This window comes from Callospermophilus lateralis, chromosome 1, assembly GCF_048772815.1.
Source record: "Callospermophilus lateralis isolate mCalLat2 chromosome 1, mCalLat2.hap1, whole genome shotgun sequence".
NCBI lineage: Eukaryota > Metazoa > Chordata > Mammalia > Rodentia > Sciuridae > Callospermophilus > Callospermophilus lateralis.
This window is the reverse complement of record NC_135305.1, coordinates 48,784,630-48,926,160: the sequence shown is the minus strand read 5'-3', so window position 1 is coordinate 48,926,160 and position 141,531 is coordinate 48,784,630. Positions and strand designations below refer to the sequence as shown.

The 141,531-nt window shown below is 34.8% G+C and overlaps 1 protein-coding gene and 1 non-coding gene across 3 annotated transcripts; both read left to right on the top strand.

Moving 5' to 3' along the window:
* Positions 1-54,751: 54,751 nt before the first annotated feature.
* Positions 54,752-128,510, top strand: Wasl (WASP like actin nucleation promoting factor). 2 transcript variants are annotated; one of them, XM_076834239.2, is made up of 12 exons: positions 54,752-55,194; positions 91,468-91,602; positions 93,839-93,925; positions 94,467-94,563; positions 97,969-97,992; positions 103,722-103,890; positions 104,535-104,577; positions 105,497-105,650; positions 106,988-107,005; positions 118,266-118,786; positions 121,277-121,385; positions 125,765-128,510. In XM_076834239.2, the coding sequence occupies exons 1-12, from the start codon at positions 55,081-55,083 to the stop codon at positions 125,824-125,826; spliced, it is 1,533 nt and encodes a 510-aa protein (XP_076690354.1). In that variant the 5' UTR covers positions 54,752-55,080; the 3' UTR covers positions 125,827-128,510. The 2 variants fall into 2 exon arrangements, with proteins under 2 accessions (XP_076690354.1, XP_076690364.1); XM_076834249.2 differs by lacking the exon at positions 106,988-107,005.
* LOC143384132 (small nucleolar RNA SNORA57) lies at positions 60,935-61,073 on the top strand. Its single transcript, XR_013089261.1, has one exon. It is a non-coding gene; the product is annotated as a small nucleolar RNA SNORA57 (small nucleolar RNA).
* Positions 128,511-141,531: the final 13,021 nt, after the last annotated feature.

Below are 141,531 nucleotides of genomic sequence, written 5' to 3'. Positions count from 1 at the left end.
AAACAGGTCTTAACCAAGATCAGAATCACCTCTTCATCCCTTTTGACAAAAGATCAGGAAGAGAGAAAGGACAACGGGATGAGTTATTTGTCCTTCAGTTCCTGGGCCACAGAAATGAAGGAATCCAGACATTGGAACTGGTACCAGCAACTTTGAGAAATGACTCTCTCTCTCAAGGTCACAAATGAATTATGACTACTGATAAGGCACAGCTGGAGTGTAGCCTTCGTATTTCCTCTTTCAAACCACACTGTTCCCATTCCCACAAGCAGGCAGAATCACTGCCTCAAAAGTCTGGTGTCCACTGTGTATTTTCATCTGCTATCAAAGAAATAACACCACTTTCTCCTTTTTCTCAAAAAGAAAAGAAAAAGGAAGGAAAGAAGGAAGGAAGGAAGGAAGGGAGGGAGGGAGGGAGGGAGGGAGGGAGGGAGGAAGGAATCTGAAAGTCAAAGCATTATATGTCAAGGACTCCTCGTATTGAACTCTCCATTGGAGGTCTTCTTCCAATCCCAGATTTTGATTCTCCCTTACCCTGCTCTACTCTTTCTCTTTCCCATGACATTTCTTATGTCCCAACACACTGTATAATTGTATTTATGATATGGAAGGCAAGTTTAGGGGTAAATTTTCTGTTTTCCTCACTGATATATCCCAAGCACACGGAAGAGTATCTAATACACAGCAAATTGTGGGACAAATGGATGCGGAAGAGTTGATTAAAAAAAAAAAAAAAGAGTTGATAAAAATTTCCAAGACATGTTGAAGCAATGACTTTATAAAATGAAACAAACAATACATACATTCAGCACTATTTAATAAATAATTGGGGAAAATTCTTAAGTGTTTATATATGTATTAGTATATATATGTGTATTAGTATACATATTTATATTTACATGTCAATATGTATATATAATGGTAAAAAAGCAACATGATGATAACTTTATCTGAAGAAAGACACTTTGGAAGGTTTTGTACCAGCAAACATAGATTCCAGCTTGAAAGAAACATACACCAATTTCATCAGAATATGTTAGCTAGAACTTATCCATATGGCCCCACATAATGAAAAAAGATAAAACCCCAAACATAATCTTATCCTATCTGAAGGCAGAAAGCTAGAAAAACTTGATTAATAGCACTACTATATGCTGCAGTTGTGTCTCAAATTTAGTAAAACAATGTTTGACAAAGTTTTATAAATTCCTTGTGCCAATTGGTTCAGAAACATAATGATTATAAAAAGTAAATTAATGCTAATCTCATTATGAATAATAAGTAGTTTATTCTTGACTTATATAGAAAAAAATGGTTAAGATACGTCTCATTCCTCATAATGAACCTTATTAATGGTTTAGACTTGACTACTTTCATTCTGTCCTTACCTCTTCCCTTCCTTTCTTCTGTTTTGTTTTTTCTCTTCCTCTTTTCTTTCAGCAAATATTTACTGACCCTTTCTATGTAACTGTAAAGATTTTAGGTAGTGGGAATACAAGAATGAATAGACAAGATTCCTGCTCCCAGGGAGCTTACAGTCCACCAGGGAAACCTTATAAACAATAGGTAACAATTTAAAAAAAATCAAAAGTTGTAGATTGTGATAAATGTTATCATGGAGGTAAGCATATGATAAAGAATAAGGAAAATAGTCAGGAAAGCCTTTCTGATGTCTGAATTGATCTCTGAAGGCTGTAAAGGAGCCGAGATCTGGAGAAAGAGAATTCCAGACACACAGAACACATGCAAAAGTCCTGGCATAACTGAGAAATATGAAGAGGGCCTGTTGCCTGCAGCTGTCGGGAGAGGAAGAAAGTGGTGGGAGATGGAGTTAAACAATCAGAGATCAAACCACACAGGGCGTGGTTCAAGAAAGTAACGGATTTAGGTTTTTAAGAACAATAGAAAGTCATCAAAAGCATTTTAAGCAGGAGATTGAAAAGATTTATTTTATGTTTTTAAAAGACCACATTAGCCTCTTGGTGAAAAAATAGAATGCCCAGGAGACAGGATGCTAAATGCAGAAATGCATTTGGTTTTTTATTAAGTTTAAATAATGGAGAGACAGAGAACAGAACACTCAACATGTATTTGGTAAGAGATATAACAGATTTCCTGCTGGATTCGATATAGAGATGAAAGAAAAGACTTAAATGCTGAGTAAAATAGCAAAATGGTGAGGTCATTTTTTAAAAAATGTAAGAAACAGTGAAGAAATAAATACAAAGTGTGAGTAATCAAGAATTCTTTACTGAACATACTGAATTTGATGTTTCCTAAATATTCAAAAGGAAATGTCAGGTATTCTGCAAGTTTTAAGTTAACATGAACATTTATTAAGAACTTATGTGAAAGTCATTTATGAAACATCTGTGTTCTTTTGTATGTGTAGCAAGGCCATAAGTTTAACTCATACTAGAATGCATAAAAATGTAATTTATTTATGTTGTTTCTAACTACTTCATCCTTCAATTTAAATCCTCCATATCTGAGTAGGAAAAAGTTAACTAAATGTTGAAATATGTTTAAATTTAATCCAACCTAACATTTGAAAAATGTTCTTTTTTTCTGAAATAAAAATTCTCACTCTCAAAGAAGAATGGTCTCCTCCGTTCTTCTACCTCTTCTTCCCAAGGATGTGTCCAATGTGGGGCAAACGAGCAGAGCTAATAAACCTCCTGGCAACAGAAAAAAGTAAGTGGTCTTGAGTATCATGTCCTCGGCCTCAGGTTTTAATGCAATGCCCTTGATCCACCTGGATGCTGTTACTTACCCTGGTGATATTTAAGACTGAAGTCTGAGTCTGGTATGACTGTAATTTTGTTTTTCTGACCTCAGTGATGGCCTGGTGTTCTGCACTACTTTCTACTGGTCCAGCTAACTGCCCTGAATCTGGTTGTGCTTCCAATGTAAGGTGAATCTCTTCTAAAATACCTATCTCTTTAAAATGCTGTGGAGACTCCCTCCAGCAAGCTCTCCAGCTGCTGCTCAGTATCCTGAAGTCAGTCTATACCACCGGCTCAAAGGCTGCCGAGAAAAACAGATATCCATGCCTTCTTCTGCCTGATCATAGTTCATTTTTATGTGACTGTGCTCCATATTGGCACACTACAGCCAGCATATTTGCTTCCTTTCAAAGTCTCAAAGATTGAGTAGGAGGGTGAAAGTATACCTCATCACTCCCTGTGTTCTCTCACTTAATTGAATAACAGAGCCAAAAAAAAAAAAATCCATAGATAGAAAACTGCAGAGAGAAAGATCTGCTTCTCTCTCTCTCTCTCTCTCTCTCTCTCTCTCTCTCTCTCTCATTCTCTTCTTATTTCCATAACTCACCTTAGTTAAAAAAGAAGCAGATGTTACCCTATACAGGGTCTGACAGCCACAGGTAGAAGGGGTGACATCCTTCCATCAGTGGAGAGCTGGGTTTATCTGAGTTCTACAAGCTTACACTGTTATTGTCTTGATATAGAAACCCACATTTATATGTGCAGAAATTTTATTTATTATTTTTATTTGCATTCTGCATATCACAAATTTTAAATTCTTCCTACACAAATGGAAGCCTTCATAAAACCAACATAAATATCATGAGCTTAGGAAGGCAGCAAAACTTATATTATTAATTTTCCAAATATTACTCAAAATATATTTATTATTTGACGAAATCAATCTTCATGTGAAATTTAGTATCACTCCCATTTTAGAGATGAAGAAAGTGATGTTTATGAAATTTATATAATATTATAAAATGGCATTTCTGGGACTCCTGCCAGTTCTATCTAGGAAACGCCTGCTAAAATGCCTTTTCTTAAATTGTTTCCAATTAATCCTGATAAAAAGGAAAATAAAAGTCAAGGATTTAAAACCAATACATGGCATGAGAGAACAGCATAATATTGCAGAGAGAAAGCTGGCTTTATTCATAGAACTAAAATATAGTAGCTTAATACAACAGAAGTTTATTTTTGTTCACATTATGTCTCCCACAAGAGTCAACAGAACTTTCTGTTCCATGCCGTCACTCAGAGACCCAGGCCATTGGAGCTACCATCTTGTTACTGCACTACCATGAGCATTGAGCTTCCTCAGTATTCTACACAGAGACACAAACTTGAGAAATTTGCCTGAGTTTCTCACTCCTCAGCCTGGAAATGGAACCCTTACATGAAATAGTATTTCATTGGTCAAAATTTGTCTTTTACCTATCTAATTTCAAAGGAACCAAGAATGTAGAAGAGTAAATGGAAGATTTGACCTTCCTCTGTTACAGCCTCATGAACATGATTCACATACCCATGCACCTGCCCCATCCTAATTTAAGCTTTCTTTTCCAAGGTTGCTTTTAGGTTCAATAAATATTACTATCCTTTCTACCTCATGGTTAGAAAAAAATATGGCTAAATCTTTATAAATTTTTATTAAAGACTAAATTATGGCTCTAAGATCATTGTGGGTTATTTTTTTAAATGAAGCAGTATTTATGTGATGAGGAAATACACTTACTTCTACACCTTTGAAGAATAGAGCACCAAGCAATAGAAGGTTGGAGGCTCTGTTGATTGTAGTTTCTATAACCAGCCTACCTATAATTGCCTGGACTTACTTCTGGTTTAAATACACAAAAGGAACTGAAACATCAGGCTGTGTTGCAACTAGCTCTCCAACTACCAGTACTGGGTTTCCAATTTCAAAATTCCTATTGCATCACAGAGTCTTGAAGAGTAGAATATTGAGACTTGAATATTAACCCAGGTTACTTAAAACTCACTGTAAAAAATTCCCTTCCAGATGAACTGGCTGTCTTTAGGAAATGAAAGGAAGTAGCACCATCTGGTGGTAAAAAAGAAAGAATTTAAGGAATTGCTGACTGAGAAACCTGCAATTTTAGGCATTCGCTACCATGAGTGTTATTACCACAGATGAAGTTAAATTTCCAAGTAAAAGATTTTTGAAAGCTTTGGAATTAAAATCTGGGAGATTAAACCCTTTCCTCGGAAAGCAAGTAAAAATGAAGGTGTATGATTTTTCAACGTCCCACTTGTGATTGATAGCTATACAGATGAAACCCAGGTAAACTGGAGAAGGTTCTGGTAATGGTGAGATGATGACTTACAGCCTGAGACTATTCTCATGAAAGAACTAAGTGCCTTGATCATCTTATAAAGTTATATATGCTACACCCAAGTCCTTAGCACTTTGGGCCCTTCACATCTATTTGTTGGCCAGGATCTTAAAGTTGCAAGACATGAGAATATGTATTTTTTTATTTGCATTTTCCTGATTGCTAAGAATATGACATTTTTTCATATATTTTTTGGTCATTTTTATTTTAAAACTACACTGAGATTTAAATCTCACTCCAGTTAGGATGGCCATCAAGAATATAAATAATAATTCATGCTGGTGAGGATGTGGGGATAAAGGAACACATACGCTATTGGCAATTATGTAAGTTAGTACAACCACTATGATCAGTATGTAGGTTCTCAAAAGACTAGAAATGGAACCACCATATAATCCAGCTATATCACTCCTGAGTATTTATCCAAAAGAACTAAAGTTAGCATACTACAGCAATATATGCCTATCCACGTTTATAGAAGTGCAATTTACAATAGCCAAGTTGTGGAACCTGCCTAGGTGCACATCAGTGGGTGAATAGACAAAGAAAATATCATATATATATATATATATATATATATGCATATATATATGCATATATATATATATATATACACACACACAATGGAGTTTTATATGACCATAATAAAAGGAATTGTCATTTGCAAGTAAATGGGCGGAACTGGAAAATAGCATATTAAGTGAGATCAGGCAGACTCAGAATGCCAAAGGTCCTATGTTTTCTCTTGGAAGCTAGAGAGATGATCAAAAGGGAGAGGAATTTTCATGAAAATAAAAGAAAGACCAGCAGAACAGAATATGAGGATGAAGTAGGGAGGAAAGGAAAGAAAGGGGAGGTACTAGGTAATGAAGTTGACCAAATTAATTATTTACATATACAAATATATCACAACGAATCTCACGATTTTGTATAATTATAGTGCACCAAAAAAAAACTTTTAAAAAAACTTTAAAAAATACATTGAACTATTAGAAAAAAAACTTTAAAAATTACATTGAACTCCCATCTTACCCCATTCAGAATGATAGTCATTAAGAATACAAATTACAATAAATGCTGGGGAGGATGAGGGAAAAAGGAATTTTTATACACTCAGTGAGAATAAATTAGTACAGCCATTACAGAAATCAGTATTGATGTTCCTCAAAAAACTACAAATAGAACTACTATATGATCCAGCTATAACACCTCTTGGTATTTACGCAAAAGAATTAAAGTCAGCATACTACACAGATACCTGTGTATTCATATTTATCCCGTAACGATTCCAATTTATGGAATAATCCTTGAAGCCTGTCAACAGATGAATGGATAAAGAAAATGCAGCATTTATACACAATAAAGTATTATTCCATCATTAAAAAGAATGAAATCCTGTCATGTGTAGGAAAATAAATGAAAATAGATCATCACTGAAATAAGTCAGGCTCAAAAAGACAAGTATTGAATGTTTTATCTCATATGGAGGAGATGACATGAATGCATAAGTGAGACTATTAGTGAAGTGGGGAGGGGAGGGGTAAAGTGAGTGACGGAAAGGTGGAGATGATCAAAATGTTACATGCATGTATAAATATGCCAAGGTGAAACCCACTAAAAGAAATCAGTGGCAAGAATTTTTGACAAAGGCAAGAAAAATAAGCTTTTGACTTTTTGGTTTTTAAAGTATCTGTGTTCCATTCTTAACTGACGCTTTTCTCAGAATTTTAGCATGACTTCCTTTATTTAGCTATTTCTGAAAGGTTAACAGAGCAGCAATGTAATGGACCCCTCCTGGAATCTCTCCCTGACGTTTTTCTCTGATTTTTTTTTTCCTGTGCTGTTCAATAGTAATAAGAGAAAAGAGGCTTTTTTCCATACGCAGGGAAGGGTATAGGATGAAACACAGTAAGCAGATGTAACGTACTTACTCACTCTTTTATTATTGAACTTCATTCATCAAGGCTTCTTTTTTCCTGGGAACTTTTGACTTTGTTCCATATGAATTCCAAAACCATGAGTGTCTAATAATATCCAAACAATTAATTCTAGTCAGTAAGTTTGAGAGCTCAAGAAAGATGACATGACCCAAGGTTGAGAGCCCAGAGTCTTGAATCAGACTCCCCGATATTATTTCCATATTCATTATCTCCTTACTCATGTGCCATCCATCCCACTCCGAACAACCACTAACCTACTTCTGGTCTCTTTGGATTTGCTAATTTGGGATATTTTGTATGAATAAAATCATACACTATGTGGTCCTTTTTTGACAGGTGGCTTTCATTTAACATAATGTTTTCAAGATTCATCTACTTTGACATATTTATAATCACTTCATTCCTGTTCATAGCTGAATATACTCCATTGTGTATGACTATGTCATATTTGTTTATCCATTCATATCTGGATGAACATTTGGGTTATGACTTCTTTGGGGGCTATTATTGAAGCCAAGCCCTTGTCCCAGAGCAGCAGTTCAGGCAGTCGGGAGCATGAAAGGCAAGTACAGGCCATGGCTGCATGGGGCCCACCATGCCAGCACAGGCCTGAGATGCAGCTAAGCAGACAAGGGGAGCCAAGGAAAACTGCCCTGTTACCCCCTTAATGGTCTTACCTGGGCCAGATGAGCACTGAGAAAATGGAATTGGGGGCAGATCTGAATGGAGATTACAAGAAAGTTACTCGATGGTTAACCAATAGCAGTGATACTTTCCAATAGCATCAGTACCTTTTTTCAAATGTGGATTAGCATAAGTTTGGAACAATAGTATTGACCCAAGAACTAGATAAAACCTTACACTAGCAGCTCAAGCTACAGCCCCATCCCCTCCCCTCTCACTCTGTGGGAACTCTGTCTCTTTTCTTCCCACTTAAATAAATCCTACTTTTTTACACTCACTCTTCATCATCTGTGGATTTTATTCTTTGAATTCACTAGACTAGAACCTGGAGAGAAGAAATGGACAGTGATCTGTTGGTATCTGCTGTGACACTGGAGGGACAGCCCACCATTAAGAGCTGCAATATCCCTCTCCTGTGGAGAAGAATCCAACTTTGCCAGCTGCAACCCTCAGAGCTGATGCCGGCAGGTACTCCCCACCTTGATTAGCTGCTAACACTAAACGAGCTTTCTCAGCTGCAGAGACCTATAGCTTATGCAAATCCTGCTTCCAGCAGAAGCTGAAAAACTCCAGTTTCATTATGAATAGTGCCACTATGAACATTAATACACAAGTTTTTGTGTGCACATGTTTTCATTTTTGTTGGGTTATACCTATGAGTAGGATTATTCAGACAGTAACTAGATGTTATGTGTTAGATAACTTTCCACTGTTCTGAAAAATACCTGAGATAAATTAATTTAAAAGAATAAATGTTTATTTTGGTTCACATTTGAGAGTTTTCGGTCCATGGTTACTTGGTCCTGTTGCGGCATAATACATCACGGTAGGAGTGTGTATTATTTATCCCAGGGCAGCCAGGAAGCAGAGACAGGAAGGGGCTATGGGCCCAATATTCCCTTCAAAGACATGCCCCCCAGTGACCTTGCGTCCTTCTACTAGGTCTCACCTCCTAAAGATTCCGCCACCTCCCAATCATGTCCCAAGCTTTAAACATTGGAACTTTGGGGTACATTCAAGATCCAAACTCCAACACCAGACCACCCAATTTTCAATCCTAGTTCTATTGCTCCTTGCTCTATGTTCTTGGCCAAGTTATACCTCGAGTTTCTTTATCTATAAATGATGCCAACAGCATCCCATATGACTGTAAAAAAGATTAAATAAGTTATTATTTAGAAAACTCATTAAATAACTCTAAATACAATAGAAATATTTATTAACAAATACACACAATAGCAACAACTGGATTCTCTTCCTGAAAGATTTTATGAGAATCCTGAAATCTAAGACATAAAAGGAATCCTCTCAGATTTGGTCAGGTCTGGACAACTCTCCTATGTTCGTCCAGCTCCTAATCATTTTCTGTTCTACCCTGATGTTGAACCCACTCTGTCCTGATAGTTCAACTGCTTCTTGCCTTTAGGACCTTATAGGCATTTGTAAATAGTTCTTATTTTGCATTGTCAGAAGTTCAGAGTTCACCTAAATAAAAGTGTTGTAAAGGATTTGTTTCCCTGTAATATAATGTGTAAATTATATTATAATGTGTAAATTATATTATAATGTTGTCTTCCTGCTTTCTCATAAACCCTGAGGAAGGTTCTTATTTGTCTTGTTGGCTCTATATTTTTAACCTAAGTGTTCTACATTATGTGTCTCTCTCACACAGCATTTGAGGAACTGGTTTCATTCTGCTCCATTTTTTGGAAGAATCGCTTGTTCTTTGTATTCAAGCTTTGTATTCAAGCTCTCACCATGATGTGGTACCATGACTCTTCCCGGATAAATTAAACACCCTTCTAGAAATTATTCTAATTAACTGATCATGCCTACAGCTGTGAAGGATACATTGCTAATGAGTCCCCAAGTTCTGAGTTGCTATATGTAACATCATGACCCAGATAACTTGAGTATCAAATTTTATTACTATAGTAATACTTGGGTTGATATAAAACCAAAATATTTTTAGAGTCAATTGGCTAACAAATACATTGAATTGTTCTTAAGCAAAACAAAACAAAACAAAAAAGACAAAAAGGAACTACATTTACTAAGAGTTCACTGTGTGGCAGCCTGCAGTTGCTTTTAGGAATATTTTGGACCAGGTCAAGTTTGGATGCAGTCCTGTGTGTGTCCTAAATAGCACAACTTCCTCTAGTAGTCTGTTCTACCAGCTTCTTGATCATCTTAGTATCTTCTGAAGCACCAAAACATATACCCAGACACACACCTTGCTTTGCATGATCCTGGCATATATGTAGGAGAGAATTCAACCCTGTTCTACCTGTTGTTATTAGAGATCCACAAACCATTCTTGGGGACTGGGATCCCCTAAAGGAGGCTGCTCTGGAGAAAGGGATCTCAGAGCCTGTGAAAGAAGATCTGGAAGAGCAGGCCTGAACTAAAAGCTTGATTGGATGGTAGATGGAGCAGTGGATTGTAATAGTAGGAGACTGAACTTGACCTTCCCTGATACCTTCCCTTTCCCCTAAGTGTTGTTGTGCAATGGAAGGAGAAGGCTGAGATATAAGAGACAGACTGTTTCTAGGAGCCTAACTGTTCTTCTGTGAGAACTATCTCTGATCATGAGACTATCAAGAAGTTTTCTAACTGGCCAGAGAGAGTTAAACAAGAAACCAGCAGTCCAGGGATCAAACAGGACATGAAAATACAAGTGCTATGGCTAACCATCACCCTTGAGACCTCCAAGACAGAAAAAATTAATGAGAGGGACTTCTACCAAAGGACATAATTTTTTACTAGCCAAGGAGATTTGGGCTCAAAGTTTTAAGATGTATGCTATTATTATATTTGTGAAATATCTATATGTCCTGGCAAGTATAGCCTAAAACTATATAGATTATGTGCAATTAACCTTCACATTTAATTTTAAAGAGTAAAACCTTTGGTAATTTACCTAAGTTCACAGAGATAATGAGAGGCAGGCACTGCCAAGAATCAAAACCTGATTCTTTAGAGCTATATGACTCTAAAAGCCAGGATCTTTCTTCTATACCTTAAAGCTTCTCAAGATAAGAAAGATTTAATGGAGCATAACCAATAGATCTTTATAATGTTCCAAATAATAGTGATAAAAATCACATAAATAGAACAATTGATATATGCTTTGTGATTTGTTTGTGCAATAGTATGATTTATTCAGAAATTTATTAGTTTTTTTTTTTCCTATTGTGCTTTCATCAGTGAAAGAACAATGCCAGGGCCCTGGCTTAGATCCCTGGGGGTATGGATTTCCCTCATCCAGAGTGAGAGGTAATAGGACTCATTTCAAAGTCAAGAGCCAATGAAGAAATAAACTGGATTACCCCCAAAAGGATAAAAATTAAAGCTCAGGGAGTGTGAACCAACCCTAGAGTTGGTTCTACTGGTGGCAATATAGGGAAATTCTGAATTTCTTCAAGTACTTGGATTCAGTATTCTGGAGGTAGCAAGTCCTCATATGAGAATGGATACTTACATACAGGTGAGAACTGTGTCTTGGGCATTTTGTGTAAGACATTTATGACTAAGCAGTCAGCAGGGAGGGACATTCTGATGGACTATCATGTCAGCCCTCCCAAGGAAGCTGGCTCCAGTAGGTGGCAAAGAAGCGATGTTCAACTACCAAAAAGCATTTAGAAGACTGGGCCATCATCCACATTTGAGAAGGCTATGTGCAAAGTGACCCTGTGTATAACAACCAAGTGGAGCCAAGAGGAAAATGACCTTTCCTATGGAGCAAGAGCCAGGCTCCCTCCCATTTTCTTAGGAATTTTGTAAAGTCCAAAGAGAATAACCTCAGCTGATAATGCACATTGGACTCATCTTGGACCCTAGTCAAGTTTGGATGCAGTCCTCTGTGTGTCCTAAATAGCACAACTTCCTCTAGTAGTCTGTTCCACCAGCTTCTTGATCATCTTAGAATGTTCTGAAGCACCAAAACTTACACCCAGACACACACCTTGCTTTGCATGATCCTGACATATATATAGAAGAGAATTCAACCCTGTTCTACCTGTTGTTATCAGGGATCTACAAACCATTCTTGGGGACTGGAATTCCCTGAAGGAATTTGCTCTGGAGAAAAGGATCTTAGAGCCTGTGAGAGAAGATCTGGAAGAGCAGGCTTGAACTAAATGGTTGACTGGATGGTAGATGGAGCAGTGGATTGTGATAGTGATTTATAGATAGTTTCACATAGAAAAAGCAAAATGACATCTCATGCATCTTGAATGTCAAGGAGCTAGTCATACTCTTCTATAGGCAATAACCTAATTGTTATTCACATAACCCATTACTCAAGTTCTGTTGTCATTCTCTTTTTAACCAATAAAGAAATTAGACCCTAAAATCGAGCAACTTGCCTATGTTCATACAACTTATAGACTTTATAAATATGAATAATTTAGGCTTCCAAACTTTCAAGCTTCATGAAAAGTTCTGCTACACTGTTCATCCATGTGCCTTGAGAACTATTCAAAATGTTTGTCACTGCAAGCTATGTAAGCAAATATTTTTCCTAGCATAAACAAGATGTCTAGCAGAATTCACTCTTTTAAAAATAACTCATGGATATTCAATAAATGTATGATATAATAGAGTTATTCATAAATTGGTATGTATTCAAATTAGTTGGATAGATAGAACATATATAAATAAAGGTACCTTGCACTAAGTTTCCAGAATTGCATATAATCAATGCTATTGGAATTTGGGATGGTGCAATGAAAAGATCATTAGATAACATGTCAGAACACATCAATTGTAATTCTGATACCAGCTGTGCCCCCTTATAACTCCAAAACTTCAAGATTGTTAATTTCTCTGTGCCTCTGATTTATCATTTAAAACTTGCTGATAAAATTTTAAAATAAAATAAAGCCTGTGATAGTAGCATACTCCTTTCTTTAATGTTACATATGCACAAATGCTTACAAAATACGAGCTATAAATCAATGAAAGATTTTAGTGTTCCTCCTTTTTTACTAATATCATGTCTTTACAATTCATTATAACTGTGATGATTAATTTCATGTGTCAATTTGACTGGAATATTTTTCCCAGCTCTTTGTCAAATATCGGTCTACATGTTGCTTGGAGAGTATTTTTTTTAGATGAGATCTATGTTTAAATAAGTAGAGTTTGAGTAAAGTAGATGCTCCTTTATCCAATCAGTCAAAGAACTTAAGAAAAAAGACTGAGGTCCCTTCCAAAGAAGGAATTGTGCCTACAGACTGCTTCAGACTCAAGACTGTGACGTAAACCCCTGCCAAAATCTCTAACCTACTCACAAGCCCTCGGAATTTAAGACTTTCCAGCCCCAACAATCATGTGATCCAGATCCTTAAAATATTTCTCTCCTTCTTTCTCTCTTACTCTGGCTCTCACTCATTCTCTCTCTGACCAATAAAACACACACAGACACACACATACACACAGTATATACATATGTGAATATGTATATATATTAGATTCATTTGTTCTGAGAACACTAGTACAGCAGTTCTCTTGAAATCAGAACTTTGATTAATAAGAAAAATGTGGAAAGGAGTCAAAGGAACTTCAAAATGTACTGCTTTACTCTCAATATATTTTCTGTTGGTCAATTTCAAATATTTATGAAGTAACAAATAATAGAACATGTGTTTCATAATAATGCCTTCTATTATTCCAATGAAGCTTGCACATTTAATACACCTAAGTAGGAAACCTGACACAAGGCTGTTCACTGCTATTTGAGGTGGCCGGCTTGCCTGTTGTGGTCTGAGTGTGGGTCTTCTCTCAAGCTCTTCCTTGCATCACAAAACTTGCTCTTCCAATCACCCTCTGTCCAAGCAAGCTAGAGCCCATTCTCTAAGGTACAACTCAAGGACCCCTCTAAGCTAAGATGCCCAATTCCTCTGGCCGAACATGGTCACTACCTCTTATGAACTCTTACCTCTCATACTGTTTCTTACCTTCTGTCCTGAATTATAGTTATTTGTGTTTTGTGCTATTTCTACCTCTAGAAATAACAATCCCCTGGAGGGTAGCATTTACTGATAAATCATAGTTTTTACCAGAGCTTACTATAGCTGCTTGCTGAAGGACTTGATTAATATGTGCTGAATGAATAAACCTTCATGGGTCATTTCAGTCTCTGAAGTTTATGCTCTTTTCTTTAATTGGTGCTATAACAAGTTCTATAAGTAATTTCTATCAGAGTGACTGTAATCTTTTATGTATAGTAGTAGTCCGGTGAATATTGATTGGATACCAAAGGGATAAAAACAGCAGTTTGGGGCTTTAGCTAGCTGAAAACTGAGTTGAATATCAGCTTAAAATGATATTTTAACTGAGGAATTTTATGAACAGAGGTAATAAAACAGCAAGAGCTTTGAAGTGTACACTGGTGACTTCACAGTAACCCAGGAACTTCCAGGTTCTCACATGAAATGTTCTTGATATTTATCAGTGATACAAACCAACTGTTAAACATGTAACAAAAGCAAAGTACAAGGATCTGTGTACCCATCAAATATTTCACTTTCAAAGTTATTTCTGTGCACTCAAAAAACAGTGTGTACTTTTCATCTAAATTCAGAACAGTTTACTAATTTCACAATATGTGAATAGATAGTCTCTCTCTCTCTCTCTCTCTCTCTCTCTCTCTCTCTCTCTTCTCTCTCTCTCTCTCTCTCTCTCTCTCTCTCTCTACACACACACACACACACACACACAGAGAGAGATAGAACAATTTCTCAAGAGTACAAAGATCAATTTTAGATCCCAGAATTTCAAAATTCCAATTTGGCATATTTGATAACCTATATTTCTTATCCATCTCAGGAAAAATGGATCAACATGTTAGGGTTGGAGAACAGGTGTGTTCCTGAGTTCAGTTCAACTAGTTTCATAGTTTCATTCATCTAATGTTTCCATGACCATGATTGCTATATAAGACAAGAAAAAGAACTCATAGTACATTCACCCCATTCAGCTAATATTTTTTAGTAAATGACATATACAAAGAACTATAGCTTTTTCCTCAAGAAGAGTGGTGTCTGCTGGGAAGAAGTAAATGAAATGAACACACTAAACCAACTGGTAAGTCTTGATTGTTAGTCAATGCTATTTTGGTTTGCCCTGTTGTTGACTCACTGTGGTAAAATGTATGATCTCTTTTGTCATCTTACACCTGAAAAGGTAAAGTTTATTCTCTCTTTGTAAGCAATTACCCGCCCCTCCCCCAACTCAATACACTCAATAAACACAAAACTCTTCAGGGGAGAAAAAAAAAGGTTCAATTGTTTGAGGTTTGGATCCATTGAGGAAAATTGTATTTCTTCATCTCAGAAGAGAAGTGGCTAGAGAGTATTGTTTGGAATTGAAGAGAGAAGTGACTGGGTCATATGGAAACTAGAGGTGCTTTGGAGGTTTTGTGGTTGTTGTTTGTTTTATTTTTGTTTTTCGTTTTTGTTTTTTGGGCTTTTGTTGTTGTTGTTGTGTTGTAGCAAAAGATTGAACCTAGAGGCACTTAACCACTGAGCCACATCCCTGGCTCTTTTTTATTTTTTATTTTTCAGCTAGGTTTTTACTAAATCATTTAAGGCTGGCCTTGAACTTGTCATAATTCTGCCTTAGCCTCCCAAATTGCTGGGATTATAGGCATGTGCTGCCAAGCCAGTCTTCCTAGAGGTGATTTCTTGAGGTGGTTAGGGACTTAGATAGATGGCAGAACCTCCAGAAATGCTGGTGACTTGATCCCTATTATTTTGTCCTCATGAACCCTGGAGAATGTCCCCAGTCTGCATTGAGCATGCAGAAGAGTACTACAGGATCAAGGAGCAGCCTACCTTCACATAGATCACCAGGACTTGAGCAACTGGTATGACAATTAGGCAACTAGAACAAACTCAAATCAATGATACAGTATCAACTATATTTTGCCACTGGGAAATTTGAACAATTCAAACAAGTAATTATCAGCTCTCTAGTAATTAATATCAGACATATTGACAAGAGAGTTCAAAGCAAGACATATTTGATTTTTCAAAATCAAGTAATACAGCTTTTGCTTCACACAATACACCAAATTTATACCCCATGTGGTTCAAATAGGTATTGATCCATAAATAAATAGATAGTGTAAAATGTACTAAAATAGAGAAAGTACTTTGTGCTGGAGTATTACATAGGAGAAAACAACAATGCATTTTCTTGATTTTACAATTTATTGGTTACTTTAGCTTCTCTCAGTGGGAACCTGTCTTAAAACTAATATATACTTTAAATACTCTATTTGTTTTGCTTTGCTTTAAAAAAGAGTTGATATCTTAGAACAGTATTATAATTCCCTGTTTTGAAATATGGAGAAAGAATGATATTGTAAAGAAATGATTTTTTAAATTGATTTAAAAGATGAAGAATAAACAAAGTATAGTAAGGATAGCAGGAAGAGAATATGTGAAAAATCAGTGAGTACGAGAAAACTTGGTCATCACTGGAAAGCAAACAATCCCACATCTCTTTGAACCAAAATTATATGTTGAGCATTTACTTAGAGGATATGAAAAATTTTATTAATAAAAATTTTTGCATAGGAACAAATTACTGATTGACTTCTACTGGTCAAAGCATAGTCAGTTCTCTGAAAAGAAAAAAAATGTGACCACTTCCCTGGAAGCATATTCAGAGACTAAAATTTTAAATAAAAACATGAATCATGTCCCCATTCAGAAGTGTCTAGGTCTGCATTTTGTGGGACATTAAGGTTTTGACTGCTTGTAATTGCATATGAACAAGAAAAGACAGGTGATTTTAGCAAGGAGTATATTGTTTTGTATTTTCACTTTTGCTCAAGGGCTTGCCTCTTTGGGCAGGAATGGAACTGGAAATTTATGCTTTGCCAAGGATAGTAGATCAAAGCCTGCATTAGTTGGCAACATATTTTCAATGCAATCCAGGGCTGTGTAGCACTTTCATAGATTAGCATCCAGCTGAGTCTGCCCATATGTCCCATATCTTCATCTAGCTCTGAGTTCAAGGAACTTCAGAAGCAAAGGATAAATCGAGTTATGTTTGTGGAAGAGATGAGAAATGAAGCAGTACAGTACATCACTGTTTCAATGAAATTCTTTGGCAAGTACAATCTCTTGATCCTCACCTGATTGTGGCACAGATATCATCATCCCCAATTTAAAGATGATGTGGTTGGGGTGGAGGCATGGGAGGATTAGTTGAACTCTAGATAGAGCAAAGGCGAGGAAGGGAAAGGGAAAGGGCATAGGGGTAGGAAAGATGGTGGAATGAGATGGACATCATTACCCTAAGTACATGTATAAAGACATAAATGGTGTGACTCTACTTTGTGTACAACCAGAGATATGAAAAATTGGGTTCTATATGTCTAATATGAATTGTAATGCATTCTGCTATCATATATAACAAATTAAACTTAATTTTTTTTAAATTAAAAAGAATAATCATTTAAAAATTCAAGCCTCTTCATGTTTGAATAAATTTAGACTGTTCTTTAACAAACAAACAAAAAAAAGATGGTGAAACTGAGACTGCAGAAATTAACCTACCTTAGACAAGAATAATCAGAGAATAAATAAGTAAAAATTTGAGGCTATATCCTCTGAATCTAAACTCATATACTGCCCACTTCACATAGCGGGTACTGTTATTAACTAATCCTAGTGAGGGTTTTCTGGTTTGTTGAAAGAAATAACATATTTAATTTTTCAATAAATGTTTATGGCACAACTATTAAGGCAAATGAAATAATAAAAATAAATTACCCAATTGGTTTAAAATAGCAAAACACCACTTCTCCCTTTGCTGTACTCAGTATTTGGAGCTCAACACAATTAACAGTCTTCTATTTGCCAATTGGTGAGGTCACAGCTCAGTATATGATTTATTCTAAGATATGTACAGTCACAAGAGCAAAAACTACATATTCTGTCCCTGGGACTGCTAAGACTCCCCACATCCTGGAAAGCTTCTTGTTTTCAATGGAATTAGTAGCTATAATTAAAAATGTTAAATGCAAATCCAAGCACATGTGGTTTGTAAGGTTCATTATAGACTTAAGGTAAGAAAATTTATTTGTAGCAAAATACAGGCAACAAAAGTCTTTTTGGATAAACATTTTAAATAAAGTTGCTGAAACTCTGTGGATTTTTAACCACAAAGTAGTTCCCTAGTAATCAGTTTTGAATGCTGACAGGCTTGTTTTTTTCTGGGTTTCCTATTTCTGACCTCTCTAAATCCCTCCTTTAGCAACAGTAAGAATATTCCAAAATAATTCTTTCCAAGGACTCTCTGTCAGCAGCTGTGAAGCCTCTAAGCTTCTGTTTTCCTGTGGCTAGTCACACTAAGTGAGGTCAGTTTGTGGTTTATGTCACATTTTCTAGTTGAACTGAGCAGTTCTCACTGATGAAAAATGTAAAAATGTAGATTATCCACATTCCAAGAATTATAAAAACTGTTTATGATATTGCACAGTCTATGCTAAATTTAACTAGTCTGCAAATTAGATAGAGTTTAAACAATTCATATATCTTATTTTTGTAAATAACCTGAAATCTAAAAGTTTTAAAAAGAACTGGACATATTTTAAAATACCAGGAAATAATTAATATACTAAAGTAAAGGATATTTATAGCACAGAATTAAATTCCCTTTTCCAAAAATATTCTGTTGCTATTTCTCTCTCTCTCTCTCTCTCTCTCTCTCTCTCTCTCTCTCACACACACACACACACACACACACACACACACACACACAGAGGCTGAGTATTTCTGGCGGAAGTTCTTGCTAAAATAGTTTATGACAAACATTTTATTGAAAGGGAGTGTCCAAATGCTATTGCGCATAGTGGTGATTCAGCGTGCTTTATTTCTTTGGTACAGGTGTGTTTCTCTTCAGGCTCTTAGAGAATTAGCTCTTTGATACTGAGTGACCCTGGTCACAAAGTCATGGTAGTTAAAATCATAGCTTCTTTAAAAAAAAAAAAAAAAAAACTCCTTAAATAATATTTAAAGAGCCTTTATATTTGATTCCCAATTGTCCTTAAACTTTTATTTGCCCTCTGTCGCTTCACTCTCCCCAGCAGCTTGGAACAGGGGGATAACTTGGACTTTTTTTTTTATCGCTTCCTTGGGCAAGCATTTCAGTTTTCTTCAAGGATCATCTAGCACCTCCTCAGGGAAATCTTTTTCAATGACCCTGGGGAGAATTGAGCAATCTGCTCTCCGTGTTCTGTTGTTGTTTTGGCTTCGTTTGGTTTGGCAGACAGAGGCCTGTTTCGTTTCATTGATAGACCCACGTAATCATTGAGCCCACTATGCACAGGCCGGACAGGAGCTCTTTCTTTCTGGATCTCTCCCTCCTTGGACAGTCTTTGGAGTCGCAGAGGGGTTCCTATTCCTGGCTGGCTTCCGGGTCTTACACCCGCGGGCCTCACCTGGTCAGCCAGGCTTCTTGCTTCTGCCTTCATCTTGTATATATTTTCCATCAGAATCCACTTTTTAACACGCTTCTCTTCACCTAGGTTCGGGCGGTGATACCCAAGCCACAAATCTTGGATGCATCATGTGTAGAATGGCCAGCGCAGAGTCCGCACCCCACTCCCGCCTGCGTAGCTTCTGAAGCCTGGGTCATTAGCCCTGTGCTTGCGCGGCCCTAAGCCAGGTGCGCGCCGGCCAGGCGAACCTTTCCGGTGCCTCCAGGAGACCCCAAGGCCAGCCTCTTCTGAAGCCTGAACACTCTCACCGCCGCAGGTGGGAAAGGTTTCTTGAGTCTTAACCGCCTTTGGTTTATACCTATTCTAGTCACGTGCGCCCTGCCACTAGATTAACTCACTGCCATTTATAGATTGTCAGTAATGTGGCAAGAACTGGGAACGCAGTTGTGAACAATTAATCAACCAAAAATAAGAACAAAGCCCCTGCACAGAGGAGGCAAACCAATTTATGTGCAACTTGAAGATAGGATCATATCTAATTGACTTTTGCATCATCAGTACTAGCTCCAGGCTTGATGTATAGGAGACACAGAATGAATATTTATTGACGTTAATTTAATTAAATTTTAATTTCAGAGCAAAAACTCAGATTTCCTGATCATGAATTAAAGAAAAACATTTCCTTAATCAGCTATCTGTTCACATCACTGCTGCACTCTAGCAAGTCAGAGGTTTAGTATGCAACGATTATATATTAACTTACATAATGATAGAAAAAAATGATTGTAATTCCTCTTCTTAAGGTAGAAACCTATCAGCCAAAAATTTTATCTTATAAATGCTGGTGTATAGTTAAATAAATATGATATTTGGGGTGTTAATACATATTACAGGGGAAAAATTGTTTCACTGTGAAATAAATTTAGGAAACATTGACTTAAACTAAATAAATCTATGAGTTGTTTGATGCTGATATGTGTTGTAAATTTCTATGGGGGTAATGAAATATGATTAATTTCTCAAACTTATTTAACCAAGGCATCCTGTCATCTGGCAATGCCTTAAGAAGGGTGGTCATATAATTTATGGCCCAGACTGGGTTACTTTGGGGAGTGAAAGGGAGAGCTGTTAATAATTATGCCAGGGTAAAAGGGATAAACTGGGATTGTGCCAGACACGCCAAGGTGTAAAGTAACCCTACTCTTATAGGACTAGTTTTCTTTGAAATAGACTGGAAAAAAAAATGCATCAATATGGTCAAGGGATAAAACTATTTTGTTACTCCCACATATAATATTAATATTTATGTTGATAACAGCAACAGAACGATCACAAGACTTTTAAACATAATGACATATTTTTATTTTTCTAACTCAAGGGTCCTCACCATTTCTGCAGGTCTTTTCCTGAAACTGTATAATTTGTATGATGTTTATACCATTGAGAAGAATAATACACGATGGAATTCCTCACTTAACAGTTAGGATGAAAGTTATCTTTCATAAAGAATGTTATCTTTTTGCCTGAAAGCCATTCTATCCAAAATACTAAGACTGCATAGATTAAAATCTCTTCTTTGTTTTATATTGTGACTGCTCACCACATTGTGAATGATTTGAACTATGGAAAGGCAGCAGTTATCTCAAGCTTGGATGCAAGGGAAGGATGGGGGTTGGGGGGGACTTCATAAAGGAATAACCATTTATAAAATAACCCAAGTTTTAGAACTAGTTCTGTCCATAGAAACACAGTGGAGAGCCATATTTAATTTTTCTTTTTCCAATAGCAACCTTAATTTTTTTTTGAAATAGCAAGTGGAACCAATTTTAATAATATCCTAACTCTGGTGTGTGTTTTACATGTACAGCCTATCACACTTCTGACTAGCGATATTTCAAATGTACGTGTAACGAAGTGGCTACCACACATTAGAGAATATTCTAGGACTTCTTACATACTTTGGTCATTGAGATGATTTCATATATTCTTAGGCGATGATTCTAAACAAACTATTATAAAAGAAAATAGGCAATACAATATTAGTAACTGACATTTCTTATATATGTCAGCCACTGTGTGTTTTCTATATGTTATTTGACGTATTTCTATATATTATTTGATATATTTTTCTATATGTTTTCTATATGTTATTTGACATATTTCTCATGTCTTTGAGGTAGTTACTATTTTTTTTCCATTCTAGCAAATATTAAACTAAGGCTGAAAAGGATTAAGTAACTCGCCCAGGGCAGTTGTCTAGTGAGATAAGACAGTATGCCGTGGCTAAGAGCAAAGATGGTGATCTGGTACCTTAGCTGACAATTCCTGCTCCAGTCCTTAGCAGATATACTTTTGGCAGATTAGTTACTGAGCAAAAATAACTTATAGTATTGTAAGAAGTCAATGAATAAGTCAATGTAAAGATTTAGCATAAAACTTGTCATATATTGAGCCCAATAATTATTGACTTTCTTATTTCTGTTGGGATCAATGTTGTTATAAGCATTATAAAGTAACAAAACCAGGAATCAAATCAAGTCTCTAATTTTAGGGCCTACACTCTTATTGAGAATTACACAATTTGCATCCAAGCAATATATCCTGTATTATAGCTAATTCTAATGTGATATTTGTAGTCAATGTGTTTGTTTTAACTTTGCAGACTTTTCTAAGATGTTTCAAAAGGCTAAAGAAATCAAATGAGTTCTTTTGCTTTAAAAATCAGCCAAGGTGAATGAGTTGACTTCTATAGAAGAAAGGTATTACATAAAATCTAAGAGACTATAAGTTAAAAAGTATTAAATAGGGCTGGGGATGTGGCTCAAACAGTAGCGTGCCCATCTGGCATGCGTGCGGCCCGGGTTCGATCCTCAGCACCACAAAGAAAGATGTTGTGTCCGCCGAAAACTAAAAAAATAAATAAATATTAAAATTTTCCTCTCTCTCTCTCTTTTAAAAAAAAAAAAAAGTTTTACATAAGTGTAGCATTTCAGGCAATTAAGTTTGGTTCTCTTCTACGTCTGTCTATACCATTAAAAAGTTTATCTAGAAATGAAATTTTTAAAGAATCTTTTTATTTTGAAAATATTCAAACATACTCAAAGCAAATTTTATAATAAATTCTCATGCATCAATTAATTCAGCTTTAATAATTAACAGCATGATTTTATCTCATCTATTCCTTCATTACCACCACTATCTCTGTTGTATTATCCTAAAGCAAATTTCCAATTATTTCAGCTCTAAAATTCACACTATATGTGTCTAAAAGATAAATATATTCTATAGAATATCTAAGGTCTTTAGTAAGAATGCTTTTGTTCAAAGGATAGACTTCATTTGGAAATCTCAATTTCAATCCTCTCTCATTGCCACTGCCCAAAGGAATTTCCAGGTTGAAGTAATGGTATCAGCTTTGTCTTTTGTCTTGGCAATGGTTCTCAAACTTTTTCTTCTCAAGACTCCTTTATACTCTCAATCTTATTGAGGAGCTCAAAGAGCTTTGGTTTATATAGATTATATATCTATCTGGTACTGCATTAGAAATTAATGCTTAGAAAATTTTGAAAATATTTTAACTCATTTTTAAATAACAATAAAGTTCAGTTAAAATGTGGAGCCTATGTAAACCTGTTACTTATTAACATGAATAACATATTTGTATGTAAATAGCTTAATTTTTCTAAAATAAATACAAAGTATTAAGAAAAATAGAATTTATGGCATTTTTGCAAATCTCATTTGGATATGCTCAACATAATTCATTTGGATTCTCATATCTACTGCATTTGATCTGTTGTAATATGTTACTTTTGTTAAAGAATATGAAGAAGTATAATAATTCTAGAAATATTTTCAATATTAGCTAAAAATATAGGCTAAAAGTTTGAAAAGGAATAGAATATTTAGATAGTCAAAGGACCTCCCTACTAATTTACGAGTTGCCAAGGAAAAAATGTCATTTGATATTGCAGACACATAATGTGCCACATCACCACAATGGCAAATTTACGTCATGTTTTCCTGACATAATGCTTGAGAGCATATTATTGCTTATGTTGTACTCCTGTCAAAAGATTCATACCTGCATCTCATCACATGCACTATCAAAAGATAGTGTGCAAAATGATTTACCTGATGTCTTAAAAATATCACTATAGATGTGATGAGTTACATTTATTGATTTCCATATGTTGATCCAACCTTGCATCCCTGGGATGAATCCCACTTGATCATCGTGCACTATCTTTTTGATATGTTTTTGTTTTCGATTTGCCAGAATTTTATTGAGAATTTTTGCATCTATGTTCATTAGAGATATTGGTCTGAAGTTTTCTTTTTTTGATGTGTCTTTGCCTGGTTTTGGAATCAGAGTGATGTTGGCCTCATAGAAAGAGTTTGGAAGTGCTGCCTCTTTTTCTATTTCCTGAAATAAATTGGAGAGTATTGGTATTAGTTCTTCTTTAAAGGCTTTGTAGAACTTGGCTGTGTATCCGTCCAGTCCTGGACTTTTCTTGGTTGGTAGACTTTTGATGGCGTCTGCTATTTCATCACTTGAAATTGATCTGTTTAAATTGTGTATATCATCCTGATTCAATTTGGGCAAAATATATGACTCTAGAAATATGTCAATGCCTTAAATATTTTCTATTTTATTGGAGTACAGGTTTTCAAAATAATTTATAATTATCTTCTGTATTTCTGTAGTGTCTGTTGTGATATTTTCTTTTTTATCACGTGTTAGTGGTTTGAGTTTTCTCTCTCCTCTTCCTTAGCATGGCTAAGTGTCTGTAAGTTTTATTTATTTTTTCAAAGAACCAACTTTTTGTTCTGTCAATTTTTTCAATGTTGCAGGTAAATGGATGGAGTTAGAGAAGATAATGCTAAGTGAAGTTAGCCAATCTAAAAAAAATGCCAAATGTTTTCTTTGATATAAGGAGGCTGATTCATAGTAGGATAGGGAGTGGGAGCATGGGAGGAATAGATGAACTCTAGATAGGCCAGAGGGATTGGAGGGGAAGGGAGGGGGAATAGGGTAATTAATGATGGTGGACTGTGATGATCATTATTATCCAAAGTACAGGTATGAAGACATGAATTGGTGTGAATATACTGTGAATACAACCGGAGATATGAAAAATTGTGCTCTATTTATGTAATAAGAATTATAATGCATTCTGCAGTCATATATAAATTAAAAAATCACTATAATGAAAGACAAAAAAGGCTGGAAACTGTTCTAGATTAAAGGAAACTAAAAATGATAGGGCAATTAAATGCCATGCATGTTCTGAAATTGGGCTCTGATAAATATGTATTATATAATAGATAATTATATTGTATTTGTGTTAAATTTCATACAATTTGATCATTGTGTTACAATTTTGTAAGAGATATCTTCATTCTTAAGAAATACTAATATATTTTGGAATATAGAGGTCTAATGTCTGCAACTACCTTTCAAGTAGTTCATGAAAAAAAATAGCAAATGAATATATATACGTAGATAGGAAGATAGACACATAAATAAACAGGTGGATATGGATTAATAAAGTAAAGAGTAGGTGATAAATTTCCTTGAAAAGTATACAGAAATTTTGTATGCTGTTCTTATCAGTCTTCTCTAGAAAAATAATTTCAAAATAAGTAGTTTAAAATAAAAACTAATAATTTGGAATTTTGGAAGTTCAGCTAATATTTCTCCTACTTACAAAAGTTAACAAATGCTTATAGAAATAACATTAACATTAATGAAGAAATTTCTCTGATACCTTCAAATTTCCCATTTTGAACATATAAAATCAAGAGAAAAATGAGCTCATGGTGGAATTAAAATAATTCTGTTACTCATTAGCACATTTTCTGAACTGAATACTTTTTATAACAATATAAACTTCTGTTTATAATCAAAACGCTTATCTAGGACACAATCTAAAACTGGTTCACAGTTTTATGGAAATAAAACTTTAATAAATTCAAGTCAACAAGTTTACAGTGAAATCTATCAAGTGCTAACAATGCTTAAAGCACCTGACAAAATAAAAAATAGAAACACAGAACCTATTCATAAGTTGGCTATAATTTTATCAAACTAAAAATTTTGCATACACAAATTAAAGAGGAAAACAAGTGGCATATGACTTGTTGGCCAAATGCTAAGTATCAGTCAGTCTTGTGCAATGGAAGTATAGTACAAGTCACATGTGTAAATTTTAATTTTCTAGTAGCCACGTGAAACATAGCTAAATGTATGAGGTTAATTTTAGTAATATGTTTTATTTAACCCAATATATCCAAAATATTATTTCAAAGTTTAATCAACTTAGAAATTATTAATACCTTAGATTTTTTATTCTAAGTCTCAGAAATCTGACATACATTTTACACTTATAGCACATCTCAATTCAAGTATTCAACAGACACGTGGTCAGTGGCTACTGTTTTGCACAGAGCAAGTATAAACAACAATGGGAGAACTTCTCTCATACAAATAGCACAATGACAGTGTTTGACTTAGAAACTGCATCCATACAGTCCTTTTATAAGTTTAATCCAAGTTTCCATTTGTCTCCTCATTTTGGGAATACAAATGAACTTTTGCTAATATTAACTACTCTAATTTGACAAGCTTGTTGTCCTCCTTTGTACTTCATGGGGCAATAGTGTGTTGTAAAATATCTATTCACTACAAGTATTTTTTCAGAGTCTCCAGGTGTCTCTTGCTTATGTGGTCACAACCAATCCTTCCACCAACTTTGGCTGAGAAACCACTTGAAGGAATGAATCATCACTGACATCATCCTGTGTCTCCCAGGATATCCCCAATCTACAGCCTAAGGATTAAAACTTATTCCTAGCTCATAGGCCCTCATACACAACACTTATTTAGACTTTCTGTAGCCCAAAACAAAGCCCCGCCTGCCAACCAACCCATGGAAATCAGAATCTTCTTAGGCTTGTCCCACCAGTTTCTAAAAGATGTACAATAATGCCCATGTCCTGACAGTGGACCCTGTCCAGTTTGGAAGAGAGAGCTTTGAAATATAAGAATTACATGCAAGTTAACTCAGAGGTATATGGAGATATAATTTACTTTATATAATATAAATATTTTCTTGAAACTTTTCATGAACTGAAAAATTGCAAATTAAATCCTATTTAAAATAGATTACAGACTGCTAAATTTTGGGTATGTCTGGGAGAACCCTTCAGGCTCAATTCCAGATGAGCAAAATGACCTCAGCAGTACAAGCCTGTAAACTTAAGATATATGTGGTCTGTATTTTTTCATATAACTGCAGGACTTCCAACTTCTGGTTTAGTGGACTTGCCATTTCACTAGTTTCCTAGAAAGTTTGCTATTTTAGATTCATCAGGACAATGATGAACCAAAAGTAGAGGGCTCTTTTGGCAAGCTACCTAATGAGGAGGGGGGAAAAAAGACAAAGCAAAATCCAGAGATTAAAATCAAAGAGGCTAAATCGAAGTCCCTGCCACAAACTGACTGCACTCAGTACTTTTTTATTCAGGACACAAACGCTGAATTTGCACTATTTTTGTCTTATTCTAGATGTGGTTATTTTTTATATATAGTTTTTGGTATGTAATACAGAATTTGGACTCTTGTGGCATTTTAAATGACTTGTAAGTATCTTCTTAAAATAATTGATGAACTGTTGTTATGGTTTAGATATGAGGTATCCCCCAAAAGCTCATATGTGAGACAATGCAAAAATTTTTGGAGGTGATATGATTAGATTATGAGAGATATAACCTAATCAGTGGATTAATCCACGACATGGATTAATTGGGTGATAACTACAGATAAGTAGGGTATTACTGGGAGAAGTAAGTCAGTGAGGGCACGACTTTGGGGTTTATATTTGTTCCTGGTGGGTACAGCTCTCTCTGTGTGTGTCTCTGCTTCCTGGTTGTCATGTCCTGAGCTGTTTTCCTCCACCACGCCCTTCCAAGGTAATGTTCTGCCTCACCAAATGCCCAGAGCTGTGGACTGAACCTTTGACTATGGACTGAACCTCTGAAATTATGGGTCAAAATGAACTTTTCCTCTGCCAAATTGTTCTTATTATGAATTTTGGTCTCAGAAAGGAAAATCCAACTAAAACAACTGTCAGGGGCCACACTGTGCACGAGCAAAGCAACCCCCCTCAGCCTTGAGTAATGAAGGTATTCAACTGGCATCGCAAGCTGCACACTGTGCAAAGCAAGTGGACCTTACCTTCACTTGACAAGGAAGTGCTTCAGCTCCGGGTTTGAGCATTACCCAATGGGATTGGGCAACCCCCCTTCTGATATTCTATCCCCTGCCTTATTTGAGTAGGATATTCTATCTAAGGTCTTTACCCTAATAAATAGAGGGGTTTCAGGTGCTCTCGATCTCTTGCCTTCCGGCGTGGAAGAGGATCTTTAAGGTCATAGAGCAGTCCCACCCTGGACCTGAGAAACTCACATCCATGTGTTGCATGATTTCTTTGCCTTTTTCTTAGTTTAATGTTACAGCCAGCTCTCTTGAATCCAGCTTGACTCGTAGCACAGGCAGCCAACGAGAAACAACTGTTCTCTTCTTTAATCATTCATGCATTCAAGTTACTTAGCACCTTCAGTGTAACAAGTACTAAACAAGGGCACAGGGATACAGAGCAGAAAAGATTTTCCCTGCCCTCTTCTTACAAGAAGAGAGGTAATTTCAAAACTGTCTACAGTAAAGACACACCCAGAAGGGAAATGTAACTCAGAGAACTTCTGAAGAGATGAGACCTAAAGTAGATATGAAGAATGAGTTGGAATTAGCAAGGGAAAAAATGGCAAAGGAGGTCAGAGATAAAGATGGTTGAGGTGAAGGGTCAGAGGGAAAGGGCTTTGGAAGACCCAGCAGTGAGACAGCACACATTTTTAAGGAACTGAAGAATTGTAGGGAGGAAGTAGCCGGAGACGAGGCAAGTTACCTCTATGTGAAACAGATCAAGAAGGTCCTTGAGGAAGGTCAGTGGCCTGGAGCACATCAAGAGGGGAATGGAAGACGTGACTTGTAGCTTGTGTAAAATCCAATTCACATTTCAGAAGATCCTGTGACTGCAGTTTCAAATATGAATCAGAGGAAGAAGACAGATTCATTAATTAGCATTTGTAGTTATCCCAGTTAGGCATCTGATTTAGAATGATGGTAATGAAGGCTGATAACAGGAGCAAGGGGAAGATTTAGCAGAAAGAAGAGGCAAAATTAACAGGACTTGGTGACTGAGATGGAGGCAAGGGAGCACCTGAGCGAAACACAGGGCAAAGATTGGATGTGTGAGACAAAACCCCATTTGCCCTTGATTCCCCACTGCCTCCGAGACCACCACGGACAGCAGAGTGCTGGTGAATGAAGAGATGAATATGGGTTTACTGACTGACCAACCAACTGCTTGACTAAACGAATTCATTAATTAGAAAGCAGGCAGCATCTTGATGCACAACTGTAGTCTCCACCACTCGGGAGGTAGAGGTGGAAGAATCATTCGAGCCCATGAATTTGAGACCAGCATCAGCAACATAGTAAGACCCTATCTCAAAAAAACTAGAGAGCTTAAAGGGAGAGAATAAAACAGCATAAACATTGACAACACTTCCCATCTACATTGAGATTTCTTTGAGTTCTGAATGATGAATTTGAGAGATTTAAGTAAAGCAAACAAGAAAAGTTATGACTTAAAGGAAGAGTTGATTGCTATAAAGAAAATGCACACCACTGACCCACAACACACACACACACACACACACACACACACACACACACATATCTCACATCATACATACATACCACAAATGCAGTTAATACACACATCACACACACACCACACATACTATACATACATCCCACATACCATACACACACCCCACATGCACAACCCCCACACACAAACACCATACACACTCCACACATAACAGACACCACATACATATTCCACATTCACACCACAGATACATCACACACACGTGCATGTGTGAGCACACACACACACACAACTCTCAAGGTAAAACTGAATTGTTGAAAGCTAATACTGTGTAAGAAATGCACTTCACATAAAAATATTCCATGGGGTAACATTTATCCCCAAAATATCTAAGTACATTGTAGTTGTTCTCTTTACAACTAGTATTAAATTTAATTAGTAAAAATTAATATAAAATTTTAAAACTATGTAATTTTAAGTAGTGATCAATATATACTTGTCTTACTCTTCCATAGAAAAGAGGCAAAGAATTAAAGAGAATAATGGAGCAAACTTATTATTTGTAAATAGGTATTAACTGAAATAGTAAATGTCTAATTTTTTAAAAATAGGCTCAGATCCAATAAATCAGTTTTTTCTAATTCTTTCCTGTAAAAGTGCACAAATAGATACTAATGCAAGAAGAGGGCACATGGACAGTTTGCTGCATTGATAGCAAGAGTCTCAACTGACAGTAAAATCACAAGAAATGAATAGTAAGTCTGATCAAGAATCAGGGAAAAAAATCTAAAAACTTCCAGTAGCTTCCTAAGCAAGAATAGACTTGAACCATCATAAAACTGTTCTACTTAGGGAATACGTTTTCCAATGATATATAAAATAAAGAAAGCCAAAACAAGACAACTGGTGAATCTTAGGAGACTTTGTGATGTGTCACCAATAGTTGGTACCAACAGTTCTTTTGTCATAGATATGCTTTGCTCTGCCATCAGATCCAATTCTTCAACTGCACCATCAGCTATCAGCTTGGTGCAAGTAGCCCTCTGCACCCTTTGATCTGCTCACCCTACTGGACTTCCTTCTCACTGGTGGCAGAAAGCACCAACCAGCTTTCATCAGGCAGAGCTTGACTTTAAGCCATGCTTCTATATATCTGTTCCAAAGATACCTTACCTACCACTTATTTTATGTACCATTCCACAAATCACAATTTCTACATAACATAATAGAATAATCAAACCACTGCTTTGTCCCTTGTTAATTTGTGTCTCAGGTTTTTTTGCCTGGATACTCATTCCCACCACTAACATGAGATGAGGGTGTGTGTGTGTGTGTGTGTGTGTGTGTGTGTGTGTGTTTTAAGGGTGTACATATAAAGACTTTATATATGTTACAAATATTCAGTCTTCGGGTTTGACATCTCTAGATGTCAGAGTATCTAGTTCCAATTCTCAATTAGTCATTAGTCTCCTGTGCATGACTGAGTCCCTCCTGAGCAGTAGTACTCTGCTTCAGTTTCGTGATCACAACCCACTTGTCCCAATCTCCATGCCTTTGCCCAAGGTCTCTATTCAACCAGAAATCTCCTCCCTGACTCTTGCTGCTACCTGTCTTCTCAGAACTGTCTAGCTTCAGTGTCACTCTTTGTACAATTTCTTCCCTGCAACATCCACTGTGGCTTTTTATCTTTATTTTTTTAACATTCCACTTACAGCAATGATTTCCAAATACCAGTCCCCAGACAAACTATTGGTGATCACTTTTCTCCTGTTCATAATGAAATGAGATAAATAATAACAATGCAGTGAATATATTTAGTTATATTTATTCAGTTTTAACAGTTATTCTTTGTTCTGATATTATGTTTGGCCTAACTTTTAGTATTATAAAACCCTGTCTCTTTAATTACCATTTTTTTTTCTCTAAACACCCTCATCTTCATATCATGATTTGCCTTATACTGGTAAGTGGCCAGGTTTTTTTGTTTATTTGTCTTTTAATTTCTTTCCCTTATGGGTTTGAGACAGTTATTATTTCTCTATGAGATCATTTGCAAATGGACTATATAAATTATAAAGGCAAATGGTTGCATCTCCTAATCTCTTGCACTAGATGGTTAATTGTAGTGGGTGTTGTGATGCACTACCTTGCTCCTCCTTGCAGAACTCGTTATCCCAGCTGATTGAAATTCTGATAGACAGCCTTAGCTTCCAGTGCCCTTGGTATTGCTCTCTCTGCAGAAAGCCATCTCAATCAAGGTCATCCACCTTCTTGGTAACTCACATCAATGGTTAATTGACATCACCTTGTGAAAGGTCATCCTAGCACAAGGTTTTCCAGGAAGACCCAAAACCATTGCTGGGTTTGCTCCACAATTCTGCTTTTCCTTTTGTTTGCTCCTTCCTACTTCCTTTCCCTCTTTCACAAGTATACATTCCATGAACACTCCTGTTCCTGTACGAAGCCTGACTACTTAACCCCATCTCAGAGCTGATTTCCTATGGAACCCAGCCTGCTTTATTGACTCTCTAAAAAGTCACAAACTATGTTCTTAATCTTTATATCATTCCAAGAGCCTTACACTGTATCTTGAACATAATAGATAATTGATGGTATAAAAGAAGTTAAGTAAGGAAGACCCTCTCGCTTGAATTCATTGTTCTCTTTAGCAAAGAAAAAAAAAAAAGACTAAACAGACATAGACAACAAAGTCATTATTTGTGTTTCACTATAACTTTATCATAGAAATTCTACTACAGTATTGGTAGATTCTTAAGTTGACATGAGAAATACAATTTAAAATGTCAAAATAATATGACATCTATTTAGAAAAGTTTGTGGGTTTCTAAGAACAAAAACAGACTGCAGCCTATAAAAAGGAAATTAGAAGAAGGATAGGGAGGTTTATACAAATCTTGGAATAAATATGAGGATGGTTTCATTTGCCCAGGATCACACCAAGATGAATTCATGGACAGTTTGTTCACATAGCCAACATCAGAATGAATCAATTCCTTTTTGTTTCCAAAGTAACTCCTCTTCAAACTCAAATTTCAGGGAGGAATTGTTTGCTTGGCTTGACCTAGGTCAAATGCCTACACGTTCAAAGATGGCAGATTCCTGGACTGACAATCCTCGAATGTCAACTGAAGTGCTATTAATAAAATGAGGGTGGTGTAGATGCACAGTACATGGTGATGAATCTGCCAGCCTTACACAAGTCTATCAGATGACGTCAGTTTAAAACAACCTGAGACAAGGAAATACTGTGGCAGCCTTTGCCCAATAAATGTAACTGAAATGTCCTATCTAGTTTCATATATACAGGAATGCTAAACCAGTGGAAATATCTTAATAAGACAGGTCTTTATCATATAAACAAACCAAAAAGTAGAAGACATAGATAATTATAAGTTGCTTGAATTGAGATTAAATTGTTGTTTATAATGGAAATTTTATTATAAGCATGTTACTTATTTTCACTGTAGTGATGTAATATTTATATCACTTATGATTCTGAATAGATTAAGTGGCTGTCTAATGTGAGATTACTTATTTTCCTGTTCCATTAATGTTAATTTTACAAGTTTTATTCTTTTTTATGGACTTTATGTGTATATCATTGTGGTAGGGTTATTGGATACAATATAGAATATCCAGTTAAATTTGAATTTCAGATAAGTAACAAATAATTTTTAATATAAACTGTACCAAATAGTGCATGATACACACTTCTGGTAAAAATCATTAATTGTTCATTTGAAATTCAATCATACTTGGATGTCCTGCTTTTTAATTTATTTTTCCTAAATCTGGCAGTCTGACTTTGTGATATACACCTGGTATTTTTATTATCTGGTATTCATTTTCCCTACTTCTGGTAACCACAGGCTCTTTTTGCTTTAGAAAATTATCTGCCCTGTTATTAGTATATGTGATGTGGGTGGAACTAACCCATTTTCCCAAGGTGCATGACCCAGGCTCTACCAATGAGAACATTGTACATACTGTGCCACGGGATTGCATCAGTAATGGTCATGTGACTCTGGTCAGGATGAGAGCCAGACTTAAGCCCTTTGCTCTACTTAGGGAAAAGAGCACGGTTTTTTTTGTTTTGTTTTGTTTTGTTTTGTTTTTTCTTTGTTTATAATGAAAGTATTGCTAAGCAGTTGGTGATAAACTCTGGAGCTACAGGAAGTGAGCACATGAAGAGAGGCTGCCCAAGAATCTCTGTTACATAGGATAAAGCCAAAAGGGGAGAATGAATAATTGAGACCTTCTGAAGTCATTGTTCTTAGAGCTGGTTTTCTTGTACTTTTCAGATATGTGAACCAATACTTTCAATTTACTTTTTTAAAATATAAACTAGTTGTACTTAGATTCCTGTCAACTACAGTTACAAGTCCCTTCAACAAAGGGACTTGAGGCCACAAAAATCATACACAACGAATTTTTAAATAGAAAATTGAAGCAAAAGCCAGGTTCAGTGGCACACGCCTGTAATCCCAGTGGCTGTGGAGGCTTAGGAAGGAGGATTGTGGGTTCAGAGCCAGCCTCAGCAACTTAGCAAGGCCCTGAGCAACTCAGCAAGACCTTGTCTCTAAATGAAATATAAAAAAAAGTGCTGGGTATGTGGCTCAGTGGTTGACCACTCCTGGGTACAATTCCTGGTACCAAAAAGAAAACTGAAGCCAAATATAGAGGAACAAAATAAACTCATCCTGAAGGTTAACATAATGTTTTCTAACATATATGATATGTATTCCACTGATAGTATGTGAAACATTTTAAATAATACACAAATAATAATTTTTATTTTAATAGTTTATTGTTTTAATGTAAATTAAAATGTCACTGCCATATCAAAACCAAGTACTCTTTTAAAAGATGTTAGAGGAAAAAAGTAATTTGATTTAAATTAGAATATAAATTTTTCTTCTGGAAGTATGAAGATGCAGCAAGCATTCTGAAGTTAATATAAAAATGTCCAACATTTTGAAAGCATTGACATAATTGATGTGACTGTGCATCAGATTTTGCTTTGAGTATCCTAGCAGCCAAGGGTGGGGCAGGCAATGAGGGAAAAATACAGCACTTTACACTCATCATGGAAGAAAGATCATGCCAGTGCTTCTGGAAAGCCTATTCATTTTCTGCAACTAAATTCCAAAAGCAATATCTCACTTTATAGAGATATTAGTAACTTATATTGCTTAAGAAAAATTCCTTTAGTAATTGTTTTATAATCAGATTAAACAATCACTATAAAAGTGAATTCCTAATTTTTTATCTTGTAGCAATCTTATATTAAAGTCAAGAGTTTTAAAAATATACTTTAGTGTATTTGGTCCTTTCAGGGACTTAAATTAATACCGTACAACCATGCAGCTTTCCAGGGACCTAATTTAATCAAAAATAACTTAGGTTACCTAGGAGTTTCAATATAGAGTGTTTCATTGAAAACTTTTGAAAATCCTTCATCTCTTACTGGGTTTTGAAAGTAGCTGAATGGAAAGCAATTAGGGTTTATGCTATCTGCCGAGGACTTAGAATACTGGTGTTCTATATTGGTAATTGAGGGCAGATTTATATGCTTTGAAAATCAAGAGAACAAACCATTATTGAGGACAAAAAGGAAAGGCACTTTTTTTATAATTCAAAGAGTTTTGCAGCAACAACAACTAGGAACTTTTCATATTAGGTACAATATCAACACAATGTCCCTCAGAATATAAATTGTTAGAAATCCAAGTGTACTTGGTCTTTTCAATTTGGAATTATGGGAACAAAAATCAAAGATAGGGAAAATAACAATCTAGTTGCTACCAAAAGAATAGGTAATATAAAGGAACAAGATGAGGCAAAGGAGAGAAAGATCAGGAGTCTGCCTTATAAGGCAAATCCTGGGGAGGAAATTAAAATCACTTAAGGAAGAGTAAAACAATAACAAATGAAGCTTATGTGAAAGGAGAGAGTGATAGAACATACTCAAAGGGTAAACACATGCAGAGAATAAATGTCCTTGGGACAATGTTTTGCCTTACTAAGGAAGCAGGAAGAGTATATTGTTTGCTATTTTTAGTTATAAAGTAGTTTCAGGCATAGCCTTGGTTTAAATAAATGTGAAGACTAAGATAAAGACCTGCTCTGGAGTGAACTGGTTGAAGAAATCCTGACCACCAAGGGTAGATCGCAAAAGCAGTTCTTTCGACTCATTGTCTCTGATAAGTAAAATATGTAAAGGTTATTTTTTCTCCTATTGAATAAATATTTGCCCTCTGTGGGGTTGATTTTGAAAAGACAACCCATTTCATTAACAGAGATTATTTCTGAGAAATTTATGAAAACTAAGAAGGGAAGTAAGGGCAAATTCTTAGAATAACAGATCATAAGTCCCTTTCTACCACATTTCCCATAAACTCAATAGATGTCTAGTACTGCCCAAAACATTGAATTCTCCACCTTATGAGAAAGTATGCTTTAAATACCTGACTTGTGTAAGTCCCTAAGACACAATCAATTGTATACTCTCAATTTTTCTCCTTATCTATACTGCTGTGACCCCTCTTTCCTACCCTGCCTCAACTTGCTATGAAAACTGTTCTATATAGTCAAATCATCTCTCAGTTTCTGTCTTTCTTCATTTTCAGAGTAACATTTGTTTTCTTTGTCACTTATAGCTTTGCTAATTCAAAAGAATTAAAATACAAAAACCTCCAGAAATGCATTCTTTTTTCTTGAAATATTGGCGAGGTTTTTGGATGTATACGTGTTTTGAATGTTGAATACAATGTTCAAAATAAGAATCTTCCAAGTATTTAATGTTGCATTTTTGCAATGGAAATATATTTAGACAGACTATTTAAATATATCTATTGTTCCTGGATAGTATGGCATCACTATAGAATACATTTCAATCATTAAGAGTTATTGATAGTTTCAAAAGAAAATTTTGTTTTCTTTGCTTATGACATCATTATGTTTCAGGAGAGTCAGTGTAAAGGTAATAAGATTGGAGAAAAAGATGGTAGCTTGCAAAAGATCTTCTAAGAAGAGAATTTTGAAGGCACTTAATCTGACTACACAGATTAAGTGCAGAAAGACTGACATTTATACTCAAATAGATGAGAACAGAAGCCTCAGTCATGAGTCAAAGATCTAATATTTGGAGACCCAAGATTATTTAGCAAAGAAGATAGAGAACTACAAGAAATCAGAGTAGATTTATTGATTGATTGATTGATTGATTTTGGATTCTGAGCATCTTTTCTTTGTCCCCTCTCTTCTTCCCTAGTATATTTCTTTAATCATTAGTCAAAATTCTTATTGAGAATCTGTGCTAGGCAGTGCCAAATCTTATTCATGAAGAGTACATGCACAGGGACATATACTTGTTAAAATACAGTATCCATCTCCTTAGAGTCAGATAGGAAGCAATTCAACACAAATAAGTTTAATGGGCTTGAAGCTGTTATAGAATTACACACAAGTTGCAATGTAGGCACAGAGGAAAATAGAGTGACTCCTCTGGGAAATTCAAAGAAAGTGTCAAAAAGTGGTAAATACTTGACCTAATTATTGAAGGAAAGCTTGCCTAACAGACATACTAGGGGAAACAAAAGAGGGGACATTTCAAGCAGATGAAATAAGGTGTTAAAAAAAAAAAAAAACATGGCATGTTCAGGCAACTGCAAGTACTGATAGAAGGTAGAGGGTGAAGCCTTGGAGGGTTGGGGGTTGGGGAAGCAGTTATCAAAGAAAGAGTTTGGAGAGGTTGGAAGAGATAGATATCAAAGGGTCTTATGTGTTATGGTAAGAATTGAATTTTATCTTGCATGCAATGGGGAGCTGCTAAAGAATTATTGGTAGGAATGGTAACAGGATCAGATTCTGACTTGCATGCTTCCAACGAAGTGTAGGATGATTGGGGGGGGGGGGGGCAGGGGGCAGGGTAAGGAGACTGAAAACGAGGAGACTAGTTAGGTGATCAGCAAAGTTTGATTCAGTGCACCAGAAAAAGAAATTGAGAAGAGGTAAAGGTAGAGAGCTAAATGGAGATAGAGGCCAAGAATGGTGTGAGGTGTAGGAGAAAAGAATGGTTTTAAGTTTTCTAATTGTACAACAGTATGTGGAAGTATTCATTATTCACTAAGATAGGGAACACTGGACAAGGAAAGATTTGGAACAAATATCAAAAGATTCAGATTCATGATGACTTTGAAAAGCTTATCACTTGCAGCTATAGTTCTAAGCTTCAGGAGATAAGTCTGGAAAGAGACTTGGAAATCACAAAGATATCAATAAAAATCACTAACATTAATAGTGTCACTGATAAAGGCACAGATTCTTTTTTCAAAAGATCCAGGTTTGAGTTGACCTGCCAGTTGTTAACATTTGAAAAGTGTGGTTAGTGATACCTCTTATAAACCAGAAAGAATTACATTAAATAAGAATTAAATCCAAATCTTTGAACAAGGTGTCTGACATGCAATAATAATGAAATGCAATAAGTACTCAGTAATGCTAGCTTATAGTATTCTAATGAATAGTATTTAAAAAATTAACCTAATTCCTAAACCTTTTTGGGATCCCCCCCTTACTATATTCAAAGCTAAAGAAAAGACAAAAAATGATAACACTCTGGGTGAAATCAGTATTCAAGATGCAGAGCCACAGAGAAAACAAAATGAGTGATCACATAAGTGGCAGACTTAGACACCAAATTGATGGATGGTGGAGCCTGCAAAGAAGGAGAAGATGTCAAATTCTGCCAATATGTCACCTCACTAAAAGTTTTCAGGGACTTATTAAGTCACTGGTGCCCTTAGTCATTCAAATGTTAAGGGTGAAAAATAAGCTCATATTGCCCACTTAATGAGAGACAAAGGAGAAAAAATGGAAATAATGACAGCATGCCACTCTTTAGAAGCTTGGCTGTGGAGAGGCAAGATTCAAGTTAGTAACTAAACAATCAAAGTAGATTATTTATTCATTTACTTATTTTAATGGCTTACTTGTTTCAATAAAAGTAGCTTTCATTTTAATTTAAAAGATATTTGAGCATATTTATACACTGATTACAAAGAGCCAGTGGAGAAGAAAAAAATATATACATATAAAACGAAAGGAAAAATGATCAATCACTGATCCAGCCTGGCTATTGAGGAGTTTAGAGCATAATAATGGAGAAAACTTTAGGGAGGGCAAAGTGCTATGCGTTGGTGGGCAGAGATGCCAGCCCAACTGGGTGCTGGAGTTACTTTTATTGTCATTTGAAGAATTCCAGGGACTTTCAAAGGATTTCTAAATTCCATGTCAGACTGTATCTGCAGTAGGATAGGGAAGACAGGAGTGCCTGGGGTCTAACTGGAAATAATCACCACTGGGAATAAACAGGAACCAGTGGTGAATGTAGCTTCAGGGACCATGGGAAAGTTGTTTCATAAGGCAGATCCAATCGTGGGAGAGATGTTCACTTGGAACAGTGGTTATAAGGAAGCTCAACATGAAATAATGGGATATCAAGGCATGCTGGAACTGGAATTCCTTGGAAATCTGGGAAGTCAATATCAGAAAAACGCTTCAATCAGTAGAACTGGTAGAAGATCTCTATCCCTTAGACCAATGTGCCATCAACACAAAAATCCGTAACACAATATTAAAAACAGAAATAAGCAATATGTAAAAAGAGAACACTACATTATTATCAAGCAGAGTTTCTTCTAGAATAAAAGATTGTTTTCAACTTTTAAAAATCAAGCAGTACAATTTACCCAGCAATAGATTTAAAAAGTCTTAAAAGTCTATCTAAAAGATACAGAAAGAGCATTTGTCAAAATTTACCATTCATCTAAAAGGAAAATCTCTCAGTAAATTGGAGATAGACCAGAAATTCTTCAACTTGATAAAGAGCATCTAGCTTTATACTTAATGATAAAAAATCAAACAGATACAAAGTAGATAAACTATTTAAAAAATAGCAATGATAGAGTTTTTTTTTTGAAAAGTCAATGTGTTAACAGTAAAAAAAAAATTAACTTTTAGTTTTCCCTAAAATATTGATAATACTTTTTAATACATGTAATGCAATTGAATGCATTTCATAATTTTTTAAACTTAACTTAATTCTTTTTACATATAATCTAAAGTTTTAGTTATGAGTTTGTGGATTTACCCTATTTTAGTAGGTATGGTTAAAAAAAAAACACTTTACAAAAATATGGAGATACAATGGAAGAAATCCATCATTAATTTTACCTACTCAGGCATGATACTAGGTTTTCCAATTGCATCCACCTGTGATGAATTTGTTGAAATTTTGATAATAAATTTCTTGTAAGCTGAAAAATATTTCCATAGTTTTGGCCAATATAAAGCATATAAAAGCTTTTATTTTAAATAGGTTAGATAATTTCAAAATATTTAAGTTTAAAAGCACAAGATTTTATAGATGACAGATTTTATTATTTTAAATTTTAAAATCATATAATGATGAACAAAATTCCAAATGACTATTTTCAAAATATGCTTTATACATTCTAAGTTTCTTTGAAAATTAGTTATTTTCTTGCTTGCGTTTGAAAATCCTGAAGGGACATATTAAATATGTGTATCCCCTTTTCCTTCTTCAAAAATATCCAAGAACTATTTGCTGTCACCAGAAAAATCAGCACAGTTGAACAGCTGTCAGTTTTGCAAATAAATAAATACATAAATCTCAGTTTCAACAATTCCTTTAAGAAATGTACAATAAGATAACCAGTGAATTTCTTTTATAAATTAATTTCATAGCCATTACCTACATCATTATAAAGTATTTTAAATACTAGAATTCATATTTAGCAACTCTGGATCAAATTGAATATGTTTTACTTTTGACTATCTCAATTCTACCAGATGAATCCTTTTAGAATCACCATAGAATATCACTGAGTATCGGGCTATACTCTGAGTCAAGAATCTACAGACTAGAATTTGTCATTCTTCCTGGTTAGTCTATCTAATGCTATCTCCCAATTCTTAGATTCCTCATACTTTTATTATTTGTTGGCAGAAACTTATGCAATTACCTAAAGCAAGAGATGACAAACTCTGTAAAGAGCCAGAGAATAAATATTTGAGGTTTTGTGGATCATGAAGTTTCTGTTGCAACTTGACTCTGCTCTTTGCTGATCCCTGTCCTAAAGCTTTCTAGAATCTCTGTAGATTCTAGATTCTCATAAACAGAGGAAATAAAGGAATTCCATGTTGCCTGATATTAGTTACCCATCTCAAAATCTTCTTGCTTCATCACAACTAGAAAACCCATTCCAAATAACTCAATTTTCCTAAAGATTTATTGCCTGAAATTTTCATGGTACAAATTTCAGAATCATCTAGATGTTCCAGTTGCAAACAACAGAAACTATCCTGAGCTAACTAAAGTAGAAGGGTACTTATTGAAAGGATATTGTGAGACACCCAGGTCAGCTCATTTTTCAAGCAGAGTGTGGCTCCCCTGGATCATCTTCCTATTCTACTTGATTCACATTAGTTCACTGCATAAAATAACACTGCATTTGAAATGATCTATAGAATAGGAAGTTGCAAGTATACTTAGTCAGACAAATGAGTGCCAGGGAGATATAGAATATAACTAGCATTAAATATAGGAGATTGGTATCTTGGGAATATTTCTGGGGGCTCAGTGTTCTGAGACATGTCAATATAACTCCTTCCAAAGAAGGGGCATATTGGTATTCCTTCTATATCTTTCCAATAAGAATGAGGTTTGGTGGCCCTGTTTGGATAGTTATGGCATAGACTCCACTGAATGCCTTTTTACAACCTTTTCCAATTGTCATAAAACTTGGTCCAATTTAGTATGGAGCCAAGAGCCAAAGAAAACTGACCAGTAAATTCAGGCTGTACCTTATGACACAGTAAATCCAGTGGTGCTGGGAGAGCCCTAGGTAGACTGAGATGTTGCCTGGACTTGCATTAAAACAGGAAATTGTGACAGAGTGACATTCTTCTCATGTGTGTCAGAACCTTAATGTGCACACATGTAGATGCCATCATTACGTACGAACTAAATTAACACGAACAAGTCAGTTCTGATGCTTCTTAAAGCTTTCCTTTCTCATCAATTCAAAATCCCACCCTAACAGAACACAACACGAAAGTTTAAGTATGAAGAGTTTCAAGGAAAAAAAAAAAAAGGACCAGTATTCATTGTCTATGTCTTCCTGTCTATCTTGAAGGAGGAAAAAAATGGAAATGTGAGAAAATTAGAATGTTATTTAATTTTTAAACTACTTGTTCAAATTAGTTAAAATATTATCTCATTAGGGACCTTTTACTTAGATAATTGAAAAATCCCTGGAAAAAAATCCACAAAAGAGGAATTTATATAAGATGTAGTATTTCTCGGAATCCAAGAGAAGGAAGAGAGACTAGGCTTCCTGAGGGTCTGAAACTCGTGACTGGAAAGCTGTCAGGGTTGCTCTTACTTGAATCTCCTTCCCTGGTGGGGCTGGGGGCAAGATCTCCCAACTTTGCTTCTTTCCCTAAGATGACTTCACTGTGCTTTTTTTTTTCTGTAAATTTCTTTCTCTTCTTTTGTGTGTACAGAACATGGCCAACCCACATTCTTCCAAATCTACGTACTGTGATGTAATGCATTTAGCTTACACTGACATCTGGGAAATATAAGAGTCCCAGCTCAGGAGACCAATTCAATTGGCCCAGCTGAGATAAGGTGTTCATTCTTGGTCCACTCTTCCAGAGCCAGAGGGCAAGGTCACAAAATACAAATGTGGGCACTGCTTCTTGAAATCATGGACATCAGCTTCGAAGAAGAGTAGGTGTCTATTACAGGAAAATATAGAACAATAAAGATCATATACTGAATTGTTATCAGCTAATAATTTGAAAGCTAGTCATAAACAGAAACTAAATGGGAAAAGTACAGTCATGAGGAAATAAATTTGGAATTGGGACACATGTGCTGATAGCTCTTAATGATATATAGACACTGGAAATTTAGAAGACCTAAATAGCCTGTTAAGATTTTATTAGTAAGTATTATTCTACCTATACTTGGTTATATGCTTTCAAACCACTTTATCAACTTTCTTCTGCTGTGTTTTGTGTTGAAGCGAGCCCATATCCTACAGTGCACACTTCCTAGCTCCCAATTCTGCTGGCTTCCAGCAGGTTTGAGCCAGCAAGAGGCACTAGCAGGACACTGGAGGAGTGGGAAAAAATCAGAAGTTAGGAAATTTCTCCCCTTCTTTCTTCCCTGGGGATATCTCTTTGTCCAGGTCCCACTGAATAGATCAGCTGTGCTTTTAGCTTCTGCTAGATTACTCTGGTTTTACCTTCTCTCTTTGGTCCTCCAGCCTCAAGCTGATTTTCTTCTACTGCTGATCTCTGTGTTTGACTTTCCAACATGCTATTAATTCCTGCATTAAATTCATTCTGTTTTAAAAACTTAAAATATCTTCTACTTCCCAGGCTTTACTCTGATCAATACAACCCCTCTGGGGTTTTGATGCCCAAGCTTCCTAAAGTCTCAGGTATAACAGTGTTAGAATTGAAGGTAAGAATCTAAACCTAAACTGAATAGAAACCTCCAGTGTTTCAGGAACTGAAGAAAGATTGGTTTTTATTCCAGTAGCAAGTGAAATCAAGATTCAGAGATGATTAAGCAGAGACAAATAATAATTGGACTTTGATGAAAGGACAGTTTGTATTCAAGTATTATTTTTCCCTAAACATTTTCTGGCATTGCTTTTCATGTACGGCTGAGCACAAGTTGTTGGAGTCCTTCACTTGCAGCCTAGGATTGTAGTTATTAGCAAAAGGTGTCCCCTCAGAGTGCCACAGTCCAGAACTTGACTAACAGAGTGTAAACTATATTTCTGTTATATTATAAGTCCAGATACTCTTTGGCATACAGTGAATACAAAGGCAAGAATGCATTTGAGAAACCTTCAAATCAAAGAAGCTGCTGCTGGTGTCCTACCTCCTTTCTTAAAAATTTTGCTTTTAGGAGACTTGTGAAGCCTTAGTTCTATTTAGTAGTAATAGCTATTATTTACTGAGTAACCATTCTGTGCCAGGCTTTATAGCAGGTGTTATTACATACATTATTGCAAAATTACTTCCCACAATCATTGCATGACACAGGTTTTATTTCCATTGCACTGGATGGGGAAATTGAGGTAGAGGGCAGGTAGGTAATGAGACCACTTTAGAGCTTGGTCTTCAACCCAGGTCTGCTTGACTTTCTGTCTGCATGATTGTCTATATATTACACTGCCTCTCAATGAAAATTTTAGACACATTTAATCAACAGCAATTGCTATGTTAGAAACCAAATATACCTACATATTCTTTTATCCATTTTTGCCTTTTCCATTTTTAGATATAGGTGAATGAGTAGTTTGAACTACATAATTGCTAAGGCCTCTGCCAGATCTAACACATTGTTTCTAAATAAAGATATTGAGCTGAATGACTCCTGAAAAAGGAATAAGGAACTTGTTCTAACGTGACCACTGACTGGCTAACTTATTTTAGTGGTCAATGTTTTTCTTACTTATTACAAATAAAACAAACAACTAATAATGATAACTTCTAGTCATGAGAAATTGAGGGTCATGACTAATAATTATCAAGGATCGGGCAATCTAGTTTTGAATATAAATGATAACATGCTAGATCATAATTCCACGACATCACAGTCACCGATTACCCATTTCTTCTGTTCTGACGTAATTAAAACAAGGATTTTTATGTTCAGTGGATTGCAATTGTTACCACTCCTCTTGCAATAATTAGACATGGAAGGTTTATATATTCATTTTCACACTGCCAAAAGATTTTTGTAATAGTAAAAAATATAACATTGTTCATATTCTCTTTTGCACTGCTTTTTACCCATTGCTTTTTAAATTGCCTTGTGTTTATTAAATTTAAAAAAAAATGAAATTGGTTCTATAATTTTGAACTGAAAATAACCTCAGCAAACATTAATTCATTCCTTTCATTTCACAAATGAATGAACAGAAACATACAGAGGTCAAATCACTTTACTAAGATTACATGACTAGTTACTATTAGGACTCGGATTAGAACAGCTAATCCCTGCTCATGTTTAATAATTGTTCTGGGGGCTAGGGATATGGCTCAGTGGTAGAGCTCTCACCTAGCACATGTGAGGCCCTGAGTTCGATCCTCAGCACCCCATAGAAATAAATGAATTAAACAAAGTATAATAATAGTTGTTCTGTCAGATGTGAACAGCAAAGACATTTCACCTGCAGATTCTACCCTGTCTAGGTATTAGACTGAGGAGTGGTTCATTGTGGGTTCCCTTCCCCCACATTAAAGTGATTCAGATAGAGTCGATGTAATTCAATATGCTTTATATACTTGGGGAGGGAGGAAGGTGGTGGTTAGTGTTGGTGAACTAAATTTAATCCCTTGGATGTCCTCTCAGAGTTTCAGTGTTCAGTCCATCAGAATCAAGTGGGGATTAACAGCAGATTGATGAATTTAATCCCAAGAGTTTCTGATTCAGGTCAAGAGTGGCACCCAAGAATTTGCATTTCTAAAAAGTAAGTGATGCTAATGCTGCTAAGAGAATCAGACTTTCAGTGCTACTTGTCCATTTTCCAAATTCCTGGGATGCCAGTCTACTGGCCTTTTGTTCTGGTTCTTAATTTTATTTCCATTCCTAGTACTTCTGGGTATTGAACTTGCTTCTGGATGCTTCCGGAATTTCCAATCCTAAAACTTGATTTATTGTTCTAACAATCACATCATGCTAAAACCTATGATTCCCAGAAAGCCCTCATTTTTCTTTTCAGACTGGACCCATCAACCCCTAAATTTGATCAAGAAATAAAAAATCCCTTCATCTTCTGGATTTGAATTAATTTGCTGGGCCATTTTAGGTGGCTATCAGTCATTCCTTTCTATTGATTTGGTCACACCCCTTGTTCCTATTCCTTCTGTGGGTGTATAACAATATAGATTATCCACCCTGATAGTCTATTCTACTGATCCTAATGCAGACTCCGTGCATATAGTTTCTCTCCAGGGGCTCTAGGAGTACCACATACTTAGTACTGAACATGTGTGCCTAATTTTGTACCTGATAAAAATATTCATATAATTTTCAGTGAATCAGAAGTGATCATTTGGTCTACAAATATACATTGAATATTGTATAGGTTCTATTTCATAACAAGATATAAAGATGAATAAAAGATGCTATCAGCTCTCTGAGAGTCTTTAGGCTAATGAAGGAAATGAATATTTATAAAGTAATTATAATTTGCAAATGGAAAAAAACTGTACATCATTGGGTTTGATAACATCATATGTTAAAATGACTTTAATTTTCTTTAATAAATCAACTAAACAACTATTAATAGATAAATAATATCCAAATTTATGAACTTATAGTACCAATTTATTTGACCATTAATAACTTTCCAATAACAACATAATTAATGTGAGTGTGGGGAACCATTGCTAGTTCATATGAAAGACTTTGTATAGGAACATAAAATGAAATAAGTAAGACCCCTTACTTCCTAGTTTTACAATTGTTTTATGTATATAGTACCCAGTAACACAGCACAAAAAATGTTATCATCTTGATAAAATTGTAAAGCAAGTATTATTCAGGTTGAATAGTCCTATAATATTGTTTTGTCTTCAAAAATCCTCCTCCCCAGTTATACACTGACCTAGAGTTTCAACTGTCCTCAATAGAATTAACTAGCTGCTGAGTACCTTTGAATATACTTCCTATATTCGGGGAATTTTTGACTAAGATACAGATCTCTAAAAATGAACATGAAATCTCAAGCTCTCTGGAAGCTAGGACACAGATCTGTGGCCTTCTCTAATTAGAAACATTCATGGGTAACTTTAATGTCAAAGCACATAAAGTGATGAAGTAAGTGGCCCAGGGAATGATTCTGCAAGGGCAGCAACAGAAACATCTGGTTTTTAGAAGCTCAGAAGAGATTCTAGTTTCCAGTTCCCAACTTTAGCAGTGGTCTGTGCCCAAAGATGACAACAGTTGTAAGTTCACTGAACCGGCTCCACAGTGAAAAGTTTGTGTAGTTTATAGCTGGATAGGATGAATGGGAAGTCTGACATTTGACCAAAAGTCATTCCAGAAAAAGAATGACTTTTAAAAAGTTAAAGAGCATTAGCCAGAATACCAGTAAAAATGGAGGGAATAAAATGATAAAAAAAATAACACAAGAAAAACTTTCAGTATTAAAGTATGAGTTTTCAGATTTAAAGGGACTATGGAAAACACAGTACAATGAATGCAAAAAGATTCCATAATTGTAATCATCAAATTTCAGAATTCCACAAATAGAACATCCTAAAATTTTTCAGAGATAATAAAGTCACATATAAAGTATGTTAGTCAGTTTTCTGTTTCTATAACAAAATGCCTAAAATAATCAAGTTAATGAGGGAAAAAGCTTATTTTGGTTTACAATTTCAAGAGTTCCAGTCCATTGTCATTTGACCCTGTTGTTTTTGGTCTATATTGGCATAGTATGTATGGCAGGAATATACAATAGGAGGCCTGTTCACCTGAGGGTCTTCTTTCTTCCTGGAAAGAAGAGGAGGGGTTGGAATCCCATTATACCTTCCAAGGCCATGCCCCCAACGACATAACTTCCTTCTGGTAGACCTCACTTTTTAAAGGATTCATTACTTCCCAAAAGCACCACAGGCTTAGGACCAAGCCTTCAACACATGGGCCTTTGACAGACTCTCAGGATCTGATCTGATCAGAATGTCAGATGCCAACAGTAATGCTTAAAATTAGAAATCAATGGAATAACACCTTAAAAATTTAAAGAACACTGACATTTAACCTGAAACTCTATACACTATGAAATCATCATTCAAGGATGAAATTGGAATAACATATTTTGCAATACACAAGGTCTCAAAGAGTTGACTTTCTATGCACTTTTTCTTAGGAAGCCCATAAACAATGTATACTACCTAAACAAGGGAGTAAACAAAGACAGATAAAGTAAGTCCCAAGAAACAGAACGTTCAACCAACAAAGGAGGTAAAGAGAAATCCAAGAATAGTAACTAAAGAAAATTCTAAACATCAGCCATCTAGATATGGTCCAGATTAATATGAAATCATAGAGAATAGATCTTATTCTCCACATCAACTATGGAGAGTGATTTTATAGTTGTTTAAAAAAAATAGAAGAAAATTTGTGGAGATTATTGAGAAGAAAAAAGTTTCAAAGAATGTAAAATACTCTTGACTCAATGAATAACACACATTATTTGTGTGATAATAATGTAACACAATTCATGCTATTACTATATTTGGGGAAGAGAAATGGTGAAGTGGTAGTTTAAGGGAGATAATAGGTAATACTTTAAATTGATCAGTCTATAAACAGCAACTTGGCATATTATTTAGAAATATATCTATAAACATCAGAAAAAATAATTTAGAGTTCAAAGTAAATGTCTGTGAGGAGAGTAAGTCAGGGTAGAGAAGAGAGTTTGAAATTTCTATTTTGTCTCATATTAAGTTTTCAGTACTGTGGCAATTTAAAATTATGTGAATTCACCAATTTTATAAAAATACAAATTGATTTTAAAAGAGTAATGTGGTAGAGGAGACTATATACTGTCGTGAGCCACCCATGGACTGTGTGCATGAGCTATGTGCATTTTGAGCGTATGGGAGAACTGGCTTGTCATTGCCTGCTCTTTGGGCTGCGGGACACACCTGTGCCCTTTCCTCTCATTCTGCCTGTGTTCCTGCTAGGCACCTGAGGTGGGTGTAACTTGCCAAGATGTCAATCAATCTACTGACCACAAGACATCATGAAGCTAGACTCGACCCCCTGAAACCTGACCCCGGGCCTTATTTGGGGTGGAATATGCGATGAATGGCTTCTCCCCAATAAGTAGGGGGTTTCAGGTGTGCTCGCTTTCTTGCCTGCCTCTTGCCTCCCTTGCTCTCTGTGCCCTCCAGCATGGAAGCTTGATTCTTGAGGCTGCAGAGCTGACCTGAACCCAAAAGGTTGTGTTGATTTTTCCTTGTCAGCCCAAGTCACCCAAAATGACCCTGATCCCCTTGCGTATTGCGACAATATACTTAAGACAATACTATCAGTGAAATAGTGGGGATATGCGGCATCCTAATTCCAAGTGTCCAAGTTGCCTACTCACCTAGAGCTTAACCTTGAGCACATTATAATAGAGAAGATAATGTTTCTCTCATTTGGAATAATTAAGCTAAGATCCATTGAATATTCATTAAAGTTAAAGAGCATTAGCCAGAATATCAGTAAGAAGCATCCCGGGAAAAATATCATCCTTAGCTTTTCCACTTGGTATCTGCAAAGGTGTGTATTATGTATCTGGAGACTAGGCCATGTAATTGTAATTAACTATAACTGGTACTTCATTAGCATGAATAAGAATTCAATTTTCAACTAAAATCTAACATCTTTAGAATCTGAATGGGTTGTAACTAAGCTTTTCTGTTCTTAAAGAGTAAGCCCCTCATCCCCCTGCCTCCGCCAAAGATGCTTGTAGTTAAGTTGAATTTAAAAAGGAGAGGAAGAAAAATATAGTTTGCTTACTTTTCAAGATTTTTGTTGATGAAAAATAAAACATTCAACATTTAACTTGGAAGAACATGTACTAGGACAAATTCTCTTAAGCACTGCTAATATGCAACATTTACATAAAATGTGCAGAGATATTTTACAAGGTGAACATTTTAAAACCAGGACACTTGGAGGTTGCCTGAGAGAAATGACATTCACCGCCCCTGCAGTATCCAGATTTGCTGCTATTTTGTCTCTATAATTCAATTCTGCCATAGCCGAGCAGTATGTCTGTACCAGTAATTATGCCTACAATGGCTCTGAATGCCGTAGATCCTGGTGTGCCACTATTTCCATGTTCCCCCACAGGGACGGGTGTCACTGCGTTTTAAAATTATGAACATTAGCAAAGGGAATAGAGGATTTATAGTGATATATAATCAATGACATTTGTAAAGAAAATGAATAACAGAGGACTAGGACAAGAGAAATTTGAGAAGTATAATGCTAATAGCAGAGAATGCATCTGATAATATGCCCACTCTTCCATAAATAAGCTACCCTTAATGCTTTCTGTCAAAATGAGGGGTTTGCCTTAGAGGATTGTAGCAGAGAAAGAAGAGAATAAAAGAACAAGAATAGATTCTATTTGTGGCAAGAAAAGTCAAATAAAATAAATTAAATGCAAGAATTTTCTTCTTATTTGTTGTATTTTAATAATTTTGATACAGAATATGGATTTTTATGTGTATATGTGAAGATAAAAAAAAAAAACTCTAGTCTTTTAAACCTTGCTTAAAAACCTTCGAGTTTCTCAGTTGAAGGGAAATAGAATGCTTATTTCCTGGATCAAATCCAGTCTCTCAAACTGGGTAAAAAGAATTTGAGAAAAGAAAATACCAAAGAAAACAGAGTGAAAGATGTCTAGTGTTCAGCTAAAGAGAGGATATACTATCAAGAAAGAAAGAAAGGACTTGCTAAATTGTTGAAACAAATACAGCCAGTATTTACAGATCTCAGGATGAATGTGGAAAAATACTATCCTTTATGTATGGGAAGGAGGAAAATCTCAAACAAGCAAGGAAATCACATTTGCAACAAAATTGCTTACATTTTCCATATTTTATAATATCAAGGAGTTGGAAAAGGTCTAGAGAAAAGCAAAAAGGGTGGAAAATAAGAACTTAAATTGTGATTTTTGTGGGCAAAAATTTTGAGGAAAAATTAAATATTGAGGCATGAAAAAGAAAGTCTGTTATGGCCATAATTTTCAGTGTTCAAGCCTAAAGAAAAGATAATAAGGGCAAATAGAAAAGTGCACTTGGACAAAACTTAAAACTTTTTGAAAGAAAGTGTACAATTCCAACAATAAATAGTCTAGGCTAATAAAAGGTTGTAAAGTGACTGGAATTCAATTGTTCTGAGGATGGGATAGAGTCTTCCAATGTACACCTATTTCCTTCACCTCCCATCTCATAGCACCACGCCCCCCCCCCCAGCTCTCTTCCACATCTCTCTAACTTTCAAAATAATTTGCTGATCTAGAAGTTCAAAAAGGTGGCATTTCTAACAGAAAAATTACTCTCCAGAGGGGTTGCACCAATTTGCAATCCGCCAACAATGTATGAGCATTCACTTTTCTCCACATCCTTGCCAACATTTGTTGCTACTTGTATTCTTGATAATTACCATTCTGACTGGAGTGGGATGAAATTTCAGTGTAGTTTAATTTGAATTTCTCTAATAATTACTAGAGATTTTGAACATTTTTTCATATATTTGGTGACCATTTGTATTTCTTCTATGAAGTGTCTGTTCAGTTCATTTGCCCATTTATTAATTGGGTTATTTGGATTTTTGGTGTTAGACTTTTTGAGTTTTTTGTATGTCCTAGAAATTAACGCTCTATCTGGGGTGCAGGTGGCAAAGATTTTCTCCCATTCTATAGGCTCTCTCCACGTTCTTGATTGTTTCTTTTTCCATGAAGCTTTTTAGTTTGATGCCATTCCATTTATTAATTTTTTATTTATTTCTTGTGCTTTAGGAGTCTTGTTCAGAAAGTCAATTCCTGTGCCAATATGTTAAACCTACATTTTCTTCCAGTATGTGCAGGGTTTTGGTCTACTCCTGAGGTCTTTGATCTATTTATAGATGATTTTTGTACAGGGTGAGAAAGAGGGGTCAATTTTCATTCTATTATGTATGTATAGATTTCCAGTTTTCCCAGCACCATTTGTTGAAGAGGCTATCTTTTCTCCAATGTATGTCTATGGTACCTTTGTCCATCATGAGATAACTGCTATTAATGTCGGTTTGTCTCTGTGTCTTCTTTTCTGTTCCATTGGTCTTCATGCCTGTTTTTGTACCAATACCATGCTGTTTTTGTTACTACAGCCCTGTAGTATAATTAGAGTCTGACATTAGGATGCCTCCTGCTTCACTTTTCTAAGGATTGCTTTGGCTATTTGGGGTCTCTTATTTTACCAAATTTCATGACTGCTTTTTCTACTTTTATGAAGAATAACATTGTAATTTTAGTAGGAATTGCATTACATCTGTATAGTGCTTTTGGTAGTGTGACCATTTTGACAATATTGATTCTTCCTATCCAAGAACATGAGAGATTTTTCCATCTTCTAAGGTCTTCTTCAAATTCTTTCTTTAGGGTTGTGTAATTTTCATTGTAGAGGTCTTTCACCTCTTTTGTTAGATTGATTCCTAGAATGGAACCACCATTTGACCCAGTGTTCCACTCCTTGGCATATAGCCAAAGGATTTAAAAATCTGCATACTACAGTGACACAGCCACATTAATGTTTATAACAGCACAATTCACAGTAGTTAAGTCATAGAACCAAACTTGATGCTCATCAAAAGACAAATGGATAATGAAATGGAGGTATATACATTCAATGGAATATTACTCAGTCATAAAGAAGAATGACACTTGCCAGTAAATGGATGGATCTGGAGACTATCATGCTGAGTGAAATAAGCCAATCCCCAAAAAACAAAGTTGAATATTTTTGCTGATATGTGGAATCTAAACCACAATAAAGGGGGTGGGGAAGGAAGAAGTGAAAGTTCAGTAGGTTAGTCAAAAGAGAATGAAAGGAAGGAGCAGAAATAGAAATAGGTAAGATGGTAGAATAAATCTAACATAATTCTCCTATGTACAAATATGAAAATATCTAAGTGAATCCCACCATTGTGTACACCCACAAGAATGGGTCCTAATAAGATATATTCCTAATAAGACATATCCCGTGCTTGTATAATTTTATAAAAGTAGATTTTGCTGTCATGTTAAATTAAAAAGAACCAATTAAAAAAAAAGATTGAGTACCCTTGCTAAGTGAAATAAGTCAATCCCAAAGGTCGAATGTTCTCTGATATGTGGATGCTAACACACAAGGGGTGGGGAGGGGAAGGACATAAGTTCAGTTGATAATGGAGAATGAAGAGAAGAGAGAGGGAATGAGTTGGACACAACTTTTCCAAGTTTGTATATGAATACACCACAGTAAAACCCCACATCATGTACAACCACAAGAATGAGATTTAATAAGTTACTCTGCAAGTATGAATTTTACATCAAAATATACTCTTCTAGTATCTAGAAGAGTATAAAAATACATAAAGAGTATCAAAATATACTCTTTATGTATCTAGAAAGAACAAATTTTAAAAAAGAACAGAAAAAAAAAATTGCTAGGTTTTTCTTTTTTCTTGTGCTGGGATTGAACCCAGGACTTCACACATTCTTAGCACAAGCTCTTGCACTTAACTGCATTTCCAGCCCCTGAATTTTTATTGATTACAGAATAATAGGATTCCATTTCTAGATTTACAATATTAAAAAAAGCTTTGCTATTTTGACATATGGGGACATACGTATAGCTGAGTTTTCACAACATATAGCCTAATTAGAAATTTTACTGAGAGATTATGCTCCAAATTCACCAACATATATTTCAAGAAATATGTAGTTTTAAATTTGAGGACAGTTTTTGAATAATAAGGCTTAGATAGAGCAGAGTTGAAAATATGTAATTCACTCAACTTTGATCTTTACCTAAGAGAATGCTGAACAGACCATAGGCAAGGATGTTAAATAACGGACAACAATAACTTCAGTAGTCACTATGTATCCAGGTATATTATGGCCATCTTATTTTACAACTCTGAAGTATGAATAACTATCCCTATTTATACTATACCTTTATAAAACAGAAATTTTCATTTTACAGATAAAGAAACTGAGCCAGAAAAGAAACGTTTCTCAAGTCCAAAAGGTTCTAAGAGGAATAAGGAACTTCAATCTGGGCCTATTAGAAGCCTATGCTCTTGGTGTATAGCTGTTGACAGGTTTGAAAAGAGGGTTCAGGAGGCTGAGGCAGGAGGATTTAAGCTCAAAGTCAGCCGCAGTAACAGTGAGGCACTGGGCAACTCAGTGAGACCCTATCTCTAAATAAAATACAAAAAAATAGGGGTGGGGATATGGCTCAGTGGTATAGTGCTCCTTCGTTCAATCCCCAGTACACATCCTGCCTCCCCCCACCTAAAAAAAGAAAAAGAGGACCCTAATTTCTATCATTTATCAAGAATGTGTAATGCTTTCTGTTGTCACTGTGCTTTCAACTTGGAAGGGGTGCATTTTTAATAAATGACAAACGTATTTATTTTTTGGGTTTCTATTACTAGTGTGTTATTCAGAGGCAACCCCAGGTTTACAGTTTTACTACTACCTTCCTAAACCCAATTTTATATTTTATAAATAACTTTTTTTTGCTCACTTTTCACCTCACATTAAACAAATTTAATTTTGAAATATCCATATATAATGTGAGAACTTCCAAGGTTATATGCTTTCATTTTCCTTTGAAGATTTTTTTTCCAGCTCAATTTAATTAAGGGAAGCTTTAAAATTTTTCTATTTTCAAAGTGAATTGAGAATGATTTATTAAACTGTTTAGTACATTAGAGAATTCTAATGGGAGCTGTTAAGAGATATTAACATCAGATAGTTGAAAAAGTTGAAGAGAGTTGAAAAGTTGAAAGCTTAATCATCACAGGATAGACGTCTTAAGTTCAATACAACTTTATTAAAACTTTGTAATTAGCAAATGATGTGTAAAATTCATATAACAAACTCCAATATGCTTAATACAGAGATAAGTCATACGTGTTTTATAATTCACTACAGCCCATTTTATTATTTCCATATCCCAAAATTTCATTTTACAAGGGCCTAGTATTTGACTTTCCCAAAAAAGGGGGTTAACTTTTAATACTCTGAAACATACAAATTTTTAAAAAGTTTTTGAGATTTACTTCTAGGGAGTAAAGCAGAGAAGATATTTTTTCTGGATGACATCCCCAAATAGGCACATTAATTTAGTTCATAAGAAAACAAAGCGTTCGGGTTTCAGATAGAGGAAAAGGTGGGGGAAGGGAATATTTTCCAATTGATGGAAGCAGGGAAAAACAAACGTGTTCAGCGCGCACACAAGAATCTGCCTTTAAATGTTGCAAATACACTTATCCCACGTGCCACGGCATACCGGCAGGGCGACAACGTCTCTTCTCAAGTGCGTTTTTTGAGACATCCATAAAAATCTCTTCCACAGTCCTGGGAGAGGCCTGTTTGTTCCTTCACTGTCCACGTCGAAGTTTGGACAAAGTTTGAGAGACGCCAGGCACCTGCGGCTCTGACCGACACCAGGAGCCAGCAGCACCGGGAGCTCTTTCCAATCTTCGTCTCCAGGTTCCAGCCCTTCAGGACCCGCGGCCTGAGCGCCCCACTTCCGCCCCCCTGGGAAACTGCTATTCCTGGGAGGGGGACCTGCTGCTCCCCGCTATTACGCCAAGGTGTGCGCCCGCAGAAGGGAGGCAGACTGCTACGCCGTAGTAGCCAGCCCACGTCGTCTCTCCAAGTAGCAGCGGCTGGGCTCGGGTTCCCGAACACTGAGCAGAGAAGCCGGAGGTCGAGGACCCCAACCGGGACCGCAGACCCTGAGCGACCCGCGCGGCCCGCGCCGGGCCGGAAGAGGGCGGGGTTTCAGGCCGGCCAGCAAGACCCGCAGCAAGCCGAGAGGTTACTCTCAGCTCCAGGCCGCGGCCGCAGCCGCGCGTTTCCGGCGCGCTCCCCCGCGTCTTGCGTCCCGTGGTCTCGTCCGCCCCCGCTGCCATGTTGGATTGTGCGGCCGCCGCCGCTGCCGCCGCCGCGGGAGCGTTGGAGGAGGAGTTGGGAGTTTAGCGCAGTCGCCGGAGTGCGAGGACAACGGCCATCCGGCCCTAGCCTAGCCGGGCGGGAGCTGGGAGCTTCCCTTTCTGAGTGCGGCCCGAAGGCGGCCTGCCGGCAGCTTCCCCTCCTCTTGTCCTCCTCCCTGCTCCGCGGGAGCTTCGGGATGCTGCTCATCTGAATCCCTCTGCCCGCCCCTGTCACCGAGAGGGGAAACGAGCTCGCCCACTCGCCCAAGAGACGGCCCTGGACTCCCAGCCCTGCCGGCGAAATCATGAGCTCCGGCCAGCAGCCGCCGCCCCCGCGGAAGGTCACCAACGTGGGGTCTTTGCTGCTCACCCCGCAGGAGAATGAGTCCCTCTTCACTTTCCTCGGCAAGAAATGTGTGGTCAGTGGCCGAGACCCCCGTCGCTACCCGGACGTTACCTTTCGGGCCTGGGCTGGGGGACCGGGAAGTGGGAATGAGGAAGGAGGCGGGAGCAGTGTAGGGAAGGTCCCGCGGCCACCAGGCCTCCGCCGGCCCGAGCCCCGCGGCGGCGCCCTTGTCCTGCTCCGTGGGTTCGGATCGGAGCGGCCGGACGCCGCCTCCGGAGCTGCTGAGGAACAAGGGAGTGTCAACCTCCGCAGGCCTGCCCTGGAGCCCAGCTTGGCCCGGCTCGGGTCCGCGCCCTTGCTGTTGGTTCAAACTTTACTCTCAGACCACAAGGGATTTTCTTCTTTCATGAGCAGCTTAATTTTTGAACAGAACCCATGTTCTAGCCCTAGCTTCACCTCCTACTGAGGGTACCTTTAACAATGCCAGAGCTTTAAGGAATGCATAGATTGGGGAATGAAGCAGATTGGGTTTTTAGTCTCCCTTTCGGATTCTAGGAGGGGATGAATTAGTGTGCAGGTTCCTGGACATTCTTGGATCAGTGCAAGGGCGAATAATGCTACTGTTCCCCGTTGCAGAGAGAGAAACAGGATTTCTTTCTCCAGCAATAACGCCTAGGCCTGGTTTCTACTCTCTTCACTGATTCTTTTTTTTTTTTTTTTTTTAAATCATTGTTGGGAGGGGGTGTTGCTTTCCCCGCAGCCATGCGCAGGGAAACCGCAATCTAGTAGTTTTAGGCCTTTGGGACCCAGAATGATTCTTAGGTTGGTGTAGTGCGGCTGATTCCAACCCCAGATGGCCGGTTGGGAGTGAGCAGTTCTGTGGGAAGGGGAATGTGTGTTGTTGACGGAAGCATTCATTACATTGGCTGCTGGCACTTCTGGGGGTGGGGAGGTTCAGCTTCGTGGTGTAGGCCTTGTCGGGATCTTACTGAGGTGACTGTGAGTTGTTGAAATGCTGCGAGGCTCTCTCCCTTTTTTGCTTGCTCTTACCTGCAAAGCATGTGCCACTCGAACGTGGGGAACACTTAGTGAAGTTTCAGCAGACCACTACCGTTTTATAACTTATTAATATTATTAAAAATGTCAGAGGACACCTGCTTGTTCAAGAATTTAAGATTGGGACAATTTCTGGAAAGTTATCAGATTGTTAACTTCATAGAAATTTACTCTGTGTGTCTTGTACCAAACAGTTGGAGACTGAATACTTACATTCAATTTCAGATGTGTTTGTTATTTAAGAATTTAGACTTTGAAAAACACAGTTAACTGATTAGAAAAAATTCAACAAGAGGAGTGTCTCAAAATCAGAATTTTGGGAAACAACTTCAAAGATAATCAGATCCCTCCTCACCTAACGACTTTTTGAAACAAATGAGAAAATGGAGCCAGTGACTCCCAAGTCACACAAGAGTTTAGTAAGATAATAGAAGTTAGAGAACCAGCAGAACTCCTGATGCCTAGTCCCTTTGTACTTCCCATTATATGATTTTGTTTCCTAATAGTTTTTCTTTTTTATTTCCAAATGAAAAAGATGTGTTAAGGGAATAACCATTTCTTTATAGTAAAATGAATGTATTTTAATATGTAAGGTCCTTAAAGCTGAACTAATTTTTGCATATTGTCAGTGTAGGAAAATCTCCAGCACTTATAAGTATTAGTTATCTGCCAATGGAAAAAAGAAAAAAATATTGGTTTTGCTGACTTACTACATTTGTTATGTAGTCTGTATCAAAAAGGAAGTAGTTGTGCTATGTTTTACATACCAGACATATTAACAAGGCAGGAAGGACATTACATTTATATGCAAGTATACTAATTACTTTGTGTTTACCTATAGTATTTATTCCTAGTTTCAAAAAAATGACAGATGTGGGAGAATATTAATAGAGAAAAAGCATTGCTTACTGGTTAGCATAAGTAGGTTGTCCAAAAGAGTGTCACTATTTGGTGCTTAATTTCTTTAAGTCATCTATTCTTAATCAATTTTACTTTTTAAATTTCAGTCATTTAAAACCACACTGTTATAGCTGTCTGCTCTTGTGGGATGAAATTGTTGTGAAGATTAAAATTTGAAGTCCTCATTTTGATAGAGGGTAATGTAAGAATGATATTTTAATTTTTTGGAATGATCTTTTTTCCCTCTCCATGTAGTTTTTCATACTTTGAAACAATGCCAAAATACACTGTCTTATTATAAATCCAGCAGCAGATTTGCAGATCAGGCCAAATGTGTTTGACAAGAAGTACATTCAGAGCTTGCTCTAAGAATCCAATAAATGAAACCTAAATAGTATAGTACTGGCTTTTGAGGAGCTTCTTTTTCTTGTTCATTCAACAGAACATACCAAGTAACTAAATGTTGAGGTCAAACTCAGGATTTATACCTGTCTTCATGGAAGCATAGTTATGTCTAAAAAGGGAAACAAAGGTGTAAACTGAAGAATGAGTCAGTACTTCTGAGTGATCTATAAGAGGTTGCATGTCACTATGGAAAACACCATCCCTTTGTAGTCAATAAATGTGGGTTCAAATGCTGGATCAGTTTAAACATTTCTTAAACTTCCTGTAGTAGATTGAGTTTTCTTACCAGTGAAATAGGGATTCTATGTCATGGCGTGATTGTATGGGTTAGAAGGACTGTGTATGAATATATGCAAACTTTTTGTAAAGGTTTAGAGGATCAAAGGAGAGATGGTGTGAGAGGAGATGAGTAAGTTTTTTAGAATGGGCATTATCTGAATATTTAAGAAGAATAGGTACTCCTTAGGTTGATCAGAGGTATAAAACATTGTGGAAGTAACTATGTCTACTAATAGTTTGTTGTGAAGTAAGGATTTTCTGTTTGGGTTCTCAAATATAGATACGCATCAGAATTATTGGAGATCATTAAAAAATGCTAGTTTCAATTCCTAGGTGATATTCAAAGTCACTGAGTCTGAAATGGAGCTTGGGAATTTGTTTTTAGCAAGCTTGACACAAGATTTTAATGTAGAATCAGTTTCAGAACTAAAGTGTACTGTTCTGATAGGGTAATCCTGAAAATGTCACATTGGAAACTTTGGATATTGTGTTGAAAAAATTAACATTGGAAATTGTGGGGTTTCTTTCAATCTTTATATTTTGTGAGCTAAGTTAAATTAAGTAACAAAAGATTATTTTTGTACAGAATTTCTCTTGACTTCTTAAGATATTAAGGTATACTTCATAGCTATAAGGAGGAGATAAAATTGAGAAAGCATTTCACTAGTAAGGGAATTGCAGATCAGATTCAAGTTTTAGAATGCTTTGTGGGGGAAAGAGGAGGCAATTTAAATGGTGGATTGAGGATTGTGAGAATGGAGAAAAAAGTCAGATGAGTGTATGTAAAAGTCCTCATTAAATATGTCTGGGGCCTGAATCAAAGCATTTTAGATGGAAATTCAAAGGCAATTGAAAAGATTTCCAGTAGAACTTAGTCCTACCTAAGTATAAAGGGTAAGGGATGGGGATTGCAATAAAGGCAGGCACTGTAAGTACCAGAAGAAGAAATATGCAACAGCATTTATATCTCATTAGCTGGAAAGGGGCCTTAATTTTGTGAGACTCTGGATTGGTGATTGGTTTCATAGATGAGGTGATTTATTTATTTAATTTTTTGGTGGGAGGTACCCTGGATTAAACTCAGGGGCACTTGACCCTGAGCCACATCCCCAGCCCTATTTTGTATTTTATTTAGAGAGTGAGTTGCTTGACCCTGGCTTTTGCTGAGGCTGGGTTTGAACTCCTGATCCTACTGCCTCAGCCTCCTGAGCTGCTGGGATTACAGGCATGCACTACCATGCCCCCAAGAAGAGGTGATTTCTAAGTAAATCTATTGTTTTGCTATAGTTTTTAAAAATAAGTTTTGTAGAAATTGAGGTTTTATTTATATAATTTGTTATGAACTTTTACATAAAGTCAATAATTCTGATGTCATTCATTATCTAGTAGTGTTTTCTTAGGAGAACAATGTAAAAAAATGATAAACAAGATTCATAGGTCTTGGAATTAGTTCTGTTGACTTTTGTGTAGTATGGTATTCTATAATAAGTATGTGCCTTTTTGTCAGGTGGACTTTAGTGTATGCAGTGCTGAATAAGTAAGAAATTGAGGAGTGGGAAAAATAAAACCTTCAACTCTCCCTCTGTGGCCTACTAACTACTTGTTTCTGTTCTAAATCACATATCTTTTAGATAGTAGTTTCAAAATAGGTATAGAGGGAAATTTGTGCTCGAGAGCAATCTTTATTTTAATGTTTGTTGGTCTGAATTAAGAAACTACTGATGGGAAGTTAGGACTGGGAATGTATTTTACCTTGAGTAATTTGGAAGGAGAAAAAAGGTTAAAATTCATGGAGTTTGTAATATACAGAAATGAAAAGGTTCTCTTGTCTAGTACAGGAAAAAACTGAGCATGATAGTGTGTATAATTCAGGGTGGACTGTGAGCACAGGAAGAGATTTAGATGAGTCTTAACAGGGTTAGATTATAAATCCTTTTCTGGTAAATTCTAAGCTCTGTAACAATATAGGCGAATTTATTAACCACTATGAACCTTGGTATCTCAGATTGTAAAATGGGCTTAGTCAAGGATTTCAAAGAATAATGCAATAACTACGTAAAATATTTTAAGAGTGCCTGAAGTACTCTGGGAGTTTGGAGAAGCATATAAAAGAAAGTTGTTATTAATGCTGGTTAGTGCTCAGTTTAAATTCCCTGTTACTGGCAGAGATTTTAGGGTGTATGAATTCTGTATTACATTTGCTCTGACTTAGGAAGATCATGTCAAACAATTTTATTTAAAGTTAGTTAATATAGAGTATAAATTAAGAGTCAAATAGCTTAAGTATCTTTGGGAAGTTTCTAAATCTTTGAAATACATACACACACCCCAGTTTTGTCTTTTTTTGGTCATCTATTTCTCTTTCTGTTTTGGACATTATTAGAGATTTTTCTTATAAGTATACCTTTTTTAAAAGTTATATTTAATGTAAAAATAGTATCTTATGAATAATGTCAAATTGTCAATCTAGAAATAAAAGGAAGTCTCTTAGAAATAGAAAGCACATTTGTCTAGGACTTTACACATTCCCCACAGTGCTCAGAATCTGAACTTCTTAAATATTGACTGAAATACCAAAGAGCTGGTTTTGCTTACAGGGTTGCTGAGCAACTTCTACTTTGTGTTTTTTAGTCTTTTTTTTTTTTTTTTTTTTTTTTGAGAGAGAGAAAGAGAGAGAGAATATGAATCTTTTTTTGTAGATGGACACAACTCAATGCCTTTCTTCCTTCCTTCCTTCCTTCCTCCCTTCCTCCCTCCCTCCCTTCCTCCCTCCCTCCCTTCCTCCCTTCCTTCCTTCCTTCCTTCCTTCCTTCCACTCAGAATCGAACCCGGGTCCTGCCTGTCCTAGGTGAGTGCTCTACTGCTGAACCACAATTCCAGCCCAGTTTTTTAGTCTTCTAAAGCATAATTTTTAAAAGTCTAAAAACTGCTAAGATTTTCAAATGAAGCACATGCTTGGTTCACTTATGTCCATATTTCATAATTTTTTAAAAAATGATTTTAATGGAAGAGTGATAGTAGCTTGTTCTCATTTTCACTAGAAAAATATAAATTTTGAAAGAGTAGATAGAGCGGTGCTTTGTTATAAATTCTGTCTAGGAATTATAGCTTTGATCCCATGGGTAAGAACTCATCATTATCAATACAGTTCATTTTATTATAAAGAATCTGACCCTCCTTTTCTTAGTGGGAACCAGCGTGCAGTGCTGCTCCCTATCCTGGAGGAAAACAGAAGAAAAGGGCTCTGGCCCCTTCACATATCTTCAGTGCCAGCAGTTTCCTGTCTTCAGGTTTAAACGGCAGGACACAAGATTCTGGAGGCAAAAAAGTTCATACATTCTTGTTCACAGTAATAAATACACATGGTTAAGCTATAAAGTGTAATTCTTTTTTGATTATGAAATATCTAGTTATGTTTAGTATTATATAGTAATTAGAAGATGTTTGACATTTAATTATTCATAAATACAGTGTATGAGAAATATATCCCATTTTTATTTATTTCATCTGTCATTGTCAGAAGTAGTAGAGGTTTACACCATTATGGTAGCAATATGAAAGACTGAAATTAATTAGAAAACACCAATTTCACTCTGTAGTTGTCTGTTGAATTGAGTTGTAGTTAAGTTGAGATCTGTTTTAAAAGATGAAACATTGAATTGTAGAGAAATGTTGAAGAGGTAAATCTCGAAGAGCCCCCTTTGGAAAATAGGATCCAATGAAAGATTATTTGGTAAATTTATATTTTAATTATTTCAAGTATTGGTTTAATTTTTATCCTTGCCTCTTGGGTTCCTTTGCCATGGGGATTTTTTTTTTAACTTGATCTGAAGATTTACTATGGACATCTGTCATTGTAAAACTATAAAGCAGTACTCATTAAATAAGACCTACCTGATTGAAGCAAAAGGGAAATAGAATTTAATAGCATCTTAAATTCCTGATATGAAGAAATTAGAAGTATCACAAACCAAATATACATTAACTTTAGAACAATTAATGTTTCCCAGGTTTCTTATAAAGTTAAACTTTTATCCTAGATTCGCAGAAGCTAAGACTAATGGGTATGAAGTTACTTATTTAAATAACTTTGGTTTCAAATAAAAACTTTAAATACTCCTGAGTACAGTGAATTGCTTTTGATACCATAAAAAGTATGATGATACCTAAATATCTTTGAAATTTCCATATGAGTAAAGGAGCAGTTTGATTTGAATGTAATTCATAAAGCTAGTCAGCAACTCAAATGATTTATTTTTATCAGTGAAATACCAGAAAGTATTGAGTACTTAACTGATAAGCAACACCTTCCCAATATCATAGAGTACCAATAATTAAAAAGAATAATTCAGGCTTTATCTCTCCCTTGATTACTGTATAGCTAGAAAAGACAAAGATTATCATCACAAAAAGATGCTTACTACAAACTAGTGATTATTAGAGATTAGAATATTGAGAGGAGAGGTAGATAGAGCATTGTCATATTTGACAGATCACTGTGGGATTTGAATATGAGGACCTTAAATAGTGTCGTAGAATTTATATCAGGAGCAGGAAACAACTCAGTTCAGGTATAGGGAAATGTGTAAGCAAATATTTGAAATAGAAAATGTACATGAAGTGTTTGGAGATACCAAATAAACTGAGTTAGTTCTAAGATTGAAGAAAGTATTTCCTTGGGGAGATAGTGGACTATAAATCTGCAGGGTAAGTTGAGGCCAGATTTTAGAAGACTTTGAACTTCAGTCTTAAGGATTGAGCTTTATTCCCTAGGTTGTAAGAAACTGCTAAATTTCTTGGTTGAGGTTTGTTTGTTTGTTTGTTTTAGGAGGTGGGTACTTGGGATTTAACCCATGGGCACTTTACAACTGAGCTGTATCCCCAGTCCTTTTTATTTTTTATTTTGAGACAGGGTCTCACTAAGTTGCTAAGATCCTTGCTGATTTGCTGAGACTGGCCTCGAAATTACAATCCTCCTCCCTCATCCTCCCAAGTCATTGGGATTACAGGCATGTACCCCTGCATGAGTTCCACCACTAAGTTTTTTGATTCAAGAAAAACAAGTTTTTAGAGATGGGAAAAATCGAAATTGTTATTCATAATATAAACAGTCGAATGTTTTAAAATGTACTAGCTACTTTTCTTATTTGTTATATTAACATAACTGATGTGGGTAAGGAACCTGAATTATAGCAGCATCTGGGGCAAATAAAGGATTATATTGCTGGTCTGTGTGTCCCTGGCAGAAACCACCAGTTGCTCACAGTGTTTCTTACCACTTAGTCCAGATATGGTATCTGAATAACCAGTGTATTCACATTACCAATTTTCCAAGTTCACAGTAGATGGAATCTAGTTGGTATTGGATGTTTTGTAAAGAAAAATTGGCAATATTCAGTGGGCTGTGTGAATTCCAGATGACAACAGAACCTCTTAATGAAAATGGCTACATCCTAAGAATTATAGGTGAAGGGATTTTGAATTCTTTACAGAGTGTTGATTATTTAGGCCATGGGAATGGAATTATATTTTTGAAGGTGTCAAGGTCAGGATTGCAGAAGGGAGTAAGTCTAGCCCATATTTGATTTGGTCAATGCTGGAAAATGATAATTTCAATTATAGTTCAAGAGATAGAGGGATGTTCTCTTTAATTCACCAGAAAAAAATGGGATTATACATTTTGTTCTACAACTTAACCTTTTCACTTTGTATATTTCCATGCCCATATATATCTATTGCATCCTATTTATTATTACATTGTGTGCTATATTACACTATGTGAATGTACATAGTTTATTAATCTCTACTGTTGGGTAATAATTTCCTGGGGCTTCTGTAACAAAGTACTACAAAGTCCTGTAAAAAGTACTACAAAATAGCTGGTTGAAACAACAGAAACTTAAATGTCTCCTGATTCTGGAGACTAGAAATCCAAAATCAAGGTTTTGGCAGGTTTGTTCAGGAGGAACTGAGAATCTTTCTGATACTTATCTTAACTTCTGGTAGTTGCTGGCAATCCTTGAGGTTTCTTGGCTTGTAGGTTTATCACTCTGGCCTCTGCCTATTCTATTACATATTTTTCTCTTTTTGTCTCTGTGTCTTCTTACTTATGAGATCACCAGTCATATTGGATTAGTGTCAACCCTAATGACCTCATTTTAATTTGATTGCATCTGTCAAGACATTTCTTTGTAAGTAATGTCACATCTGCATGCTTTCCAAGTATCTTTGTAGAATAAGTTCTAGGAATAAAATTAAAGGATGCAAGGATTAAAAATATTAATGGACATTTCTTACTGTTTGTCTCCAAACCATTTGCTACAAATTTTACATTTTTATCAATACTAGTTATTAAAAATCTTTTCTTGGTCTGGGGCTGTAGCTCAGTGATAGAACGCTTGCCTGTCTGGGGCTGTAGCTCAGTGGTAGAGCGCTTGCCTGGCATGTGTGGGTCACTGGGTTCGATCCTCAGCACCACATAAAAATAAACAAATAAAGGTGTTAAAAAAAAATTTTGTTTTTGATAATCCCCCTGGTGAAACAAATTTCATTGTTTTATAGTTTTTCAGTGAGGTTAAACATCCATGCCTGTTGGTTATTTGTATTTTTTTCTTACATGAATTGTTGGTTTTTGCCCTTACACCATTTTTTTGTTGATCATGTGCCCCCCTTTTTTGATGATTTGAAGGAACTTATGTGTTAGAAATAAAATTTTACATATATTTTATAGCAGTTTGTCATTTGTATTTTGATGAAAATATTTTATTTATTTAACAGGTTTAAAAGTTTTGTGTAGTAATTAAATATAATAATCCTTCGATGGTTGATTTTTATTTAATACTTTTTATTATTATTTTATTTTCTCATAAGTAATTGTTTAGTGTCATCTCCCATATGGTGTATGTTATATCAAGTTGATCAGTAGTGTTGTTCAGGTCTTCTTTATCCATACCTGTTTTCTGTCTGTTTGCTCTATCAGTCATTAAGAGAGGGGTACTGAATTCTTTGTCTGTAATTTTATTATTTATTTATTTTTAGTTTTTATCTGTTCTTTTTTAGATACATAGCAGTGGAGTATATTTTAACATATATACATAGAAGATAACTTACTCTAATTTAGGACACTATTTTTGTGGTAGTATATGATTGTAATTTTGAGTGGATCCGCTTCTCCTTATAGTTTTATCAGGGTGTTTGTTTTTTGTTTTTGTTTTTCCCTTCTTTTTGTACTTTAAAAAGGATATTGGTCCATTAGCTCCTAGTTTGCCTTACTTCTTACAGGAAATCAGTTGGTTGTGCTTTCCTGTGATCTTCTGTACTTAATTTATATTTTTTTGTCTTTGAGTTCTTTTGAAAATTTTCTCTTTGTTATTTGAGGGATCAGATTATGGTGTATCTTTGAATTGTTTTCTTACTGTTTCTTATGCTAGAGTTTTTTTGAGTTTTTTAGATCTGTAGGTTTATGGTAAGTTTACATTGAGTTTGTAAAGTTTTCAGACATTATTTTTTCTTTGAAATAACTACCTCCCATCTCACCTTCCCATACTTAAGTTATGCATATGTGAGACTGCTTGAAGATGTCATATCACTGCTACACAGCTGGGTTTTTCTTTTCTTCCATCTGTATCTGTTTCTTTTGGATATTAGCTGTTGCTATGTATTTAAATTGACAGATACTTTGCCTACAGTTTCTAATCTCACTGATAGCATCCACTGTATTTTTCATTTCAGATATTGTATTTTTTTATCTGTAGAAGTTTGATTTGGTTCTTACATTCCATGTTTCTACAACACGTTCAGTCTTTGCTGTGACTTCTTTAATATATGGAATACAAGTATAGCTATTTTACTGCACATATCTGCTAATTCTTTCATGGTGTCAGTTTTTTCTTGATTTATTCTTGTATTCATTGTAGATCATATTTTATTGCTTTTTTCTTGCTTGGTAATTTTTCAATGATAAATACTGTACAATTTACCTTGACTCTTTAAGGAAGTTAGGGCTTAATCCCATATGATGGAGATTAGGGCCTACTTAATTCCTAAGTCCTTGATCCATTTTGAGTTTACTTTTGTGCTTGGTGAGAGATAGGGGTTTAATATCATTTTGTTGCATATGGCTTTCCAGTTTTCCCAGCACCATTTGTTGAAGAGCCTATCTTTTCTCTAATGCATGTTCTTGGCACCTTTGTCTAATATAAGATAATTGTAGTTTTGTGAGTTAGTCTTTGTGTCCTCTATTCTGCACTATTGGTCTACCAGCCCGTTTTAGTGCCAATACCATGCTGTTTTTGTTACTGTTGCTCTGTAGTATAGTTTAAGGTCTGGTATAGTGATGCTACCTGCTTCATTCTTCCTGCTAAGGATTGCTTTAGCTATTCTGGGTCTCTTATTTTTCCAGATGAATTTCATGATTGCTTTTTCTATTTCTATGAGGAATGTCACTTCCTTAATAAAACTCCTGTGGCGTAAGAATTAAAATCAAGAATCAATAAATGGGGTGGACTCAAACTAAAAACTTTCTTCTCAGCAAAAGAAACAATCTGTGAGGTGACTAGAGAGCCTACATCCTGGGAGCAAATCTTTACCCTTCACATATTAGATAGAGCACTAGTCTCTAGGGTGTATAAAGAACTAAAAGAGCTAAACACCAAAAAACAAAACAAAACAAACAAACAAAAAAAAAAACAAATAACCCAATCAATAAATAGGCCAAGGACCTGAAGAGAGACTTCAGAAGATGATGTACAATCAATCAACAAATATATGAAACAATGTTCATCATCACTAGCAATTAGAGAAATGCAAATCAAAACCACTCCAGTCAGAATGGCAGCTATTATGCATACAAACAACAATAAGTGTTGGTGAGGATGTGAGGAAAAAGGTACACTTATACACTGCTGGTGGGACTGCAAATTGGTGCAGCCAATATGGAAAGCAGTAAGGAGATTCCTTGGAAAATTGGGAATGGAACCACCATTTGACCAAGCTATCCCTCTCCTCTGTCTATACCCAAAGGACTTAAAAACGGCATACTACAGGGACATAGTCGCATCAGTGTTCATAGCACCACAATTCACAATAGCTAAACTGTGGAACCAACCTAGATGCCCTTCAATAGATGAATGGATTAAAAAATGTGCTTGGGGCTGGGGTTGTGGCTCAAGGGGTAGAGCACTCACCTAGCACACATGTGGCACTGGGTTTGATCCTCAACACTACATAAAAATAAAATAAAGGTATTTTAAAAGGTGTGGCATATATACAACAGAATATTACTCAGCAATAAAAGAGAATAAAATCAGGGCATTTGCAGGTAAATAGATGGAGTTAGAGAAGACAATGCTAAGTGAAGTTAGCTAATCCCGAAAAACCAAATGCCGAATGTTTTCTTTCATATAAGGAGGCTGATTCATAGTGGGATAGGGAGCAGGAACATGGGAGGAATAAATGAACTCCAGATAGGGCAGAGGAATTGCAGGGGAAGGGACAGGGCATGGGGTAATTAATGATGGTGGAATGTGATGATCATTATTATCCAAAGTACAGGTATGAAGACACGAATTGGTGTAAATATACTGTGTATACAACCAGAGATATGAAAAATTGTGCTCTATATGTGTAGTAAGAATTGTAATGCATTCTGCTGTCATATAAATAAAAAAAATTACCTTGACTCTTTTTTAATCAGTCTTGAATTTTTGCTGGTAAAGGTTTTTTTTTTTTTTCCCCCATAAAGTCTTTTTTATAATTGCAGTGCTGGGTTTTAATAGCACCCTACTCTCTTCTGTTTTCGGTTTTTTTTTTTTAATAATAACACCTAATTATTTCTGAAGATACTAATTGATTTTGGTTTGGTTTTGTTTTTTAACTCTCATTGAAGACCTTTTGTTTTCTGGCATAATACTTGCGCTTGATTTTTATGTAGTCCCTCTGCTCTTTGCTGCTGGTGTTGCACAGTAGTTTTATTATTTATTCTTGGTGTTGGTCAGTATTTTTGTTTGAAGGATTGTTTGCTCAGCATAGGTAGATGGCTTGGATTTTTAAAAAATTAGCAGATTTTATTTTTCAAACAGTTTATGCCGAGAGAAAATTTGTGCAGAAAGAACAGTTCCTTTATAGACCATTTCCCTCTCTCCTCCTCTAGTTTCCTCTACTATTAACATTTTGTATTAGTGTGATAAATTTGTTGATGAACCAGTATCAAAACATTATTAAGCAAAGTTGATAATTTGCATTAGATTTAACTCTTTACAGATTTATGGATTTTGCTTTTCATAAGTGTATAATGTTATGTTTCTACCGTTGCAGTGTCATATAGAGAATAGATTAAATACTTAAAAATACACATTGCTCTACTTATTCATCCCTCTTCTCTCCTGCTATCCACTGATTTTTTTTTTTTTACATTCCCTATGGTTTTGCCTTACTTGGAATAAAATATAGTTGGAATTATAAGGTATGCAACCTTTACAGGCTAGCTCTCTGTTCCTGTTGGTCCACATTGTCACCAGCTTTTAGTGTTGCCAGTATTTTGGATTTTAGCTATTCCAATAAGTTTATCTTCTGGGGTTTTCATTTGCAATCCTCTAATACCATATGATGTTGAGATCCTTTCATATGACTATTTGCCATCTATTTATCTTCTTTGGTGAGTTATCCATATCCTTAACCCATTTTCAAATTCTGTTCATTTCTTATTGTTGGATTTTAGGGTAATTTTTCTATTTCAAAATTATGCCCTTTATCAGAACTGTTTTGCATACATTTTCTCTCAGCCTGTGGCTTGTCTTTTCATTCATTCATCAGTCATTCACAGAATGAAAGTTTCTTTTGTGTGTGTGCAATTTATAAATATTTTCTTTCTTGGATTTGTGTTTTTGATGTTATTTTAAAAGTCATCACCAACTCCAAGGTCACTTACTTTTATGTTACCTTCTAAAGGTTTTAGAGTCTTGTATGTCATATTTAAATCTGTTTTCTATATTGAATTAATTTGTGTGTAAAATTAGTATCTATATTTGATTTTTTTTTTTGCATGAGGTTGTGAAGTTTTTGACTGTTGAAAAGATTATCATTTCTCGATTGCTTTATTGTTGCTCCTTTTTGAAAGATGAGTTGACTGTTTATGAGTCTACTTCTGGGCTTTCTCTTGTGTTCCACTGATCTTTTTGTCTGTTCTCTGGACAATACCACACTGTCTTAATAACTCTTGCTTTAAGTAACTCTTGAAGTCATGTAGTATCAGTCCTCCAACACTGTTCTTATTTATCAGTATATTGTTTACAATTCTAGCTCTTTTTTCTTTACATATAAACTTTAGAATCAGTTTGGTGATACATAGTAACTTACTAGGATTTGATTGGGGTTCTGTTGAATCTGTAGGTCCATTAGGGAAACAGCTGACATTTTAAAGAGTACTGAGTTTTCTCATTCATAAACATGAAATACCTCATGTTAATTTTATCATTAATTTCTTTGATTGGAATTTTGTAACCATATAGACCTATTGTGCACATTTGTTAGGTATATACTTAGGTATTTCTTTTTCTTTCTTATTTATTTATTTGATATTCAGGTAAATGGTGTTGTTTAATTTCAAATTCCAGCTCTATGCTACTGATACATAGGAAAGCAGTGGACTTTGTGCAATATCCTTATTTCCTATATATAGCATTGCTATAATGGGGCTAATGGGGCTTTATTAGTTCCTTGGGGTTTTCTACATGTACCATTATGGCTTCTAAAAAAAAAAAAAAAAAAAAGAAAAAGACATTTTAGGAACAAGACTATCTGCTTTCACCACTTGTATTGTACATAGTTCTTGAAACCTTTGCCAGAGCAGTTAGGTGAAAGAAAGAAATTAAAGAAATACAATTAAGAAAAGAAGAACTCAAAACTATCCCTTTTGCTGAAACTTTGATTTTATGTTTAGAAGACCCCAAAAAAAAAACTCCACCATAAAATTTCTAGAACTCATAAATGAATTCAGCAAAGTAGCAGGATATAAAATTAACACTTGTAAAATCAACTGCATTTCTATACAACAGTGATGAATCAACTGAAAGAGAAATTAGGAAAACCATCCCATTCACAATAGCCTTGAGAAAAAATTAGGGAATCAATCTAACAAAAGAGATGAATGACCTGTGCAATGAAAACTAACCAACACTGAATGAATAAATTGAAGAAGACCACAGAAGATGGAAAGATCTCTCATGTTCTTGGATAGGCAGAATCGGTATTGTCAAAATGGTCACACTACCAAAAGCGCTATACAGATTTAATGCAGTTCCTATTAAAATTACAATGCCATGCTTCATAGAATAGAAAAAGCAGTCTTGAAATTTATATGGAAAAATAAGAGGCCCTGAATAGCCAGAGAAAAGTGAAGCAGGAGGCATCATAATGTCAGCTTTTTATTATACCTCAGGGCTGTAGAAACAAAAATGGCAGGGTAATGGCACAAAAACAGGCATGAAGACCAATGGAATAGAAGAGAAGACACAAGGATAAACCCACATTAATAGCAGTTATCTTGCAGTAGACAAAGGTGCCATAAATATACTGGAGAAAAGAGCCTCTTCAACAAATGGTGCTGGGAAAACTGGTATCCATATGTAGTAGAATGAATTTAACCCCGCTTTCTCACCTTGCACAAAACTCAAAGTGGATGAAGGAGCTGGGCATTAGACCAGAGACCCTGCACCTACTAGAAGAGAATGTCGGCCGAACTTTGCATCATTTGGCTCAGGAACAGAGTTCCACAACAAGACTCTTAAAGCTCCAGAAGTAAAATCAAGAATCAATAAATGGGATGGCATCAAACTAAAATGCTGCTTCACAGCAAAATCAAGAATGTGAAGAGAGAGCCTACAGAACGGAGGAAATCTTTAATCTCTAGGATATACGAAGAACTTACAAAACTTAACACCAAAAAAAAAAAAAAAAATCAGAAAATGGATAAAGGAACTGAATAGGCACTTCACAGAAGAAGAAATGCAAATGGTCAACAGATACATGAAAAAATGTTCAACATCACTGGCAATAGGAGAAATGCAAATTAAAACTACACTGAGATTTCATCTCACTCTAGTCAGAATGCCACTTATCAAGAATGCAAGTGACAATAAATGTTGGCAAGGATGTAGGGAAAAGTGTCATACATTGCTTGTGGGAAGCTAATTGATACAACCACTATGGAAGGTAGTATGGAAATTCTTCCAAAAACTTGAAATAGAACTACCATTTTACCCTGTTATCCTACTCCTTGGTGTATTCTTAAAGGACTTAAAGTCATCATATTTTAGTGATGCAGCCACATCAATAGTTATAGCAGCTCAATTTATAGTAGCTAAGCTACGAAACCAACCAAGGTGCCCATCAGCATATGAGTAGATTAAGAAATGCAGTATATAGACACATTTGAATAATTACTCAGCCATAAATAAGAATGAAATTATTTCATTTGCCAGTAAATGAATGGAACTGGAGACTATCATGCTAAGTGAAATAAGCCAGTCCCCAAAACCAAAGGCTGAATTTTCTTTCTGATCTGAGGATGCTGACACAAAATAAAGAGGATGGGTGGGAAGAATAGAAGTTTATTGAATTAGACAAAGGGAATGAAGGGAAAGGAGGGGGGAATGGGAATAGGAAAGACGGTAGAATGAAATTGACATAACTTTTCTAAGTACACATGTGAATACACGACCAGTATAACTCCACATCCTGTACAACAAGAATGGGATCCTAATTACAGTAAATTATACTCCATGTATGTATAATATGTCAGAATACACTCTACTGTCATGTATATCTAAAAAGAACAAATTTAAGAATTTTTTTAAAGGGAATTTTTTTTCTTCCTTCCCAATTTATATACCTTCTATTCTGTTTTCTTGTGTTACATAGGATCTCCAGAATACTATTATATTATTAATAGTGGTAAGAAGGGATAGTCTTGAATTGTTCCAGTATTAGGGGAAAAAATATCTAACTTTGCACCATGGAGTGTGTTATTAGTTAGAGATTATTTATAGATTTTCTTTATCAATTTTAGGGAGTTCCCCTCTTCTGAGAGTTTTTGCCATGAATGGATATTGGATCAGTAACTATTCATTGAATCTAACTGTCGGAAATTCACTGTTAGAATATGTGGAGAACAGAATTTGAATTCATGCGTATACCGATACATACCAGAAGTCTCTCTTGAGTGCTACATTTTAAATTGATTTTTGTATTGTTGTATCTTTTCCATCAACCTGTTCATTTCTAAAAACAAGAATTTTTCATAGAATGCTAGGAAATGGTTTGAAGTAATCCAAAAAATTATGTAATACACAGCTGCAAGTCTTTGGAAAAGGTTCTGGTAGCAGTGAAGTGACTTATTTAAAAGACAACTTTTCTTTCTCATTAAAAACATAATGCTCATTATTAAAATTTTGTCTTACACTGTTCAATATAGTATGTACCTGGTAGCCACTAGCCACATGTGACAACCACAGTTGAAATGTGGTTGACTCAAATGGAGATGTTTGGTAAGTATGGACTCTCTACGTCAGATTTCTAAGACTTAATACAAAAAATATGATGTTTTATTATTTTTATATTGATTATATTTTCAAATAGTAGGGTTTTTTGTATATTCAGTTAAGTTTGTTAACATTAATTTCTTACTTTATTTACATACTGGCTACTAGAATATTTGAAATTTCTTGCTTGATTCATATTTCTATTGGAAAGTGCAAACTTAGGTACTTGACAGAGTAATAATAATAAAAGTCAAAATCATCTATGAACTCATGACTTAGAAATAATATTTTTGATATTTTTTGTCCAAACCTTTCTGGGTTTTGTTTTGCATGAATTATTGAATGATGATGACATACAAGGACACTTAATCTCAGAATACGTACCCCACAGGCACAGACATTAATTTTTTATGGGCATTTTTTTCATGTCAGTATGTCATTGCAAATGGACATAATATGTGGACTTATTATTCTCTAGGGCTGAACAGTTTTGTTTTTGTTTTTCTTTTTTTCCCTCCACCTCTAACCCCCCACCACCACACACACACAGCATAAGTGATTGCACATGCATGCATAAATACACTTCAGTCTTCATCTTTATAGACTTGATCTGTTTTGTGTATTTTTTTGTTTTTGTTTCTTTTTGGTTTTTGTTTCCTCCCCCTCCCCAGTGCTAGGGACTAAATCCAGGGTCCCATCTCATGCATGATAGGCAAATATTCTACCACTTAGCAATCTTCCCAGGCCTTGATCTATTGTACTATTTTACAATGATAATTTCGATGAAATAGGCTTCATTTTGTCTTGTCAAATTGTACTTTTCAAGAGTTTGTGCCTCCTATAATGATAATTTAGCATATTCTGTGTAGTTCTTGAATATACCCAAATCCCATATAACATTAAACAAATTGACAATATTTTTTGTACTTATATTGCATTAAAATGTTCTGAATTTTAAAAAGTCATTTTTCTGAATATTGAGCATGATTGTATTCTTAGAGACATCTCAATTTTAAAATGAAAATGAATAAATGATAAAATGAATATGGTAATGTATTTTACAGTCTTTCTTTTAAAGTGAGGTATTGTGTTTCTTTCCAAATAAAGAAAAGTAGGAAGGTTACAGTAGTATTTATTAATGAGAACTTTCTCCCTAATTCATCTAGTTACCATTAAACAAGATTGTATCAAACAGAAGAAGTCATTAGTGTTTGATGATTTTGCTTTAACACTTCTTCATGTTAAGATGCTTTTTTTTTTCACTTAAAAAATTAAGATGTAATTTATATAAAATAAAACACATAGATTTTAAATGTTAAGTTTAATGAATTTTGATGTTGTGTAACCAATACCTTCTAAAAAAAAGGTTAGGAATATCTCTTGACACCATAAATACATCTCTGTCCCTATCCAGACAGTTCTATTCTGTTTTTTTTTTTTTTTTTTCCTTTTCTAAAGAGACAGTCTCTTGCTATGTTGCTGAAGTAGGCCAGAATTGTCCCACCTCAGCCTCTGAAGTACTGTAGGCATGTACTATCCAGCAGGCTTCAGCCAGTTACCTTCTGATGCTTGCCTCTCCTCATCTTTCATTCCATCCCTGGCAGTCATTTCTGATTTCTATCACTGTGGCTTAGTTGCTCCTGATTCGGTCTATTTCACTCAGCATGTTTGGAGATTCATGTGTTATTGCATAGACATTCTTCCCTTTTTTTTTTTATTGGTCATCCGTAGTATTCCATTGATGAATATACCACATATTTTATCTATTCTGGTAATTTGATGTTTCTAGTTTTGAGTTGATTGCTTAAAGTTTTTTGTCTGTTATGAATTAAGGCTCCTGGAAATGTTTATAGGTTTTTTTGTTTGTGGACACATTTTGTACTTCTTTTGGGTAAATATGTAGAAGAATGACATTGTCATAGTGTTTTTATCTTAATAAGAAACTTTTAGCCAAGTGACTGTACCATTTTTATACTTCTACCAACAGTGTATGAAAGTTTCAGTTGCTCCATATCTTCTCCAGCTTTTGATGTGATTGGTTTTTTGGGAGTTGGTAGTTCTAGTAGATGTGGAATGGCTTTTCAGGGTTGTTTTTTTGTTTTACTTTGTTTTTTGCACTTCCTTGATTAATGATTTTGAGCACTTTTTTGTGTGCTTATTAGCCATATGTGTGCTTTTTAGGTCCTTTGCTTACCTATTCAGTGAGTTGCTTGCTATTTATTAATGATTTGGGGGAGTGCTTTATATATTCTAGAAACAAGGGTATTAAGAGAGATATGCTTCTAACATTTTCTCACCTGTTTTTGTAATGCTGTCTTTTGATGGAGTGAATATATGGAGTGAATATTAATTAAATTTAAATTTGAATTTTGGATGTTTTCCTTTTCTAGAAAATGTTTTTTGAATTCTAGGAAATCTTGGCTATTGCTGAAGTCACAATGACAGCTTTCTAGAGACTTTGTGGTTCCTACTTTTTATATGTAGGCTTATGAGTTGTGTCTAATTAAATTTTATATATGTGGAGTACAGAAGTGGGGGTCATAATGAGTTGATCATATAACTTTTGTTTTTTATAGATTCATTTTTTTCCATGAATTGCCCATTCGATATAGCACCATTTAAAATCTTTTATCTTTGAATTGACTGGGAGCCTTTTGTATAAGCTATTTGGCCATTATGTATTTGGATTTCTTTCTGGATTCTGACTTATCCCATTACTTCTTCTGTTCTTATGTCAATATAATATTGATTTGCTTATCGTAGATTTATTTAAATCTTAAAATTAGGTATGGAAAACCACATTTTTCTTTTCAAGATTGTTTTGGCTACTCTAGGTCCTTTGAATGTTCATCTAAATTTTAAACTGAGGTTTTCAAACTGCTTTCAGAAAATCTGCTAGGATTTGGATTAGATATTGTGTTAATCTATATTGATGAGTTTGGGGAAGATGGATAGTTAATAATACTGAGCTTTCCAAACCATAAATATAACATCTAATATTTGCTTATTTCTACATATATCTTTTTCTGTGCTGTTTAAGTGGTATTTAAAATTTTTAATTCTAAAATATAGAACTAGACTGTGTATTGACCTTGTATTCCCCAACCTTGCTAAATATACTGATTAGTTTTAGTAGCTTTGGGGGGTTATAATCTGTGTTTTTTGTGCATATAACCATGTCTTCTGTGAAAAATGCAGTTTTGTTTTTTCTCTCATTTTTATATCTTTTTTGTTGTTCTTGCCTTATTTCCTTGATTTGTACTTTCGTTGGAATATTGAAGTAGTAAAATGGACATCCTAGACTTGTTATTGGTAGGGAAAAACAGAATTTTTCATATGTGCTCTTTATCAGATTAAGGAAGTACTCTTCTGTGTCTAGTTTGCTGAGAACTTTTATTGTGAATAAGTGTTAAATTTTGTTACTTGATTTTTCTGCATTTATTAAAAAGACATTGTTTTTGTTAATGTAATGAGGTACATTGATTTTTAAAATGTTAGACAACCTTGCATTCTTGAGTTAAGCCCTATTTGGTCATGATTATAATTTTTATGAATTGCTGTTTTTCAGTTGTTAATGTTTTGGATTTTTATATCCATATTCATGAGTGCTATTGATCTGAGATTTTGTTTTCTTGTAAATGTTTGTTTTGTTAACAAGGTTTTGCTGACAAGTTAATGCTAACTTTATAGGATCTTTAAAAAGCATTCTTCATATCTGTAGGTATTATGTTACTGTGAAATTATATATTTGGTTTAAAATATTCATCTATTTATCCTCCATTCCCGTGACCAAAATTAGCTATTAGGAATCCTTACAGACTTAACTTTTTAGCTAAAAGTTTTAGTTTAGGGAAGTAATTTAAAACTATGTCTCCGATTTAGAAGCCAGTGGAATATTTAATTTAAGTTTTTTGTTTTATTACACAGAACAGTGCTTAGCAGCTTGGGACTTTCCAATAAGGCAGATTTGAGCCTAGAACCCTGTTTCTTTAGTTGCTCCATCTGTGACAGCAAGCAAGTTACTAAATATGTCAGTTTTAATTTTCTCCTGTGTGAAGTTAGTTCCTTCTAATTAGGTTGATATTTAAGTAAGGAACTACAGGTAAAATTTTGTGCCTAATAACAAATAGTTCCCAAAGTTGGTATTAGGATTTTTATTTTTCATTTTGTGATACATCATAAGACATTTCAAGAAAATGGTTTAGGTTTTTTGTTTTGTTTTTTAGAAATACTCTTATGCAAATAAAAATAGAAATATTTCAGAGGTGTAAAAGTTCTATGTAAAATTAATAGTTTAACTGCCATCTTTTCAGCTTTCAAATTATTCCTTTCATTTCTTTAAAGTTTAACATCTTGAGTTTAAAAGTCCTTGCCTCATATTTTCTTAGCATAGTAGTGTTGGGCAAACTGAGTATTTATTGAGTAATTAACAAGATTACACTTATATACACAGCATGCACCACAACAGTGTGTAAAAGATGGACCGCTGTTTTTAAGATTAACTTCATAACCACAAAGTTGTTTGTACAGTTAACCAAATGTGCTAGAAATTATTTCCTGCCTCTGTGTTCATCTGACTTTCTGGCCTTGACGTGCTTTACAAACTAGTGGGAAAGTACATTTCTCTTTTTAAAAACATATATTGACTTTGGTCTGCTTTTTTGTCCTTAAACTCTTAACACCTGCCCTCCCTTTATATGGGGGAAGCTGTGGTAGAAGCAAATTGCTATGGTTTGTGGTATTTAAAATATTAGAAATGGGATGTATGACTTCATCATGTATTTAAACCCAAGATTAATTGAGGTGCCAAAAAATATTGTCATTCTACTAAAGATAATTTTATCCCTTGTGCCCCATCATCCTCTACATAAGACATCTATACAAACATAAAATTTTATAGGATACCTATAAAATTGCTCAATTTACATTTTTGTAGATGTCTTATACATTAGGAGGATTGCTACAGATTAGCAGTTTCTATCCCTTTGAAAAATCATGTAAGATTTGGTAGTATAGCAGTGATCAGTGATTTTAAGGCACCTCTTTCAGTTCAATTCAGAAGATGAATGCATGTAAAATGCATATAAAATGTCATGCTAGGGGCTCTGAATACATGGTTTAAGAGAAGCCCTTGTCTTTCAAAGGTGAACAGTGTGTTGGTGAAACCTGCCCACAGGGGAACATATAAATCATTCAATGATGAGTACCTCACTCAATGTATATATGACATTTTATGGGAGTAGAGAGAAAGAGAAGTACTTGCTTGAGGAAGTCAGGAAAAATTAAAAGTGTGATATTTCAACTCTCATGTAATTGGAAAGGTTTGCAACATGATATTCCAGCAGAGCAAACAACACAAGCCAAATTGAGGAGTACAATTGGGGGTCTGTAGGTTATTAATAGCAAGAGACAAGTGTAAAAGTGTTGATTACCTCAGATTAAAAATCTGTATTCTTAAAAAAGAATGTAATCTTTCTAAATGTAATCAAGTAGGAAACTTGATTTTTTTTAACATGAGTCTGTATATTAAAAGATAATAAGCAAGAATTATTCATAAAAGAGAATAAAATAGAAACAAAGTGGCCTTTTAGCTTAGAAACTGTTGCAATACTTCAGGCCAAAAGCAAGACATAAATTTCAGATTTCATTTGTACAATGGTTACAGTAGCATGTACATATCATAAGGTGTCATTTCTCATTGATGTCCATTAAGATTTCAAGGGTATAGGAATATTCTCAGTGTATACTTTAATACGTGTATTGTTAAGGTCTTTTATGCAAATAACAGAAAATAGTTCTGTCTGGCTTAAGCAAAAGAATTTATTGGCTACCAGAGAATCTCATGGAATCCAAAACAGAACTGAACAATAAAGCTTCAGGAACAGCAGGAGACTGAAGCTTCTGAGAAAAACAGAAGTCAGTGGAACTTTTCTTGCTGCACATATCTCTTTCCCCAGCTCTTCAGTTCAGTATTTCTAAACTCTTGGGAGAGAATATGAATTTAATTGTGATAGCGTTCAGCGCAGATATTTGTCTCACATTCAGTCTCTAACATTTAAGTATTGGGGACAGAGGACAGGCAGTGCCTCAGGGTTGCTTTGTCATGAATATACAGGCTAGTGGAAATTCTATTACAATACAAAACTTAAACCTGCTATAGATCTTGTTGTTCAAAATATTCTCTACTGTATTAAAATGTTTGTTTGGTTCTAGCTCAGATCCCAGATACACAGAGTTGAGGGTTTCTTTTCTTCTTGTTTTTGGAAGCTTGAGGGGTTTGATGGGTAGGGCAGAGGGGTTAGTTTCTTTATTTTAATTCATCAACATGTGAAAACAAAAGAAAATACTAGTCCTCTAATTGCTAGTTTTTGTAAACTAGCAAATAGAACTTTAAAATGATATAAATCACTGATCTAATAATATAATAATGGACATTTAATAAGTGCAAACAATACCAAGCAATGTTCTAAACACATTGTGTCTTTACACTGTTCTTCCTTGATAACATCCCTGATTCTCTGCCCTCAATTTATCTTTAATCAATTCAGCTTTCCCTTTCAGTCGCCTGTGAAAACCTTTATTCCTTTGATTTTGTTACTTATACTTTGTTGTGGTTCTTTTCTTTTTTTTTTTTTTTTATAACCTATCTCCTTTACAAGGTTAAATACATGGAACTACTGTTTAATTATCTTTCTGTTATCAATAAAAATAAATATCTGTTAAATTGAATTAATACTCTGAATAATTCTTTCCCTTAGGCACATTGCTTGTATAGTGATCCTAACTGACTTTTCCTTGGTCTTACAAATTCCATGTCTTCCTCTAAGAGATCTTGCATAAAATCCTTTTAGTGGGACTTTCCAGAACATTACCATACAATAGGACTTTTTATGATGCTGTCTAATATGGTGGTCACCTGGAGTTACTGAACATTTATGGTATAGCTAGTATGACTTAGGAACTGAAATTTAACTTTTTCTGAATTTAATTATTGTGGCTAGTGTGTTCTTTACTAGACAGTGCCCCTGCTAGGTGCAGAAAGGAATTTCAGAACTTCATAGGACCCAGTACCCTCTTGCCTGCCTGCCTTTTTTTTTTTTTTTTTTTTGGGGGTAGCCACACTGATCTGGTACTTACTTGGAGAGAAGAGTAACATTATAAAATATCTAAGGCAAAGTGAAATTGCTCCTAAATAATTTATACAATTAAAAAATATAGCACATTTAAATTATTTATTGTGTATGTGAAATCTAAAGTTCCCCTATTTACATGGAAAATCACACATTTGTTGTTTTTGCTTTTACATAATATAATTTACAGAGTGGTATTATATAAAATCTCCATGTACTTCCCTCCATTCTTTTTATTTTAATGTTTTATTAACTTGTAGGTGGGCACAATACCTTTTATTTTATTTCTTTATATGTGGTGCAAGTTCTCTACTGCTGAGCCACAACCCCAATCCCTTCCCCTCTATTCTTGAGGGGTTTTTTTTGTTTTGTTTTGTTTTGTTTTGGTACCAGGAATTGAATCTAGTGGCGATTAACCACTGAGCTACATTCCAGTCCTTTTAATTTTTTTATTTTAGAACAGGCTTGGTTTCTTAGGGCTTCACTAGGTTGCTGAGACTAGCTTTGAACTCGTGATCTTTCTTCGCCAGCCTCCTACTTGCTGGTATCACAGGCATGAGCCCCCACACCTGGCCTCCTCTCCATTCTTGATTTTTTTTTTTTTTTTTAATGAAAAGATGTTTTAAAATAAAAAAATACTAAGATTTACTTTTTATTTATTTGTGATGCTGGGGATAGAACCCAGGGCCTTGTGCATGCTAGGCAAGCATCTTTCACTGAGCTCTATCCCCAGTTTCTACCTTTTATTTTAATACAGTTAGCTTCCTTCTCCTCTGTGGGGAATGCAGTTGCATTTGTAATTATACATAATTTAGTAATAATTATCAGAATTTAAAATATTGATTAATGCATTTTGAACAAGTTGCCTTTTGAAGCTAGCAAGCAGCATTATTAAGCTGTAGAAGTATAAAATCTAGTTTATTGGATAATTTTTATGCAAATTATTGCAAGCTCATTATTAATGTTTTACACTTCAGTTTTAAGTCTCTTAAATTGTAAATAAAATGTAGATCTTAAAACAAAAGGTTCTTGACTTTTCCTGTAATCCTTATGCAGAGTTTCACATGTGGTAAAGTCCTTAGAGAGGTTTAATATTGATTTTAAACTGTTACTTGAAAGAGAGAGGGAGTGGAAGAGGGAGAAAGAAACAAAAAAAAGAGAGAGGGAAAGCCCTTATATTTACCCTGTACTTTCAGGTTGTCATTTTTTCGTTTGCTGTAAGATTAGCAATTTCCTACCTCCATTATACATATAAAAATCAAGCATATTAGATGTGATTACATATATATATATATATATATATGTATATTTATATTTATATACACACTATATACATACATTTTTATAAATTTTGCAAAATAAAGAAGACAAAACCAGTTGAATTTTAAATGTGTTCATCTTAATTAATCAATCATGTTACAGTTCAAAAAACTCAGAAAGTTTATGAAAATAATCATATACTTTGTACTTATTTGCAGACATAGGCCAACTCCCTATAGTATCCAGTTTTTTGTTTGTTTTTTTTTTTTTTTTAATTTAAGCTTCTTTAGGCACCAGAGCATGTTATTCAATAATTTCACTTTTAATTTTTAAGGGGAAGGCTTAAAAACTACTCAAAATTCTTTGTAGGTTACATTTTCTAGGTCAGAAAGATATCTTTTTTTTTCTGGACTGACACCATAATGTGAGTTGAATAGGTCTTTTTCTTTCTTTGTATGTGTATTTTTCAAATCAATATTTTATTTTTTAAAAGCCAGAATATTCCTATGGTTTAGCAAAAAAATGAAAATGAAGTTTACTGTTCTTACTGCATTTGCCCAGCCATTCTTTCCTTCAAAACACTTGTACACCAAACCTCTAAACAGTTTGCAACTGTTACTAGTTTTTTCTCTTTTTAGATAGTTTTCTGCATATTTAGGCAAATTTAAGTTATTTATTCTTGTTCCTGCTAGTATGTACAAATGTTAACATATGCTACAGTTCTTTTTACATCTTTTTCCACATAATAATATTTCGTGTCCATCTTTATCATTACTTAAAGGGCCTCTTTATGTATTTATTTTTTTAAATGCAGCTGTATAGTATCTTATTGAATAGTTGAACTGTGGCTGCTTAATGAGTTTGGATGTTTTCTTCATTTAGAAAATCCCAGTTGAGTAATTTCAGGGTTTGAATTAATAAGTAAGGTTTAAAATACTTAATGATTTCAATAGAAATCATTTTAAAATGTGTTATCCCTTTACTCTTATTCTTTTTTTCTTTTTTTGGTGCAGCTAGGGATTGAACCCAGGGCCTTATGCATACTAGGCAAGCACTCAATCAACTGAGCTATCCCCAACCCCACCACTTTACTCGTTTGTTAAATAGACCAAATACTTTATTGAACTTTTTTCAGCTCTCATATGATAAACAAGTTTGTCAGTAAACAGTTTGGTATGGTATATTTTACTGTGCTTTATTTCCTTGCTGTAGAGTCCTGTTTTGTTGTTGTTTGTTTGTTTTGGTTTGTTTTTTTGTTTGTTTGTTTTTAACTATGGGATGCAAATCATCTTATCCTGTTGTGTCTTCTGAACTTACTCTTTTTTGATTATGGTGCTATGGGGAGACTTTACTTTCCATTGGGCTTCTATCCAGGGAAGTTGTTATTAGTATCTATACTTCCTAATGTGAAAATGCTTCTACATGCAATATTAGAGATTACAATTTCTCCTGTTAAAGCCCCTCCCACATAATAGTTTCTTGGTATGTTTGTTCTTTATTGGCTTTCTGTTTCTTTTATTTTATTCTTAGCATTTTCAGTTCACTAAAAAGTGTCAAACCTAATCATTTATATAGTTTGAAAGGACCTATTTACCTAACAAGCCAACTGACTGTTTTGAAGAGCATCTTGCGTGGCAAGATTCAGTGAAAAGAAAAATAGCTTCCTCCTCCTGATTTCTGATGATCAAAGTTGACCAAAGTGTTTCAACTATTATGTAATTGCATATCATGTGCCTGACATTATGCTGGGTGAATATAGAAATAAGATAGGACACTGTCTTTTTCAAGGACGTGACAGACTGGTGAGGATACCTAAGTGAACTCTGCGGATAGGCCTCCAACCTTACCTATACTGGAATTGGGCAGGGCTCTTCACTTTTGTAAACACAGATTTTGAAATGGAAGCTAGATATGAGAGAGGGTAATGACTTCTGAGACAGTCTCATGTGTCTTTAGCATATAATGTGATAGATAAGAATAAGACCACACATAAATTTCTTTTCATGTTTGGAAATAAATTATTTCATTGATAATTTTGATGATAATCTCACTGATCAGATCACATGTAAATAACTGACTTCTTTTTAACAAAGGGATCTACAAACCAGGTCAAATGAAGAATCATCAAAACTAATTTTTAACTGAAAGAGAAATGACCTGAGAAATAGGGTTGTTGAGGGCATATCTCTGTGGAAGTAAAAATGCCCTCACCTCCACCCAAAATAAGAAGTACACTTTAATTAGAGAAGACAGTATATCTCCATGATTTTGCATCGTACGTACAGTAGTTGGCACTGTGCCATAGCAAATTCTCAATACGTAATTAAGTGAAGGAATAAAATGCCTCTAGTGGAATGGCCAAGAAAGCAGGCTTAGGTTCCATATTTTTAAAAGTTCTAACTGAGCTGTTAAACAGTTTGATAATATTAAAACAGCAACATTGTTTTTCCCTCAAGTTGTCAGCTCTCCATTACAGCAAGCTTTTAAGCAAATGTTATACATCTATTAAGAATGTTATGTGGAAGACTCTTATATTAAATACAGAAGAATCCCCTTCCTTCACACACTCATCGACCTTTCTCATCTATCCTATTTAGTTTTTAAAAAGTTGCATGGCCTTAGTTTTCTTAAGTTGATAAATATCACTATTAAATGGTTATTTCATTAAGTTTGGCTTAGCAAATTGAATATATTGGGTTAAATGGTTGTTTGTTTATTCTCTATAAAAAAATCTGTCAAGCTATTACATTATTTTCTTATCCCTAGCAAGGTGAATCCAGGTTTTGTGACCTGAGCTTACACAAATTAGAGATGCTGTCCTTAAGAATTCAAAACTAAGTATAAAAGTGAATGTTTATTTAACATGAGAAAAGATTACAACACCATAAACATCACAAAGTTCAGAAAAATAGTTTATTATTATAATGTATTACTATTATTAGTTATCTGCCTGATAGACTTCTTTTTTCCTACCTTTTTGGAAACATTCATGGATCACTTCTTTACATTACAATGTTTGGTTTTTTTTTTTTGTTTGTTTTTCCATAGGAAAAAAAAGGTTTCCTCTTATACTTGGCAAGTTACTGCCTCTGGACCAGATCTAGCCTGCTTATTCTATAAGTTTTATTGCAGCACAAGCATTTCTGTGTTATCTGTGACTGCTTTTGATAAGTACAGAGGATGAGTTAAAGAGATTATATGATGCACAAAACCTAAAATATTAACTATCTGGTTTCGTATAGAATAAGTATTGGCTCAGAATTTCTGTCTTTGTTATGCATAGTCGTGAAGGCTAAAGAAATTTTTTGAAACCAATTAATGACACATCTGTAATTAACTTGGCTTAAAAGATAGTTTTTGCCTGGGACGAACTCCAGATCACAGTTGGCTGGTCCACTGCTCCCTATCCCAGAAGTATTCAGGAAGTTTGATCTTGGCATGCCATATCCAGCAGAAGCTGGTCAGCATTCACTTCTTTTTCTTTGGGGTTAAAGCATGGGCTGAATGCATCATGTGGTTGCTCCAGGAGGGACAGGATAGCTTATTGCTGGGAATTGAATAGAAGGTGCATCTTTGATGAAAGTTCCGTGATTACCTTTAGATATACTTAAAAGGAGCCCCAATATATGAGGCTGGGGTTGGCACTACCTCTATGTATTCCCAATGGAGAACAAGTCAAGCCTTGTAAAGCGGACTTAAAAGTAAAGGATCCTGAAACAAATGTAATTGGCTTTGTGGTAAATCCACTTCTGACCTCAGGATATACAGCTTCTCTATTTGGACTTTTTCTTTTATGAAGATTCTTTTCATACACCAGCTCTCCTCTGCTTTCTACCACCACCACTAATCCTCCCCATTTTTTTCTCCCCCAAAACAAAGTAAGAAGCAAAACAAAGGGAGGGGGCAGTATAGGAGTAAAATTATATTAAGAATATATAGTTCTTAAAGAACCATTTATATGGGACAGGCCAAAAATATAACAAATTAAGTACTTGGATGAATCACTGAATAGTGTATTTTGAATATAAAATTAGCAGCTGATTAGGAAGTTCATCCAAAGTTGCATAGTATGTGACCTTTAGCAAATGAATTGACCTTGTGTGTAAAATGAGGGGACTGGATTATATGTTTGATAAAATTTATAATGAAGTGGTTGTTGTTAGCTGGTATTTGGCTCTTGAATTCTGAAATAACTAAATCCTACTGGCAACCTACCTTCCTACCCTCTACCCCAAGACTCCTGGAGACTGTTCTGGGAAGGAGAGCAGGAGAGAGAGGGGGAAAAAAAAAAAAAAAAAAAAAAATTCTTGTTATCAGGGCTTGGGTCTTGGCTGGTAATGCTAAACTTTGGTGAGCTGAAATGAGGATTCGAGGGATCCTGCTTCCCTACCTTCATTCCCTGAAGATTGAAACTCAGATATGGTTTACCATAATCTGACTGACTGAGAGAAAAAGAAGGATGAGGAAAGGGAAGAAAGACTCTTAGGTAGGCCCGTTTGAGTTACAGAAGAATCAGAAGAGAAAACCATACCTTTGCCTCAAGTATTCTCACACGTTTTGCAACTATGACCCAGTCTATAATGAGTTATCTCCCTCTCACCTTTATCTGTATATGACTTTATTTGTATATGTAGAAATCTAGGAGAATACAGTAAACCCTATCATTTGTAGTTTAAAGCTTTTACTTTGTTCAGTATACTGAAAGAGTCAATATGCTAAAATAGTCTCCTTCATCTGTGGCTGCAGACAAACCACTTTATGACTTTGTGATATAAAGCAATATCAGTTTATTTTCAGGATTTGCTGAATTGACAGGGTGGTTACTTGGCTGGTGCCACTGACTCACCCTTGCAGTTCCATTAAGCTGGCAGGTCTATAAAGGGCTGGGCTCAGAAAGGACAGGTGAAATAGGCTGGGTCCTTGCTCTCCATGTCGTCTTTGCTCCCAGCTTTTAGGGCATTCATCAAGAGGATGGACCACAGTGTACAATTACTTTTCAAACTTGTACCAACATTTACTGATGTCCTTTGGTCAAAGCAAGTCACATGGACAAATCTAAAGTCGGGTAGAAGGAGAATATATAAGAACTTGGGTATTGAGAGGTATCGGGCCATTCAAGAATGGTGTACCACTCTACCACATTGCCTGCCAAGCTTTCTAGACTATATGTCTCTCCATTATCAGAAAATTAAGCAGCATTTGATATTATTTAATAATGTTAAGTCTCTAAATTGATTCCATGCTGCTCTTTCTTATCCTCTATGCCCACATAGTTCCCCAAACTCTCCTAATGTTTCCTGGGTAGAATAGTTTTTGGTGCATCTACTTAGAATTCTCTTTCCTCCCCATTTTCCCTCAACCTTGATCCTTTTAATCCCTCAGATAAAATACTGTTTTAGGAAAGCCTTCCCATACTACTTAGGTTTTACATTTTCATTGCATACTAGAGTTTTCCTTCATAGTGTTTGTATTAGTTACTAATGCCTGTCTTCTCATTAGACTGCCCTGTTTTGCAAGGACCATGTCTAATTCTTCTTTCAGTCCTGCTGTCCTTCCTATTTATCACAATTCCTGATAAATAGTAGGTACTCAGTAAATGCATGGTGAACAGATAATATAGTACTTCTCTTAAATAGTTTCTAAGACCTAAAAGACTCATTGTGTTTGTTCCCTAATACAGCAGCTTTTTTTTTATCTGTCTCCATTATTTTTCTCCATGTTGGCATTCTGTTTTGTTACTTTTTGCTTTTGTCCTGCTCTTTCTCCTCCTCCTCCATTCCTCCAGCTTTGGTTTTTTAAAATTAATTATTTCTTGTAGAGTTGTCTGTCTTTACTAATCTCTACCATTTTCTTTCTGTTTTTTCTTTCATTTTCTAGTTATTTCTCATTTTAAAAATTACCAGGTGGTAAGATTTCTCCAAAGTGGAGTTTTGTGTTTTCTTTCCCTGGATTGTTTTTACTCATACTGACCACTTAGGAGATGCTTACTAACTGCCAGATATGTTGTTTTAATTTTTTTAAAACTTGTTGGTTTCTGTATTGGTTTTTTAGGTTAACATAGAACTATGGTGGTGTTATACTTTTTTTTTAATATACTTTTATTATTTAGAAAATTGTTCTTTGAGATCACTGCATAGTTAATTAATTACAAGAATTCAACCAGTCTTCCTCCCTTAGTACAATGTAGACTAAATTTTCATACTCTGTAACAGTGGGTTATTGCATAGGAATACATCATCAGAACATTTAGGATATATTTAAAGCCTAGCTTTTATACAGTGAGAAAACTTAAATGGATTTTTCTCAGATTAGTTTCCATGCATTTGGGGTCCGGTACACACATAGACATATACATACATGTAAAAGTGGGAGTATTTGACTATTAATTAGACCAATGTGATTATAGAAAAGGCTGATTTTAGTTATATATATAATCATAAGATTTTTGCCCCCACACTTGACATATTTTGGATATTTATTGAATATTTATCTTAAAATATTTCCTTTAAAAACATTATATATTTATTATTAAATATCAATTGTTATAAATACTTGTTCAGTATTACATTATCTTAGTATTTGTTATAGGCAGTTTTTTATTAAAAATAGGGATCTGTGGGGCTGGGGATGTGGCTCAAGCGGTAACACTCTTGTCTGGCATGCGCGGGGCGCTGGGTTCGATCCTCAGCACCACATAAGAATAAAATAAAAGATGTTGTGTCCACTGAAAACTGAAAATTAATATTAAAAAATTCTCTGTCTCTTAAAAAAAAAATAGGGATCTATGAGTCTTGCTATTTTCCGATCCTTTGCTATTTTGTAATAACAGAAACACCTATTTCCTGATCTAAAATCTTCCTTTGACCTGTTACATAATGTGGTTGTTATAAATGTTCTAGATGTCTGTGGATTGAGTCTTACCTAGGATGGCCCTCCTTTTAACAAAGTTGGTATACATATAGAAGGGATTGGAAGAAGGGGCAGATACTTGTTTATTTTATCAGTTTGGGGTCATTTAGCAGTGGCAAAGGTAGTAATGACTCTTGAGAACCGCTTTGTCAAAACTGCCATGGCTGTGTATGGGGGCTGAGAGTCCTACATTTTCATGAATTGTTTGTGCTTTTAAATTTTTTTAAATTTTGAAATATTTTTGTTCTTACAGAAAAATAAACTACAAACACAGTACAAACAATTTCGGTATAGCCTTGATATTTATAATACTTTACCTTGGTTGTCTTTTTTCTCTCTCTCTCATATATGTCTGCTTACCTGTTTTTTTATTTCTGAGTAAGTTGAGAGTAATTTGAAGGCATAGGGTGTATATCCTAAAATCAAGGTCATTATCATAGTATCATTATCAAAATCAGAGCATGCAATTTTCAAATAACAAATATTTGTTTACTTGGGGACAAAGTATAGGAGGAGTGATAATATAGGCTTGCAGAACTATTGTAAATGCTTGTGAGAATTACATTCTTTTTTATGGGTAAGAAATCAAACAGAAGATTATTCTATTTTAGAATGAGATTGTAGCATAGCAGAGTAACATTAAAACATACTCTAGAAACACAAAGAAAAAGCAGTTAGCATTTCATCCTGGAGAATCAGGGAAATATTTCTTGGTTGTTGCAACATCAGCGTAAAAGAGATGAAGGTGCTCTGTTGAATGACAGCGAGAGGGAATTTACTTCTCAGGATACATTCCCCTATCTAGTTTTTGTTCTTGACAGTGAAAGTCTAAGGATAAATATGTTATTGTGGTTACTCAGTTCTGAAATACCCGAAATAATAAGGTTTTTGTTCTACAAAAATTGATACTGTGGGGGCTGGCTTGTGGCTCAGTGGTAGAGCACTTGCCTAGCATGTGTGAGGCACTGGGTTCAATCCTCAGCACCACATAAAAATAAATAAATAAAATGAAGGTATTAAAATATGTATATAAAAATTGATACTATGATTTTTTCCCCCTTTTAATTAACAGATTTTAACCTTACATTATTGGGCTAATAGATTTCCCTTCCTAAGCACTTCTCAGATTGTTTTTCATTAATACCGTCTCAATTATGAAAGACAAGAAGTGATGGAGTTGATTAGATGTAATTGCTTTAAAGGAATGGAAGGAATGTTTTTAAAAGTTTAATTAAGCCACTGTTCATCTAGAGTTTAAGGAATAGTTATTGTTTTTATATTGTCTGGCATTTATATATTAAATGTTGAATGTGCAAGCAATTTTTGCATTTGCAGTAATTATTTTGAATTAATTAGAAATGGCTTCATAGGGTGCTCTGACTTCTTGTTTTCAGACTTTGCCCAGGTCAGGGTAAAAAGGGTAAAATATATACCAACCAATTTACAATAAAATTGTAGCAAAGTTTTGAATGTACAGTTATTGAGAATTGTTACAAATATTTGAGTTTTCTTTAGTATTAGAATAATTTTATAATACGAAACCATGTTTGCATGGAAAATTATAGAATACATGTCTTTATTTCTTATACAGATGTTTTGGAAATTTGCTTTAAATTTATATAAATATTTAAATATAAATTTTTTTCTAGTTTTTTAATTTTGCACATATACATCAAAACAGTATTTCACAATGTTAATAATATGTGATCTTTGACAAAGGTATTTTAAGAAATGGAATAAAGTAAGGTTATTTTATCTTTCAAGCTGTTGCTTCTTGATTTCTACTTAAAAAGTAAAGTAGAGAGGTTTTTTGTTTTTTGTTTTTAATAGGTAGTCTTGGTATCTACTTGCTTAATTGCTTTTCTTTTTAGAAATGAATGTATTTTGACAACACCATACTAAAAGGACTGTAATATGAATTTTCACTAGGCTACAAATCTTCTCATATGATTTTTAAATTTTTTTTTTCCTTTGGCTGTAGATGAACATAATGCCTTTATTTTATTCATTTTATTTTTGTGTGGTGGTGAGGATAGAACCCAGTGCCTCACATGTGCTAGGCAAGCACCCTACCACTGAGCTACAACCCCAGCCCCATGATTTTTGAATTCTTAGGCCTGGTATTTAATACCTTAAGGGTTTAGTACTAAGGGTTCAGGGCAGGAAGCCTGTGGAGTTGTCTTCCTGTGATTGCATGTTTCCAAAATACTGGTGGGTCTTGAGCAAGCCAGAGGTACATCTGCATTCTTTAGTCTCCTATTTTAAATCCAGTGTCTTGGTGTAAAGCACTTATCTGTTTCAAAGGTATCTTCATAATTTTTGAGTTTTTGTGGAAGATTTCTGCTGCTTTATGTTCTGCTCATTTGAAGTTCAAAGATGAATTTGGTAAAAATACAACATTAAGCACTGTTACCTGGAAAAGTCTGTAGGAACTTTTGATCCCTAACACTATTTAATCTTACATTTCTGATTTTGGGCATTTTAAAAGATTTGTGTGTATTATAGTTTAAGAGAATCCTTTCCAAAGGAAAGCAGTGCCCAGGCAAAGTAAACTCAAAACAAAATAATCTCCAAATCTTAATATAGTCTCTTCTTGATCAGTGCCCAAATTTTATTGAACTGAAGTATCATAATTACTAAATAAGAGACTCTTTTTATTTAAATTATTTTTTAAACAAAACATGGTTACTATGTATTCACATGAAATTTTTTGTTTACACTAAAAATTTATATTTTATATTCTAAATTATTTCTTTAGTTTTTAGTTTAGGAATGACATTACTACTCAAAAAAATGATTATTGTTTTCATTGAACTTAAAAAGAGTTTTATCAGTATGTATGTGTATAACTTTCAGAGAAAGACTGAATATTTACATTCTGGATTATAATATAAAAAAAATTTAGAATAAAATGGGAATTTCCATTGTTTCATGATATCCAGAAGGATAGTTGCAACAGGTGTTCTGGAAAGTACTTTTGTCCAAATGTCTGTTGCACATAATGAATTGTCTTCTCTCCTATGCCTCCAAAAGATTCTAATTAGGTACTGTTTGGGGGAAAATCAAGATAATAGTCATTCAAATAGTTTTTTTATTCTGAATAATCATGGGGTTTTTTTTGGACTAAATGTCATTCCTTTAATATGTGCCCAATTGTGCAATTAAAATTTTTTTCCTTCAGTTTTAACATCTTTTATAAAGGAGATACATCTACTACAGTGACAATATGATTAGGTATCTAGCATCAATAATTAGTAACCCCTAATCTTACTTGCAAATTTGACTTAGCTCCTGTACCATAAGTGCTTAACTATTTTATTAGAAGTCAACCTTTACTAATACTAGTACTTCATTGCTTAAATGTTTAATTTATTGGGATATAGTTTAATACAGGATCTGAAGTTTAATTTATTGGGATATAGTTTAATACAGGATCATTGTCTGAATTGGAATTTCAGCTGTACTATGTAGTTGTGTGATATTGGGTAAATTACTTAACCCTCTTTAGTGTTGGGCTTCTCAAATATAAAATGAGGTTAAAATAGCACTAACAATTCAATAAAGTTACATTTAGAAGTGCTTAGCAGGTTTCCTGATGTATTTTAAGTATAATAAATGTTGAGTTTTTCATAATTATTATTATATGGTTTTATATTAGGTATTTGTTACTTTGAAAAATAGTGGCTTAAAATAACAATAAGTGTATCTTATCTCCTTTTGAGGGGAGCCAGCAATTCAGGAGCATCTTAGCTGGGTGGTCCTGGTTTGGTGTCTTTCATGAGGTTGTATATAAGATACATTATTAACAGGGTCTATCTGATCATCTGATTGTTATTTGAAACTAATGGCTTTAAAATTTATGTTTTGCAGACTATGTCTTCAGCAGTGGTACAGTTATATGCAGCAGATCGGAACTGTATGTGGTCAAAGAAGTGCAGTGGTGTTGCTTGTCTTGTTAAGGACAATCCACAAAGATCTTATTTTTTAAGAATATTTGACATTAAGGTTGGTTTTATTTTATTTTCACTTTAAACTGTATGTGATTAGATTTCTGCCTAATTATGATTTAATATAGATGATTTATTTTTTATCTTGGTGTAATATTAAATTGCACTTAAAATAATATTCAAAGAGTGGAGTTTTGTTTTAGATATGAAGTATGGACATTGGGACCAAATGGGAACAGATCCTAAGGCAAAAATGAATACTGTAGCTCCCTCCTATCCAAGTTTTTTGTTTCTGTGGTTACACATACCTGCAATCAACTATGTTTTTAAAATATTAACTGGGAAATTACTGAAATAAACAATTTATAAGTTTTAGGTAATCTTTATCATAGTGTTTTATATTTATTCAATTTTATTATTAGTTATATTGTTTATCTTTTACGTTCCTAATTTATAAGTTAAATTTTATCATTATAAGTACTTTGGATGAAACAAAGGGGAATGAAGGGAAGGAAGGAGGTGGGGGGACGGGAATATGAAAGACAGTAGAATGAATCAGACATAACTTTCCTGTGTTCATATATGAATACACAACCAGTGTAACTCCACATCATGTACAGCCATGGAAGTTATATTCCACATATATATAATATGTCAAAATACATTCTACTTTCATGTATAACTAAATAGAACAAATAAAAACTTTAAAAAAATTATCATAAGTATGTATATATAAGAACAAACATAGGATTTAGTACTATACAGGGTTTCAGGCATCCATGGAATATCTTCTCATGTATCCCTCTGGTTAAGGGGAAAATATTGTCGTTTCCTATTTTACCTCTTCATTGTCACCATACATTAATGATACTGTTTTTTTCTAATTATGCCTTTTGATCTTGGTGCAGTCTCTCTTTCTAGTGGTACTCTTTCATTCTACTTTGTGCATCATAGACTAGTATACATAGTCCTTTCAGGGAACAATTGATTATTATTTCAGTTTTGTATGTACTGCTATTTCTGCACTGCTTTAAGCATTATTTATACAATCTAAAAAATATTTTCTATCCATTTTTCCTTATGTTTCTATATTCAGATTTTTATGGTTTTATGTTTTTCACTCTCAGGTTACAAGTCTGTATTGTCATAGATTTGACACCATAGATTTGTCAGGTATTCATCTCTTATGGTTGCCAGAAAAGTAATTATCATTTTGCTAAAGTTAAGTCTACATTACATCTTTTAACATCTTTCTGAGGGTAAATTTCCATGGTTAACAGTTATATGTGACAATAGATTTAATAGGATTTTACTTACAAAAATCTGAAACTTTCACTAAACTGGACACTGATATCAGATAGATGACAAGCAAACCTTTTAACATCTCTGTAGTGATTCTGAAAGATGGGAATGTATCCATAGTTTGAAAAAAAAAACACCTCAGTACTTTGATAATTTTTCATCACCAATGTGAAACACTATTTAGAAATGGAGTAATATGAAGAAGAAAGGAATTCCATGATAGTGTGTGTACAGTGTATTTTAAATATTTTAAATTTATGGTGTAGGTGGAACCTTACATTTTAGTATGGGGCAATGATTATTGTTTTTCTAACCACATATTTACTATTTTAGATAACTATGGCTGAACACACAATTAGCCACCTTAAGAAGGTTAAACATTTTTTTTATCTATAGGTTAACCTTAATGTGATTTAGTCACCAGTCTCTTTCTGCAGTATGATTGATACTACTTATATTGGTACTTCATCAATAGGTCACTCTGCAAAAGTTAAGAATTCAAATATTGTTAATAAACAGTACAGAGAAGGTATATTTGACCCTCCCACATCTGTAAAACTGAAGAAAAGAATATGAACATTTCTGTAATATTTGATAGCACACAGCGTGAATATTGTTAATGGAACTGTGCCTTGCATATCCTATTTCTTCTCTCTAACATTGAGCTGAGAATTATTCTGTTTATCTTTTTGTCCAAATAACTGTATTAGGAAGTGCCTGATCAGTGAAATTATATATTAGTATATTGAACTAAACTTTTTTTACATGTAGGTTTCATGAAAGAAATGTTATCCAATGTTTACTATTTTGTTATTAAGAAATTATGAAAGAACAAAAAATTATAAAATAGCATATTAGTAATATATTACAATTATATGTAATGTGTGTCTAAAAGTTGTTATAAACAGTTCCCTTATCATGAATCATCTGCTTTGTTTCATTCCTAGAGATTTTTTTTGATAGCTCTTATTTGAATTTTTACTTTTTTCTAGGATGGGAAATTATTGTGGGAACAAGAACTATACAATAACTTTGTATATAATAGTCCTAGAGGATATTTTCATACCTTTGCTGGAGATGTAAGTCATATTTTCCTTTATTGTCATGTTTAATTTTTCCATTACTTGCCTTTTTTAATCCAAAATATTTATAGAGCCCTATTGAAAATCAAATTCAGTTTTTTATTTTTTTGCTGAAGATGAACTATTCAGTTTATTATTTGAATGTCTGTTTGGTAACTTCTCATAATAGTCTTTTCATTTACCTTCTCTCTCTCTCTCTCTCTCTCTCTCTCTCTGTTTTTTTTTTTAACTTTGAGATAGGATCTTGCTTAGTTACTTAGGACCTTTCTATATTGCCCATGCTGGCCTCCAACCTCGAACTTGTGATCCTCCTACCTCAGTTTCCCAAGTCACTGGGATTGCAGACATGCACCTCTATACCTGGCTTTTTCATGCTTTTTGCCTCATTTATTTATGTAAACCATAAAAAACTTTCTTGTCTACCAGTGTAGTCAACTTTTTCTCCTTTAGAAATATATTTATGTTAGTCATCATTTTTTGTTATATAAAGCTAAATTTCTACATTTTGTTGTTTACCTTTTTGCTAAAAATACTTTAGACTTGTCAAGTTGCTCTTAATTTTGCCAATGAAGAAGAAGCAAAAAAATTCCGAAAAGCAGTTACAGACTTGTTGGGCCGACGACAAAGAAAATCTGGTAATGCCCTTCTTTTTTTCTTTTATTTTTTGCACTTATATAAAATGAGCCAGCAAACTAATGGCTTATGTGTATATAGCTTTATTAAAACCCAGCTATGTTCATTGATGTATATATTGTTTGTGGCTGCTCTTTTGCTACAACACAGTTTAATAGTTAGGACAGAGAATATATGGCTGTCAAAGCCTACAGTGTTTATTGTGTAGCCCTTTCAAAGAAGAAAAAAAGGTTTGGTGATCTCTACCTCAGAAGAAGTAGTGTTTTTTTGTTGAAAAGTTCCATATACACTGAATCTAAATTTGAATTATTAATGGCATTGTAACTTACATTCTTAAAGTATTTTATACTTTGTCCATAGGTATTTTAGATAAGCTTAGAATCAAATAAGCAGAATTCAAACAAGATCTATAAGCATTGCCTTGTTTGTCTTTTGTTCCTAGAGTTGTATGTTACAAAATGGTAAGGAATTTAATTTAGTACAGGAAACACCTTTAACACACAGAAAAGAATTAGAGAACTATGTAGGACAGTATGGAGCTTTAAATTAATGGTTGTAATACTGTTGTTTTGACAGATGCACCAGACCTTGCTCTGGTAAAGTGGAAAAGGATGGTTAGGAAAAATGATCCTCTCCAACATCTTCCTATTAAGCAGAAGGATAACTTGGGAGTTGAGACTGACAAACAAATTGCTCAAAACTAGCTACACCTTTATTATATTGTATTGAAAAGTCCATACTTCCTGAGGTACTTGTTAATGTCATTTGGAAGATGATCATATTCACCTTTTACCAGTAAGAAGGAATATACAAAGAGAAAGGAACATATTGGATCTGGAAAACATTAGTGTAAAAGCATGTATTTCATTTTATATATCTTCGTTGTTTTTTAGTTTTAGTTCCAAGACAAATGTGAGGTAAAAATGAAAATAAAATGAACCAAGTTGTTGCTTCACTATTGCCATTTTATCTTTTGCTTTTGTGGGGGTGGGGGCGGGTGCACTCAGGGGCCCTCTACTACTGAGCCTCATCCCCAGCCCTGTTTTTTATTTTATTTAGAGACAGGGTCTCACTGAGTTGCTTAGCACCTTGCTTTTGCTGAGGCTGGCTTTGAACTCCCAATCCTCTTGCCTCAGCCTCTGGAGCTGTTGGGATTACAGGTGTGTGCCACCATGCCCTGCTTATTCTTTTTACATTGAGTCAGTGGAAGAATTATTAGGGGCCTGCTGCTTTTTGTGGCTTTGGGGGGCAAGAGCATTTATTGTTTTTTGCTATACTAAGAAAGAATTTAATGCTATAATACTGTAACCTCAATTTTGGAAATGGTTATGCTTCAGTGCCTATTTCAGGGGCATGCTCTGATGTTAGGCCAGAGTCTCTGTAGGGCTACTTACACTCAAAACATGACATTTTTGATATAAACAAAGGAGGGGGAAAAAGTGTTAAAAAAATTGATTTTGAAATTGGTAAGATTAGTTAAAGGTGTCTTTCACTTCACACAGGAATTTTCTTGTAGATAGTCCCCAACTTTTAGGCAAAGTGTTTCCATCGTAGAAAGAGTATAACATTAGGGAAGCAGCTGAGTCATCTTTGGATGGTCCTGCATGCTGTTTTAACTCCATCTTTACCTCTCTTGAACTTAGGCATGTGGGGTCCAACTTGTTGAGCAGTCTATTAGTCTGTTTTCTTTTCTTCACAATAGCTACTTAACCTTGGAAGCTATCAGGTTCTCTTCAGACCTTTTCTTCTTTAGTTTAATCAATTCCAGATTCTTGAAATATTCCTATGATCATTATAGACTTACCATACCAAGTACTGTGCTTTGATTCCACGATAGATTTGATGTCTTTTGCTCAATATGGTGCATACTTGAACACAATACTCCAGTGCAGTCTCACTAATACTCTGATACTAAAATATCTCTCAGTTTGATTGAACACTGTTCTGATATTTCTAGCAAATTTCTCACATTAGCTCCTATTCTGTTTTGTTCAACCAAACTTCCCTCTTTTTTCATATTAATACTTCTCAAGCCAGGATGGTGTTGTATATTTAAGTAATTGCTTCTTAGAACTTCTATGATTCTCTCTATATTTCCATATTTGTGTCATTCACAAATTTAAGTAGTATTTCTTCTTTGTATGCAGAGATAACATCATTCTTGGAAACTGGGGATTGATGTTCATTGACTTAGAAGGTCTTAATTACTTTAAATGTTTTAGAAAGTAACTTTATCAGATTACCAGATAGATCATACATTTCTATTCCCATTGCTAAGATTTTTACCTTGTCAACCAATTAATTCTTATTGACTTTGGTTTGCGGTTACTTTTAAACTGATTATTTTATTGCATCAATATTTACGGGCATTTTTCTTAAAATTACAGAAAATTTAGTCTTAGTAAATCTGTGGAAATTGCAGTTGTTTAAGATGCTTCAGCCACTTTTCAGTTTTCTTAAAGTCTAAGTAGTGTTTGAACCAACCTGGTATATAGGTATATGAATGCAAAGAAGTAGGTTTTCAGTGTTTTTTCTGGTCTTTCTCAGTGCTCCAAGTTCTCTGGATATTCTTTTCCCCTTTGTTCTTTCATGTAGTACAATGGTTTTGAAAAATAACTATATTTGGGCTCCCAAAGTTTTATCTTTGGTTCTTACCTCTCACTGGACCTCAGACAGTTTATACTCAAGTGTCAGAATAGCCGCACTGTTACCTGAGCAAAGTGCTTGATCCATATCCCTATCCTAGCCACACTCCCACTCAGAAATGTTTCTTCTACTTGATTCTCTTCCTGTCACTATAAAATGCTCCCTTTTATCACTCAGGCTTTCCATGATCCCTCATAATTCTAACAGTGAGTCCCATGGGCTCTGCCTTAAAATATGTCCTGGATCTCACCATTTCTTGCAACTTCTATTACCATCTTAATTCAGTCCATCATCTTGTCATATGGACTACCTAGGTCCCTGGCTAGTCCCCCTGCTTCTATTTCATCCATCCCTCTGCTGTTTCTTCCATAGTGTAGCCAGAGTAAATTTTTAGACATAGATTGGATGATGTCACTTGCCCTACTGTTGGGCAAAACTTTCTGTCATGTACAGAATTAAATTCTGTAGTCCTCAATCATGAACCATGGGATCCTGCACAGTCCAGCCCGGCTCTCCTGACTTTTCTCATTGCACTATTCTCTTTGCTTTCTCCAGTCCAGTCTTCATGCTATTCCCACCTCACGATTTTGGCTCTGTTATTCCTTTTCTTACTTTATTTAGATGTTTGCTTAAATATTCTTCAGAAAAATATTCCTTAGCCATCTGCATGTCTATTTAGGAATAGAGTTCAAATGGATTAACTTTTCATATTGATGTTGTGTTACACAAGTCTAATAATATTGTAATTTATTTTCTAACAGAGAAAAGACGAGACCCCCCAAATGGTAAGCTCTTTCATAATTATTAACTAAAAAGATTTTAAATTATAGTTTAATTCTTGTATGGTACCAAACATTTAATTTCTGATACTTAGTATCTGTGATCAAATGCTATTAATTATGTTCTTATTGGAAATTAATGAATGGCAGGTGAGAGAAAACATATTATTATTTGTTTTTTGTTGTTGTTTTTGTTCCTAACATGAAGAAAGAAATCATAGGATGAAGGTGGTTCATACTTAATTCTGTACCCACAAATTGGCCAAGTTTAGAAACTGTACACTATTGTCCATACTTACCCTAAAGACATTAAATTTCATTTACTATATTTGTTTATATCCTACTTTAAGATTTATCATTTTTTTCCGTATTTCAAAAGATCTCACACTTGTTATATGGTACATGAAGCCCCTTTTAAAATGAATACTTACTGTGAAGATGTGTTTATAAATAATTGTACCTGCATACACAATTGTAGCCCTCTTTGATAATGAACACTTGAAATATGATGAATTCATTTGGTTGCTTCTTTGAATATTGAATATCAGAGATGTAAAAGATAAGGTCCCAGACCTTTAGGGTAGATTCTCATCCTGGATTTTAAACCCTCCCTAAAATTATGTACTAAATTTTAACCTCTGTGGTTTTATTAATTTGTCTATGTTCTTTTCTCTGAAGAGAGAGGAACCATGTCTTTTACCACATTTAAGTGGAATCCCTGACCCCTGTGAAGTTGAAGAACCATTGCTCCAAGGAACCTTTATTATAGTGGAGAATGTAGCTGCTGCTTTTTAAAAAGCATCTCACAACTTCCCATTAGAACCTAGAATGGCTATTCAAGAAAAAAACTTAGATAACACAAAGTTTATAATATATAGTGACTATTGGATGATTATTGAGGTTTGTTTTATTTGTTAATTTATTTGTTAATTTTAAAGTGTAGACATTGTACAAATCATATAATTAAAGAATGTAAGTATTTTCAATATATACAAAATGTATTTGTGAAGAGACATCTAATTTCCATGGATAAACTTTAAAAGTTCTTCATGTGGTGATGGTGTCTCACAATTTTGTTATCCCAACTAAGAGAGTCACTCATTAGTAGTGTATTTTGCTCAAATTGCTCATGGTTTTAAATATTTAGATACATAGCTTTTACCCTTTGGTGTAGTGGTCTCCAACTTCTTTTTTTAATGCATGACAGCAGAATGCATTACAATCCTTACTACTCATATAGAGCACAGTTTTTCATATCTTTGTATATAAAGTATGTTCACACCAATTCATGTCTTTATACGTGTACTTTTTTTGCATTACAATTCTTATTACACATATATACCACAATTTTTCATATCTCTGGTTGTATATAAAGTAGGTTGACAGGCAATTCATGTCTTCATACATGTACTTTTGGATAATGATGTCCATCACATTTCACCATTCTTGCTAATCCCCTGCCTCCTCCTTTTCCCTCCCTCCCTATCTAGAATTCATCTATTCCTCCCATGTTCCCCCTTCCTATTCCACTATGAGCTGATCCAACTTTTTTCTTAAATAAATGAAGGGGTTTTTAACTTTTTTTAAAATGTTGTAGGAGGTCAAATTACACAGCAGGTGTTGCCAATATTGTTACCTTGTATTTAAAAATATTAAAATATGGTATTAATTTATCACATGTATAATAAAGGATGATCTAAATAATTGGTAATATATTTCAATACTTTTTTCTTATTCTTGCAGTTCAGCAAGTAGATTGTCTTGCTGTTTTACAGCAGTGCTTCTACTGTACTGCATTTGGTGTCTTCCACTAGATGGCGCTGGGCACCTTAAACATGCCTTGCAGTGTCCGTGGGGGAACTTGGTTACAGAATGTTATTTAAGAGGATCTGTTTACCAGTTCATTTTGAGTAATTATTTAAAAGTCACTTGAGTAGAAGTTACATATATTCCTAAAATGAAATTTCATGTCTTTCTCACTGATGTCTAACTTCATTAGCCAATCTGACATTTTAGCTTATGCACTTTACAGTGATTTGTTCTCAGCACCATGACTGCTTGACATCAGAGGCCTCTGCGCCACTTGTTTTTCAACTCTCTCACATTGGTGACAAGTCTCTGCTTTTTATATAATTAAAGGAAACTTGTTTATTTCTTTAGATTTAAAATTAAGTAGAAATGTCTTCTGTTCTCAAGAATATTTAAAAACCTTTTCCTGTGACAGTTGTCCTAAATCAGAAGGAGGTGATTTATCATTTGATTGTTCTTTTTGAGAGAAAAAAACCCAGCTCTTCCATTATGTACTACTTGGTAGGTGATCTTAGGATGAGTCTAACTTCAAAAATGAAATAATTAAATTTTACTAGAATGGCTTGAATATCTAATACCAGATCTTCTCTATATTTTAATATGATTGTGCCTTTACAAATTATCTCTTTTTTATATCATTTTTGAAACATAATTAGGCTTTAGAATCAGTTTAAACTTATTTCCTAATATCATCACACTCTAAATAGCTATTATCAGCAGAAATAATGAAGTACCTAAGCTCTTAAATGTATCAAAGTATTTTCCTAAATTCCAAAATTTTTTATTGTAAAGATTTAATGAAAGTTGAATTTTTGGATTGCAAGCTGAGATTTGATAAATTGATAATGTATGGCAACATTTGTAAAGTTAACATGATCAGTTTCCTTGTAGTGTGACTTTTGCCCAGAAGGTAAATAGTTAAAAAGAAATGGAAATAACAACATTCTCCTTCTTTGCTTTGTCACCAATTATGTGACTTCATACAGGTTACTTGGTCTTCTGTCTTTTGTTTTCATAAATAAAATGAAAGACAGAAAAATTAATTTTCTGTATTTCACATTTATACTAACTTTTATATATCTCTATTGTCTGGAATTTTCTCTGTAGACTTATTTAAATAATATTTTAACCAGTACTAGTGAAATTAAAAGAGATTACGCCAAAGCTTTATAACTGCTTGGCAGATGCTTAACAATATATTCATTTTTGAGGTACAGGAGGAGGGGAAACGCAGTCTGTCTGTAGTGTGAGTTAAACATTGTTATTCATTTTACACATCACTTTTATTTGTTCTGTCCTCTTCATTCTTGGTTCTTCTTCTGAGACCACTGAGTTACTTTTTGCTACTAAGCTATAAATAAGGCTCACAAGAATATTAATTTATTTTCATAGTAAAGAAAATACTAGCTTGAGTAATTTAAACCATCAAATTTAACTTTATCCTACTCTATTACCATTTAGATCATCCATAGTATTACAGAACACTTTTATATAAACAAAGAAACAAAAATATCTTTTTCCCTTAAAAATGATTATGATTAGCTTTTGCTTTTATCTTTTAGTGATGAGTGGTTTTTCCCTTGTATTTGTTATTTGAATTTCTATTTCAGAAAAAGTGGTACGAATAAAGATGGTACCTGATACTTGCAGGTCTGTCTTAAGTGAACTCTTAAAGATTCTATTGAATATAAAGATAAGAGAATAAACAGTTTGTAGCCTCTTACTGTGGTATTGCTGATACTGGTTGGTATAGATAAGTTATCAAAAAAAGCAGGCAGAAAGAGAAGAATAAGAAAAGATGACTAGATAAGTCTCTGTGTCACCATTTCAACCCTTTAACCTTCAAATTTGGGATATTCTCAGTGAGTCCTGTATTGTGAAACTTTAGCAAATGCTGAAATATGTGAACAATTTAGAAAATTCTTGTCTACTACTTAATCAGCCTTTCAGATCATTCCATATCGATCACCTATCCTTTGCTTCTGGTTGCCATTATTTTCAGATTATTCCTTAACACCAAGGAAACTTTTAATGATTTTTATCTATTTTATTCAGTAGCTTCCACTTTTTTGGGTATTAGTTGCTTTACTTTTGCCAGTATCAGCAAATTCCATGGGATTTTTTTTGAATGAAATTGTAAATAACACTTTTAGATTATTTATTTATATATAAATACATTTTGACTATTGATGGAAAATGACTCAGTTTTGGTGATATTAAAAATATACATTTTTTCATATTGTTTACTTCTCTGATAAGGACACATGACATTTATAATTTTTTTAAGTTCTATTTCATTTTTAAAAAATAGTAGAGTTGAGAGAAAGAGAAAATAGGTTATATGTAATTTAACCAAGTAGGTAAACATTTTTCTTACAGACAACTTTACTGAATAGGATGCATTCAGTTCATTCAAGGTTTTCAACATAATTAATAAATTATAGTCAAATTGCCATTGAGTGATCACTTGATATGCATTGCCCTATAATTTCTTGAAATTTCTACTTGCCATTATATGATTGTTTTGGAGATCTCCAAGATTATCCCCATGGTTGGTAATTCTCCAGAAGAACCCACAGAACTCCACATATAGTCATACTTATTGCAGATATTCATTACACTGAAAAGATATAAAAATTAGCAAAGGTGACAACACATGGGATGAAGTACATAGGAAACTCATACAAGTATCCAAGAGTTCTCCCAGTGAAGTCTCAGGAGATGTGCTTCATTCTGTTAGCAATGAGTTGGGATATGTGAAATGTTACCTAAGAAAATGCTCAGAGACTCAGTGCCCGGGGCTTTTACTGGGGCTTGGTCCTATAGGCATCTGCCATACAATGATTCTAGACTCCAAAGGAGAAAGCAGATATTCAACCTAGATCACTTTGTTAGCATAAAGTTTAGACATGGTGAGCCCACCCTTTCAGGGAATGGGGGTAATGTTTTCAAAATGCAACTTCCCAGAAAGGCCATCCTTGTTGTGTTATGTTAACTCCTTTTCTACAAATGGTGATAGTAGTTTATACATTTTGAAAGTTGTCACTAATGTAATGATCTGAGATTTTGTTAGAGAATTGTATGTTGAAATGGGATGTTTAAGGAACATTTATTGACCTTTACTAAAATTCACGTTTTTAATTGAATATATTACATTCAGACTATTATTCCATTAATAAAGTTTTTTAATTATAAGGCAAGCTTTGTGCTACCTCACTTAGTGTCACCCCTAAAAATGCTACTGATAATATCCAAGAGAGCCCAGGGTATTTTAACTGCTGATCCTTGCAAAAAATATGTGTTTTTAAGAATTTTTCCATTTTAGGTTTTTGAACTATATGCTTTTGATACTTATGCTGTCTATGTGTACTGGTAGAGAAAATATTAATGGACTTAAATATGGCAGTTTGGGAAAAATAGGTAGTAATGATTTTATAAGTACTTTTCTCCTCATGGATTAATAAAGTTGAAACAAAGTGGTAAGACTAGGCTTCTTTGTTAAATTTAAAACAAAGCAGATACTTCTTTTATTTCTTTATCCTTGTTATTTATTTTGTGTATACCATCTTACCAGTGAGCAGTGTGTTCACTATGGGACTATTATAGGCAAAATATAAGTGAATTAAATTAATTTAATTTAATTTCTATAGAAGTTTATATTCTTCCTGAGAATTAATGTTATACAAATAGAAGTTTGATGTTAAATAATGCATCTGTGCCACAGTGTTTATGAATTAATTATAGGCTTTAGAAATTTAGGCAGTACCTTCTTATTTGTAAAACATCAATATATGCAGGCTTAAAATTTAATTTATAATAATGAAGTGATTCTACTTTAGAAAAAGATTTAAATTTACAAATTATGATTATATAGAATTATTTTGTTAAATTATATTTCTTTAATGTTATTTTGACTTTATTTGTAGGTCCCAATCTACCTATGGCTACAGTTGATATAAAAAATCCAGAAATCACAACAAATAGATTTTATAGTACCCAAGTTAACAACATCTCCCATACCAAAGAAAAGAAGAAAGGAAAAGCTAAAAAGAAGAGGTTGACCAAGGCAGATATTGGAACACCAAGCAACTTCCAGTAAGAGTTTTTTTGTTCTTATTTTCACTTTTGATTTACTCATCATTGATGCTCCTGATTTTATTCTTTTGCTGGGTGAGGGGAGGGCAGGATGTTTGCATTCATTGTATTTTAAAAACTGTAGATTTTGTTGGAGATTTTGAAGACACTTTCTCACCCATCAGAAAAGAAAAATTAGATAAACTTGTTATTTCAACTAATTGTTGAACATGAAGATGATTTCCCACTCTGATCTACAAATAGTATTTGGAAATTGCCTGCAGGCATTGTCTAGAGGGGAAAAGAAGCCTTTGATATTTATATATCATAATTTAAGCATTTTCATGTGCATTACTTTATTATCTCATTATAAAACTCCTATCTTCTCATATGCATGATTCTTATATTCTTATATGACAATTGAAGAAATAGATGCTCAAAGAGATTGTTTGAGAATATTAAGATTCAGTTGTTACACTGCCATGGCTGGAATCCTGCTTTCATAACTCCTGTTATATAGGTCTTCCCAAAATACTATTGAGTCTATGAGAACTATCAATGCAGACCAAAAATTCAAAGGATGCATTTGATTTCATTCTTATTATGTTTTCAATCCCTTTATGCATTTTTTTTTTCTACGCTTCATTTTTAATTCTCTACTTTAGGCATATTGGACATGTTGGCTGGGATCCAAATACAGGCTTTGATGTAAGTGTCTTTTTAAGCTATATTTATTATTACTTAAAATAGGACTGTTACAGCCTTTTTAGATTTTTTTAATTAATATTTTACTAGCTCTGAGTGTGCTTGTGTTTATGTATTTGAACCACTGAGCCTTGAAACTATAGTATTGTTTTATCTAATTCATGACCAAGTCTTTGAAGACAAAACTTTATGCTTCTGGGACTTTATTTACTGAATAAGCGAAGACTTATGCTTTGAAAGCCAAGGGAAGAAAGTTATTTTTGCCAAGGGATAATTCAGGGGAATACGTACTAAGTTACTAGAAATTAGCATAATTGAATTCTGAATATCCAATTGTGGAATTATCTAAATGTGGCACTTTTTTTTTTAACATTTTTTAGTTGTCAATGGACCTTTATTTTATTTATTTGTATGAGGTGCTGAGAAACGAACTCAGTGTAGATGTGGCACTTTTTATTATCCCTTATTTTATAGTACTTTGAGGATAAAGAAAGTGAAGCTGTGGTGTTGAGCCAGACACAGTGTATTGCTCTAGTAATCACAGTGACTCGGTAGGCTAAAGCAGGAGGATTTCAAGTTCAAGGCCACCCTTGGCATTTAGCAAAACTATCTCAAAATAAAAATTGAAAAGCTCTGGTAGTTTAGCACCCCGGGATTAAATTCCCACTACTGCCAAGAAACAAAAGTTAGTATTTGGAAAAATTATTTTGAAGAAAAATATTTGTGATTGGGGTCAATAATCTTTGGTTATGTAGCTTCATTGTACTCTACAAACATTTATTGAACACTTATTTGTGTTGGGTACTATACAGAGTCTTTGGGGTACAAGTATTATAATACAGATGAGTATTCCATTTTATCATGGTTATTTTTAAAAAATTGAATTAATTTTCATAGTTAGCAGTTATGTTATCTGTTGTAGCTGAATAATTTGGATCCAGAATTGAAGAATCTTTTTGATTTGTGTGGAATCTCAGAGGCACAACTTAAAGACCGAGAAACGTCAAAAGTTATATATGACTTTATTGAAAAAACAGGAGGTGTTGAAGCAGTTAAAAATGAACTACGAAGGCAAGGTAACTTTTATTTCTATATAAGCACTTGGGTTTGTTTTTTTCTTGTGAATGTTCTGAGATTGGTCAGTTTCATTGTAGATAGCTATATACATACATGAGAATCCTTCCTTAACGTTGTATTTCTTATAATTCAAAAGTAGTACTTTAAATATAATCACTGTCTAACCAATAATGTAAGCATTTCCATAATACAAATAATGTAAACATTTCTATTAATTTTAAAATGCAAACTCTTTCTTGAATAAAGTACAAAATTGTCTTTTGGTTCCTGAGAGCAGTTTACAAAATCTGATATTTAAAGCACCTTATATTTTAGTTGTGTCTTAACAATTATTTCAGCAAAATGCAAATAAAATAATTTCTCAGTATGACAGTCATCTTACAGTCTATCATGGAAACATCCAAATAAACACTCATAAGTGATGCTAATTTGACTGAAATGAGCATGATGTTTATTTATCTTATTTGCAGGTTAATTACATTTTCAAATTCTGTCAGTTTTAAAAATAAATCCTGGGCATAACACCACTGTTCTTTTAAAATGCTCTTGGTCAGTCATGGTTACTGCTAGTGTACAAATGATGGAAGATCTCGACAACCCTCATGTGTTCCTCAGCATTCTTTCTTCACTATTACTACTCACCTTGCCATACATTCTGATAATGCTCAGAATCTCTCAGCCTTTTGGATTTTTAAGTTTATAAAGTAACTGTTGACATTACTTGACCATACCCATGGCTTCTCTTTCATCTTAATACCTGTAACTAAAATTGGATCATATGAACTAGATTGGGTTTGAGTTTTTTTGTTTTGTTTTTTGTTTTTTGTTTTTTTGTTACTGCTTTTCTTTTTTTTTTATCCGCTTCAGAAATACTGAATTAGGCAAGGCATTTTCTTGATTTAATTTACAAATTTAATTTAATTTACAAAAATGTCATAGGAATTAAGAAAAATGCTTTGGGAATAAAATGAAATACAATTTTTTTATTATTATATGCAAGAACCTGACTTTCAATCTGGAAACTTATAGAAACCAAAGATTGGTTTATATAAGACAGGTTTTTTACTTTTTAAAGGAAAAGTAAAAAGGCAAATTTACAATTTATTACCATCTTTTCTAAGTAGAGTATATAATTGTAAGTTAATATTCAAAAGTATGAAAAAAAGTCTTGAAAATATGCTTTGTAAAACCTGTTTACTCAAGACTCCTTGACACTTTATTTGTAAAATTATGTAATCAGATTTATAAAAATAAATAGACATGTGATTTCCAGTGCATCTCTTTGAGTATGTACAATCAATTGAAGCCCATTAACTCATAATAATCTGTTCTATAGGTCCACCACAATGGAGTGGTATGTATGTGGAATATTATTTGACCTAGCATTCTAAATTATGCATGCTATGCTGTGTTGATTTTTATTGGAGCTTGAGTTTATATATCCTGTCTCCAAATATAACTACCAGTGAGATTTTCTGCCCTATATTCAAACTAACATGTAGATGCTAAAATAAAATTTTATTTCTATATGAGTTGGAGCTTATGCTTTGTGTATAATTTAATTTTATTGAAGTTTTATATGAAAAATAACCTCTTGCCCAAGTACCTCTGTTGTTTTTGTTACTAATAATTATACTGATTATTTTGTGACTGTTTTTCACACATAACATTTTTTCAATATCCTGTATAAAATAAATTACATTTTATATTAACTTGGGTCAGTGAGGGAGAACTAAACATAAATAAACACAGTTTTACAAATTCCCACTAAGGGACTTGTCAGCATTTCCATAAATTTTAATTTGCATTAACTAAAATTTTTTAGTTTGTATTTTCTTGGTCTGAGTGCATGAAATCAGATCTTTAATATTTTCTGAAATCTGTTACTGTATATAAGTTACATAATTTTTAAATTCTAGCTCTATTTTGTTTTTTTATTAAAGAATTACTTATACATAGCAATTGGGTTCATTTTGAGAAGGTCATACATGTGTATGACTTTGATTTGATTTACTCCATAACCAGTTCTGGTTCCCATACCTTTTCCTCCCTCCCCCTACTGCCTGCTACAGTCCTCTCATCTCTGCTTTCAGCGGGGCCATTAGTTCAAAAACCAGATGAGGGGTGATGGGGGATGAAGAAAAGACAGACAGACACATAGAAAAAGTTGGGACCAGGTGGGCAGCCAAACTCTGGTGGATATCATACAGATGTAGTTAACAGAGTTTACTCTTTGGTCAGATTACAGTGCTGAAATCCTCAAAGATTTTTAAGGAAAAGAAAAATTATATATATGAGATCATTCCATTTTTCTCCCTGTGCTGTAGTGTTAGGGAGGAGTTTGTTAAGAAAGCAAGATAGTAGAGTGTGGAAAGGAGATAAGATAACCAGCCATAGTGGCTTGAGTTTTAAAGTTTTTTTCCTTTGGTCTTAAACCAGTTTCTGCAGTTTAGATGCAAGCCTAGGAGAGATAAACATCTAGCAGAAGCTAAGTAAACATAGTCTTAAGCATTGCAACATAGGATCCAAAGAAAGGGATCTCTAGTTGTCCTATGTTTTACACCCATCTATAAACTTGTGCTCCTCACCTTTGTTGGGGTTCTGTGGCCTCAGGAGTGTCCCCTCATCTGACCATTGAAGTTCTTCTGTATCCAGTCCCTATTTGGGCACCAACTCCCTGGGCCTCTCACGTCTGAGCCATTAATTCCGAAACTGGACCAGGTGTGATGGGGATTGGAGAAAAGACAAAGAGACACACAAAGAGAGCAAAAGGTGGGGCCACATGGAACACTGCTCTCTGATGAAGAAATAGTGATCTAGAGCAAGCTCAGCACATTTATTATTTAATGTTTCATCAAAAGGTTATTTGTGGGAAAGTTTCAGCAAAGCAGGCAATCTGAAGGTCACAGTGCTGGTGAGATATTAGGGTCATCTTATTATGCTCAGAATTCTATCTCTGGGATTTGGTGACTGAGCTCAAGGCCTCCACTGGTAAGAGCTACATGCCTTTGCATGTAACCTCCTTTGCTGGTGGTACCATTGCAACTGGGCCATCTTGACCTGCACCTTCGCACAAAATGTTCCTAGTGCATTGCAGCCATGAGGAAGTCAGATCATGATTCAAATCATCACCGTTCTCTACATCCTACTCTACTGGTCATTCTTCTCTACTGGTCATCCTTCTCTACTGGTCTTCCTTTAACTTGTTATTCATTTTTGATTGGTGCTGTGTAAATACACATAAAGATGGAATTCCCTCTGGTATGCTTATATATGCATATAGCATGATTTTGTTAAATTTATGTCACATTTTCTCCCCTTTCCCATTGTTCTTCCTCCCTCTCAATCCCTTTCTTCTACTCCTGATCTTCCATATATCTTTATGATATCCAATCCCCTACCTTTTTTTCCCTTATTTTGCTCTGAAAGAAAACATTCAACTCTTCTTTCTGACTCTGGCTTGAATATTTCACTTAGCATGATGTTTTCCACTTCCATCCATTTGTTAGCAAATGCCATAATTTCATTCTTCTTTATGACTGAGTAAAACTTCATTGTAAATATATATACACCACTGTTTCTTAATCCATTTATCTTTTGATGGGCATCTAGGCTGGTTCCATAATTTGGCTTTGTGAATTATGCTGCTATAAACATTTGAGGTGGCTGTCTCACCATATATACTGATTTTAGTTCTTTATAATAAATATTAAGGAGTGGAATAGCTGGGTCATGTCGTGGTTTCATTCCTGTTTTTTTTTTCTTTTTTTTTTTTTTCTTTTTTTTTTTTGTGGCATCTCTATACTGCTTTCCAGAATAGTTATACTAATTAGCAATCCCACCAACAATATATGAGTATATCTTTTTCTCCACACCCTCGCCAACATTTATTATTATTATATATTCTTGATAATTGCCATTATGACTGGAGTGAGATGAAATCTTTGGGTAGTTTTGATTACATTTACCTGATTGCTAGAGATGTTGAACATTTTTTTCATATATTTGTTGACCATTTGTATTTCTTCTTTTGAGAAATATCTTTTTATTTATGTTAGACTTTTTTTTTGAGTTCTTTATGTATTCTAGATATTAATCCCCTGTCAAAGGAGTAGGTGGCAAAGATTTTCTCTCATTCTGTAGGCTCTATCTTCACATTCTTAATTCTTTCCTTTCTGTTCAGGAATTTTAGGGATATTATTAAGGAAGTTAGAGTCTGCACTGATAGGATGGACTATTGACCCTGTGTTTTCTTTAAGCTGTTGCAAAGTTTCTGGTCTAATTCCTGAGTTTTTGATCCACTTTGATTTGATTTTGTTTAAGTTGAGAGGTAAGGATCTAGTTTCATTTATGTACATATGTACATTTGATTTTGTTTAAGTTGAGAGGTAAGGATCTAGTTTCATTTATGTACATATTCAGTTTTCATAGCCCATTTGTTAAAAAGGCTATCTTTTCTCCAACATGTATTTTTGGCACCTTTGTCAAGTATCAGATGTCTGTAAGTATGTGTGTTTGTTGTGTCTTCTGTACTATTCCGTTGGACTTCATTTCTGTTTTGTTGCCAATACTGTATTTGTTTTGTTTTGTTTTTTAACTATAACTCTGTAGTATAATTGATCAGGTGTTGTGATGCCTCTATTTAACTGACCTTGCTCAGGATTGCTTTGGTTATTCTGGGTCTCTTTATTCTTCCAAATGAATTTTAGGCCTTTTTTTTTTTAGTTTTTGTGAAGAATGTCATAGGTATTTTGATGAGAATTGCATTGAAACTGTTTATTACTTTTAGTAGTATGGCCATTTTGACAATATTAATTCTGTCTATCCAGGAACATGGGAGGTCTTTCCATTTTCTAAGGTCATCTTTAATTTCTTTCTTCGTTGTTCTATAATTCTCATTGTAGTGATCTTTGGCTTCCTTGGTTATATTAATTATCACGTAGTTTATTTTGAGGGATAGTTTTCATTTTTTTCTCAGCAGAATCACTGTTGGAGTATATGAAAGCTGTTCATTTATGAATGTTGATACTGTATCCTTCTACTTTGCTGAATTTCCTCCTTTTGCATGATTGCTCTGGCTAGAGTTTCAAAAAATTATATTGAATAGAAGTGGTAAGAGAGACATTGTTATCTTGTTCCTGATTTTGAAGGAAATGATTTCAGTTTTTCTGCATTCTGAATGATGATGGCTTTGGCTTGTTATATAAAGCTTTTATAATGTTGAAACAAGTTCTTTTTACCCATAGTTTCTCCAGCATTTTTAACACTAATGGTTGCTATATTTTATCAAAGGTCTTTTCTGCATCTACTGAGATGATCGTGATTTTTGTCCTTAATTCTGTTTATGTGGTGATTTTACATTTATTGATTTGCGTACGTTAAACCAACCTTTGCATACTTGGGAGGAGAACCACTTGATCGTGGTGTATTATCTTCTTGATGTGTTTTTGGATGCAGTTTGCCAATATATTTTTTTTTTAAGATTTTTTTTTTTTAGTTGTAGATGGACACAGTATCTTTATTTTTATTTATTTATTTTTATGTGGTGCTGAGGATCAAACCCAGGACCTCACACATGCGAGGCAAGAGCTCTACCACTGAGCTATAACCTCAGCCCTTGCCAATATATTATTAAGGATTTTTTCGTCTGTGTTTATTAGGGATGTTGGTCTGTAGTTTTCTTTTCTTGGTGTGTCTTTGTCTGGTTTTGGGATGAGGGTTATACTGACTCCATAGAATGTATTTGGAAGTGTTCCGTCCCTTTCAATTTCATGCAATAATTTCAGAAAGACTGGTGTGTGTTCTTCCTTAAAAGGTACGGTAGAACTCAGTTGAGAATTTATCTGGTCCTGGCCTGTTACTCCATAGAATGTACTTGGAAATGTTCCCTCCCTTTAAATTTTGTGGAATAATTTGAGAAAGACTAGTTCCTTAAAGGTATGGTAGGAACTCAGTTGAGAATTCATCAGGTCCCAGCCTAGTTTTTGTTAGAAGGCTTGTAATTGCAGTTTCAATTTAGTTACTGGATATTAGTCTGTTTAGGTTTTCTGTATCTTACTGGTTCAATTTGGACAGGTGGCGTGTGTCTAGAAATTTGTCATTGTCTTCAAAAGTGTCTTATGATATCTCCTTTTTCATGTATTATTTTGTTTATTGAGTCTTCTATATATTTTGGCTAGTTTGGCTAAGGGTTTATCAATCTTATTTATCTTTTCTTTTTTTAATTTTTTTTTTTTGAGAGAGAGAATTTTAATTTTTTTTTTTTTTTTTAATTTTCGGCGGACACAACATCTTTGTTTGTATGTGATGCTGAGGATCGAACCCAGGCCGCACGCATGCCAGGCGAGCGCGCTACTGCTTGAGCCACATCTCCAGCCCCTCTTATTTATCTTTTCAAAGAATTAAATCTTTGTTGCATTGATCCTTTTTTTTTTTAAATTTTCAATTTCATTAATTATTTCCTGTCTTCTACTGATTTTGTAATAATTTATTCTTACTTTCTCAATGACCTGAAGTGGAACATAGTCTTAAGTATGTATTTAGGACCTAGTTTTTTTCTTTCTTTCTTTCTTTCTTTTTTTTGATACAGGCACTCAGTGCTATAAATTTTACTCTTAAAACCCCTTTCATATTGTCTCAGAGATTTTGATATGTTGTATCTGTAAGAATTTCTTGATTGCTTCTCTCATTTTTCTGTGATCCATTCTTCTTTTAAAAGAGTATTGTTCAATCTCCATGTGTTTACATATTTTTTATTATTTTTCTTGCTATTGATTTCTAGTTTTGTTCCATTATGATCTGATAGGATGCATGAGATTATATCAGTGTTTTTGTATTTACCCTAACTTACATTGTGACCCTAGAATGTGGTCTGTTTTGAAAAGGGTTCCATGAGTTGCTGAGAAGAAACTAAATTCAGCGGTTTTCGCATGAAATATTGGGAGGAAATATTTCTATAGATGTCTTACTAGGTCTAGTTGATTTATAGTGTTATTTAGGTTGAAGATATCTTTATTGATCTTGTGCTTGGATCTCCTGTCTATTGGTGATAAAGGTGTATTGAAATCACCCCATATTATTGTTTGGGGTCTGTCTGGAACCTTGGGACATATAGATTTACTATTGTTATATCTTGTTGGATTGTTCCCTTATGTAGTGGCTTTCTTGTTCTCTTCTGTTTGATTTTTGCTTCAAAACTATTTCATCAGATATGAGAACAGCTATTCCCTTCTTGTTTTCAGGCTCCATTTGCATGGAATATTTTTTCCATTCTTTTACTTTCGGCCTGTGAATGTTTTTTCCAATGAATCTTGCAAACAGCATAAGTTGGACCTTGGTTTTTGATCCACTTTGCTAATTGGGGAGTTGAAACTATCTACATTCCATGTTATTATTTATATGTTTGTACTTTTCTAACATTTTGGCTTATTTGCTATATTCTGTGTTGATTTTCATTTAGTTGGTGGTTGCTCTAGTGATCTTCATCTGTTTGGGAGTTTGGGGGTTGGTTTTGGGGTTCTGCTGTGCTCAGTTTATCTTTGTATATTCTTTGTTATGATTGCCCAGTAGTCATAATTCTTTTAGTTTCTCCTCCTCATGGAAAGTTTTCATTCTTTCATTGATTTTGTAAGATAGCTTTGCCAAATATAGCAATCTTGTGGCATTGTTTTCTTTTAGAGCTTGGAATATCTCATTCCAGACCTTCTTGACATTAGGATCTGAGTTGAAGAGTCAGAGGTAAGCCTTATTGGTTTGCCTGTAAATGTGACCTTACGATCTTCTCTTGCAGCTTTTAATAGTCTTTCCTTATTTTCTTTCTTAGATAATTTGGTTATCATGGGTCCTATATGCCTGTTGTAGTTGTATGTCTCATTTCTAATATGGGGAAATTTTTCTATTACTATCTGGTTGAAAATGTTCTTAATGCCATTATCCTGTATCTTCATGTTCTCTTCTATTTCAGTGACTCTCAGATTAGTTCTCTTGATGTGGTTCCAGAGTTCTTGTATATTATGATCATGATCTTTTATTCTTTTTCCTTTATTGCACACTGAGTATTCAAGTTCATATACCCTGTCTCAAGGCCTGAAGTTCTGTTTTCTGTGCAGTCTAATCTGTTTGTGATGCCTTCGGGTGAATTGCTTATTTGATTCATTGTGTCTTTTGTCTCAGAAGTTCTGATTGATTTCTTTTCATTATCTCTTTATTGAAATGGTCTTTTATCTCATATGTTTGCTTTCTTAATTTATTACTTAGATCTTTGATTTTTTGAACATTTAATAATAAGTTTTTTATACTCTTTAACAGGAATATCATCTACTTCATATCTATAGGATTGTTTGTTGGGGGATGGTAAATTTTGGGGAGCGATTTGTTTGCCTGTTTCCTCATGTTTTCAGAGGTCTAGGATTTGTGCATCAATTGAGATCTATTCCCCATTCCTCTTTTATACACATGTTCTTTTGTGTATAATTAATTGTTTCCTTATGGGAACTTCTCTCTTATTTTGATGTGTAAGTAAATATTCAGGAGTGGGATCTAAGGTCCCTCTCTTTTTGTTGGGGCCTGCTTGCTGGTTTGGGGGTTTTGTTTCCCATGTTCTATGTGTTGAAGTATTGTTGAGGCTCAAGTAGGGCTAGATTGTGTGTGGAGTAAGATTTGCTGTTACTTGGCTAAGTTGTGAGTATTGCTCAGTAGCAGGATCTCTACTCTATAACCTTAATGTCCCACTCACTTTTCAGGCTCTTTTAGGGAAAGCAGGGAGCCAGGAATAGCAATATTGTTAGCAACAGATGTACAGCCTTGAGAAAAATGTTCAATGTCTATTTTGACATCTATAACACTGCCACCTATATAGGAATTATGGGTTCAGCATTTAACATCACTACCAACAACAACAACAACAAAACCATTTACTCGATCAAGTATTGAACAACAGATTTACTATATCATCCACTGTATTAATAACCATAGCAATAATAATGGGGTAAGAATTACATAAATTATTTATTTTTTAAAATTCTCTTAATGGGATTACGGTTTCTTAAGGGAATATAAAGTAGGATGACGAGAAAGTTTGAAATGAACCGAGGAGAGGCAGGAGATAGGTAGCAGATGATGGCTATAAAGAATAAGGAGTTTAAAAAAAAAAACCCTGAAAGTAATAAAAAAAATGAAAAAGAGGAAAGAGGAATGGGAATTTTGACTATTAGTGGGAGAAAAGAGTGAAGAAGAGGCAACAAGAGGACAAAACCAACGTATTAACAAGCAAATGTTAAGATCGAAAACAACTCAAACCCACGTATAGTTTGTTATACCCCATCTAAGTCAAACTAAAGCTAACTAATAAACTGGTGAAAATGAAAACAACTAAAATGAGAGCAAAATTATATGAATACATATGTATTTTTTTGAAACCTGTTGGCAAATAAGTTAAAAATTAAAAAGTGGAATACTGGAATAAATGAGACAAAAAGGTTAAATTACTCTTAATGAGAAATGAAGGACTTATTTCCACTGAAGTGGTCAAATTTTTATTAGCAGGAATGGATTTTCATTTTTGTATTTATTTTTGGGCTCTGTAATCTTTGGGTCAAAGGGCTAGGGATTGTTAGGTTCAGCAATTTTGTGTTCTTCACTTAACTGCCAGCCTTTGTGGCTAGAAGCAGAAGCTGGTCCTAGTAGCTCTCAGCTTGCCCATCTCCCAGTATAGGGTGGGATAGACTGTGGAATGCTGACAAATTGTATATTCTTGTCATGGGGGCGGTGCAGAATTCTAAATTGGAAGTTTGAGTAACTGGGATTTGGTATCCACTGACCTTTGGAACTTTTGTCAGTGGGTGTCTGAGATTAGATCCACACCCCTGTTGATGGGGAGATGCCGATCTCTGGTGGACATCTGGGGCGCCAGCAACAAAGGGAACTCTCTGTCCTTGGTATCCAGAGCCTGTATGCCCTAGGCACAATTTTCTTTGTCCCTATTTCAGTTACACTGGTCCCGGCTCACTGGGGCTCAGTTCTAACAGGCAGTTGGAACCTTCCTTTTATGAGTTTGCAATTTCATGCCTCTGCATGCGCAGCAGCACTGGTTCCCATGCAGGTGACCCGGGTTTCCCCCAAATTATCTACCTGTGGGCCAGGAGATTTTGGTTACTTTTCACTCAACAACTTCCCCCAAAGACTGGGTCCATTGAGATCAGCCTCCCTCTTTCCCACAGGTCCCCCACCCTCACTCCCCGAAAGCCAGGTATTTTTTTATTTTGTTTTGTTCTGCTGTGCTGTCCTTTGTCTCTGCCTGCACTCCGCCTTCCTGCAGCAGCTATGGTTGCCACCAGCCAGACTGGTGTGTCTCAAGTATTGGCCAGTACTTTCAGTGTTGATCTGAAATAATGTTTACTTATTTTTTTAGTATTAGGTTCCCACCAGGACAAAGTTGTTTTGTTTTGTTTTGTTCTGTTCTGTTGGTAAGCTCAATCTTGTCTTCCTTTAGCTTTGAATGGAACCGTTTTCATTTTTTGTTACTTTTGTTTGATGCTTTGCACTTATTTCTTTTTAAAAAATTCAAAAATACCATTGTTATTTTAATTCTGGTATTTGTGGTGACTTAGAGTTGAAAATCTTGACCAGAGTTTTCTCATAGTGATGTGTTTCTTATAGTGATGTATAGAGGCATGTGTGTGTGCGTGCGCGTGCAGATCTGGCTAACTGCATATCATTAAGTTCCTTCTTCTCCTATTTTATTTCTTTCATAGTTTTTACCTTCGGACATGGCATTTTTTGTAGTTTCCATTTTGTGTAGACATAAGGCAGACTAAAAGTTTGCTTTTAGTTTGCAAGGTAATAGAAATGGTGAACTTTTTGTACATGCAGATGGGATACAGCTGATGATTGACTCAAATCAAGACTCTCCTTTCTGAGTGTTGAATTAGTGTCTGTCTGAGTTTGTATTAGCCAAATCCCAAATTATCCCAATAAATGTACCCCATACAGACAGGTTCAAAAGAAATTTAATTCATGGTTCTTGGTAAAATCATGAAAAATAACTATTTAATGCCTTTCATAATAAAATAGTCCAGTCCTTTTCCTCTTAAGTAAGGGAGGAGTAAATTATACTAGTTCTAAATATTGTTGCTATTTGAAATGTAAACCTGATTAAAAGAATTTTTGTATCTTCTTGAAGGGGTTTGATACACTCTTATTCAGGGAATAGCCATTTCATATATATATATATATCATTTCCTCCCCTTCCATTTGATTGAAAATGTTAGAAAACTACTCTGCTTCTAGCAAGCTTTTAAATCTCCTTGCTTTTGGTCCAGTTAGATGGAATGTTGGGTGAATCTTAGCTGTATCTTCTAGACCTCTAATACACCTTAAGTGTAAATCGTAGGAGTGTCCCACTGTGATGGTCTGAATTTAGGTTAACTCTCCTGTTCCCCGTTATGTATATTTGGTGGGTTTTATGCCAAGAGACAATACCCATGTGAATTTGGTCCTTTCCATACATGTCATTCAATGTTTATGATTATATTTGATTTCAGATTTGTAAAGCATCTCCCCATGATTGTCCCAAATGAAATCAGAAGATACTGTTTATTCCCTGTAAAGTGAGGGTTTTTTCCCTTTCTGTTATCATTGTATTACTGAGCATCTAAGCTTATAATTAAGATAGGTATTTATAACTGAATTTGGTTGGATAGGAAGTTTCCTTAATACCACATTATACTTTGTATTAGTAAATACAAATGACTATTATGAATTCTAACATTTCTATACTCCTAAAAATAATTCTTCAAACCAGTCTTTAAATTAATGGGAAAATGATGAAGTACATTATTATATTTATTGGTGTATGTTGATGGCAACATCATGTCTCCAGAAATGTAGTAAAATAAAATCTAACACTTAGGTTTTATTCATATTCTCCAATATAGTATGATATCACTGTACTTTCAAATTTGTTTTCTTAATATCTTAACATTATCACTTAAGTAGAAGACTGTAAATATCATTACTATCGAAATAGTGATAACTTTTTATTAATGACTTTACTTTTACAATTTATAGGATTTCTCATTTAATTTGTTTATCACTTTTTGTTTCCTAAGTATGTAATCGAATATTTTGACTGAACAACCAGTCTCCCTTCTTTCCATTGCTAGAATTGCTAGAGTTTCTTTTGGAAATAATAAGACATTATACCATAAAATATAAATCCATATAAATTAGACAACAAAGGATTACATTTTAAAGGAAAAACATTATATTTGTATCTTAGCTCAGATTAATATTAATAAATTCTAATTGACTATGATAAACTATAAACTTTGAATCTGAACTAATTTTTAAAAAACATAAATGTAATTGATTCTTTAAAAAGGGAACAGTTATTTGTTAATTTTAATTAAAATACAAAAGTGCTTATTAAGCAAACTTTGATTTCATTGTTATTTCTGTTATTATAAAGTAGAAAAATGTTTATTCTTCACCTTCGAAACTGGTACTGATTTCTAAAAACTAAATTCTGGTGTTTTCACTGATATTTTTCAAGAAACAACAGGAAAATGATCTTGATTTTTTTGTTTGTTTGTTTGTTTTTTGTTTTTTTATTTCAGCACCACCACCTCCACCACCATCACGGGGAGGACCTCCACCACCACCTCCCCCTCCACATAGCTCAGGCCCTCCTCCTCCTCCTGCCAGGGGAAGAGGTGCTCCTCCCCCACCACCTTCAAGAGCTCCCACAGCTGCACCTCCACCACCACCTCCTTCCAGGCCAGGTGTGGTCGTCCCTCCACCACCACCAAATAGGGTGTATCCTCCTCCACCTCCAGCCCTTCCCTCTTCAGCGCCTTCTGGGCCTCCACCACCACCTCCACCTCTATCAGTGGTAGGATCAGTGACAGCACCCCCACCACCTCCACCTCCGCCTCCACCAGGGCCACCACCTCCCCCTGGCCTCCCTTCTGATGGGGACCATCAAGTTCCAACTCCTGCAGGAAACAAAGCAGCTCTTTTAGATCAAATCAGAGAGGGTGCTCAGCTAAAAAAAGTGGAACAGAACAGTCGACCAGTGTCCTGCTCTGGAAGGGATGCGCTTTTAGACCAGATACGACAGGGTATTCAACTGAAATCTGTAAGTAATATGCTCTTTCATTTTAGATCATTGATTACAATGGAATTTTAAAGTAATCTATAAGATATCTTTGAAAAGTTTGTTAATCTTTTTTCTCTTGCTATAATTTATAATTTTTTTAATTTTTTATTTGTTTTAATTAGTTATACATGACAGTAGAATGCACTTATATACTTTGATATACATAGATGGTATATAATTTCTCATTTTTCTGAGTATACATATTGTAGAATATAATTTATAATTTTTAACCCTATAGATTTTTAAATATTTTTAGATACAATGAAATGCACAAATTTTTAGTTTAGATAATAAGTTCCTATAGCTATATAACCCATACTTCTACATAAAATGTAGAACATTCTGTATCCCAGAAAGTTACCTTATGCCTCTTACCAGTTAGTTGCTCCCAAAACATTCACTGATGTGATTGCCTATTCTTTTTTTTTTTTTTTTTGGTACCAGGGATTGAACTCAGGGGCACTTGATCACTGAGCCACATCCCCAGCTCTATTTTGTATTTTATTTAGAAACAGAGTCTCACTTTTGCTGAGGCTGGCTTTGAACTCGGGATCCTCCTGCCTCAACCACTGGAACCACTGCAATTACAGGAGTGTGCCACCACACCCTGCTTATTGCCTATTCTAAAATTTAATATAAATGGAATCTTATAGTATGTTTACAGTTCATTGTTCTATATTTTATTTTTAAATAAAAGATACTTTTAAAAGAATCATTATTAAAGTAAGGGGAATTTAAAATACCAATTGCAAATACCAATTGCAATCACTTTGGTAAATCCAAACTAGTAACTTTATGAAAACTAAATCAAATTCGAATGATTCCATGTTTTAGACTAGTAAAGAATCAGGTGCCACCAAAAAAAAAAAAAAAAAATTGAAAGAGTTCTAATAGAATTTCTGACACTGAAGGCTGATAACTTTTGGACAAGATGATCATCATTTAATCCTTTAGATCATTTAATCTTTTAGAGGTTGACAAACTTTTTTGATAACAGACCAGATTTTAAGTATTTAGACTTATAGGCCATATGGCCTTTTGTTATTTTTTTTTAAGAGAGAGAGAATTTTAATATTTATTTTTTAGTTTTCTGCAGACACAACATCTGTGTTTGTATGTGGTAATGAGGATCGAACCTGGGCCGCACGCATGCCAGGCGGGCGCGCTACCGCTTGAGCCACATCTCCAGCCCTGGTCTTTTGTTATAAGCACCCAAATCTGCTGCTGTACCATAAAAGCTGCTATATATAGTACATAAATAAAAGAATGGACTTGGTGTGGTATAAAGCTTTATTTTTAGACACTGATGGCAGTGTTGCACTCCTATTTAGTGTTCTCTGTTTTATATTACCTGATCACTAATGAGTGGTCCTGGCCGCTGTTAAGAGCCTCCTGCAGAAATATCGAACTCTAAAACTTGGGATTTTCTGTTTGTGGACTGCTATACTAGTAATAGTATTACATACAACAGCTAAACTTAAGTACTTATGAATGAATCTGTGTCTTATGGAGAGCTACATGGAATTTTTTTTAGAGAACACAGCGATATTTAGCCCAGAAAGAAAAGTAGTTAGTAGAAGAGTTACCAAAAAACCAAATGAAAAATTTGTCTTAATAAAGTTATTAAGACAATTTTCTATGGAAAATATTTTTCTTTGGAAAATTTTATTCCTTGGAAAAGGATTTAAAATTTCAAATAAATAAAAATGTTTAAAAACTTGTGTGATTATTTAGTATAGCTGTGCTATTTCATCTTCTTTGTTTTTGTTTTGTGGTACTGGGGATTGAACCCAAGGCCTTGTGCATGTGAGTAAGCACTGTATCAACTGAGCTATATCCCCAGCCCTATTTAATCTTTTTACCAATATTATAACAATGGGTAATGGAAGTTCAGAGACAGAATTAATAAAATTAATATGTAAAAATATATTTGTCTCATTTTAGTACTTAGAGAAGTACTTTCTAAATTGTAAATTTTTTCCATTACATTTTTTTTCCTCTTTTTTTAATATGAATGTGGAAATAGGGGCTGGTTTCTGAATAAATGAATTTTTAATCAAAATCTTTAGTTTTTTCTTTTGTATTGTTTTATTTCCTGAATATAGTTTGGAGGAAATGGAAGTAATTTCTGCCAGGGATAGTTAATTATTTGCCATGTGAGACAGGTACAGTTTCAGAACTTCTAAATACTGCCCAGGTTTATAAAATAATGTCCTTTAATAATAGTTTTGAAGTTTTATCATATAAGATTCTTGGGTGCTGGAATGTGCAGAAATTATTATTCACTTTTGGGGGGAATATTTAGTTTTTTTCTTCTTAATTTAGCTAATCCTGACTGGGCTTGAAATTTTGATTGCTTGCTTTTTAATTTTTCAAAATAAAGAGGGGATACTAAGAAAGTAAGACATTCTGAAGACAGATTCTTTGCTAAGGATTTACAGTTGAATATTTATAATTTTGTATTCCAAGGTGTCTGATGGCCAAGAGTCTGCACCACCAACACCTGCACCCACTTCAGGAATTGTGGGTGCATTGATGGAAGTAATGCAGAAAAGGAGCAAAGCCATTCATTCTTCAGGTAGCTTGCATATGTTTGTGTGTATGTGTGTGAAAGAGAATTTTATTGCTTAAAATTCTGCTGTTTTTATTTTTACAACTGTCTTTGTTAGCTTTTTCTCTGCTAATGAGTAATTAACTGACTTATTGCCCCTGTAATTAGTCTATCTTAAAATTTACAAATGCTAGCACACCACAACCATAGCTGTAAAGTGGAAGAACTTTGGAAAAGTGGTAATTGTATTTCCTGTATTGAGAAATACTAATAGAATCTGATTGCCAAGCAACCTCTAGACAAAGCTTGTGATTTCTGGATCTCATTCCTGTTATGTTCTAATGACAGAAGAAATTCAGAAGGTTTCTCTGGTTTCAGAGGATTAGAAAATTAGGAATATTCTATAGATTGTGGGGTTTGTTAAAGAATACTTTTTTGACACATGCCTATAATCTCAGTTACTTGAGAGAATGAGACAGGGGGACTGAAAGTTTGAGGCCAGCCTGGGCAGGTTAGGGAGAACCGAGAGCTGGGGATATAGCTAAGTGATAGAGCACCCTCGGGTTCAATCCCCAATAAGTACTCCCCCCAAACAAGCATATTTTTATCATTTTAATTTTCTTATTTGTTACATGGAGAGAATTCACATATCAAATGATTGATGGTGAGAATTAAATAATATGTAACCAACAGATTACCTAGCACATAATAGGTGCTCAGTAAATATTACTTTCCTTTTCTTTGTTTCTCTATAAGGAGATAGATATCTTAAGATCCTTGAACAACATTATACAAATTACAAAGACAAAAAAGACTAATTATTCCATAAATATTTGTGAAGGAGTAATATTAAAATTATAACAAAACAGTAAAAATCCTTGCCTTCATGAAATAAGCTTTCTTGTGAGAGAGTCCAAAAAATATACAAAACAAATTAGAAAATATAAAGCAGAAAAGGGCAAGGGAGTTATAGGCTGTAGGAGGGAGGTTCATTTTGGAATAGTCCCAACTTAGGTGACGTTTATGGAAAAACCTGGAAGGAGTAAAACATGTTTAAAAAAAAGCAATATCTGGGAAAAGCATCAGATAGAAAGAACAGCAGGTGCAGGGTACCTGAGGCTACGGAACAATAAGATCCATATGGTGGGAGCAAGAGAGAGAGAATAGTAAGGAATGAAACAGGGGAAAATTAGTAATGCTTTGAAGACCATTGATTTTTACTCTGAACTCGATGGGAAGCCATCATAGGAATGACAGTGATCCATGCAAGAGATGATAGAGGTTTGAACTAGATTTCTTGTACTAATCAGAAATGGTTGGTTTTATTTTGAATGCATAGATCACTGGAGTTACTGATAGGTCAGAAGTGAGCAGCTTAAAAGGTGGAATTTCTTTAACAGAAGAGCAAGTTTAAGGGGAAAGATTAGGAATTTGGCTTTGGTACATACTGTATTTGAGATACCTATTCAAAATTCAAATTTAAGAGTTGATTTGGTTATACGCCTAGGATTCATGGACAGGGTCTTATTAATATAAATTTGCATGTCAATAAGCTGTACATAGATACGTGTTATTGAAGGTTATGGAACTGGTTGAGATTAGCAAAGTGGATGTGGAAAAGAAAAGGTCTAGCTGGGCACTGTGGCACACGCTTATAATCCCAGTGACACAGGAAGCTGAGGCAGGGGAATCGCAAGTTTGAAACTAGCCTCAAAAGGGCTTAGGATGTGGCTCAGTGGTAAAGTGTCCCTGAGTTCAATAACCCAGTATTAAATAAATAAATAAACAAACAAACAAAGAGAAAGAAGAAAAAGCCTAATAATAATAAGGTCTGAGGAATACAGAATGTAGCATTTAGAAGCCCGGTGAAACAAATGTTTGAAGGAGGACAGGATAATCATCTGGGTCAAATGGTATTCTGGCCAAATTAGGAAAGAAAATATAAAAGATAACTTTATATATGGAAGATGCTCAAGAAAAATTTTGATAGCTGCCAGTGTCAAAGAGACAAATTAAAGATTCACATTTGATCAGATAGGTTGCTGTAAAATAGATGATGATGAGAACACATTTTTTTCTTTTGATATCTCTGGGTTTTGCTAAATACTTCCCTATAGTGATTTAAAAAAAAAAAAGACAATTTTTAATAGTCATGCAAGTTGTAATGAACTTATAATGTGGTTCATATAATGAATATATAACATACTTTGTGTATTTGACCCCTTTTCATTTTACTGTTATTTCTATGCTAGTACCAGAAGATAGAATTACTAGCTGTTTCCTCTTTTTCACCAAGGAGGAGCAATTGATGATAATTTCTACCTTTGGTCACTCTCAATGCTAGCATAGTTAGGTGTACTTGATGCTTTTATCCAGGTGAAGTTCTTTTTTTTTTGGATACCAGGGATTAAACCCAGGAACACTTAACCACCAAAACACATCACCAGGCCTTTTTTCTATTTTATTTAGAGACAGAGTATCACTGAGTTGCTTAGTGCCTCACTTTTGCTGAGGCTGGCTTTAACTTGTGATCCTCCTGCCTCAGCCTCCCAAGCCACTGGAATTACACGCACATACCACTGCACCCAGCTTATCCAGGTAAAGTTTTGAAGCATAACTAGCAAAAACTTTGGAAAGCACCTTATTTCTATTGCTGGAAAAGTAAACAGAAGTTGTAATATGTAGTCAGTTGAACTGTTTTGCAAGTGTATTCTGTAACAATTTAGAGCTGACTTTCAGACTTAAATAACTACTAGCTATTATTGTTAAGAATAATAATAACTCATAGTATTATTATAATAAAAGAAATAACTTAGTTTGGAGCCAAGAAAAGATATCTTTGCTCCTCTCTGGCTTTTGTTAATTTCTAAGTTCTAATACTAGAGCTGACGTATTTCTTTATAGGACCTTTAAATATATATATATCTGTTCTATAGTGGGGAAAATAAAAGAAAAAGACAGATCTATACATCTAGCAAACATATATGTCACATACTTCTTTTTCTTATTGTCTATTATTAACAAGTGAAAGTGTTTGGGTCCTGTCTTTCATTGCCAACTTGGCTTGCATGGGTTGTATGGGATATGTACTTCAAAGGTTAGTAATTATGACAAGCTGATAAAAACATAGAAGTGTGCTCTCAGAAATTGACAACATTTAGATATTTGTTCATTCAGGAAGTCTAGTTGAACAGCTCCTGTGAAGCACTGTTTTCTGGTATTAAGGATACAATAATGAAAAGACAGGTGAAGTCCCTAATTTCATAGAGCTTGTATTCTAGTGTGAAGGCCATGAACCTAAAGACATGTAAGAATGTCAGACAGGAGTGTTGTAGGAAAATGAAACGGGAAAGACACTTACTGATTGTGGAGGAGAGTTATACTTTACAGAGGCTAGTCAGAAAACCCCTCCAAGAAGGTGGGGTTTTAGTGAGTCCTCAAAGATGAGAAGACTCAGGCAGACAGAAAACAAGGATAAAGTTGGCATGTTTGAGTGACAGAAAGAAGGCATCTTACTAGAAATTGTGAATCAAAGGAGATGGCATTATGAGAAAGGCTTGGAGAACACTGAGAAATGATGACTGGGAAATCATGTAGGGATTTTTAGAATTGAGGTCACATCAGATTTTATTCAGAGCAATGCTTGGCCACAGGAGGCCTCTAGGGGTAGCAACATGAGATTTTTTTTAAATTCGGAATGTAAATAGTGTCACTCCGTTTGCTCTGATGCAAATGGACTAAACAATCTAAGCAAGATACAGTGATGGTGTGGGAGTAACCCTGGATGTGGTGGGAAGGAGTAAATTGGATTGGATGGTGAAAAAAAAAGAGGAATCATTAATAATTTCTGGGTTCTTGACCTAATTACTTGAGAGAATTGATGCCATTAATTGAGATGAAACTGACTAGAGCAGAGATGGAGAAGAAGACTGGGGAGAGAAAAAACTTCACAAGTTTTAAATTTGAGAATCCACATGAAGAGTACAAGAAGGCAGTTGGATTTTTGATTTGTAAGTCTGAAAGTCAGAAAAACCAAACCAAATGTAATATAACACATTAATATTAAGCACACTGGATAGGCTGGGATGGGGAGTACTGGGTGGTGAGGCTCTCTTGCTTCACATGAGTGAGGTCCTCAGTTCTATCCCTACTACAGGGAGAGAGGGAAAAATCACAGGTTGAAATTTGTTTCATAGATACCAAGATAGAACCCAAATCTTGGAACTTCTGTTCTAATCTTTGGTTTAACTATCACACTCTTTGGATGTATTTCATTAAATTTTAAACTATCTTATTAACTAGATTTCTCCAAGAATTAAATGGATTATGTTTTCAGAGTATTTGGAGAACTCACCCAAGAATTATGTAACATTTATATTTTCATTGTCTTGATGATTTTCTTCTAGATGAAGATGAAGATGAAGATGATGAAGAAGATTTTGAGGATGATGATGAATGGGAAGACTGATCTATATATTATATATATATTTTTAAGGTGAAATACTAAACACTACTTTCTGTCTATGGATTCTGTAAAATTATCATGTAAATGTTCTACCAATTTGCTGTATATTTTTGTTGCCTTTTTTGCTTTTTTTTTTAATTAATCTGTGCAATACCTCATTTAATCTGTAAAGGTTTGTCATAATCCTCTACAAAGCTACTCCCTGTTACTGTGTACAAGTTTACACCAGGATGCTCACTTGATTTGTGAATATATTTCATTCCATCAACAAGGGAGTTTAAATACTATATGTGAGACTGACAAAAACCTTAATGTAATTTAGTTATAATGCCAGAAGGAAAACACTATTTTCATACCCTACTTTTTCTGTACCTAAATTTTCTTATTAAAATCTATTATAGCACTACATTCTTTTTTAAGTGATGTAAACCTTAGTTTCTTTAGCCCCTTCATTTTGAATACAATGCTACATATGAATGTTGAAGTTGATACCTTGCACAGTTCTCTAGACATCACTACACTGATGCCATTTTTCAAATTTTAGCAATATGCTCTGTATGACATCTCTACAAAGATCCCAGTATGGGAAATCAGTTATGCCTCTTACAGCAGCATTGTTGTTACTGGCACAGTAGTGGTGTTTGCAGGCTGGAACCACAGGGAACCCTTCCTTACATACCTGTACTTGATTGTGGTTATGTTTATGCTGTAACAAATGTGACAGGCTTTTTGGCAAAACTCTTAAAAAAAATATTTTTGGTATTATTCTGAAACATTATTTAAGTTGGAGTTTAGAGACTTTGGGGTAGTTTTATTCTTCATGAACCATATGGTCATTCTGTTTTTCAGTTTGTATAGATTGAGGCCTTCAAAAATGCCAACCATAAATATCAAATTAATTGGCAAAGGTATGTACTGTAATGCTGAACCTAACATATTGTATATTTTTCTTTTGATAATTTCCCAAGGTTTTTGTCAAATGTCAAGTGAAGGGTTACATTTTTCTTAAAAGATTGATGGTCCAAATGTCAATTTTCTTGAAACACATAACTGATTCTGATTTAATAGTTTTTTTTAAAAAAATAAAACCTTACAACCTGCACATTTGTTTATGCATACTAAATGGTGTGTTAAAATTAGGGTGTCCTTTCCTCTTTACAATACACTAATTCACCTAAAGATGGTCATTCATATTTATAGTGCTAATTATCATATCTACCTACTTTGAATTTTAGGTAGAAAATTATCTGATTTAAATACAGACATATTTTTCTCACATTGAGTCATATGCAGAATGTAGTTCCAAATGTATTTCATTACTATAGTCATGATACCCAACTAAAAATTATTCTATCTAGAATTGTTTCGACCAAAATCTAGTATTGGCATGATCTTGACAGGCTGGACCTGCAAGATGTGGCTTGAATTTTAACCAGTTTATCACATAATCTCTAGTGATCATGCATCTAGTTATCATAAAAATAATTTAAGAGGTTTAGTTGATGAAAGCAGTAAGTGGTGCAGTAAAATAGTTAAGTTATTCAAAGAATGTTACCTTCCTTGCAAGAGTAATTTAAGCACATGGGAAAGATTCTAGATTTTTGTTTCTTGTAAAAACAGCGCCCTTTGCTGCTAGAAACCTTTTCTGCTTACTATCATTTTTATTGTGGCTTTAGCTCAGTGAGTCTGGTGTGGATAAGGTTGGACAGCTACTAACCAATAAAATCAAAATTTTGTGCAAATATTAACTAGGACATTATAATTATTTTAAATAAATAACATTAAGTCTGGTGCAGTGGCTCATACCTGTAATCCCAATGACTTGGAAAGCTGAGGCAGGAGGATTACAAGTTTGAGACCAGCAACTTAGCAAGACCCTGTCTCAAAATAGAAAGGTCTGGGATGTAGCTCAGTGTTAAAGCACTGCTGAGTTCAATCCTCCAGTTCTGAAAAAATTAATTTCATTAAACATGTCTTTTTTATGACATTATAAAAAATGTTTTAAGTGGCCTAGAAATGTAAGGTAATGCCAATTTAAGATGTTTCTTAACTTTTGACCAAGGAATTCAGGATTTTCTATCTAACTCTGGTATGATAAGTATTTATCAGGAGCTTCTCTGAGCAGAGGATATCAATTCTCAGAGTTGGAAACACACATAAAAGATGGGTATATAATTTGCCAAAGGCAATTGAGTTTGTTCTTTTTTCTTAAGGAGAAAAAGACCTTTTTGTTGTGATTGCACAAAGTCTAAGTTTCTATTGGTTGAAACACAACAGCTGTGGAGTTCAGTCCAGGCATAAAAACTACATCTTCTTTACTGAGTAAGATAAAGTTTGCATGTTTCAGTCCTCCACTGTTCTGCACTGTGGGCAGCACTATACCTGTGCATTGTCTGAAAGCCTCCCATATATACTCCAGCGAAATGATTGTCTGGTAGCCTTCGCATTTAACAAACTAGCATGAGGCTTTTTATATCTAAATGCTATGTGATAGACAATTTCAGCTAGCCACATATTGTATGTATGAGATTCATAAAAATTTTCAATCATTCATTTCCATTTATCAACTGAAATTTTGTTTAGTATGTGATTTTTTTTTTCTTGAATTGTATAGTGAATAGGATGTTGCACTGGTGGCAATTCATCATGGAGCATAATAAAATTAATTTGGCCCAAATAGCATAAAATGGTGTGTTTTTATTTGTTGATTAAAAGACTAAAATAGGTAACAAAATCCTTAAACTATGGAGAAGACCAAAGCATACTCAGCAACAAATGATGGTGGTTGAAGTTTTTAGCAGACTTCATGCCTAAGAGTTGGAGTGTGCCATTAAATAAACATGGTGAGCAAGAAACTGTTACACCCTGTTCTGTTGGGAAACATGACAGCTGCTCAGCAGTTCCCCTGGAAGCCAGTGAGTGCTGTTGAACACAGGGCATTCACATCACAAGGTCACACTGTTTGGAACTCTTCCGCATACCAAAAATGTTAAAAGTTTTCTAAATTAGAATGATATTGAATTTTACTGGTAGTTTCAGTAAACGCCAAATACAGCAGTTCATGTGAGCCATAAATAGTTTTCAATAAACAGTATCAAAGATGGTGCTCTTTTTTAAACAGGAAATTCAGTTTTTGATAGAATTTTTCTGTTCCACTGACTCTGGCAAAGTGGGTGCCTGTAGATTAAACTGAGTTATGGAATCCAGAGTGTAGGTTGCTACAGAATGCCTTTCAAGAGCTTCAGCCAAAGTTAACTAATATTTCAAGAATAGTAGGTTCTATTAAAAAGTTGTCTGGGGCTGGGGTTGTGGCTCAATGGCAGAACCCTTGCCTCACACATGTGAGGCACTGGGTTTGATCCTCAGCACCACATTAAAACAAAGATATTATGTCCATGTATAATTAAAAAAAAAAAAAAAAAAAAACCTTAAAAAATAAAGTTGTTTCTGATGTACGAATGTGAGCCCTTAAGAATGTATTAGAATGTATTAAACAAACTTAAAAGAATTTTTAAAGAGAAAAGTACCTCAGAATTGTCCTGACACATCATATTTATCTAATCAACAGATTCTGAAATGACTGCTTTAGGAATGGAGCTCCTCAAGGACAAGAACAGTGATAAGGCCTATTTATAGTGCAACAGAAAATCCTTTGTGGAATAGTTGACGAATTTTACCTTGCACTTTTTTTTAAATGACACTCTCCCATCTTGCCTTTTAAATACAGCATTCTCTCATAATCTTTCGATCATTTATTTGTGGATTTTATTTTAACTCTTGTTTTTATGGAAACCATTAGGAAAAGATGAAGATGTGGTAAACTGTCTGTTATGAGTATGATGAGGAACAGGCTTTGCAGCTAATGATTAAGACCCTCTTCTGTATGTGATATATACTATCCTTTGTTACCTTGAGGAACCTATGCAGATATTTGCCTTTCCAGATACTTCTGCCGTAGCATTAAAAAGAAATGCACATTGATGATTGTACTGTTGATGCTGTATTTAATTTTACACAAATTCAGTGTAAATCTTAACTGGTCCTCTGCACCATCATCAAGACAAATGAAGTTATGAATGCTACACAATTTGAGTAAAATAATAATTTATAAGCAATTTTCAATTTAGCTTTTTGTCTTTTAGGAAATTTCTAGTATATTTGAAGTGGCTCCTGAATTCCTTATACTCTTACTTCAGTAAGATTCGTTTTTTTCTTAATTTTCTATTTAGGTGAGAATTTATTTTCAACATTATCTAATTGCATTATGGAACATGACCAAAACACTGTTTTAGGCCTTGAATTGGTTGGCATATCATGACCTAGAATTTAGTTTAGTTATTGCTATTTTCATCAAGGCCTACTTCTAAAGATTTTTAAAAGCATCAATATCAACTAAATAGACATTAAGGTACAACAGGGGAGTAAGAAGGTCCCATCCACTCTGACATCCTTTAAAAGATTTATTTCACAGTTGAAAGACATTTGGAGACCGTCAAGCTATATTGGAAGAAATAGGCACGTAGGCATTATCAAGACCACACTCTCAATTCCACAGAAAAGGGTACCATATTCAGAGTGGTTGTGACAAGGCTTATCAGTTCAAGGACTCTCAGAAGCCACATTTGACTACTAGTTTACTCCTTTCCCTGCACCATAATATTGTTGCATCCTTGTTTTATATTTTTCTTAAAAATAAGCCACAGATTTAGTTTATTTCTGAAAGATATGACCGCAGACTACACCCTTTCTCACATATTATCTGGGTGTTGATAGAAGCCACCAGCATCCTGTGCCCATCTCTGCCCAGAAAAGCTGGCTTGCTTTGAGAAGTCAGCTTCCGACCAAGCATGTGATGGTGTCTTGGCTCATTGATGGCGGTCACCCTACATTGCCCAAGCGTTTGGTCATCATAGGGTACTTCTGCCATTTAGTACTGGGTTGAAATGAGGTTGAGCTTTTGATTATACATCCAAATTACTTTTACTATTTTCTTATGGATGTAAATAGGCATTGTCTTTTCTTAGATGTAAATATTTTAAAAACTTTACAATCGATTTGTCTGACAAGTTTCAGATTACATCTTTCTGAATAGTTCAATCAACAGCTGCACTGAAAATTTAAAGACCGGGAGTTCTTCCAAGAGCACAAGGACAAACAACACTTTAAATCCAACTTCCTAGTTTTACTATTTGTAAGAAAGGGGAGGTTCTAATTTTGGTTGCAAGTACTTCAACCTTGTTGAAAAAGAGGCAGGAAAATAAAATGTTTGTGGTATGGAAAGAACAAATTAGGTGTAAGAAAGACATTATCATTTCCCATTGAATATAGGGGAACAAAGCTGACCAAGTCCTAATTCTGTTGCCCCAAAAACCAGCTTTTGACCTAAAAAAGAACCCTTTTCTTTTGAGGTCAAAGTCTAAAGAGGCAGAGAATAGGGAGGATACTTTTTCTTTTTTTATAAAAATTTTTTTCAAAATAGGTGATCAAGAGAATGCTCAGTAAAATTAAATGTATTTGAATCTTTATTTTGAAGGATGAAAAATAAGCATTTTTATCACTTTGTTTTCCCAGAGTCCAAAACAGCAGGGGAAAAAAAATGGTTTTTATGAGAATCACTATCTTTTTCTTGTTTCTTTTTTCCCCCAACTCCCTAAATCATTTTTAAAGCAACATCATTCTGCTGGCATAGGAGTAATATACATTGTGCACTTCAGTTGTTTTGATTCTGCAAATCCTTTGCAAAGCCTACTTGACTAACCATTATGTACTGTTAAATGAGGTTTGGTGGGTTGTTGGGAAAGGTAAGATAACTTGTACAGAAAGAAAGAAATGTGTTTGCTCTTTCTACCACATGGCTGGTTCACACTTAGATTTAGCAGTATCTTCATATTTTGGTCTCCATTTATAATAAATGCTGAGTTTTGATTAGAGTAATGACCCCACATATGAACTGCTTAACATAATAAACTTTGGGATGTCTTTCAAGTTGCCTGTTTCTTTATCTTCAAGTTGATAAGATCTTCAACAAAATTGAAGATAGGGATGGACATTTAAAAACTAAAAAAAAAGGAAATTTTCTAAAATGCTTTCAAATACACATTTCTTAATAGGATCGGGCAAATAAAGGAGAAATGGGAAAAAAGGAAATGTTATCCCAAGTATTCAAAATTCCCAGATGTCAAATTTTCCAAACCAGTAGATAAATGCACTTGAATGCAAGTGTTATTTTTCTAATTTCTTACACAAAAGCACACTATTTACAGTGATTATTGTTACTATAAGTTGGAAGTAGACACCAGAATAAAATCTCATTCCATGTACTAGTATTTCTCTAGGATCAGGGTAATAGGGCCAATTCAGGTGAGCACATAATGCTAAGTAACCAGGCTTTATTTTTTTTCCAGCCAGCTCCTCAGCAAGTTTTTATAGTTTATTAAATTACCTTGACACAGTCAATTTTGAATAGAAGGTGTGCTCACAACCATTTTTGATTAGCAAAGACATGCACTGAGGACAAAGTAAAGAATGGCACCAAATGTTGGAGATACACTGGTATATTACTCAGTATGTATGTGTGTGTGTGTATATATATATATAATATATATTACTGGTATATTACTTCACATTACTATAACAAAATACCTAAGCCAATTAACCTGTAAGGAGAGAAGACTTATTTTGTCTTAGTTTGGGAGCTTCTAGTTCTTGATTGGACAGACTATTGCTTATGGCCTCTGGTGAGGGTACAGATAGCAATGATGGGGAGTGTGTGGCAAAGCAGACGCACCCCTCAAGGCCAGAAAGCAAAGAGAATGAGGAAGGGTCTGGAGTTCTACAGTCCCCATCAGAAGCACATTCCCAATAGCTCCCCCCCCCCCCCCAGGGAACAATCCTTTAACACATGGACACTTGGAGGGAATGTTCAACATCAAAACTGTACAACCAGTGTGTAAACCAATGGCTAAGTCAACATTTGAAACCTATGTAAAATTACAAGTTCTATTCTAACAGGTCACTGGAGTGTTATTAGGACTTAGTGTTATTTAGGAAATGATAACTGTGTTAGTATGCATGGGCAAAAGCATTTGTGTATATATATATATATACACAGACACCCGCGCGCGCGCGCGCGATGTACTTTAGAACCCCCTAACCTGTGGAAATTAAAAACAACTTGCCAGATATGAGGAACTAGTACACAAGGTCTGTAGCTGACTATTTAGGTTGAGAAATAGCCTTTCTAGCTAGTGATGATTCTTAGGTTATTTACATGCCTACACTTGGCATTTGATCTAAAGAAATTTTTTTATTAAAACAGGATAAGGAAAATATATTTATAATCAGTACCCTAAAGACTGGCAGTAAGTTTAGTGGTGAAAACAGTCTAGTTAGAAGATTTGGTGACTACCAGCTGTTTTACTGCAGAGTTAATATCAAATTGCTATAAAATGTACCTCTAAATACAGCAAGAGTTTAAATCCTGCTGTAATATAGGAAATTGAGCCACCACCACCCCCCCATATCCACAGAGGATTCTAGGAACCCTTATGGGTACTACCCAAGATCCACTAGTGCTCAAATCCCTTATGTAAAATGGTGTAGTATTTACATATAACTTCACAATCCTTCCTGTACTTCAAATCATCTCCACATTACGTATGATACCTGAAAAGGTACTAGAGGATCATAAGAATGAAAAAAGTAAATCTGTACATAATCTGTACAGAAGCAATTTTTTGCCAAATATTTTTTGAATAATGATTGAATCTGCAGGTGCAAACTTGTAGATGAGAAGGACAGATATGTATTTATTCCTTTAATTGTTTCATCAAAGCCAAATCAGGGTCTCTAGATGGTCATCATCTTAAAATTGAGAAAAAGGATCATTAGGCATAGAATTTTGGACATGCTCAAATCTCAATGTTTAACATGCTATTCAGAGAAATGTAGGTACATGGGACATTTTATATTGTTACCCATTTCCTGTGGAGCAACTGGCCTGAATAAATGGGGCACCTCGCCTGACAATATTAACCAATTTACCAGAGCTTCTGTGGCCAAGTCCTTGGAGAAACAAGCATAATGCTATGTAAATGTCCAAACGTAGATAACTATTTTGCCCAAGTGTTTGGTTTTGAGACCTAAATTCCCGGTGACATTTTTTCACATCATCTCAAAAGATAGAAACTACTGCATAAAACTGAATAGGAAACTGAAAGAAAACAACAGATTTTGGAAAATTAGTGAAGTTTGCTTCCCAGTCTTTGGTTGCAACATCTCTTGAAATTATTGCCTCTTAAATCACTTAGCAGCTTTTCTCTTTCTCTGAAAATAGTGGTAATAACCTACATTCTGCTTACTACTTATGGAAATTATCCAGTACAATGTTGTGTTGTCATTTCCCCCAATCGCCATCCTATCACAGATAGTAATTGTCAGGTGTCTAAAAGGGATGAGGTGTATAAAACACATACAGGAGGATTTTGCTTTGTCTTGTATGGGTTTTATAACTTGTAAGCATATGGATATTTGGGGATGGGGAGCACAGTGGAAGTCCCATGGACTTCTTGTAAATAATAACAAGAATACCTTCAAATATTGGTCCTGCTTGATGGTGGCAATACACTTACCATTCCAAGAAAGTTTTTTTCTAATATACACTCCTCAGAGGGCCCACTTGGTTGGCAATTCCCAGTACATAAACTGCTCTTTGACTTCGTCAAAGGGGCATCTCCTGACCCCGTCTCCTTTCTGCAGAGATGCTGTCTTGTGGACTCAGGTTGGACTACTTTTGGATGACAGAAATCCATTCAAGGAGCTTCCAAAACTCCCATGGCTGTGTTCATCCTTTTCCCAGACCTTTCATCCCTAACATGGTTTTCCTTCAAGAAAAACATCCATCATAACACTAACCAGTTTTGCTGAAATTTAGCATGAAATGTTTTATATGAACAACAAGGTAAATGTAACTTGGAAAAGCCTAATAATTTGGACAAAGTTAAATAGCTAGTAAGTGGCAGAGCTGAGTCTCAAGTTCTCAAGACCCTTAACCACTGTGGTACCCTACCTATGTGGTGACATAAAACACCAGCAATGGTCTGGGTAAAAAGTAAAAATGTTACTCCAATATCTTTACTTTTTCTGCTTATGCACATGCAAAGTCATGCTTTGTTTTCAAAGCAAAAAATGCAACAGAAAGGAAAATGCATTATAATCATGCAGCTAAACCAGTGGCCACTAGGGCAAGCTGTGAGATTGGGACAAACCCAGATTTTTGGAGTATGTGAATAGAATGTGTTTTTGTTGTTGTTGTTGTTTTTAATAATGTGTCGTGGTTTGCTTATCCTTGTTCCCCAGTCCCTTCTGTATCACCATTAAAATATTTTTTCCATTTGAACTATGGGATTAGGTAATTGGTATGTTTGAGTAATCCCAAGCACTTTATAAATATTTACACAGAAAATTATCTGGAATTACTTCAGAGTCCTCTTTGTGAATTTAAAGTAATTTCTGTCTAGAAAGATACTTGCAAATAGGTATTTTTCCCTCAAACTCTTCTTTAATGTAAACTTTTTTAAAAGGTAAAAGTTCATTTTTCCAGTTTTGCTTCAACATAAAGCATCCCTTTGAGATGCTGTTCATTGGCTGACTTGTTCACATGAATATTATTTCTTAATGGGGGTGGGGGAGCCTGGCCCACCCTCAGCTTGAAGGAGAATTATTTCCTGATAACTTCGCAAAAGACAACGTGCAAATTGTAATTTAGAGTGACTTCACTCATTGGTTGTGTTTATGCAATGCATGATTAATGGATCATCTGAGATTTCATTTCAGAAAGAGAAAAAATTAGCAGTTTGTGCCAGTGACCACAGTATTTTGATGAAAGACGATGGGTGCACTCTTTAATTACATTTAATTACTAATTTTTAAAAAACACTTAAATACATGACTCAAAAAAGTTACGTTGCTAACCCATAGTTTAACTTGTTGCAGAGACGGTGCAGCTAAGTACACAATGTTTAATGATCAATCGTCTGAAAATTTGTGTCAAATAGTCAGTGTATAAACAAAACACACCAAGTAAAACCCTCAGTTGCAGAATGCAAATTTGTTTAATGAACTCAAGAGTTAGGGTTTTAAAAATTATCATCATTTTACCCTGGGATGTTTTGTTTTGAGATTACAACTTTTGTTTTGTAGTTGTCAATCTCTGGCTTGCCAAACTCTCCCCACTGAAACCTGAGAAGCCATTGCCCCCAGACCATGTGTGGAAAAGGGGTAGTGGAGTCTTTGGGGGAGTCTTTGAGTGGAGTCTTTGAGTCTCAAAGAGGGAGTGCATGCTCTAAGAACTCTGGCATGGAAGTGCAGTGAGGCTCGCACCACAGGCTGCTCCTTAGTGTTACATTCCCTGAGACCCCTTGGTTGCCCTGTGTAAGTCCTGCCCTGTCCTGGATTCTGTGGCCAATCCTTCCTCTAAAACCTCCTTTCTCTACTATGATCAACATAAAAACATTTTTTAAAATATTTTTTTTTAGTTATAGTTGAACACAATTTCTTTATTTTTATTTGTTTTTATTTTTATGTGGTGCTGAGGATCGAATCCAGTGCCTCACACGTACTAGGCAAGAGCTCTACTGCTGAGCCACAACCTCAGCCCCATAAAAACATTTTTTTAAATTCAAAATAAATATCAATAAGTAAAAGTAAAATTGAACACGATTTTCAGCTTATATACAATGTGCCATATCCCCTCCCTATAGCACCTTTCTCTAAGGCCAAGTTCCACTGGGGGGAATCAGGAAATTCATACCCAAACAAGACCAATGACTCCTCTTATTTTGTTCTTAGACTGCGCCCATCCCATCTAAACTAGTTTCTTAACTTCTTGCCTGTCCTCCAGTTCAGATGTGGAGTATAACTTGCCTTGCTCTTCTCCTGCCCTTTCAAGTTCCTTAAGTCAAGTCCCTGAAGCCTTATAACTAAATTCTGGGTCACTTCTTGCTCTGATCAGACCTTGTGGTGACATATCCATCCATCTCCAGCAGCACCACTTTGACCACCGTCAGATTATATCTACTGTCCTACACAAACAAGAATTTTTCTTGGCTGACTGAACATCTCCCCACAAGTGGCCCTCCAGATGGACTGTTTGTTCTGATTCCAGGGTGTTTCTGGTTTAGCTTACATTAATCCATGGACGGATCTAGATCTCAGGATCCTTGAAGGCAGAAGTCACTGAATATAGGAATTCTATGTAGTATCCTTTGTTGGAGAACTTACCGTGTTACCACAGAGTTCAATAATATTATGCACTAAAATTATGTGAGGGTAAAATACTTGTCACCTATTCTCCCCTCTTTGGCTTGGAAATACTTCTGTATGTCAACATGTCATCTATTATATATGATTTTCAAAAATAGTATCTCCTCTCTCACCAAGTTCCAAAATGGTTAGTGGTTAAGGCATTCTTCAGAGCTGAGCATTGCAATTCATGTAACATCTAGTCAGAGCTTGAAGGAAAGGGCTACCACTGTTGGCCACCCTGGGTAGAAGAGTGAGATGATACTATCATGATGTCTCTTCATTGTTGTTGAGCAGCTAATTATCTATTCAAATATATGTACTGAGTCCTTTCTGTGAATGGAGTGATGTACATATATAAGATATAACAGCTGATCTCTTGGATACCAGTCCAGGGCGAGAGTGAGGAGATTAGGATATATGGAAAAGTAGTATAATGCAAATCTAAATGTAGTATGCACCAAATGAGAAGATTGAGTATGGGATAAGGAAGACTCAGAGAAGGATGGAACAGATAAATTCCATAGAAATAAACCCTGAAAAATGAGTAGCTTATTGACCCAAGGAGATGAAGCGGGAAAAAAAGAGTCATTCTGAACTGAAAATACATGGAAGTGGTAGGGCCAGAACTGTGTTTGAGGAGCAAGACCTGAGACTTATGCTGGCTTGAAGGTGTTGAATGAACCAGAGGCATTTTCTATCTGGAAAAGCATACTCTGTGCAATATCCCAGAAATACAAAATGCTATTATCATAAAGATCACACATTGTGAGCAATCTGTCTTTTATAGGGATCCTTCAATTCAACAAACACTTATCAAACATATTTGACCCTGGGACACAAGCAAGATCAAATGTGGGTAATGTCCTTAAAAGCTCATGTGGCAAGTGCTATGTAAGAGCTGGTTATCAATGTTGAATTTGTGGGGGTGCGGGGAGGAACTTTGCCCAGCAGGAAAAAAAGAAAGGATGGGGATAGGGAAGAATATACAATGAATTAAATGCAAGACTGTGGAATACAGCAGGAACAGGAACAGGAAGAGGAATTCAGTGTTAAACTCATGCGTCTCAAGTGCTTGTCTATTTGAAGGTGTGGGTCCCCTGGGGGTGGGATTTGTGCTAAGGTTAGGATTTGGGGATTATGTGGGGTTTGGATGAGATCACTCAGGGAGAGTGTAGAGAGAACATGGGTTCTTTTGAAGAATGCCTTCAAGCAATAAGTTACTCACCTATCAGGTCTCCTTTGAAAGATGAGTAGATGCTACCCAGATACAAAGAGTAGGAAGAGAATTCCAGACAGGTAGGATGGTAGGATGAGGTAGGATAAGGGCAAGATCCATGAACCGCAAGTTGTTTGGTATGGCTTGGGCACAGGCCTCATGAGTAGGAGTCATGGAAAATGAGAAAAAGAATGAGGATCATGTTTTCCATATCAAGGGATTAGGACTTTATTCAGTAGGTGCAGATTACTGCTGATGAATTCCAAGCAGGTGACTGACAAGATCAGAATTGCTCTTTGGAAAAATATCACTCTGACATGTTGAAGGTAAATTAGGAATCAACAGAATGAAGTTAGAGAAACCAGTTAGGAAGCAACAGCCATACAACAGTCCAGGTAACAGATAGTGAGTTGTTCAACAAGGGGTTGTTTCACGGTAATTAAGGATAGTGTATACCATTTTTCAGAGAGAAGAAAATTCTATTCACAATTATAACTGTAGGGTGGCTCTTGTTAAATAAAAAGCCCTTTCAATCTGCTGACTACATTGACCTGTTTGAGTTTGCAAAGGTAGAGGCAGACCTGCCCTTAGGGAAAGGGTGCAAGAGTTTGCTGGGCATGACAGAGGGAAAAGAACTGGAACTCCCAAGGGTAATCTAGAAGGGTGGTGCTGAGGCCCAACCATGAGAAGAGAAGAGGATGAGGAAGAAAGTGATAAGCTGGCCAGGAAACACAGACTATTATGTAGGATAAAACTTGGAAAACATCTCTCTGGTAGTGAGTTAGCCAGGGGATTTTTAATAACTAACAGGTATCTCATGCTCAATTTGTAGCTCTTTGTGTTGCTCTAATGTGAATCCCACTTTCTTTTCCCACATTTTCATGTAATATTGAATTGGTAGGAATCACGAAAGGGTGATGATGGGGTCAATGTGGCTTGAAATAGGGACATTAATCATAGGTTTGCAAGATGCACTTTTGGTATGGAGCCAAAGCCAGCCATAAGGAGATAAGCCCCCAAATCCACCCAGAATTTTCAGTAACCTTGCAGAAGATTTTGGGCTGCCATGAATTAAATGAGCTTTCTAGACTTTATCTGGATCTTTGATATAGAGATAGACTGACAGACTAATATACAATCATGCATCACTTAAGGGCAGGAATATGTTTTGAGAAATCTGTTGTTAGGTGATTTTGTTCTTTTGTGAATCTCATAGAGTGTACTTAATAAACTAAGACTGCTAAGACCTCACTAGGATATATGATCTTCATGGGATCACTGTTGTATATGTGGCCCACGGTTAACCAACATCTCATCATATGGGTCATCACACTGTGTGTGTATGAACATTTTTTCTCTTGTCAAGTAAAAGTAACATACCTGGAAGATGGGCCTTTTTCAATCCTGAACCTGGGTGACCTCTGACTCTCCAGCAGCACAATCATTATTTTAAGCACCTGCCCATGAACCGGCTCTCTCCAAGGTCAACAGTTCAACACTTCTGGGCTGTAGGGCTCACTGAATCATTTCATGCCATTGACTACTCCTTCCCTAGTTCAGCTCTCTGCTTTGGAATATTTCTTCTGTCTGATTTCTTCCACTCTCTCTGCTCATACAGTCTCTCAGTTCTCCACACTCCCCCCCCCCCCCGGGTGACCTTGTCAAATCCTTATCTTTAAATGCCACTGAGACCACACAAGCCTCCAAATTCTACTTTCAGCACAAATGCTACCATCAGGATTCTAGACCCTCACAATCAGGTGGACAGGCACCTCAGAAAGGTATTTTTAATTGAACCCATTTCCCTCCCCTAACACCTGTTCCTGCTATATTCTTATTCCATTTTGTGGCATTTTGGGGCCATTCAAATTGCATAGCCAGGAATGCAGATACCCACATAGGTCCTTTTTTTTGCATTGTCCTCTGCCATCTCCATCTCACTAGTAACTAAATTCAGATTAGTTTACGCTTTCTTAATGTCTATCCCATCTGTTCTGACCTGAGCACACTTATGCAGCATTCACAGTTCAAGTCTTCATCCTTTATTTCATTCTTCGATTATAAAAATGATCTCCTAACTGTTCTTCCTGCCACCAGCCTGGGCCTCACTAAATCTATCCTTCCCTGAGTTGTACAAGTCATGTTTTTAAATTGTAAACATGATGTTTTTAAAACATCATGCTGCTCCCCCTTTTACAATCCTTTAATGCTTCTCATGGTTTTCATAGTTGGGTGCATATTCTTTAGCTTTCATTAACTTGTTCAGGCCTTTTGTTTAGACATAGAAAAGTTTACTGGCTTTTTGGAATGTGCTTACCACGTGTCCATGGGTCAGATAGTGCCGGGGTCCAGCCCCAGCGGGGTCCAGGGAGTCCTGAAGGAGGAGTGGCGTCGGCGAAGTGATGAGACAGGAGTTGTTCCGTTTGAGCAATCTCCAGAGAGAGAGCTAAAGCAGCTTTTCTCTGGGCCCCCTTTTTATTACAATTTTTCTCATCATTATAGATTCACAATACGTCATTGATTATATAATTTAAAACTTTGCCAAGACATGACATTTCCTTAACCATGATTGAGAGCACACCAATCTATATTCTTTCAGGATATGACCCCCAGCCATACAATCATCAAAGTACAGAATCATCAATAAAACACGTCACCAATTTACATCCTTCAGATTTTCCCAAGATTTACTATTTTTCCCAAGATATGTTATTTCCTTATTAACTAATGCCAAACTACGTAACCAGACTCTAAGTCTCCTAGCCAATCATTAACCTAAAGTACACTTGTACTTTATTTTTAATTCAAAATTCCCATCTAAAAAAGTCCCTTTAAATCTTATATTTAAAATATCCTAAAGTTTATGAATCATCCTTAAAACATATCAGAAACCTATACAACTAAAGACTTAAGAATTTCTAAACTTAAGAATCTAAATAAAATAATATTTCTAACATTATTTTAAAACTGTGTCTTATAAACCTATTTTAATTGATTCCTAAATTTATTCTCATAAAACTGGTTGAGCTGCTTTCTCGAAGAGTTTCTTTGTTTCTCAGTCAAGGTACACTAGTTCTCAAAGAGTTTGTTTCTCAGTCAAGGTGCACTAGTTCTCAAAGAATTTGTTTTTCAGAGGATGATTGTTGTCCATTATTAGGTTTGTCCACAATGTACTAAGATAGAAGAAT

What these genes read in the sequence shown, in the direction of transcription:
- Wasl (XM_076834239.2), top strand. Translation starts at nt 55,081, where the DNA reads ATGAGCTCCGGCCAGCAGCCGCCGCCCCCGCGGAAGGTCACCAACGTG. An exon ending in TTCATACCTTTGCTGGAGAT is followed by an intron (nt 93,926 to 94,466) that starts GTAAGTCATATT and finishes AAAATACTTTAG; the next exon opens with ACTTGTCAAGTTGCTCTTAA. An exon ending in AGGGTATTCAACTGAAATCT is followed by an intron (nt 118,787 to 121,276) that starts GTAAGTAATATG and finishes TTGTATTCCAAG; the next exon opens with GTGTCTGATGGCCAAGAGTC.